This window comes from Carassius gibelio, chromosome B3 (genome assembly GCF_023724105.1).
Source record: "Carassius gibelio isolate Cgi1373 ecotype wild population from Czech Republic chromosome B3, carGib1.2-hapl.c, whole genome shotgun sequence".
In the NCBI taxonomy this organism is placed as follows: domain Eukaryota; kingdom Metazoa; phylum Chordata; class Actinopteri; order Cypriniformes; family Cyprinidae; genus Carassius; species Carassius gibelio.
The window spans coordinates 8,465,713-8,577,945 of record NC_068398.1 but is presented as its reverse complement, the minus strand read 5'-3'; the positions used below and the strand labels follow the sequence as shown (position 1 = coordinate 8,577,945).

At 36.1% G+C, this 112,233-nt stretch overlaps 5 protein-coding genes and 1 long non-coding RNA gene across 9 annotated transcripts; 3 read left to right on the top strand and 3 right to left on the bottom strand.

Moving 5' to 3' along the window:
• Positions 1 to 607: 607 nt before the first annotated feature.
• Positions 608 to 8,889, bottom strand: LOC127952820 (uncharacterized). Its single transcript, XM_052551651.1, has 9 exons — positions 8,634 to 8,889; positions 5,648 to 5,709; positions 5,139 to 5,390; positions 4,148 to 4,783; positions 3,318 to 3,481; positions 2,921 to 3,141; positions 2,231 to 2,366; positions 1,400 to 1,488; positions 608 to 1,252 (listed from the first exon to the last, which is right to left on the bottom strand). Exons 2-9 carry the CDS (start codon positions 5,658 to 5,660, stop codon positions 1,156 to 1,158), a joined length of 1,608 nt encoding a protein of 535 aa, XP_052407611.1. The 5' UTR covers positions 5,661 to 5,709; positions 8,634 to 8,889; the 3' UTR covers positions 608 to 1,155.
• An 11,106-nt stretch (positions 8,890 to 19,995) lies between these two features.
• Positions 19,996 to 36,325, top strand: LOC127952815 (choline transporter-like protein 2). Of its 4 annotated transcripts, none has more exons than XM_052551644.1 (22): positions 19,996 to 20,136; positions 25,025 to 25,073; positions 26,149 to 26,222; positions 26,360 to 26,438; positions 27,153 to 27,237; positions 27,495 to 27,605; positions 27,736 to 27,796; positions 27,900 to 28,020; positions 28,148 to 28,231; positions 28,640 to 28,752; positions 28,838 to 28,969; positions 29,230 to 29,329; positions 29,449 to 29,541; positions 30,149 to 30,233; positions 30,373 to 30,635; positions 30,744 to 30,838; positions 31,151 to 31,254; positions 32,047 to 32,120; positions 32,401 to 32,471; positions 32,602 to 32,690; positions 33,138 to 33,222; positions 33,821 to 36,325. In XM_052551644.1, exons 1-22 carry the CDS (start codon positions 20,109 to 20,111, stop codon positions 34,006 to 34,008), a joined length of 2,184 nt encoding a protein of 727 aa, XP_052407604.1. In that variant the 5' UTR covers positions 19,996 to 20,108; the 3' UTR covers positions 34,009 to 36,325. The 4 variants fall into 4 exon arrangements, with proteins under 4 accessions (XP_052407604.1, XP_052407606.1, XP_052407603.1 ...); XM_052551646.1 differs by having other exon boundaries at positions 19,999 to 20,136; positions 35,614 to 36,325; XM_052551643.1 differs by lacking the exon at positions 19,996 to 20,136 and adding an exon at positions 22,867 to 22,976.
• A 3,032-nt stretch (positions 36,326 to 39,357) lies between these two features.
• Positions 39,358 to 53,413, top strand: LOC127952817 (ral guanine nucleotide dissociation stimulator-like 1). Its single transcript, XM_052551647.1, has 17 exons — positions 39,358 to 39,702; positions 42,703 to 42,977; positions 43,783 to 43,827; positions 44,047 to 44,216; positions 44,308 to 44,450; positions 44,534 to 44,740; positions 44,885 to 44,988; positions 45,193 to 45,280; positions 45,977 to 46,048; positions 46,146 to 46,232; positions 46,808 to 46,840; positions 47,195 to 47,316; positions 47,616 to 47,708; positions 47,800 to 47,923; positions 49,712 to 49,987; positions 50,745 to 50,859; positions 51,017 to 53,413. Exons 1-17 carry the CDS (start codon positions 39,679 to 39,681, stop codon positions 51,160 to 51,162), a joined length of 2,124 nt encoding a protein of 707 aa, XP_052407607.1. The 5' UTR covers positions 39,358 to 39,678; the 3' UTR covers positions 51,163 to 53,413.
• A 1,155-nt stretch (positions 53,414 to 54,568) lies between these two features.
• Positions 54,569 to 91,706, top strand: LOC127952848 (uncharacterized). Its single transcript, XR_008153060.1, has 3 exons — positions 54,569 to 54,698; positions 90,445 to 90,601; positions 90,755 to 91,706. It is a non-coding gene; the product is annotated as an uncharacterized LOC127952848 (long non-coding RNA).
• Positions 91,707 to 92,876: 1,170 nt separating this feature from the next.
• On the bottom strand, positions 92,877 to 102,380 carry LOC127952819 (uncharacterized). The gene is made up of 2 exons (XM_052551650.1): positions 102,156 to 102,380; positions 92,877 to 97,023 (listed from the first exon to the last, which is right to left on the bottom strand). Exon 2 carries the CDS (start codon positions 96,396 to 96,398, stop codon positions 94,752 to 94,754), a length of 1,647 nt encoding a protein of 548 aa, XP_052407610.1. The 5' UTR covers positions 96,399 to 97,023; positions 102,156 to 102,380; the 3' UTR covers positions 92,877 to 94,751.
• Positions 102,381 to 104,900: 2,520 nt separating this feature from the next.
• Positions 104,901 to 108,548, bottom strand: LOC127952832 (nuclear factor interleukin-3-regulated protein). Its single transcript, XM_052551673.1, has 2 exons — positions 108,271 to 108,548; positions 104,901 to 107,220 (listed from the first exon to the last, which is right to left on the bottom strand). The coding sequence occupies exon 2, from the start codon at positions 107,102 to 107,104 to the stop codon at positions 105,986 to 105,988; it is 1,119 nt and encodes a 372-aa protein (XP_052407633.1). The 5' UTR covers positions 107,105 to 107,220; positions 108,271 to 108,548; the 3' UTR covers positions 104,901 to 105,985.
• Positions 108,549 to 112,233: the final 3,685 nt, after the last annotated feature.

The following is a 112,233-nucleotide window of genomic DNA, read 5'->3' as shown; positions in this document are numbered from 1 at the left end:
GGTGAGGGAGGTGTGGGTTGTACTTGTCCCTGGTCTCCATGCTGCCTGGGTCACTGCTGTAGTTTGGTTCTGTCAGTCCTGTCAGTCACGTGCTGCATGACACACATAGACAATAGTGGATAAATCTTGTGATCAAGCCCAAAATTCAACTAATAAGATTATGATCTGTGTCAATGCAGATTTTTTGGCTAAGATAAATAGTTTTCTTAATTTTTTCCACTAATACCCTGCCTGCAAGTTCTTGAATGACATCAGGCTTATATTCTTCCAGTACTTTGTAAAAAGCAGATTTGACAGCATCTAGAAGCTTTCTCGTTTGAGTCTCTTAAAAGTCGCCTTTGTGTTCTTCGAATACACTTCCCAGGAAAGCTTTCAATTTTCATACATCTTATTAGTGATGGGCATCACAGATATTACATATATAGTCATAATTGTTTTGCTTCCTACAATAGGCTGTTTAATAGCAGTTTCCATTGAGACAACTTACCCCAACTTGCCCCCTATCATGTTTTCACCATTTGGGATGTCTTTTTCTTGATTTTTATATTTACTGATATATTTGAAATATTAAGATTTTAAATGTTTAAAAACATTCAAGAGTCAGAAATCAATATAAAGAATTTTATTCAAAATTCCAGAGCAAGATAAAAAAATGGCAAACTAAAAGCAATAAAATAAAGGCTATAAACTGTTTTATGTAGTAAAATGGCATGAGGGATAGTAAATGACAGAATTGTCATTTTTTTGGTTGAATGGTCCCTTTATCACAGTGTACAGTAGGTGATCTTCAGAAGACACTGACGGTTTCTACAAATCATTTCACATTATACAAATAACATTCATTTAACATTTCAGCAACGAATGTACAACAAGCAAGCAAGATCGATATCGATATTGACTTCCGTTAAATACATAAATTGCAACGCTATGCAGGCCTTGAAACAACCTTCAGCAGTTTTTATGCTGAAACCAATATTGTGGAGTTTAAAAATGTTTAGGGACCGTAAATACACCAATATTCAATATTAAGTGTAAAGCAATTGAGGCCGCAAAAGACTGTAAAGTGAAATATGTTAAATATTTGCCTCCTAAAATGTACATGATCAAATCTATGAACACAAAACGAAAGATGTCCACATGCAATTTCCAGCTTCTTCAATATTCCCAGCCCATGTCCAAAGCCAGCTTGTGTAAACTGATGAGGAAATCTGGAAACTCCTCAATCATCTTCTCTTCATAGAACTCTTTTTCCCTGTTAAAACAGATAGATCTTATAATATGTAATATACTATAATAAATACAAACATCATGGAACCTTCAGTGAAACTTGAGTTTTTCTTTGTTTAACTTGTATCCTGCAAAATGCAAGATTTACATATTTCCCCTTTTCTGTACTTACTGATGTCCCAGTGCGTTGCGCACATATCTTAACAGGCCAAGTAAGTCATTGGGAAGATTTTTGCCAATTTTTGTCCATGTCTCAGGAGCCTGCAAATACAAAGTTGGGGTCTTACACCAGGAAATCTTAGTGTAGGAGAGTACAACCATGTTTTTATAATTAATACAATTTAAATTTACTGAAAATAATGATATATAATATGAATCTCACATATAGCACACAAAAACTGCACAAACCAGGTTTAGCTATGTTGCAATTGAACTTAATGTAGCCTGGTTTGTATTTTCCTTTGTGTGCTGGCATTTATATAATTTGCTTCTGACAAGTGATTTATGAATTTGTAAGTTGGACTTGTAAGAAATGGAAAGTGCTTCCTATCTCTTTAAACATTGAAGACGTTGTTGTTTATTGTTCCTGTACTTAATATGCATGATTATACAACCCTACAACCCAGTTTGTTGTCAGTATTACAACTGAACACCTACCAGTTAAGTATCACTAATCTTATTTGCTGTAGTTTTAATAAATGCTGTGTTAAAAAAAAATACTGTAGGAGATTCACTGCGCCTTCAAAAGAATCCTTTACCAAACAAAACAAAGTTTACCAAAGAGTAAAATACTTGCAAAAAGCCTGCACACAAAAATGAACTGAAAAAATAATAATAAAAAACCAAGCCAAACAATTTTCAATGCTAAGCTAACAGAGCTGGAACTGGGAGCCATCTTGATTTTTGTCATTAGTCCAAGCACAGCCTTAACTGAACCAATCAGAAATTTAGCAAAGAGAGAAAAACACATCTCTTACGTTTAGGTGAAGAAGTCATTGCTCACCTCTCTCTTCCAGTCAGAAAAGGTTTTTCCCTCTGTGTATTTCTGTACAGTCTCATAAAGCTTTTCATTGTTTTTACAGTTCTTGTATTCCTGGACTTCCTCTTTATTTCCCAGATTGTGAACAACCTCTCTTATCCTGAAGGAAAAACAAGATTGTGAAGGCATACAGCACGTTCACATCATTTCTGCACAGATCAATTATATAATAATGACTGAATTCTTCTTTCAGAGTTAGACTAGTGCATACATTTGAGGGCTAGTCAGGGAGTTAGTTTTATGACAGAAAAAAGTCCCTGATTTGGCCTACAGTTATTAATAGGGAAATTTTACAATGTACTCTTACTAACAGGCAGCAAAGCAGCACGTTGTTAAGCCGTCTCAAGGAATATCAGAACTGATGCAGACTGACAGCTCAGGATAGATGGCAGAATAATAAAAAGCCCAAAGTCTGGAAACAAGACAGTGCCATTATGAAAGAATCAGGTTAATAAAACAGCGTCTGAAATACTGGGAATATACACATCAAATAAAAAGAAGTAAAAGGATGCAGCGAAAGAGTAAGCAGAAGATAGTAAGGATAATAGTGAAGAAACACCTTATAGTTTCATGTAACTGCCGCTTTCAGTGTTAAAAGCAAGAATAAGGAGCAAATGATTTCTTCCTAAGGATGAAATATTAATTTGAATTTACCTTTTATCATCCCAGAAATAAGGGTGATTTAGGACTTTGTCGATGTTCGGTCTCTTATCTTGTTCTTTGTTTATCATCCATTCTATGAGATCCTTTGCTGCAATATCTTGAATATCTTCAAGAGAATATTTCCCTTCTGAAATGTTCACTACACAGCGGATGCCATCACCAAACGGATGTTTCCCGTCAGAGAGGATGTAATGGGTTAACATCCCTGCTACCTGATCCAAAAACAGAAGTTATCTAACAGTGAAAACTGCACAATACTAACCACTGGACATGACTAGAGTAGGAAAAGTGTAAGTAATCACAAACAGACTGAACTAAACTGATAATAAATACTCTTATTTATCTCATTGTAATCATGGCTGCAGTTCATTCATGATATTGCACAAACCTGGATGTCTGAGCTCATTTTGTATCCACCTATTTCTGTCTGATTTATAATCTCCGTTGCCTCCCAGCCTTGTGTACCAGCTCTGTCAGTATACATTGTGGTTTCCCCCTCCTCCAGTTTGCGACTTAAGCCGAAGTCGGCCAGCCTGGCCCTTTCTTCTTTATCTATAAGGAATAAGTTTAGAAATTTAGCATTAAATAACTTGCTCACCAATGGATCCTCTGTAGTGAATGGGTGCCATCAGAATCAGAGTCCAAACAGTAGATAAAAACATCACAATAGTCCAGATGCTTACATTAAGTCTATTAATGTCTTGTGACATGAAAAGCTCCATGTTGTTTTGACTTAAACCAAACCAAACTATGAGTTTATAATACAAAATAACTCTTCCCCCAGTGGAAAAAGTCCATATCCTGTTGTCCTCTCGCATTAAAACATATTTGTTCAGAATGTTTTTGGACTGTTTTTGCTTGTACACGTAGCTTGATCTCTGCATATTTCTCTCCTGATTCAGAGGAGATGACTTTTTCACTGGAGAAAGCAATATTATGGATAGAGGACTCAATGATAGCAACAGTTTGAAGTTAAAATGTCTTAATGATGGATTTGTTCCTTATAGACATCCAGCTTTCACTTCTCAGGACATTAACTGATGAACTAGAGTGGTGTGGATTATTGTGATGTTTTTATCAGCTGTTTGGACTCTCATATTGATGGAACCCATTCACTGCAGAGCATCCATTGGTGATGCTAAATTTCTCCAAATCAACAGTAAAGATTATTATTCAAAAAAAAAAAAAGCATAATAAAAAATAGATGTATATTTATACCTATCAAAACATTTCTAGGCTTTATATCACGATGTACCACTTCAGCACGGTGAAGAACTTGAAGGCCAAGAAGAATCTCCTTCACTATTCTCCTCAAAGTGGTCTCTTTTCGGTCCTTTTGTTCTGACTGACGAAGATATTCCATGTAGTCCACTAGATCATATTCACAAAGCTGGTTTGCAAGATAGTAAAAGTCTTTATCCTCTGCACTGCTCACATACCTGACGATATATGGGCTTTCAAGCTTTGAATCTTGCAATAGTTTCAGTTCATTTTCAAATTCTTTGATGTTCTTTGGGTTCTTGGTTATTATTTTAATGGCTACTTCAATGCCATCTTCAGTCACGCCAATATAGACTTGTGTGCCACTTCCTCCAGAGCCAATCATGTACTTCTCAGCTTTACAAAACCAGAGGTTCCTAACTTTTTGTTTGTCAGTCTCTCTTTGCAGCTCCTCTATTTTTGTCTTATGTCTTGTACGGGATCTATCTCTGTTCCACCAGGTTATTTGTTGGTCCTCAGTCCTCTGTTGGACAGCTTCCATCTGTTCTGTATTAGTATTTTGAGGATGAGATTCAGTTTCCAGTACTTCTGATGAGGTCTGTGCAGATGCCCCTTCCATTCCCTGTTCAATTTCTACAAAATTATAGAAAGTTTAAGAAAATATGTGAAGGTTAGGCATGTTCCAAATATTTATCCTGTTTTCACCAATGTTTCTTTAAGTTAAATGCTCTATATCTTAGTACTTTTTGACAATGAAATTATAATTATGTAACCACACAAACTCAAAGAATTTAGTACAAGCAGCATAAACATAGTAAGCAGAAAAATAATAAACTACAAACAAGAGTATGAAAATCTGGTCAGATCTATATTGTGTGCCAGTTGGGTTTTGCCCACTGATCTATAATATAGATATATATATTATATTATATTATATATATAGATCAGTGGTTTTGCCTTGTATGTGTTGTATGTGTCTTACTCTCACCTTTTTGTTTAAGATCTTCAAACAGGAAGCGGTCATTGTCTTTGAGCCAATTATAAAAAACTGATTTGGCTTTGTTGGTGTTCAGAGCAACAAGTAACTTTCTCATTTTATCCATATTTGTAGAGGCTACAAAAATATTTGAGTATGTTTCCCCGTGAATTATTTTAACCGCTAACAGTGAATCAGCAATGGCCATCACAGCAGTAACCCTTTGGATGAGTTCGCTTCTGTGACGGTCAACAAACTCAGCATCTGAAATATAAATGACAGTCAAACCAGGTTATTTGTCGTATGCAATGCGAGTAATATACTGCAGAGTGGAAATATCCATTAAAAGAGTTTAAAGGGGCAGTTGTCCAAAAATGTATATTCTATCATCAGTAAAAAAAAAATTAACAGAGTCCTACTCATTAGTGAACTAATACAGAATGGTGTAACTATATGATTTTAACTTTACTTTACTTTACTTTACAGTTTAAAGCTATTTGGTTTAGTCAGGTAAAACTTACGCTGCTTCTCCATTGTTTTTGTTCAGTGTCGTTAAAAACTCCAAGTCTTATACACAGAAAATCTAATCAAAAAGATAAAAGCAATAAAGACATTATTAGAAAATTCAGCAAGTCTATACACAATAAATGTGCATTAAATGTCAATATATTCATATAGGCCACACCTCAAGTGAGGTGATTAGCCTAAATTAATAACAAATGATAATAATTATAAGTAACAATATTTCTAAGTATAAAGTAATAATGCATTAAACATCTGCGGCAGTTATCGGTACTGATGTCTTTTTCAACTCTTAAAATAAATCCTATACTGATAGCTTTCTTTGTTAATAAACAAAATGAACAAAGATATAAGCCTATACAAGCATAACAAGTACTGAAACCATGCATTCAAACTTTCTGCCTAAAATCTGTCAAAATTCAGACATGGTGCATTTGTCCTCTTATTGTGTTACGAGTGTGGGGTAATAAATGGGGTAAAAATACAGGTGCTGGTCATATAATTAGAATATCATCAAAAATTGATTTATTTCACTAATTCCATTCAAAAAGTGAAACTTGTATTTTATATTCATTCATTACACACAGACTGATATATTTCAAATGTTTATTTATTTTAATTTTGATGACTAAAATTGACAACTGAGGCAAATCCCAGTATCAGTATCTTAGAAAATTAGAATATTACTTAAGACTGATACAAAGAAAGGATTTTCTGAAATCTTGGTAAACTGAAAAGTATGAGCATGTACAGCACTCAATACTTAGTTGGATGTCCTTTTTCCTGAATTACTGCAGCAATGCGACGTGTCATGGAGTCGATCAGTCTGTGGCACTGCTCAGGTGTTATGAGAGCCCAGGTTGCTCTGATTGTGGCCTTCAGCTCTTCTGCATTCTTGGGTCTGGCATATCGCATCTTCCTCTTCACAATACCCCATAGATTTCCTATGGGGTTAAGGTCAGGTGAGTTTGCTGGCCAATTAAGAACAGATCCCATGGTCCTTAAACCAGGTACTTGTAGCTTTGGCACTGTGTGCAGGTGCCAAGTCCTGTTGGAAAATGAAATCTGCATCTCCATAAAGTTTGTCAGCAGCAGGAAGTCTTCTAAAACTTCCTGGTATATGGCTGCGTTGACCTTGGACCTCAGAAAACACAGTGGATAACCAGTAGATGACATGGCACCCTAAACCATCACTGACTGTGGAAACTTTACACTGGACCTCAAGCAACATGGATTGTGTGCCTCTTCTCTCTTCCTCTAGACTCTGGGACCCTGATTTCCAAAGGAAATGCAAAATGTACTTTCATTAGAGAACATAACTGTGGACCACTCAGCAGCAGTCCAGTCCTTTTTGTCTTTAGCCCAGGAGAGATGCTTCTGACGCTGTCTGTTGTTCAAGAGTGGCTTGACACAAGGAATGTGACAGCTGAAACCCATGTCTTGCATACGTCTGTGCGTAGTGGTTCTTGAAGCACTGACCCCAGCTGCAGTCCACTCTTTGTGAATCTCCCCCACATTTTTGAATGGGTTTTTTTTTTCACAATCCTCGTCAGGGTATGGTTATCCCTATTTCTTGTACACTTTTTTTTCTACCACATCTTTTCCTTCCCTTCGTCTCTCTATTAATGTGTTTGGACTCAGAGCTCTGTGAGCAGTCAGACTTTTTTGCAATGACTTTTGTGTCTTGCCCTCCTTATGAAAGGTGTCAATGATCCTCTTTTAGACAACTGTCAAGTCAGAAGCCTTCCCCATGATTGTGTAGCCTACAGATCTAGACTGAGAGACCCTTTAAAGGTTTTCTGATTTTCAGATTTTTTCTGATTTTCTTAAAAGAAATAAACATTTGAAATATATCAGTCTGTGTGTAATGAATGAATACAATATACAAGTTTAACTTTTTGAATGGAATTGGTGAAATCAACTTTTTGATGATATTCTAATTCTATGACCAGCATCTGTAAATATTTTAAACAGTAATTTTTAATTTGTAAACAGTAATTTACAAACACCATGACAGTTTGTGTCCATCAGCAAATAAAAAATAACCAACTTTACACCCTTAGGGCGTGTTAAAACATTTTAAATAACTGGAAATAGATTTTTTTGTTTGGGTTGCACCCTCAAATAATGTTATTCCAATGATGAAAAATAGATCAAGATTGTCATAAAAATCTATTTCTTTAACTTAACCTAAACCACTTATTTAACATTAAATCTACGTGGAAATATGATCGAACCAATCTTGATTTTTACTCTTTTCAAATCAGAGAATATGCAGGACTGCAGTTTATATGGTTTTGAATCAAAAGGTCCCTCAAAGTAAAATACATCGCCCAAAATGTTTGAGTCAAGTGCAGCAAAGGAGTGATATTTGCTTTTAGTTTTCTCCAAAACTATACAGTAAAATAACTTGAAAATGAATAGTGATAGTCAGGGTCACTCTGAATACATATGAATTGAACGAATGAGCTAACCTAAAGTGTGTTTGTGTGTGTGTGTGTGTGTGTGTGTGTGTGTGTGTATATATATATATATATATATATATATATATATATATATATATATATATACACACACACACACACACACACACACACAAAATAGAAAAAAAAGCTATGAATTAAAAAAATATATATATTAATAAACATTAATAAACGATTTATAATAATGTATAATACAAGCATTTATGTACAAAAATAATGTATTTAAAAACTAAAAATATAAAATTAAAGTTAAAATAAGCAAAATTATAAAGGAAGCCTATGACAGCTTCTCTACATGTATTCTGACTGCTCTCAGTCTCAATCGTTACACAATTACATGCGCAATTGAAAAAAAAAACGCGGCTGGCTTGTCCTTAGTTCAATACACAGGTGGAATAATGAATTCAGAATTTTAGCAAATATCATGAAAAGATCCGTTAAAACTGACGATTTTTATATATATCACAAATTGAAGTAACGTTAAATGCAAATGGAAACTCACCAACAAAGCGTGGCAGATCACTCGTGTTTGTCCAGAGAGACACACAAGTTTTAAGGAAGATTAATAATGAAATACACGTGAAATGAAATACAGACGATGTGCTTTTTTTCTCTTAATCCGTTATGTTCGTCCCTTCGAAAAGAATAACATCTGTCAACTGTCATCAAACAAAGGGAACTCTCTGTGAAGAAAGTACACAGATTTTATTATTAGTATTATTTCTAGGCGTTATTTTATGCTGTGCTTTTATAGTAATCCGTTATCACTTGCCTCTTGTGACTCGCTGCATGTAGCCCTCGCCTCTGTTTGTTTTTAAATCTATTATGGCGCGCTTAACCAGACAGTGACAGTTACACAAGTTCCACCCACTGATATAGATCAGTGGTTCCACCAATCAGATGCATCACTGTGGGATTGTGAGATTGTTCAGGATTGTGGGTAATGAAGTACTTATCCAAGACATCGCGAATAAAAGGCATTTATCTCAAAAACAAGGTTAATGCCCCATGGACTTTTGGCGTTTATATGAGCATATACTGTCGCTTAGTACAGCCGTAGGTGGTTTTAAGTCTACCATGTGTGGTTACGTTTTTATCAATCAATCAATCACCTTTATTTATATAGTGCTTTAAACAAAATACATTGGGTCAAAGCACTGAACAACATTCATTTGAAAAACAGTGTCTCAATAATGCAAAATGATAGTTAAGGCAGTTCATCACTGAATTCAGTTATGTCATCTCTGTTCAGTTAAATAGTGTCTGTGCATTTATTTGCAATCAAGTCAATGATATCGCTGTAGATGAAGTGACCCCAACTAAGCAACCAGAGGCGACAGCGGCAAGGAACCAAAACTCCATCGGTGACAGAATGGAGAAAAAAACCTTGGGAGAAACCAGGCTCAGTTGGGGGGCCAGTTCTCCTCTGACCAGACGAAACCAGTAGTTCAATTCCAGGCTGCAGCAAAGTCAGATTGTGCAGAAGAATCATCTGTTTCCTGTGGTCTTGTCCTGGTGGTCCCATAGACAATAAAAGAAATGGACACAGCGACCCCATTGGAACTCAATTGAGACAAGTGAAGCCCATTTTTAGCGTTTTTTTAGCACTTCCGTTTCTGACGCGCAGACTCAAACGAAGCTTGACAACGTCAGCAACCTGTCTAACAGATGTAAATCTTCTAAGTGGCTGTGCGTGCAAACTGCCATCCTTAATCTTGCAGAGACGGCGAGCTTGAGCGGGGAGTTCTTTGGCGTGAGTGAGCAGGAGTAAGTATTCTGGTTCAACAAATAAAAAACAAATGCAATATTTGCCTGTTCCCCAAACTAGAAAATACAAAAAACTTCCAAACCAAGTTAAGGTTAAGAATTTAATTGAGGTTCAACAAATAAAAAACAAATGCAATATGGATAAACAAATGATAAAGATTGGCTTATTGAATATCAGATCCATTTCTACGAAAACACTTTTTGTAAATAATATGATAACTGATCATAAGATGTGCTCTGTTTGACAGAAACTTGGCTAAAACCTGATGATTACATTATTTTAAATGAGTCCACCCCCCAAGATAACTGTTATAAACATGCGCCGCGTCTAAAAGGCAAAGGGGGAGGAGTTGCTTCAATTTATAACAACGTTTTCAGGATTTCTCAGAGGGCAGGCTTCAAGTATAACTCGTTTGAAGTAATGGTGCTTCATATAACATTATCCAGAGAAACCAATGTTAATGATAAATCCCCTGTTATGTTTGTACTGGCTACTGTATACAGGCCACCAGGGCACCATACAGACTTTATTAAAGAGTTTGGTGATTTTACATCCGAGTTAGTTCTGGCTGCAGATAAAGTTTTAATAGTTGGTGATTTTAATATCCATGTCGATAATGAAAAAGATGCATTGGGATCAGCATTTATAGACATTCTAAACTCTATTGGTTTTAGACAACATGTTTCAGGACCTACTCATTGTCGAAATCATACTCTAGATTTAATACTGTCACATGGAATTGATGTTGATAGTGTTGAAATTATTCAACCAAGTGATGATATCTCAGATCATTATTTAGTTCTGTGTAAACTTCATATAGCCAAAATTGTAAATTCTACTTCTTGTTACAAGTATCTAAGAACCATCACTTCTACCACAAAATACTTCTTTTTAAGTTATCTTCCTGATGTATCCAAATTCCTTAGCATATCCAAAACCTCAGAACAACTTGATGATGTAACAGAAACTATGGACTCTCTCTTTAAATACAGTTGCTCCTTTACGCTTAAGGAAGGTTAAGGAAAACAGTTTGACACCATGGTATAATGAGCATACTCGCACCCTAAAGAGAGCAGCCCGAAAAATGGAGCACAGCTGGAGGAATTCCGTATTGCTTGGCGGGAAAGTAGCATATCCTATAGAAAAGCATTAAAAACTGCTAGATCTGATTACTTTTCTTCTCTTTTAGAAGAAAACAAACATAACCCCAGGTATTTATTCAATACAGTGGCTAAATTAACGAAAAATAAAGCCACAACAAGTGTTGACATTTCCCAACACCACAACAGTAATGACTTTATGAACTACTTTACTTCTAAAATCGATACTATTAGAGATAAAATTGCAACCATTCAGCCGTCAGCTACAGTATCACATCAGACAGTGCACTATAGACCCCCTGAGGAACAGTTCCACTCATTCTCTATTATAGGAGAGGAAGAATTGTATAAACTTGTTAAATCATCTAAACCAACAACAACACCCTATACCATCTAAGCTCCTAAAAGAGGTGCTTCCAGAAGTCATAGGTCCTCTTCTGACTATTATTAATTCCTCATTGTCATTAGGATATGTCCCCAAAACCTTCAAACTGGCTGTTATTAAGCCTCTCATAAAAAAACCCACAACTTGACCCCAGAGAACTTAGTTATAGACCAATCTCGAATCTCCCTTTTCTGTCCAAGATACTAGAAAAGGTGGTATCCTCGCAATTATATTCCTTCTTAGAGAAAAATGGTATATGTGAGGATTTCCAGTCAGGATTTAGACCATATCATAGTACTGAGACTGCTCTCCTTAGAGTTACCAATGGTCTGCTCTTATCATCTGATCGTGGGTGTATCTCTCTATTAGTTTTATTGGATCTTAGTGCTGCGTTTGACACAATTGACCACAGCATTCTTTTGCATAGACTTGAACACTTTGTTGGCATCAGTGGAAGTGCATTAGCATGGTTTAAATCATACTTATATGACCGCCATCAGTTCGTAGCAATGAATGGAGATGTATCATATCGATCACAAGTGCAGTATGGAGTACCTCAAGGCTCAATACTAGGGCCGCTACTCTTCACGCTTTATATGTTACCCTTGGGAGATATCATCAGGAAACATGGTGTTAGCTTTCACTGTTATGCTGATGATACTCAGCTCTATATTTCCTCGCAGCCCGGTGAAACACACCAATTTGAAAAACGAATGGAATGCATAGTCGATATAAAAAATTGGATGACGAGTAATTTCTTACTGCTAAATTCAGAAAAAACAGAGGTGTTAATCATAGGGCCTAAAAACTCTGCTTGTAATAACCTAGAACACTGTCTAAGACTTGATGGTTGCTCTGTCAATTCTTCGTCATCAGTTAGGAACCTAGGTGTGCTACTTGATCACAATCTTTCCTTGGAAAGCCACGTTTCTAGCATTTGTAAAACTGCATTTTTCCATCTCAAAAATATATCTAAATTACGGCCTATGCTCTCAATGTCAAATGCAGAAATGTTAATCCATGCATTTATGACTTCAAGGTTAGACTATTGTAATGCTTTATTGGGTGGTTGTTCTGCACGCTTGGTAAACAAACACAGCTAGTCCAAAATGCAGCAGCAAGAGTTCTTACTAGAACCAGGAAGTATGACCATATTAGCCCGGTCCTGTCCACACTGCACTGGCTCCCTATTAAACATCGTATAGATTTTAAAATATTGCTTATTGCTTATAAAGCCCTGAATGGTTTAGCACCTCAGTATTTGAATGAGCTCCTTTTACATTATTCACCTCTACGTCCGCTACGTTCTCAAAACTCAGGCAATTTGATAATACCTAGAATATCAAAATCAAATGCAGGCGGCAGATCCTTTTCCTATTTGGCGCCTAAACTCTGGAATAACCTACCTAACATTATTCGGGAGGCAGACACACTCTTGCAGTTTAAATCTAGATTAAAGACCCATCTCTTTAACCTGGCATACACATAACATACTAATATGCTTTTAATATCCAAATCCGTTAAAGGATTTTTAGGCTGCATTAATTAGGTAAACCGGAACCGGAATCACTTCACATAACACCGTACTTTCTACATCATTAGAAGAATGGCATCTACGCTAATATTTGTCTGTTTCTCTCTTGTTCCGAGGTCACCGTGGCCATCAGATCCAGTCTGTATCCAGATCAGAGGGTCACTGCAGTCGCATAAAACAGAGAAACAGGGCAATACTGCAATACACATGGTTGCTCAACAGGCAGGATTACAGCTACTTGCAGGCCCATATGTAAAAACAAACCAGGTAATAATATTATGTAAGTCATGTTGTTGGATATTTCTACCTACCTCTGATTTCCATTTACTAAATGATTTGCCTTATGCCATAACTTAATAAATATTAATGAATCCATCAGCTCATTAATCCTTAGTGAGTTTTATCATTCTTATAAGTAGAATTTGTATCATGATCTTATCAGTATTTGCCCCCCCCCCCCCCCCCCCCCCTCTTTTTACACAAACACTGAATGACAAAAAAAGCACCAACACCAGTCCCATTAAAATTAATAATATGCATTCAAAATGGTTATGAAGTTTATTTCTAATCAGGGTTCTAAATTAACACCCGCCAACCCGCCAAATGCGGGTTAAAATTCATTTTGGCGGGTGTTAATTAAAACTTACTAGCCAGTTCGGCTGGTGATGCATGACATGAGGCTCTGTTCTCGGTCATTTATCCCCCTGGCAGCACTTCCTACATTTCCCATGAACACTGTGCTGTAATGCTACGTGATGACGTTTCATATGCTCATTGTCTGCACGCAGTTTGCAGTGAAACCAGCGCGAAAAAACATGGAAACGAATAGCGTCCATCAGAAAACACAAGGAAAAAGAACGAATGGAGCCAGAGCAGGGAGCATAGACTGAAAGAGGAGGGAGTTAGCTATTAAAGAAAAAAAATTAAGATTAAACTAAATGTGGCGGTGGTTGGGACAGATTTCTGGGGGCAAAAAGAGTAACGAGGCAGGGGATGAGGATATTACGGAGAGCCCCGCACGTCACCTGTAGGAGAAAAAAAATCAATCCGTGACGACGGTTTTGCAATCCGTCCCCTCAGTTTATAAACCGTACTCACAAATTCATAAACTGTTCCCTCGGTTTAACAAATTGTACCCACGGATTAACAAACCGTGCCCACGAATTCCCAATCCGTGCGCTCAGATTTTGTAAACCGTACCCTCGGATTTGTATTTTGTAAACTGACACGCATTTGTAGCTCCGCCCCCACCGGCAGATTCATTTCTGTTTATTAAACATTATTTTTCATAGTATCCAATGAGTCCACGATCAGCATTCACAAATAGTCTTCTTTTTAGCGTTTATTTTAATAGTGATTATTACATTAATCACCAATAGGATAAGACACAGCCGCCTGTATTTTATGAAAAAAAAAAAAAACGCTAAAAAGAAAAAGAAAATAAGGGTAAAAAGCAATACAAAACAAATAATATGCCGGTTATGTTTTCATTCCTTTTCTCTCTAACTGAATGCAATGTTATTTTCGGCCTCATTATTTATTAATAACTTATAGGAGCTTAGTATAATAAAATCAGAAAAATAAGTCTTCATGCATGTTAAGAAAGAATTGTAGATAAGCATTTACAAAACTGTCAAAGTTTATTTAAAAATAAAGCAAATCATGAATTATTTTCTTGTACTCATTTATTTAGCCTACAAATTAAAATGATAAAAATAACATATATTATTATACAGGTTATGCATAAGAATCTTTTATCCAAAACAATTTACAACAGAGGAAAAAATTACTCCAGAGTTAGTCACAATGCCAGGTTTATTGTACAATAATAATCAGTTGCTATTATAAGATTATTCCTTTATTATTATTAAACCTATTCCACATAATAATAGTCAATAAAACTGTATGTTAACAGGAGCTTGCTGCATGAATCCGTGAGTACGGTTTACAGATCCGTGGGAACGGATTGCGAAAGTGTGCTCACGGATTATGAATTTGTGGGTACGGATTCAAAAACCGAGGGTAGGGTTTACAAAAACAGCGCACGGATTGGAAATTCGTGGGCACGATTTGTTAAACCAAGGTAACAGTTTATGAATTCGTGAGTACGGTTTATAAACGGAAGATTTCATGCCAACAATGTTAATAAAATGATCAAATGCATTCAGTGGCACTCATAATTTGTTATTTTTACCGGAAAAAAAATGGCTAGTGGAAATTCTGATTGGCTGGTAACTTTAGAAAGTTACCAGCCACATTGGCTGGTGATCAAAAAAGTTAATTTAGAACCCTGTTTCTAATTACTAAAGTTCTATTATGAAAGTGAAAGTCGTGACATTGCCAAAATTGGTGCTCTACTTTTAACCCATCCAAGTGCACACACACACAGCAGTGAGAAGTGAACACACCGTGAACACACACCTGGAGCAGTGGGCAGCTATAGAACAACTGGGGGTCCAGTGCCTTGCTCAAGGGCACTTCAGTCATGGGTATTGAGGGTGGAAAAGAGCACTGTTCATTCACTCCCTCCCACCTACAACTCCTGCCAGCTGTAGTTGTAGGTGGGAGGGATTGAAATATTAAATAATAGTTAATTATTATAATACTTGACTTACTGATGTTAAGAGTATACTTTCAGATATTTAAAAAACTGTGCCATTTTACAAGCATAGTATATCAGAAGCATAATATACTAGCCAATGGCGATTCAATTGCCAAGGTGTCCATATAGGGTTGATGTAAATCCACTTTTGAGACGTGTATTTAATGGAGCGCCCTTGTTAGTTATGCATTATAAAACGTTTATTTACAGCAAAATCACAAATATGATATATTATGTAGGTCACAGACAGGGTTTAGATTAAGCCACGATTAGGCTAAAGTTCAATTAGCCTTGACTAGCCTTGTCTGTGAAACCGGGGATAGCGTCTTTACACCTTTTGCTTATATGTTGCTTACTTTACACCTTAGTTTTATTATATTATTAACTCCCCAAACAATACCACTGTATGAAAATGACTTATACACTTCAATTCAAACAAATATCTCGGGAAAAAATACAATATTATAACCGTTGTCTCTCAATGCGAGTGACCATCTTCTTCTTCACTAAATTGTATTGGTAGTTTGCATTTGCAATCATTGTGCATTACCACCATCTACTGGGCTGAGGTGTTATCACATTGGGATGTCATCATTCACAAAAAAAAAAAAAAGACCCTACAGGACCAAAGATTCAACTGGCGCTGCGTGTTCAGCTCCTCCAGCTTCCACCCTGAGCTCCTCAACGGTCCGTGTACGTTTTGATAGTTTGTTTTTTCGATTGAAACACAAAACAAAATAACGAGAAACCACCTGTTTTTCGTTTGTCGTTTCAAACCAAAATCAAAGAAACGGTAAAAAAAGAGCCGTTCTCCCGTTTTTGGTTCTGAATCTAAAAACGAAAAATGACAAAACCAAAATCAAATAACGGTCCGATTTTGGTTTTTTGAAATTCCTTTTTCCATTTTTTCGTTTGAAGATCTACATTGAAATACAGACAGGTTGGCCACGTGACCCGGAAGTAATAGTAAATATGGCCTATCAAAATAAAAGCCAAGCTTTTAGAACGGTCATATTATGCAGCGCTAACGTTATACCAGAGTAACGTTAGAAGAAAAATCTATTAATAAATAGCCTTATATAAACCTGGACCGGAATAAATATGTTAGCAACAGTAGTTTATTACAGCTATTTAATATCGTGCCTATCCAGACATCACCAGTCACGTTTAATGAGCGCATTGTTTGGCTCAATACAGTTGGTAATATAGGTTAACCTAAGAACTTATTGTGTGTGCAGAGTTGTTACTGTTAGCGCTATATTATATAATTAAATTTATATTTAATGTGGTTTCCACCGTAATGAATAACTGTTCCCCCTTTCTACCAGCAGGTGGCAGTATTTAAATGACTGACTGTATGGTGTCTTTGGTAACTGTTTTAAATCAAGATTACTGATACAGATGTATTTATTGTTGTTCATTGTATTTTGTTTTTATTTGCCTAGTTATCATCATCATCATCATCATTCACCCAGCCCAGAGTTAAACCTGCTTCTGTTTTAACCTGATTATAACACTGCACTGCTATCAGCTTCTTATAGCAGCTCAGACAACAAACTCACATCAGACATGTCCTAATCCTAATGTAGGCCATCTAGCCAAAATAATGATTTACCAGTGTGCTATATACTTTGTGAATCTTTCTTCTCTATACACATTCCAGTTTGTATAACATACAAAACTCTGATTGTGTCATGCCAGTGAAGAGAATCCATAAAAGTCTTAAAATTTTATATAGCACATACATGCTTTCAAGGGCATTGCATGTACAATCAATGGCTGCAGAACATTTGTTAAGCCCTAAGGTAAGAACATTTTACAAGGTCCTCAAAAGAAAACCCCAAAACATAATTACATTACTAAAAACAGGCTGTCAACGCTGATTACATCAGGAATAACTGCAACAAAACGTTTCCAGTAACTTTTGATATGTCCTGCTTATTGACTTGGACGAATCTTTGCCCATTCCTATGTACAGAACAGCTTCAACTCTTGGATGTTGGTGGGTTTCCTCACATGAGCTGCTTGCTTCCTCATCCTTCCACAACATTTCAATCATTTTAAGGTCATAACTTTTGACTCTGCCTTTCCAAAACATTCACTTAATTCTTCTTTAAGGTAGGTGGGTATATTTTGTCACAATATAATATATATAATAGTATAAAGTATAAATTGAGTTTGTATCTCCCTTCTGGTACATAGCAGACATTATCAGGCTAATATAGAAGCAATTATAAAAATGGTAAACATAAATAAACTATGATCAGTGGAGCAGTGCTGAGGATGAACTATAGTTTAAGAGTCTGATAGCTTGGGGGGAAATGTTGCTCTGCAGTTGGTGCGGCAGCAGAAACTTCTATATCTCTTTCCAGAAGGCAGCAGGATGAACAGGCTGTGGCTGGGTGGGTACTGTCCTGTTGCAATGGCATATTGGATTTTAATATTTGTATCAATATAAGTGTGATGTAGCTTCAGTGAAGATGTAACCAGCAAAAAAAAAATATATATATATATATATGGATGTTACTGTCATACAATATAGAAAAAGAGGCTTAGAACTACAGAGATATATAGGGGATACATGGGAATGTTTAGAAATATCATTACTATGACTACAATTTTTATTAAAATGTAATTATTGTAGTCAATGGGAATATATAACTATTAACACACTGTAACACTAACAAGTGAAATGAGACAGAGGAAAATTGCTTGAGACAACTGTTGAAATATTTGTTGAAAAATATTCTGAATCTTGCAGATGTGATGGAAAACCCAGTTGTGGCACCGTGCTGCCGCAGCCTCGTTGGATGCCGGGTCTGCGTTGAGCAGTGGGCAACTACCTCGCCGCACTGCCCAAAATGCAGGGACGAGATGTTCCAAGAAAAAAAAAATTTAAATTACAGGGATGGGGGAGATTGTGAATGTTTTGAAAGACACTATTAGTTAGGAGATTGTTTTAGTTAGTTTTTATTTTAGGTTTAGGTTTTAAGTTAAGTCAAATGGTTAAGTTTGGTTATGTTCATCTGTTATGTTATTTTATGCAATTAATAAATTGTTCAATTTTATTTTCTATTACTCTCACTTGCAGAACTCCTTTTGTTGTATTCATTTTATGTTATTTTATGCAAATAATAAATTAATATAAATATTTTAATAAAATAAATTATGTTCACTTTCATGACATACTGCTTGTTGTCTATTATAACACAGTAGAACCACACACCCAACTGGACTGAAGGCCTATATGTGAGACATGTTTTTAAATTTGTGAGTGTTACAGTCAACTAAAACTTCACGCAGTATAATAGCACATGTAAATCAGACAATCAAACATGAGGAGAAAGAGCTCATTTTATTGAGTAGGCTAATGCCTTAAGCAGCTGTGCTAGGAAACGTGATTTGTGAAAGCACAGTTGTAATGAAAATAATGGAAAGTGTTTTAATTACAGAACATAAAGCAATATCTCCATGACAGTAGCTCGCACAAAGCAGACACAGTGCGACACCTACTGGTGTCTGTAATCGTTTTGAACTGCCCTTGATTTTAAACTTCGTTGGATTATTAACGTTACATGGAGGACTGAGAACCTTCACATATGTCATTTTTTATTGTATTATAAACAAACTACTATCACTATTAGTTAACTAGCCAGTTCAATACATTTATATTAACACTGTATAACGTGAGCGAGGTAACAGCGTGTCCTTGGGCTTTTTGAAAATAGATATGATGCGTTAGGATAAAATTATATTTGAGGACCAACACAAGTTTTACGAGGGTGTCAATCGAATGGCAAAGACGAGATAGGGACTGATATTTTGATGGCGGAATCCCAATCTCCCTCATTATTAGTTAGGCCTGCGCATGACGTCACGTGGGAATTCACGTTGAATCGCTGTCCATTACGGTGGAAACCACATTAAATATAAATTAAATTATATAATATAGTGCTAACAGTAACAACTCTGCACACACAATAAGTTATTAGGTTAACCTATATTACCAACTTATAAAACGTTTGTAAAAAGCTTGGCTTTTATTTTGATAGGCCATATTTACTATTACTTCCGGGTCACGTGGCCAACCTGTCTGTTTTTCAATGTAGATCTTCAAACGAAAAAATGGAAAAAGGAATTTCAAAAAACCAAAATCGGACCGTTATTTGATTTTGGTTTTGTCATTTTTCGTTTTTAGATTCAGAACCAAAAACGGGAGAACGGCTCTTTTTTTACCGTTTCTTTGATTTTGGTTTGAAACGACAAACGAAAAACAGGTGGTTTCTCGTTATTTTGTTTTGTGTTTCAATCGAAAAAACAAACTATCAAAACGTACACGGACCCTCAACCTACAGGAAAAAAACCTAAATGTTACTTGCTAGTTGGGTTAAAGCGACCATATTGCCAACAACATCTCGTTTTGAGATCTCACGTGGTTCTGTGTGATTCGGACAACTTCACGTTCAAAACTTACTACTTCAAGTAACGCCCTTTTCAAGTTTCGCCCCCTACTTCAAATCACTCCCCTTTCAAGCCACGCCCCTCTCCTGGAGTCCGCGGACAGACGCGCTTGGAATAAACAGCTGAAATGGATATGGAAGAGAAACCAAAATACGGTAAATGTATTCCTGGTTTACATTTGCTGGTGTTTGTTATTAAAAGTTGTTAGTTTGAGGTTTTTCAGAGAGCCCTTTCACATTTACGCTTCCAAACATAAAGTGAAATGGGTTTTAATTACTTCGCCGCCGCTTAATAAACACTCAGATATCAGCTAATGAAGATGTTTTTGGCTGCACACTATGTGTTAAAGTGATAGAGTGGTGTGGTGTTATATTGAGGCGGTTTGTTAATAAGGCAACGCCTAAAAGTCCCGTTATTAGCTTTGTCAATTCATATTTTACAATATTTTTGGAAGTATTCCTTACACCTTAACAAGCGTGACGTCTGAACACTCTTATCTCTAAACATTGTGATTTTAATTTAGCAGCCGATCGTTTACTCTACATTTGGTGGTTGGAAAATAAATGCTGTGCATTTGGCTTTCCATCACATTGTGTTATGGTTGAAATGTTCATGTTATACTATTAGTGTACATGTTTGTTTATAAGCAGTGGCTCAGGGGAAAACTACATACAGACATATGAAACCACGCAGCTGCCCTGTGCATGAATTCCTTGGACACAACATAGACAGCATGGAAAGGTTCAGTTGTGGCTGTTCAAATAGTTTGCATATGCTTTCTGTCCTTGGTTTCGGTTTAAAACCAGTGTTGCTCTAACAAGAACATTAGGCCTACTGCTTGTGCATTAGGTTAAAACCAGTAGGCTATTTGCCACTATTGCTTTGCAAAGGCTATATCTTGTAACCCAAGTCACAGAGCACATGGTTAGGGGAGGCTGCTCTCACGAGTTGGAGTGCATGTAATTAAAGGGTGGAACATAGGATGGCGCTTTTTAAAGATGTAAAATAAGGCCTTAACCTCTTAATTTTAAACTGGTACGTTTTTCTGAGCTGTACTTATGTGCTATTTCTGCTCCTGAGGGCATGAGTTTGACTGCAGCTGTTTCAAATTAGGGAACGGATAACTTTTACATGCAGTGCAACATCTCTGATAGTTTGCAAGCAATGTTTTTTTTCACTGGAATCTTTTTATATCTCCTAATTGCAATAAGAATTGTCTAGTAGTAGACTAATTTCTAGCATAGTGTTAAAGGAAAATACTAGCTAAATTAGTTTTTTAGAGTGTAGGGTTTGAAATGATTCACTGTAATCTTGTGCAATTCTTTATGAATAAAAACAACTGAGTTCTTCCTTTTATGCACTTTTATATAGAGTTTTTTAGTTTTTTTGTCAGGCTCTAAAAAAAATATAAATAAGCACTGAGTTCAGCCTTCATGTCATTATACATTATTCATTATTCATTTAGCTGATTACTAATGATTGATAACACAGAAACTTTTGAAAACTCCTGGGGAATTCCTGAACTTCTCAGAGCACATTCTGCTTCATTTCCCCAGAAGCCAAACAACAGGAAATCGCAGTGGCATTTCCATAACGTCACATTTGTCTCCCTAACAAAACTGATATCATATCTTAAATCTACAGTGACTTTAGAAAGGTGTAAGCTTCATGTACATTACCAGTTATTTGTCACATCACATTCAGGAAATGAACTGCTGACTGCAGCTTTCCTTCCATTAGTCACTGAGAGAAAAATGGAAGTGCTATTGATTTGTTTTCTTCCCTTTGTTTTTTGTACAGTACATAATTAAAGAGCAGTGGCCTATTTACTGAAATTGTATGAGTGATGTCTATGGATGTTGTTTCACTGTATGTTTTAAGCATTATCATGATTATCATTATGCACTTTTATTTACTTAGATGAAGCAATAATAATGAATGTAGATGATATATTCACTGCTTTGTCCAAAATCTTGTTTAATAACACAGCTGACTTTATTTTAATCATCAGACACAGAATAAGAGTCACTGAAGTCAATTGTTTATTCAAAGAAAAAAACACATTTGAATTATTTCTTCATGCTATTAAGAAATTTTAGGTAAAATAAGTAACCCTTTTTTATTTCTTGATAAATAACTTAATGTACTAATGTAAATAAAACTGTAACTGAAACAATTTTTAATATCGACTTAAAAAAAATATTTTAAAACTTTCACACTTTATTTTTCTTTCTATTTACAAACCAGTAACTAGGAGTCCCACCCCTAAAATAACTCTGATTTGATTACATTTGATTTATGTAATCACTTTCCATTTTCTTTGAATCTTAGCATAGTTGAACTAAAACTTATGCTTGTTTATGTGTTTTGCATTGAATGACATAGGTTCAAATTAATTACATCATAACAGCATGAGTGGAGATTCATATAAATAGGTCTAATTAGATATTGTGAAACCGAAAGAAAGTTTTGTTTCCCACGCTTAGATTTTACACTGATAAACCTACGCAGACAGGAGGCTGTGAGAAGATAGAAGAGAAGATCTAATATTTGTCTGAAATATTTTAGTCGTGCTGCTAATGCAGTTTAGGAAGGTTCAAGAGACACTTGCTCGACAAAGTTGCTTTGCAACAAAATCGCAAAATGAATGAAAGTCATTGTCATCACACCCAGCTCAGATGCCTCCTTATGTTAGACACAAAAGAGCTCCATTTAATCCTGCAGAGACGAAACGATGAGAAAAACAGTTCAGAAAGGACACGGAGCCAAGTTTACAAAGATCAAATGAAGGAAATCCAGTATTTTCTTGCTTGAAAAGGGGTGTTTAGTTCAGCTTGAACATGTTCTGGACTGGTTGAACCAGTTTTCAACAGCAGCAGACTGGTTTCCCGCTTGAAACCAGGAAGTAACAGTCAGATAGTGGACATATCATATCATCAGATAGAGCCGTTGAACATAAAGATGCCGGTGGAGGAAGGTGCTTACAAAAACAGAGGTAATGTCACCTGATGTTGATGGTATCTTCTCTGGAGGTGTCTGTGTTTTCGTGGTTTTGGCTTTTGGACAAGCCCTTTGAAACTCTCACTGAGCAATGTACCACAAGAAAAGTGTTCTCTTGTATGAGTAATGAGATGAGCCGGGAGTATTTCTGTGCAGTCAGCCTGGTGTCATGTCCAGACACGGAGTCAGATGGTTTCTCATAATCTGTGGGATATTTCAGTGGTTGCATTGTAGGGCGATTTAGTTCCCTGAAGCTGCTCTAATGGCACTGCTGTTGGCTTTTATTCCATTTGCATTCATTCGGCATATCCGAAGAAGTGTGTTAACACTGCATTAGTATCATACTAGGCCTTTTGTCCATCTTCACAATACCCTGGTCTGCCCAGGAAGTCTGTGCATGCCTGTCTCGGAGGGTGTGGATGTTTACAGTCGCACGCCACAGTAGAAATGTACTTACTTAGGACGCAATAAATCATTGTAATGGTGGGGACAAATTAACTTATTTACCATAAAGATGAATATTAGCAACAACCTTGACGCTTTTAGTAAAGTGACTTTTTTCTAAATTATTGTTTTAAAATCGGCACAAATAGTTAATAATCTATCAAGATTGTTTTTTTCTTTTCTTTTTTTGAATGAATGAATGAATCTTACCTGTATATTACATGTTACATATGTTTATGACTGGCAAATATGCTTTACATAAAGTTTATTAGTTGGTTTGTTAAAGCTGTAATTTAAGTGGATGGGAATGTGGTTAATGCAATTCAAATGCATAAATCTTTAACTCTTTTAGGTCACATTTTTTGTGTGTTGTTGGTTGTGATGTTCCTCATGAAGTCTTTTTTGTGAGTAATCATGTGTAAGTCATTTTATGTTGATTACTTGTTAAGTGTTGTTCAATCAAATGCATTTTGTTAAGTTACTATGTATGCTTTTCGCTAGTGTTTGAGACCCAAACGGAAAAGATTTTCATGAACTCAGTGGAAAATTCTACCAGTTTTCTCCACTAAGAGCACTTTCACATCTGTTCTTTGTTTATTTCAGTTTACATGACTGAAGATCAGTGGCCCCAAAAAGTGGGTGTGCTTAAAAATCTCTGAATGCCAGTATATCAGATCCAAAAATATCCAAGCAAGTGGATTTTGTCACGGCAAGTGGCATACAAACTTTTTTTTGCACTTGCCGTTAGTGGTTTGAAAACCTAACCTAACCCATATATAAAACCTAATAGATGTTTGTGTGTAATCTTTTCATGAAAATGTGCTTGTGGTGTAGGTAGTTTTATATGTCATTTAGATTGACGTATTCTTTTCCAATGTAGTGACAGACATTTTTAAGCATGACATCATTCAGGCATGACGTATTTGCTAAATTAACTTAACAGGGCACCTTGGTCACTTACTGTTTAGCACAACATTTCATATCATGTGACTGACTTATTTTAAAGGCAAACCCTGGCCGTAGATTTTAACTGACAAGCAGCAACAACTGTACTGTAATTAAAAGCATGCATATAACTGAATGGAAAATCTCTTCTTGGCTTACTCGACTTACCCTTTCCAATCCATTATGTGGTGGGAGGTTCGTTCCAGGGCTGTAAAATAAGAAGTATTTCCAAAACAGTGTGCGTTGGATTATGTTATTTCTGGCACAAGACTAGACTTTTGAATTCCCGATGGAAATGTGAGTGGTGTTTTCCGGGTGCATAAGTCACTACCAAAAGACAAGGGTGTTCTGAGTGGTTTTAAGCATGCTTCTACACATTGTTAGGGTGTTTTGGGTGGTTGCTAGGGTGTCTAAGCTGGTCGTTTACTGTGTTTAGGAAGCTCTTGCTCACTCACTATGCTGGAATGACATTTTCTAGGTGTGTGTGCTGGAGAAACTCCTCTGCTGCAGATCAGCAGGGGTTATGCAAACATGTGCTTAGTTGGGTAAATACAGCTTCAAATGCAAGTTCATGGGCTATATGTGAGTGGTTTTCTTTATTGACTCTTTTAGTTCAATTGTATTTAATTTAGTTTTTCTCTGTTGTTCTCACAGGAGAGCCCAAAAAATTTGACCCCGACTTCAAAGGGCCCATCCAAAACAGGTAAGAAACTAGTTGATTTCTTTGATTTTTGTGACATTAAAGTAATTGTTCACTTTAAAATCACCAGTTACTCGCTTTCATTTAGGTTTCACTTTAGGTTGTTTGTTTACATTACATTGTGCTCTTGATTTCTATATAAGAAACTATTACCCATTGTCAAACTCCAAAAAAAAGGAACAAAAAGCACCATTAAAGTTTTGAAACAATGGTCCATGCATTGATTCGAAGTCTGAAGTAATACAGCAGATTTGTTTCATGAACGAACCCAAAAGAGTTTTTATAAAAAATAAATAAAACAAATTCAGCTTTGATATCAAACCTGGCATTTGCAAACAGCGATGTTTGATGCTTCACCTTATGAAATGTTGTGCAATGGTCATTCTGTATTTGTCCTGTAGCTTTTAAAGGGGTCATGTTCTTGATATTTAAAGAGCCAGTAAGATGAAAATTCTAAGCTTCCTATCACTGTTTATAAGTCCTGTACATTAGGTTTAAATCCACCCAAGGTTAAAAAACATTGTCATTTTGTCAAAATATCATTTTAAAATTACCTCAATTCTCAGAGATCACCAAACGGTTTGCGCGAAGCTGTTCAAAAGATTCAGTTTCCTTATACCCCACCTTTCGGTAGCATACTGTGTTCTGATTGGTCAACTAACATAGTTTTGATTGGTTGTTCTGCACGCAACTTCATGGTAAACAATGCGTTACCATCTGTTTGGGGTGAATTATGTCTTATTCCTCTCATCGCGAAGATGAATAGAGAAGATGCGCAAATCACATTAATTTTCAGCGTTTATTGGCCCATCTTCTCAGTTAACAACGGCTCTGTGTAGTAACAGCTGCTCTATGTGAAATCACGCACCTGATGGAATTAACCGCTGATTAGAGAACCGGCTTTACTGACGAGATGCGCATTAACGATCGGCCGATCGTGATCAGAGCACCCCTAATTTTTCTTATTTTTTATATAAACTAGCATTGTAATCTACTGAAACGTTTGAAACTGCCTCTCATGACCCCTTTAAAGCATTTTAAAGCATGTTGAATCAGACTGGTTCTCTCTGCTCCACAGAGGATGCACAGACATTATTTGCTGTATCTTGTTCATGGTGGCCATAGTGGGCTACGTTGCGGTGGGGATACTGGGTGAGTCAGTCTGCATGTAATGTAATGGCTGCATGGAAATGTAATGGCTACATAAAAAGCACTTTAAAATCTGTTAAGAGGTTTGAGAATGCCTGCTCTGTGGGAATGAAATACTCATTTCTGTTTGCGTCTGTCAGCCTGGAGCCACGGTGACCCGAGGAAGGTGATCTACCCCACAGACAGTCTGGGACAGTACTGTGGCCAGGGAAAACTGGAGTAGGTTACACCAAATTTAAGATTATTACTTGTTACTCCGTCTCTTTGTAAAGATTCAGTCACACCATTTGTAAATCTTGACTGTAATGGAGAACTTCAAGCTCTATGCCCCGTGATGCTTCGCATGAATTATGGGAGTAACTACTGTTAAACTGTAAATAATCATTGAAAGGTGCATTAATAAGCATTTTCAAAAAATTAACACTATGAGGTGACATTAATCTTCAAATATGCAAATATAAACAAGTTACTTTCAATAGAGAATTGCAAAATATTAGTGCAAGAATAATATGCACGTGCTAAATATCACTGTAGTAATATGTGTTATGTAACATGCATTGGCTTAATCAAAAAATGCTCACTAACTAGAATAACTAATGAGTGATGATATTTCAGTGTGGTTTCTGTCATTTTAACAGATAAGAAATATTGCATTTACCTTCTTTAGAAACATTCCAGGAAACACTGTTAATCGGGAACAGATGTGAAAATGAAAGTCTGTGAAAACAAACCTGGATAGAGATGTGAGGATTTGGGGAGAAAAAGGAATGATTCTTAGTGCATTCCAGTGAATTATTCACAGGACATGTATCTTAAATATAAAAAACGAATAAAAAAAAATCAGATGTTGGAAGGACTTGGAATGCTTGATGAATTTGTGAATATTGTCATTGAAATGAATCAGTGTAAGCCTCAATGTGATGTGTGTAACAGGAAGAAGCCCTTGTTGTTCTACTTTAACATGATGAAGTGTGCCAGTCCCATGGTCCTCCTCGAGTTCCAGTGTCCCACGCCTCAGGTTTGTGTCCTGTCCACCAGTTTCTGTATTTGGATTGTCGTGCTACTATACTGCTCCTACATTATAGCAGAACTCTGTTTATAGCATCTGAGCTTTCTCTTCTATTATGTGCTTGCATGTGTGCAGTACACAACCAGAGTGCACTGTGAAGAACAGTAGTTCCCACAAATGCAATGCACTCAACTTATCTTTAATTATACTTAATAAATCATATTTTAGTAAAAAAGTGCATGCACGTTTTTTTTTTCTATGTGTAGGTGTGTGTAGAAAAATGTCCAGATCGCACTTCCACTCTGTTAACTGCCATTAAAAACCCACCAGACTGGGAATATTATAAAAGCTATTGCAGAGAAGACCCAGGAAATATGGTAAGTTTGTTTTAAACAAATAATTTTAAGCTGTTGGTTAAATTGTCAGTGTTTTTTATTTAAATTTTTTATTATTTATTTTTTTTTTTGCAAATGTCTAATGACCGCTCAATTCTGTCTCCCTTTAAAGCCAGTGCCGCAAATTTTGCAAAAAAAACTGTGCCCTGCATATCTGATTTCCAGCAAACCATGTAAAACTTTTGCTTTTATTATTACAATATTTACTGTATGGGAAATTATTACTATATTTTTTTCTGTGATTCTGTTTCTTAATCCTATTGTTATCTCCCTCAGTTTTGCAGCGATGTTTTCCATCTCTAGGAAAAAAGGGTGAAGTCATCACTGTGGGCGATAAAGAAACATTTAATGATGGAGACAAAATAAGAGACGCTAAAGATCTGGTGGCTGGAATGAAGTAAACACATATTTACACTACAGTACTCAAACATTTCAAAGATTTCTCATTTATGTGTCACTACTGCAAATGCATTGCAATTCAAGTGCTATTTATTATAAATTCATATTTGTTTTGCCATTCAAAGTAATGCAACAGTAGTGATGGAGGGTCGTCAAGTTGCAATGAAGATCTTTGAGGATTACACAAAGTCTTGGTACTGGATCCTAATGTAAGTTATTCTTCCTTTATATTAGTGAATATACTATATATCCTATTTTTCAATAAAAATATTTTAGGGATTCTCAGTTGTAATTTTACTATTTCAGTTTAAACTAAATATGATATAAACATGATAGTGGTAGAGCATTGTGTTAGCAGCACAAGGTTGTTGGTTCGATTCCCCGGGAACACATGTTAGGTAAAAACTGAATGCACTGTTAAGTCGCTTTGGATAAAAGCATCTGCTAAAAGCATACATTTAATTTAATTTGCATTTTTATATTAGTTATGTTAGTTTTACATTCAGATTATTTGACTACTTTAAGTAGTTACTTTTATAATATATCATATTAGTTATTTTATTTCCATTAATTTCTCTCCCGCTGTGTATTGAGTGTATATCTGTTTCTTCGTGCAGTTGTTTGTTGATCGCTGTGGTGCTGAGTCTGATCTTCATCGTTCTTCTGCGTTATCTGGCTGGAATCATGGTCTGGGTCATGATCTTGTTGGTCGTTGCTGTCGTTGCCTGTGGTATGGCTCAGTTCATACTCTTCAGTATGTTCATCGTGTCTTGTATACTGTTAAACTGTCAATCATTAGTCTGTTTCTTACACAGGTATTGCTTACAGCAGCTTTAAGTATGTCAATCTGAAGGACACGGTTGGATCTAATATCACCCTGAAGGAGCTGGGCTTCCAGCCTGATTTCTCTGTGTACCTGCACATCAGACAGACCTGGCTGGCCTTCAGTGAGTAGCCACACTCTTACTGTGGCTCGTATTTGGAAATTTGAAATCAAATGCACAGCAACACACGGAAAACCACCTACAAAACCCTTTGCAGCAAGTTGCATGGATCATTTAGTTGTCAGTTTCTTTCTGTTTAGCTGTGGCTAGTCTTTCTTTCTCTCGCTTCTCTAAGGAAAGCCAAGTAGTTTTGTTGTGGTCCTGGTGATTCATCAGTTTGTAACCGTTTTAAATGTGAAAGTAACTCCTGTTCCTCTCTGCAGTCATCATCTTGGCTATTTTGGAGGTCATCATCCTCGTTCTCCTCATCTTCCTCAGGAACCGAATCCGGATCGCTGTTGAGCTCATGAAGGAGGCCAGCAGGTTTGTGTTTTTGGGAATCAGTTCTAAAGACATGACGTTTCCACATCAACATGTTCTTGTTGTGGGGATTCTGCCTGTTAAGTTTAAAGACATGGTCCTTTTTTTCCCCCCTCTTTCAGGGCTGTCGGTTGTGTGATGTCTTCGCTGTTCTACCCTATTTTTACCTTCTTCCTCCTGACCATAGTCATTGCGTACTGGGGCATCACTGCAGTGTATCCTTGACTCGAGACTGGAACCGAAACATTAATCAGTGTTGACAACATTAGACAGGAACTTGCTTCTTACAGTCACTCACTTAATCTGAGTTAAAATCACTCTAATGGAAGGTCAGTGGGCAAAAGGTCACCTGCTGAGTCCATTACATGATTTAAGAAACATCCAGAAAAAGAACAGGGCACTGTCAAACATCGACCAAAAATAAATTACATTAAAAAATAATAATAATAAAGATTTATGCATATTAAAAAAGAATGCACAAATACTTTTGAATGACCATCAGTCAATATATCTAATAAACCTTAATTAAATTTAATATATAACTTTAAGTTTCATAATAAAAAAAAAGATAAATAAGATATAAAAATATTAAATCTGCATACACAGACACTTTTTTAGGACTGTCAGTGGAGTTATATATATTTATCTATTTAAGAAGATAATGTTAGGGATATTTTATAGCAATAAAGTTCCCTCCAGCTCAGCCCTAATAGATGTATATGGTAATCTTATATTCAAAACACTTCTTTAAACCCAGTATTGTCTATAAAAAGTCACATGTTTAACATCACACCAGTGCTAGTCCTTAATGGCTCTCATCAGGTTCCTCTCTACATCCAGTGAACCTGTTTATAAGGTTTTCAACGAAACCGTTTGTTCGCATACAAGACAAACCTGTCAACCTGAGGTGCCTAAATACATATTCATGCATGATCATAGTTAAAATATTACACACATTACACTGTATTACACACTTTAAATATGACTTTTTTTTTTACTGTCCTAAAGTGAATGATCCCTGTTTCTCATTTCTCCGACTCTTCTAGAACTTCACTCTTTCTCATTTGAAGAGAGACTGTCCGCGTTCTGAGTGCCTGTTTGCTTTCTATGGTGGTGAAACACCATATCACAAATACCTGATCTTGTTTCAATTCTACAACGTCTTCCTGTTCTTCTGGTGTGCAAACTTTGTCACTGCTCTGGGTCAGATGACTCTGGCAGGAGCCTTTGCATCCTACTACTGGGCTCCTAATAAACCCAATGACATGCCTGCGTACCCGCTGTGTGCCTCTCTGGGCAGATCCCTCAGGTATGGCCTTGGAAAAAGATGTATGCAATATGCATGTTAGCATAGTGTGTCATTTGGGCCCTAAGCATGATTTAGTTGATAGATTTGATGCATTATATCCACACACAGATATCACACAGGCTCCCTGGCGTTTGGTTCTCTCATCCTCGCCATCGTCCAGATTATCAGGGTTCTGCTGGAGTATATTGACCACAAACTCAAGGGTAAAATTTATCTTATTGCTTAATCACTGCACGATGCTGTGGAATCTGTGCATATAATGACTGGTAACGACTACAGAGCTATGATAGTTTCATGTCTATCGGATTCCTCTGCAGCCTCTTTCTTTTCACATAATAAAACAACATCAACTCTAATTCATGCCATTTTAATTTATTTATGAGTAGTCATGTAATTAGCTGGTTAATGTACATTAATATGGTCATTGTTGCAAAATAAACCCTTTTAGGGTGATTGGAGACCCTGCAGCTTCCCTTTTTGAGGTGATCCTCTCTTGCTTTCTCTTGGTCCCACAGGAGCAGAGAATAAATTTGCCAAGTTCTTGTTGTGCTGTTTAAAATGCTGCTTCTGGTGCCTGGAGAAGTTCATCAAGTTTATGAACCGGAACGCCTACATTATGGTGCGTGTTCTTCCACTGCAACCTAAAGGAATAGTTCACCCAAAAAATGAAATTTTGCTAAAAGTTTACTTACCCTCAGGCAATCCTTCATGTAGATGAGTTTGTTTCTTCATCATAACAGATTTAGATAAATGTAGCATTACATCACTTGCTCACCAAAGGATCCTCTGCAGTGAATGGGTGCCGTCAGAATGAGAGTCCAAACAGCTGATAAAAACTTCACAATAATCCACACCTCTCCAGTCAGTCCGTTAACATCTTGTGAAGAGAAAAGTAGTGTTTTTAAGAATTAAACCATCATTAAAGCTTTTTTTTTTAAATTCCAGCTTCTAGTCCATAATACATAATAAAGTTTCCTCCAGAAAAAAAAGTCCATCACCTATTGTTTTCTCACCTCAAAATCCTTCCACATATTTGTTTAGAATGGTTTACACTTGTAAACAGTGTTTGATCCATGAACATTTCTCTCCTGATTCTATGACGTTTCCAACTGAAGTAAAGCATTAATTTAAAATAAAGTATTATTTTAGCCGGAAGCAACAGTTTGAAGTAAAAAATTAGAATGATGAATTTGTTTCTTATAAACACAGCTTTTCACTTCACAAGGTGTTAATTAATGGACAGGAGTTTTTTAGATAACCTGTTGATTATTGTGATATTTTTATCAGCTGTTTGGATATTCACTGAAATGTCAAAGAGGAGGCATTTTTTTCCCCCTGATGCTTACACACATGACCTTTGATTGATCTCTATATGCAATCTTTGCTGAATAAGTGCTTTTTTCTGCCATAGGTTGCCATATACGGTAAAAACTTCTGCCGATCAGCAAGTGATGCCTTCTTCCTCCTCATGAGAAACGTCATCAGGTGGGTGCCGTCTTCAAACTGTAGGCTTGAAGAAATTAAAACTGAGTGCAGGATTTTAACATATTTAAACTGACAGTGCAAAGCTCGTGTTGTGAAACACAAACAATGAAACATGATTCTGGTAACAGCAAAGAAGTGCGTGCATTTGAACATAGACCAATAATTAAACAAATATTTCAAAAGGCAAGGTGCAGGAAGTTAGGCACACACTAGGTTTTGTAAACTGGTGTTGGCTGGCTGAATTTGATGAATGTTTCACGGATGTTTTCACTCATCACAGGGTGGTAGTCCTGGATAAGGTCACTGATTTCATCTTATTCCTTGGGAAACTCCTGATTGTAGGGCTTGTGGGTAAGTTTCCTAGTTTAAACCGGTTATATAACACTGAACTGAACATTAGATTTATATATTACTGACAAAGTTGAACTACATTTTGATGGAATACATCAAGAAACTTTCTCTCTCCCCCGTTTTCCCCCAGGGATCTTCGCTTTCTTCTTCTTCTCAGGACATACGGATGCGTTTAAGACGGCCGCTCCCAGTCTCCATTACTACTGGGTTCCTATTTTGGTGAGTGATCGAGTGTGACTATAAATGATTAAGATGTCTCTTTAGTTCAACAAAACTGAATAAAACCTTGTGAAAACAGTAATATTGTGAAATATTTTTACTATTTAAAATAACCGTTTTCTATTTGAATATATCCTATCATGTAATTTATTCATGTGATGTAAAGCTGAGTTTTCAGCTACGTTACTTGAGTCTTCAGTGTCACATGATCCTTCAGAAATCATCTGCTCAGAATTCTTTACTAAACAAAGTTTGAAAGACATATATTTGGAATAGAAATCAGATATTATTTGTTGAATAAAACTATCACTTTAAAATAAAAACCAAACTTTTGAACAGTACTCCATGCATGCGTGCAACTTATATTCATAAACAAATTAAATGAAAGCTGCAGCTGTCTGTCTGAATATGTATGTCTGTGTTTTTTTTTTTTTTTTTTATCTCCAGACTGTGTTGGTGGGCACCTACCTCATTGCACATGGGTTTTTCAGCGTTTATGCCATGTGTGTGGACACACTCTTCCTCTGCTTCTGTGAGTACTTGCCATTAATAAATGTCATTAATAATTATAAGTATAAATACCAAGCTGACAAAGTCCTCTCTGAAAGGTTGAAAATTAATTCAAAGAAATATACACCCCCTACTTTAAAACTGTAAATTGTGATCCTTTAAAAAAATGGTTTAGTGCTGCATTTATGGAAATATTGAAGCTGTTTTGGATGAAGCCTCATGTCACTAATGATCCGACTGACTGTTCATTGCGCATGGCAGTGCATGTAGCTCGGTTTAAACCTCTCAATCTTAAACTCAGGATTTAATCTGCGTTTCAGTTATGTATTCTGGTATGAGCTGTTTCTAATCCGTGTAAGGTACCTGCTTCACTAAGGTGTGGCATTTCAATGGGACTGATATGCTTTTCTGTCTTTCATCTCATAATAACTTCTTTCTTTTTCTCTTTCCCCTTTTTTATTGCTGTTCCCTCTGTTTCCCCCCATTATTTCTATTCAACACCTTCATATTTTAACATCTGTTCCTCACAAACCCAATTCCACATTTATCATATCTACACATTCTTTGCTCATTCCCTCTGATGTCTTTACGTTAATAAACATCACTAACACCACACAAAGGTGAAGACCTTGAGCGCAATGACGGCTCTGCAGCACGGCCGTATCACATGACTTCAGAGCTGCGTGACATCCTGATGAAGGACACGGATGCGGCTCGGACCCCTACTTCACGTGACGAGACCATGCAGCTGACGGCTCACGAGAAATCAGTGGAAAACTGTGGAAATATAATCTTATTTACTGAGTGAACCACAGGTGTTATTGAACCTTGTGACCATTGAGTTGTCAATCAGTCAATAATTGTGTGTTAAGGGAATAAATAGACAGTCAGGGAAAATTAGCTTCAGAATAACATGAAAATGTATTCACAAGCAACTTTTTTCAATAATGTGACGTTTATCCAAGTGAAACAGGATAATAAATCATAAAAAGGTTACACTTTATGATGAGGTTCCTATTGCTAACTTACTTAACTACTTAACCAACAATGAAAAATGCTTCTGAAGCATTTCTTAATCTTAATAATCTTAATTTAAACAGTAACTAATACTGATTATTCAAACCAAGTTTAAAATGTGAATATTAATATAACATGAACTAGAAATGAACAGTTGCATCTTTGTTTACTAATGTTAGCAAAGATTAAGAAATTCTCTAACAAACGTAACTCATTGTTAGTTTACGTTAGTTAATTTGTTAATTTATGGGACCTTACTGTAAAGTATGGAAGCCTGTTTCCGGCAACAAAAAATAAAACAAGGTAATTGTGACGTTTTATACCACAGTTCTGACTTTATTTTTCTCAATATTGCAAGAGTTAGAATTGCAAGATATAAACGAGCAATAGTGAGAAAAATAGGAAAGTCTGAATTGTGAGATAATCTCGCAATTGTGAGAAAAGAACTCAGAATTGTGACGTTATATTTTGCAATTTTGACTTTATAACTCACAATTGCAACTTTATATCTCACAATTATGACTTTTTATAGCTCGCAATTGCTACTTTATAAACTTACAATTGCGAGTCATATCGCGAGTCATATCTCGTAATTATTGACTTTATAACTTGCAATTTTGACTGTTACTCGCAATTTTGACTTTATAAACTCACAATTTTGACTATATATCTCGTAATTTTACTTTATAAACTCGCAATTGCAAGTTATATCTCGCAATTGACTTGCAATTTTGACTTTATAACGCAATTGCTTTAAAGTCAGAATCGCCAGATATGAACTAACAGTTCTGAGAATTCAGAATTGTGAGATAAAAAGTCGCTATTATCTTTAAATAAAGTGTTACTATTAAAACTACAAATGAACTTGATGAAAATTCTTAATGAAAGTTTGATTCATTGTTTTAGTTGTCTTTGCTGTCAGAAGAACAATGCATTTTGCTCTTTTTGAGTGTATGTGTTTTGCTGCGGTTTCAGTCTATGAAGGACAAATATCTAATGTTGCTCTTTATTTAAGTGTCATGCGGCTTATTTTATTACTGTATCTCCTCCAGATTGCAATCCATAACTTTTAAATGCACTTTAAGGTTGTCTTTTGTTTTTGGTAGCAGTTTGCAACCTACTGTACATACTGTACTTCGGAAAAGCAACTTGTTGCCTTCTTGGAAAGCCTTTATCTTTTTCTGTTGTCTTTTACAATTTCTTTTAGGTGTCTCTTTCTTTTAGTCTTTAATAAATATTATGCAAGAAAGTGCATTTGTTATTTAGGTCTGACTATTGTGTATGAGGTGTTTATTGAACACAGGCATGTCACTTTCCTTTCTTCTAGTGTGCTAGCTAATGGTAAACCATGGGTTGTTTGTTCCTCAACATGTCTTCTCACATTCATTTATCACAGTGGAGGACCTGGAGAGGAACGACGGCAGCCCAGAACGACCCTTTCTGATGTCTGATAACCTCCGCAATGTTTTGAAGAAGAAGAACCAGGCCAACTAGTCCTCACTGATGGTCGGTCAGGGTTATATATGTGCCTCGACAGTGCTTGAGATAGAGGTGCCTCAAGTCATTCTCATTATCATGCCTTAGAGAACCAGACAATCATGTCAATCATGAAGCGCATCAAAGTGATAGACCTCAGTATCTCAGCCATATGTTACGATTTAAAATGTGGAAACTTTTCTTTAGAATGAGGTCAAATTACACCTCTGCCTTTCCCCCCAAAGGTTTTAGGTTTATTATTTATATGTACGAAAATCTTTTGCAAAAACTGCCAAATGTTTTAATTAACATTTTAAAGAATAACTGGAAGCCTCTCGGCTTAGATATTTTATTTGGATGTTTTGCCTGTCTTTATATTTATGGTTTTTATATAAAAACACATTGTGTTTTCTTTGCCTATATGTGTGCAGAATCGATCGTAGAAACAATGTTTAGATGTTGTACTTTGATTATCCGTTCATTTCCAGTTCATAGCCCTGTGTACACTATGATAAGTGCCTGCGTGAGGTAAAACGGTTTAAGACTTCTTGACTTTAACCGTGTTCTTGACTATTCAGTGTTTTAAGTGTTTTGTTACACGTTGGTACACCTCAATAAAGGATTTTCTACTATACTTGTGTAAAAAATATATTTTTTTATACTTTAAATCAGTGTAACTTGTTTTTCGTTAGACACTCTGAGGGCTGAGCAGATCATTGGTGTCTTCACCAAATAGCTATAGCTTAATAGATATCTTCCTTTTTTTAGTTTAATGTATATGTAAATTAAATGTTTTATCTCGACAATAACAGCACGTATATAGTACACACACACACACACACACACATACATATATATATATATATATATATATATATATACATACATATATATATATATACATATACATATGCCTATAGCCAACTACAGACTGGTATTTCGATCGAAACATTATTTTACTTTTTTTTATATTGTTTTCCTAAACGCACTGGTTTTCAGTATTTCATATAATGTTATTTTTATTTATTTATTGTATTCCTAAACGCGGTTTATTTATTTTTTCATTTACCGTTTATCACATTTTTTTTATTCTAGTAGATAAAACTTTCACATTCTCAGTCCCCCACAAGGTGGCACTGTTGACCATTTAAACAGAAGTCGATCTTTTTTTCTTTTTTTTTTAGAAGGAGATCCAAACTAGAGCAGACTTTTAATACTCTTTAAAGAAATTGTGTTACAGATGAGTTTTCACTTGATATAAGCGTTTCTCTTGGAGAATTTTTTTTTTACTTTAGCCTTTATCATAGGGCTAAATAATGTAAAATCATTTCATGATTACTTCACAGTATACCACAGTTTCTCTACGTGTCTTGTTTTCCAATTTCAAGACATTTTGCCAAATAACTGACTACTATACATTGTCTAAAAATGCTACAAATATACAGTAGTTTACATGTGGTGACCTAGCATATCTTTAAAGGAATAGTTCACCTAATGGTTTTGATCAGCTGTTTGGACTCTCATTCTGACGGCACCCATTCACTGCAGAGGATCCATTACTTAGCAAGTGATTTAATGCAAAATTACTCCAAATCTGTTCTGATGAAGAAAAAAAAACTCATCTACATCTTGGCTGGTCTGAGGGTGAGTACATTTTCAGCAATTTTTTCATGTTTGGGTGAACTAATCCTGTAAGTTTAACACACAAGTTAAACTTTTAAACTCTGGCGGTATTGTTTAAACTTTTCACTTTTTTCTCAGTATTGTTTAAACTTGCTTCATATGCTGATTCTAACTGCATCTTTGTTTACTTTGTCAGTTATAATTCATGTCAACAACAATATTAACTTTATTTAGAAATTTCAATATAGGATGAGCTGAGCTAAATTAGCTCAAATTCACAATATTTTATAATCTGTAAGAGCTCTTGAACTATTATGAAATTGTTATCGTTATAGCTTGTCTAACCAGAAAAAGTAAATATTCTCAAATTCTACCATTCTGAAAACAGTAGAATATTAGAAAATTACTAAAGTACAAAATCACAATCCAATAAGGAAGTTTTGTTTCCCATAAATAAATGTTGAAGGATGTCTTGAACTCTTATGGGGGTGTAATGATTACATCTATCTAACCAGGAGATAAGCAGTGTTTTCTGGTATTTTGGAATATTATGAAAGCACTAAAATCTAAAATCTCATTCCCCTGGGAAGTTCTGTTCTCTGTTGTGCTACAAATAAGCATGGTGTTAAAACAAACCGTCTTGGGTGACACTGTTTTCAAAGTGCCTGAACTCCCTCAACAATACAGAAGCACAGCTCCCATAGTGACGTGTGAGACCCACATCTCCAGGGCCTGATGTCTTCCTGTTACAGCCAAACCCTGCTTTATAGAGCTCCTACACTTTCAGAGTTCAACACACAGCTCAGATTTCAAGTTATTGTTTGACAACACTGAATATAGGTGTTATGTGTGCCTGGCAAAAATGACATCATATTAGTATAGGTTTTGCTTGTCCTATTATTTTCACAGTACTAGCCATGTCCTAATTACTGTTTGCTTCATCTCTCTTCACTTTGCTACTGAGATAAAACATAATTTGAGATTGGAAAACTCCACTTGCCCTAATGAAGCTCACACGTCTCTACCAGTATGTAAAATATTATTTGGCAATAGCGGCTAGATCAGATGATTGGCAGTGACGACAGTAACCACGTCACAAAAGTCCCACGGGACACACGTTGAGCTCCAATCAGAAAAGCCCTCCTCTCTGGCGCTTCATCTCCAGCCCTGAACTTTATGAGGATGCAGAAGTTAGACTTAAAATATAAGATTGGCTGTCCGAGCCTTCATATGACTGGTACACAGAGTACAAATCAAAGTGTATTTTGAAATATACATTTTATCTCAATTTCATACACATAGCCTATGAATTAAAATTGTATATAAAATATTTTGATCTAATAGCATATAGAGCAACTACTGATGCATTTCATTAATTTCATTATGGCATTGACAGCAACTGCATTATTAAATATATATTAGATATATAAATAGCCTATATTGTATTGTATATATGTAATGTTAATATAAGGGGAAAACAATGGCACAAGTAGTGGTATAATATTTACTTATTTATTTATAAGTAACCTTTTCATGAATGCACGTTTCGTTCAGATCAAAAATAGTTAGTCTAGAAGAATTTCACATCATAATAACCGCCAATAGGCTATTATTAACATTAGAGGTACATTAAGATCAAAAGAACACCTACAAAATCTATGAAAGTAAGGTTATAACTTCATTTTACGTTTGTAAATGTAAAAAAAAAAAAAAAAAAAAAAAAAAAACCTGAAGATTATAGGCTATCACAGCCTTGTTTTTTATTTATTTTTTTTATTTTTTTTTTCAGATTAAAGTTCCGTTTGACAGAGCCATGGCTTGCGTTAGAGAGGAAGCTCAACAGATTGCGCCTCGCCACCTTCAGTCAGAAACTCGATATAAAGTTATTAAATTATTCGCATATTGCTTATTGAATATAATATCAACGTCGTAGCTTCGTGTCTTCGCTTACAGTGTCTATGGTAAATGGTGAGATGCTTCCTTCTTTAACCCCTCCCACTTTATGATGCCCTTATGAGCGCAGGTGAAACGACACATTTGAGCGATCCGTCCCTGCCTCAAAGCAAGGGTCTTCTACCATGATGCGTGTTTAACAGGCGAGCTGATAGTTAGACAGAATTTATACTGTAAAACAGTTTCATTTTATATCCATGATAATTGCTTATTATTCAAAAAGGTTGTTTTATATGCAGCTGTAAGATGTTCTAAACAGCGTAATGACTTTAAAGTTATATGCAACCCTCAAAATGTTTCTTTTCTAGCGAAATGCTTTTATTCTCTACAAGGCAACTAAGTTTTTTCCGGCTTTTATGGTTATTTATGAGGATGGGAAGGATTATATGATAAAAGCATCCTCGCAGAAATGGGAAAATGGGAGTTGACAATGGTAAGACAATGCATTATTTATTTCTGATGTCTGTTTTTTAATAACACGTATAGGCTAATTTATGGTTGCGCGTAATGGAAGTGTGTTATGTATTGAGTTGTGTCGAATACAGTGAGTTGCTGTGACCTGAATGCTCTTTAAATAGAGTAAGAGATCGTGTTCAGAAAATGTGCTGTCCCAGCACCTGACAGATATACATCAGTACTGACAGACGAGGCCGTTCAATGTGGGTCAGAGAGAGGGGCTTGACGTTACTGTGCTCTACTATAGTGTCATAAATCAGATCTCGTTGGGGCAAGTTGTCACAAAAGCTATAAATTCCACAAATGTTTTTATTTTTATTTTTATAGAAGTGGGTTGGTCAATGAAATTATATTGTATAACGTGAATATGTATTGCAGAAGTGAATAATTTTTGTCAGTATATTTTTGTATAGGCTATGTGAGTGCTTATGTAGTTTTACATAAACATAGAAAAATATATTATACATATTGCAACATAAAATTGTATTAGACTTATATTATGTTGCATAAAATCACATTAAACATATTATATTATAAGTTTAATAATAATAATAATAATAATAGGTTTAATTTATATAGCGCCTTTCCAAAGCTCAAGATCACTTTACAATGACAAAAGCAAAATAAACAATTTAATACATAGGCGAACAATAGACATTTGCCAAGTCCAGAACGTGTTAGCCATTGCATATACCACAGTAATAATGCAGAATCATTATCACAATCACAGAAATTAAAAAAAAATAAAAATAAAGTTAAATTAAAAAATACATATGTTGTAATTTTATGCAATTTATTTATTGCCATTTTTCCCTATTGTCTCTGGCTTGCACTTTACATAGTTAAATTTAATTTATTTATTTATTTGTTTCTTTGTTTCAATAGATCATAGTGCATTTGTAATTATTCTAAATATATATATATATATATATATATATATATATATATATATACATATATAGAGAGAGAGAGAGAGAGAGAGAGAGGATAATATTGGGTGTATCTTATAGAATATACTGTGTATTTTTATGACACATTACGATATAAATTTTTTTTTATAAACATTTGACATAAAACCTGTTTTCATTCTAACTAATCAACAGCAGCCAGCAGTTTGTGCCCAGTGTTGTGTGTCCCGTGCCTCTATTTTGCCTGCTGTGAGATTTGGCCTGGTGAATGTGGGCAACAGACGCTAAGCCAAAGTAAATGACCTAGTCAGCAGCACTTCCAGTTCAGCTTTTGTTGAACAGCTTATTTTGTTGAGGGAAAAAAAAAATTCTTGTGCCAGTTCTGTGCTTTACTGACAACACACATGGCCTGGACCGTTTGTTGAGCATCAGAGAGCTGATGTTATTCCTTTGCTGGTCCTTGAATAAAAGCCAGTTTCTCTAGTGTCTTGCTATCTGATGGCAGACGACCATGACCTCGTGTGATCGAGTGAAAAATGTTATGAATGTGTCTACAGTAACGTGTGGTTTAGAGGAGATATAGAGCTGAAAGAGCACTGAGAATAGGAATGTTTGTGAAAAAAGACAAAATATAAATGGTTTTGAGAGACAAAATCATTGCGCTTGTCATATTATGCAGCTTTAATGGTATGTTTTTTTCATGTATAATGATATGTTTAGCGACGCAGGCTGAAAACACAAGGTCCCAGGTGCATGTCCTTTGAACTGAAGTGCTGTTCCTCTTGAGCTGTGGACAGCTTCTCATTAGCTGAAGTGTTTGTAAAGTGCTATAAATCAAAAGACATTTCATTTGGTTTATTCATCAGGAAAAACTCATGTTATATTCAGATTGTGAGTGACGATAGCTGTAGTCATGCTGTTTTAAATAGCCACTGCCTTAAAAACAAGAGTATTAAACTTTGCTGGCCACCCAAAACAAGCTAGCGACTGCAATTATTCCTTTTTCTTATTTTAAGCACTTTGGATTTGAACAGTAGTCTCTTGTTTTGCTCGCCTGTGTTGTCACATCTTCAGCTCTCATCTTGTTTATCCTTTTAACGCTGTAATAATGGGTGATAATTGATAGTTTTGAGTGTCACAGCAGCTCATAATAGTAGTTTACAGTGAGCACATAACCCACACTCAGCAGCATGTGTGTGTGTGTGTGTGTGTGTGTGGACTTGCCCTAATGTTACAGTCACATCAGCTGCTCGTCAAAATGACTCTTTGTCCTCATGTCTGTGGTTTGCAAATCCATGCTGATTTTAGCTGACAGGCTGGTCCCCAGTGTTGTTATACAAATAGTGCATTATGGGTAGTGTGTTTGCTTGATAGTATTTGATTTAGAATATAGCTCATCTCTTTAGGTGCTATACTATAGTTTGCATTAAGCTCTCTTGCTTCACTCAAATGTATGTAATATGAACATTTTAAAATGTTTACAAATGTAAGAATAAATTAAAATTTAGGGTCGGTATGTATATTCCTGCAAGGATGCATTAAATGGATTAAAAGGTGTTGATATGGATGGTAAAGACATTTCTAATTTTGCAAAATATTTCTAAATAAATGCTGTTATTTTGTGGTTTTTATCAATCTTTTAAAGCAGAAAGAAATGTATAAATGTACAAACATGTTAAGCAGCGCAACGAATGTTTGGTGAACTACTGTACAGTAGCCTATTATTACTACAGTACTAGTAGTAGTAGTAATGTTTTTTATCTCTACAGTATTATTTTTAGTAATGTTTTTTGGGTAACACTTTTTAGTATAGGGTCCAATTCAAATAACTAGTTTCCTATTAGCATGTCTATTATTAACATATTGGCTTTTTATTAGTGCTTATAAATTGCATATAATGCATGACATCCATAATCCTACCCAATACCTTAAACTTAACGACTACCTTATAAACTATTAATAAGCAGCTAATAAGGGGTTAATTGAGGCAAAAGTTATAGTTAATGGTTAGTTAATAGTGAGAATTGGACCCTAATAAAGTGTGACCGTTTTTTGTATCTGTGGTGAAGGAGCCTGTTCAGGAATGGGGTGAGGAGCATGAAGACGGGGCGGTGTTTGGGGTCACCCTGCGCAGAGAGCCGGTCCAGCAGTCGGCCGGTCCCACAGAGGCTTTCGTTCAGTACCGAACATGTAAAGTCCGCAGGTTAAAAGCGGCCACGCTGGACAAACTGGTCTCTCACCTTCTGGACCCCTGCTGTCAGGAGCAAGACTACGGCAGGATCCTGCTGTCCACGTATCGCACCTTCACCAGCTCCAGCAAACTCATCGAGATGCTCCTCCAGAGGTGTGTGTGTGTGTTTAGATGTGTGCACATGCAAATGTGAGTTTGTGATGGCCAGCTGCATTTGCTTATCTTTAGTTTGTGAGTGCTGTTTTTCCCTACATTATTAAGATACTTCATCACTGACCACTTCCTTGAACTCTGTTTCCATTGGTCATCTCTGAAGGTTCATGGCTTTATATACTTATCAAACTTCTTTATGAGGTTGAAGAAGACCTGCATATATTAATTATTTGATTTAACGCTTGGTTTGTAAAAGCCTCTTCATTATATCAGCCAGACAAATGACTGAATATGACAGACTTGTCTGAAAACACAGCTCGTATCACTTTTAAAGTTAAAAAATTTGTAAAAAACAATACCATATAAACCTAATTACAATTATTTATTGTACTATTTTTTTTTAAATTATTGCACTATATATTTTTTTTGTACTTTGTGTATTTATGTATTTATTTGTTGCCCAACTTTTTTTATTTATTGCACTATTTTTATTTATCACACTTTCAGCATGTATTTAATTTATTTCATTTATTTATTTAGCTTCTCTAGTAAATGCGTCTTTTAGATATTTTTACTGGAAAACAATGCCGGTAACTAATAAATAAAGCTTTTAAGGAGCTCTGCATCAATGTCATTCTTCAACATGTAAAATATAAAGGAGTGATAGTTACTGTCTCTTTTTACACTGTGTTATCGAGACGGTTTATAACAAGATGTCTTTAAATAATGAAACAATGTTTATACGGTAATGTTTATAAATAAATAGTATTTGTAAAGAACTGTACTTTTTCATTTTTTCTAATAGGGACAACCTTGCCTCTGCGCTTGACAGCACCAATTACCCCAACAGGTATAAATATACTCTGATAATATGATTTTTGTCACATTTAACCTTTAATGTGCAGTATACTAAACTGTATTATACACATGTCATACAGTATATTTTAAATGCATATATATAATTCTATAAAACACTGTGGGTTTGTAATGCTGTCAATTTGTGCAGTTTCTGTAAAACGGTTTCTGTAATACAGCTTCAATATTTGCTTCTTTCCCGGTTTCCTCGCAGCTCTTTGTGGACTGTGCTCCAGATGTGGTTGGAGGAGTACAGTGATGATTTTAGGGATGCGCCCATGCACTCGTCCCTGCGTCTCATGTGCTTACAGCTGAGAGGACACCCCGCTCTCTTCCCCCTGGCCAAGCACTATGAAGCGCTCCTCAAGAACTTCCAGGCTGAAGGTCATTGTTGGATGATCTATTGTTTGTGTAGATCAACATTTAGCCTTTTGAATCAGTGTAACCATGATTCATCTGTCTTTTGTGCATCCAGATGTTGTGGCAGGTGATCCAGTTGAGCAAACAGAAGAATCAGACTTGAATAAAGGGGTGAGAGACTATGAGTCAGATAACCTGGTGGATTTCATGGGTTTCTCCGTTACGGATGTCGCTGAACAGCTCACGCGAATGGACGCTGTGAGTGCAAGTTTTGATTGTTTTCATTGCTTCTGTGCGACTCCTCATGTTCACCTGTAATGCTGGTGTTCCTGATGTTGTAGGACCTGTTTATGAAGGTGGTCCCTTTCCAGTGTCTGGGCTGTGTGTGGTCTCAACGGGACAAGAAGGAGAACCTCTCGCCCACTATTTGGGCCACCATCGCCCAGTTCAATGCAGTCACCAACTGGGTCATCACTTCTCTGCTCCGTTCCTCGACGTCGGTCACACAAAGAGCCAGGGTCATTGAGAAATGGGTTCGGATAGCACAGGTTCGCTCTGTTTAGAGACCGATTTAAATGATCTTAAGTGTTTCAAAGCCACTCTCGTGCTATCCCTGTCAGATTATTTAGTCTTTTTCTTTAAAGACTCTTTCAAAAAAAATTGTGTTAAAGAATGACTTTTTTTTCACGCAGGTGTGCAGAGAGCTGAAGAACTTCTCTTCTCTTAAAGCCATTTTGTCTGCCCTTCAGTCCAACCCCATCTATAGACTAAGGAAGACATGGGCTGCTGTCAGCAGGTACAGATACACAAATATTACAGGCTTTTATAGTCACTATAGTCTCATATAGTGTTGGGGAGTCGCTATTATATGGAACAGAATGATGTAATTTAATTTAAAAAAAAATATTTTATAAAAATTGGAAAACCTGAGCCACTAGTGGAAAACATTATGGTTAAGCCATATTTTTTTGTAAACTTTTCTTATACTGTGTATCTCCAGAGAGGCCATGTCTGTCTTTAAGATCCTGTGTGAAACGTTCCCAGACGAGGAGAACTGTGTGCTGACCAGCCGAGAAATCTTTGAGGATGTAAGCTACATCAACACATCAGTGTCATTTCAGTATTATTTATATACTATCATCGGTTTTAGTAATATTTTTATTAATATTTGAAACAATTTTGAATTAGCTTTCATTTTTACATTAATTAATTATTATCGTTTTTATTTTAATTAAATTATGAGTAATTTTGTAATGCACATTTGTCAGTCTCAATAGTGTTTATATATATATATATATATATATATATATATATATATATATATATATATATATATATATTTAGTTTAATAGTTTTAGTACTTCAGCTTAAACCTATTACATTGTGCTACCTGATGAAAAGATCATGATAATCAATATGCCTTGAATAGACTTTGCTGTTTTAATCCAGGTTTTTGAAATCAGTTCAAGCGACATGTGAATTTAATTTAGTGTTCTTTTGGAGGACATTTGATCTCACATTTGGAGTTCTTTTCTCTTTTAATCCACTTATGATATTATGGCCTGAGACACAGGTGATGTTTGTCTAAATCTGACTTCTATGTTCGACCAGAGTGTGCTGAGATTGGTCTCAGAGTTCACATGAAAGCATCGTTCTTATAATGAATGACCAAAAAACAAAGGGCTCAGTTTAGACTATTTTACATACACTAGTGTTTTTTATGCTATGTATTTCTGTAATTATTAGAGAGTCATCTCTTAGCTTGACTACATGCTTTTTCTTAGGATGGGAGTCAAACTGAGATGGATAACACTACCACAAAAACATCCAAGAGATGCCCTCTAGCGAAACAGATGGTAAAGATGATGGCAGACGGCAGTCTTTCTCTGTTGAATAATCAGTGTTTTTGAGTGATGCTGTTCAGGTGATTAACAGCTGAGTGATTTCTGACAGAGCTCAGCAGGAGGGACGGTTCCTTATCTGGGGACATACCTTACAGTACTGACCATGCTGGACACGGCCCTGCCGGACACTGTGGAGGTGAGGCTGGACTCAGAAGCATGCATGAGTGATTGCCTTTATTAGTGATCCTCATGCAACATATTACATTTGCATTGCTTAGCAAACACCTAGCAACTTCCTAATAACCATACACTAGCACAGAACGCCCTAAAAACACCCCAAACACTATAACAGCCACATAATTGTGCACTAAAATCAGCACCACAGTAGCTACCTTGCAGTCACTTAAAAACTTCTTAATGTATATATTTTATAAAAAAAATTATGTATATATATATATATATATATATATATATATATATATATATATATATATATATATATATATAATTTATTTTTTTGTACTTTGTATTTATTTATGTGTTGCACAACATTTTTATTCTTTGCACTTTTTATTTATCACACTTTCTGTATTTATTTCATTTATTTATTTAGCTTCTCTAATAAATTATTTTAATAAAAAAAAAAAAAAAAAAAAAAAAAATATATATATATATATATATATATATATATATATTTTTTTTTTTTTTTTTTCATTTGGATGCACATGCAGAATTGTCATTTTGATTTATTTCTGTTAATACTATTAACAGGGTGGCCTCATTAATTTTGAAAAGAGGAGACGGGTGAGTACTTCTCTTGGTTTATCTTCTTGACTGTCTAATTCAATGTACCCAAAGCGAGCCGTCTTTGTCCAGATGTTGTTGTTGTTGCTATAGATCTGGTGTGATCTTAAAGAGCCCTTTCTGAACAAATAAGAAGCGGCGGTTTGACGTCGCCGCTGTAGAGAGATCCTAATGTTTACAGAGCACTCTCTTTTTCTGAAGGCGCACACTGATATTAATCTCATGACTGATTATTTGTGCAGGGTGTGTTACGTAACAGTCAGGGCTTTGTTCCTTGTATTCCTCTTTAATCTTCTGCTCTGTGTTGCTGCTTTGCCTCTTTGTTTCATGGGAATTACTCCCACTGTTTTGCAGGAATATGAGATTTTAAAGCAGATCCATCAGCTGCAGGCCTTGTGTTCCCAGTATGTTTTACCTCATCATCCTCAGATCGCTGCCTGGCTTCAGAGTCAGAGACTGCTGTCGGATCAGGAGAGGTGAGACTACAATAAATGTGATATCATTCGTAATATAAATATAAACAAACACAAAATGAAAAACAACAGAATTAAGTGTAATCATATATAACAGAACAAAACAAATACAATTATAAAACATTTCAAATATAAAAAAGTTAAGAAGGTAAGTAAATAAATAAAAAAGAATGAAAAACTGAAGTTGAAGTATTTTACAGCCAAAAATAGTTGTATAACTCTAAAGAGATCCCCTCCAAGATCTGGCATGACATTACTCCTTTTCCTAGATTTTAATTGTGCTTATGTTTCCCTGTCCTCAGTTATGAATTTTCCAGACAGCTGGAGACGTCTCATGACACTTCTCCATCCAACAGCGGTTGGAGTCACCGAACTCTGGCCAAAAAGCTCTCATCGTGAGTACAACTTCAGATTAAACCACGTTTTCTGCAATGTCCTGTCTGCTGCAAGCTTTTACAAACATAATAGAAGAGAAATGTGTTGCAGGCTCATGTCAGGGAACGAGGCGTCCAGGAAGAACGCAGACCAGATCAGTGTGTCCTCGTCAGGATCCAGTGGCTCTGAACTCGAGGAAATATCTTCTGCTCAATCAGCGTCTTATATATCAGCGGTACGTTCACTTTTTTATTCCTATAAAAACGGACTATATAAATACACCTCTTTTCATATTTAGATATGAATGAACGTTTCTTGAGCAGAAAAATCAGCATATCAGAATGATTTCTGAAGGATCATGCACCACTGAAGAAAGTAATGATGCTGAATATTCAGCTTTGATCACAGGAATAAATTAAATTTTGAATATATTCAAATAGAGTTGTGCTAATGTTCCACAATATTACAGTATTTACTGTGTTTTATTATCAAGCAAATGCCTTGGTGAGCATAAGAGCTATTGTATGTCGTTAAAGGTCATTGAGATATTATCACTGTTCACTTCTAAGGACTCTGACATTATTACTGAAGCTTCTTTCCTTGTTTTCAATATCCCCCCGCTCGTGTTTACGGCGCTGCCATGACTCAAACACAGCATTAAAAAGCGTGCTTTGTGTCAGGAGTCATGCTCTCTGCACCGTATTCAGGGACACATGGACGTCAGCGCTTATTTGTCTCAAATTCTTGACATTTTTTGTCCTAATTGCTTCCATCGTTTGAAGTTTTTAAAAGTTTTAATCAAATGTGTAATGCTCTTTCCCAACATTACATTCATGCTAGCATTCAGCAGCATCCTCTGTTTTCTATGTAGCTAGATCCATATGCTTTCATTCTTCTTGCATAATCAAATAATCGAATCTCAAATCAACGAAATTGGTGTTATTTATCATTCAGTCATTATAATGACAGTTCAACTCTACATTAACCGCTCACAAAGTTAAGTCACCTGGTATTGTTTTTATCTCTATCTAATCATCCGAATCTATTTGTAGCAGTACTGAACTGGTGCTTCACACTTGAAAATGATTGTGATGGTGCCTGCTGATGGTGTTTTGTTAAGAATGTCTCTAAAATATGACTATAGGGACATAAATACCAATCATTTTGTCACTTGATGTGTTGTAGGGTAGTTTCTGAGGTGCGAGATCCAAACAAACATCGTCCTCCAAAGTCAGTTTTATCATATTTATTCATCACAGCTTGTACTGGTCATTTTAACTCAACAGTTCTGCTGCACAATGCACTTATGACAGCATCGAATGCTACCCCCAGACACAGTCAAATAATGGCTGCATCCGAAAACTGAAAAATGCAGGCTTCGGAGGACGCATTCCAAGGTAGGAAGACGTCATCAAGGCACGTCCGAAATCAATGTCTGTTTAATTTCCTGTCTCCTGAGATGCCTTCATCTGGCCAGTTTTTGAAGGCAGCATAGATGTATCCTTCGCTGCCTTTGATATCCCACAATCCTGTGCGTTCCATTCTGTGACCGTTAAGCCAAAAAATAAAGATGGCGTCTGAAAGTTGCGGTCGGTGGTCAGTTTGTGTGTAAATGTATTTTTTTGAACAACGTTTTGCACTTTTTATGTGATTTCTAGCGAGAAATTAATATTGCAGTAATTAAATATCCACTTAGTTATCACCGAAGCTCTCTATATTTTGCTGTAGATCGTTAAACCATTACTCCGCCTCAGAAGCCTGTCCGAAATCCGTTTCATGAGGTGTCTTCGGGCAAAAACGCTGCCTGCAAAGTCATTGCCTGATTAGACAGCAAGGCAGCAAGTCATCTGCCTAAGTTTTCGGATGCAGCCAATGTTGTGCTTCCCTCTAATTACACACCTGCCCTCTCTTACTCTTTGCCTACCTATATACTCATTCAGGCCCACACTCCACCCAGTGGTAAAACACAGAATTACAATAGACCGTAAAGGCTCTAACAGTGACTGTGTCCTCTCCTCTCCAGTCTCTGTCCAGCTGTGGTCCGAACACGGAGGCGTTTCCCTCGTCTTCCTCTCCTGATTCCTCCACCATGTCCAGTTCATCCTCCAGCTCTCAGCAGGACCTCAACCTGAATCCATCTTCCTCTTCAGCTTCAGCTGACCCTCACCTGGTCTCGTCCCACAAGCGCTCCGTCTCCATGACCTCCCTACCCTTCTACAACAGACAGGTGGACGACTCGTGCATCATCAGGGTCAGCCTGGAGTTCTGCAACAATGGAAACATGTACAAGAGCATCCTGGTGAGTAAGAGACAGGGACAGCCTTTCTCATTTAATAAGTGCTAGCTAACTATAGATATTGTACAATTCATGTAATAATACATATTGTACCGCATCTATATATACCGTATATACACACAAATTTTGCAAATAATAATTATGACAAAAATAATGTTCATGTATTCTTGCAACTCTAGCATCATTTTGGTTTTGACATATAATTTTAATAGTACATGTATATACATACACAATTACTGAAACTAATAATGGAATGAATTAATAATAATGATGTTATATTATTAAAAGTAATAATAAATAATTCCTGCATCTCTGATATCTGACTAGTTTTATATATAATTGCATGATTATTATTATTTGTATTAAATGTAAATATAGAATATAAATGATAATAATAATGAATGCAAGAACTGGCTAGTAACATATTGATATGGATCTAAGTATAAAAGAGTTATAATATGTTTCAAACTCTGTGACCTGTTTTTGTGAGTGGTTTAAAATGAGATATTGCTTCTTTATTTGCTTCTACATCATCATCATCATTGTTTGTTAAATATAAATCTAACTATTCATACGATTCAGTGAAGATCATTATTCAAAACCTATTCTTTGAGTAAACATTCATATCCTCCTCTGTTGAATATCAGCTACGAAAGATTGTGGAATATTTCTTCAACTTCTTCATTTCTGTGAATATTTAGCAAAAACTAGATGGTTTCTGTTCTTTTATGATGTTTTTCCCCCATGATCTCTTGCACAGTTGACCAGTCAGGATAAGACGGCCCAGGTGATCCAGAGAGCTCTGCAAAAACACAACCTGGAGGATGCTAGTGAGCAGGACTTCACCCTCGTTCAAGTTCTGGCCCAAGGCAGAGGTACTGAAAACTCATTCAAACCAATAAAATGTGTCAGTTATTAAATTAGAGGAAGTTCAGAAACCCATATTTCAAATTAAATTTATGAATGTAAGGTTAATCTTATGTTGTTTATCAAAAATTATGCTTATAATTATTTTGCATATTTTTGTCATAGAGTTGCATATTCCAAAAAAGGCCAACGTATATTATGCCATGTCTACGTCAGCCAACTACGACTTTGTTCTACGTCGATGCCCTAAAGGCCAGCGGAAACAACTCATGCGCTCTGTTTCACTGTCATCAGGACGAGCCACAAAATAACAGCGGATTCAGCTTTAATTCTGCAGGACTCATATTTAATGCGACAGTTATTAAAAACTGTCAAAACATGTCATTCAGACACAAATGGAGATGTATGAGATTGAAAACAGGTCATTTCAAGAAAAAAAAAAAAAGGGGGGGGGCAAATTCTGGCCCACATTTCACCTTGGAATTTGATGAAGACAAGCTATTTTTCTTTGGTTAAACGATGAATTTCTGGGTGAAACAGAATACATAGTTAATGAGCTTCAAAGGAATATTTCAGCCAAACATGTACATTTACTCACCCTCAGGTCATTAAAGAAGTAAATGTGTTTTCTCTTCATAAGAACAATTGGAAAAACTGAGCATTACATCACTTGCTCGCCAGTGGATACTATGCAGTGAATGGGTGCCGTCAGAATGAGAGTCCAAACAGCTGATAAAAACAGCACATTAATCCACACCACTCCAGTCCATCAGTTAATTTTCTTTTTTAACCTTCATATTTTGAACTGTTGCTTCTGGCTAAAATGCAAGTCCTCTATCCATAATTTTGCACTGGAAAAGTAATCTTGTCTGAATCAGGTGAGAAATATGCACAGTTCAAGCACTGTTTCAAAGCAAAAAGCAGTCCAAAACATTACTAAACAAATTTGCTTGAACTGTGCATATTTCTCTCCTGATTCAGAACATATTATTATATATGTGGATTTTGATGTGAGAGGACTACAGGTGATGGAACATTATTACCTGGAATAATTGTTATTTATTGACTCGTATCTTGGTCAGAAGTGACTGTTTAAAGTTAAAATGTGTTGATGGATGGATTTGTTTTATTACAAACAGAAAGCTTTTTAACTTTTCAAGATGTTAATTGATGGATTGGAGTGGTGTGGATTATTGTGATGTTTTTATCAGCTGTTTGGACTCTCATTCTGACGGCACCCATTCACTGCAGAGGATCCACTGGTGAGCAAGTGGCGTAAAGCTACATTTCTATGAATCTGTTCTGATGAAGAAACAAACTCATCTACATCTTCGATGGCTTGAGGATGAGAAACATTTTAGCAAATTTTTATTTTTGGATTAAGTATGACTATAAGCACGCATTTAAATTGGATTGTGAAAGGTTGAAATATCAGGGCTTGGTGACATTATTACACTTTGATGAACAGTTTGTTTCCTTGGAATAACACACACTAATGAACCATGCATGATAAAACCAGGAACATGAAGTAAGTAAACGGCATCAATGATGTTGACTGTAGGGCTCTTCAGTGGAAAGACAAATATCACGGGTTCAGTTTCATGAACTCATAACCCAGGCGCTTGAAATTGTGAAAAAGTGGCAAGACACAGATAACAAAGACTGCACCTTCTTGAATTCCTCACATTCAGTGCATTGATAATGGGATGAAGCAAAGTTTCTCAGTGACCTCCAGCTCTCATTCTCTGACTGTCATAACCAGATACATTGTACAATAATGTGCTAAATTTGAATAGAAACACAATCATACACCTAGAGGCCTGGGATGAGTCTTTTATATACAGTAGGTCAGTGTCTATAATGACTGCCTGTGGATAACACATTATCAGTTCACAGTGTTCCTGGTTCCAGCATGAGGATGGTGTGTGTGTGTGTGTGTGTGTGAGAAGACCAGCCGCTTCAACAGGTGCCGTGGCATTCCAGAGGCACACTTTCACATCCACTGTCGTGTGATTTCATCTAGATGTCATTTGATGAATTTATTTTTTTAGGTAGTGTGGCAGGATTACGGAACAGTGGATATTTTTATACCATGTTTTATATCGTCCTTCATCAGCATCAAATTCAAGCAACTTGACTCTGATTAGTCTGTGCTTTTACAGACTTATACAAGCTCTTGCAGAGTATAATTAAGAAGATAAATTATATTATCGGTCAAATGCATTTTAATGTAGATATGTTAGTAAAACTATATTTATTTATATTAGTTAATGTTGAAAGTTTTAGATATAATGCTATGTTCAATATGAAATGGTACTTGTTTAATATTTTGCATTTATCATTTATTTATTTTTTATTTTATTTTATTTATTTTATTTTGCACTGAGTGTATTCTGAACCCTGCAACATTTCACTGAAGGATTCGGGTATTTGTGTTTGAAAAACATTGCATCAGTATCTTTTGATTTTCTGTCATCTCTCGATGTAAAACACAGAAATATGAAACAGTCTCCCATCCGCATACTGCAATAAACACAATCTACACGCTGAGTTGAGATGAAAGATGGTTGTGCACAGATTTATGTTGATTTACTGTGATGTAAAAAGAGGCGATCACTGAAAGGAGCTATTAGAAAATGCCTTCCATGACTGATTATGCTAAACAGTCTCTGCCACTATAACAAGATGTGTCCAAAGTCACAATTGCACAATGTGCTAGGCACCTAAACAGTCTAATATTGAACCATGATTAGCTAATCTCAAAGCAGTTTTGTATCCAGTTTTGCATTTTGAAGACCGGACCACAGCATGGAGATATCAGTAAAGAAATCTGAACTAAACGCGATTCATGGAAAGGCTTTTGATCCTGATTCTGTGGAAATGGCACAAGCTTTGGCCTATAAGCAGAAACCAAGATTAACTAATGTACAATACTGAGCCAAAAGTAAAGGATTTATGTGTCTGGGTTCCTAGACAGTCCAACACGCTTTCACTGATTCAGACACGGCTGTTCTTTGCTTGTTATTGAATTATGGCCCGTTTACATAAAATCATAACCCGTATCATCATTTCTCATTCCTAGACTAACTTTTATCCTTAATTTGCATCCCACATTAAGGTGTGAAATTTCTGTCTGGTAGCTAGATCCAAAAAGCATCTTTGTATATCAATGGCCACTTTATATTAGGATATTATAGTAGATGAAAGTGACTTTTCTGTGACAATAAAAAAAAAAAAAAAAGTTTAGAATAATAGGCCCTATTGCTTTTTCAATTTAAAATGGTTCCTCTGAGGGCTTAAAGCCATTTCGACCATCTAAGAAAAAAAAAAATCATGCCTTGTTGGCAATAATCAAATCATGATAAACGAAGGAGACATAAGACAGAAGTCTAAATTCTGTAATTAATGTCAATTAGGATTACGAGATATGTAATTAATATGGGTATGAAATGTCAAATTCATAATTTAAAAAAAAATATTCTGAAAAAAAATAAAACAACATATGCTGGTTAGGTATGTTTTGATGCTACTGGTCCTTTTTTAGATTTAAAAGAAATCTAATTTTCATTTTATTATTGTGACATATATGATAAATCGTAGCTTTTAATGTACAATAAAATGAACGTGAATAAATAACGTTTACACATAAAAGACGCAGTGGCAGGCAATCGTTCAATAGGCGTTTGATGACATGATTGATAAGCTCAGCACGTGATCTTCAGGAGGCTAATTGACAGAGGCCTGACTGATGTAACAGCTACACAAATACTATTTGCTTAAATGCTGTCAGGTCAAGTAAATTCGGTGGAGGAGGATGAAAACAGGGCAGGATTGACAGGTGCAGGAGGTGAGTGAGATGGATTCACATGTCGGATGTTTTCAGCTAATCTAGATCTGCATTTTAAAAACAAAACCAAAGAGAGCCCTCTAGTTCTGCCCAAATATAAATGTCTCGACAAATCCTGAACACATTTCTACCAAAATGTTTTTAAACTGAATGCATTTCAAAATGTATTATGTTTTCTAATATAATAATGATTAGTAGTAGTAAAGGAAATATTCTAAATGGAATCATCAGCAGGATTCTAACTGTTACGAAAAGCTTTGAAATCAAGGAATTTCAGAAGCGTGAGTAGAGATCTCCGTATTCAAAACAAATATGCTATAGGCTACTTTGCTCTGAAGTGTCTCTTTTGACTAGAAATGTCATGCATCTTCATAATTGGTGTGACTCTTTCTGTAGTTGCGTCATTACGTCAGTTGGTGGCGTCAAGTGACTGTCTTTGAGACAAAGTGCTGGCTCTGTCAGTAGCAGTAATAACGGTCAGTTCAGTTCCATGTTTGTATTTATTTGAAATGGGGAAAAGTCGTACAGTTTTATTGGTAAAAAATAACTAAAAATGCTATTGCGTTGTAGGCCTACATATCTTTCTCGAAGCAGTCCCTAGGACCCCCTCAATACATAATTTGTATGTCCCTTCATTGAACACACCCAGTTCAAGTCTTGTAGACTCTACTGATAAGCTGATGAGTTGAATCAGGTGTGTTAAATAAGGGAGACAAACCGAGTGCAGTGCAGTGGTTGGGGATCCCAGGACGGGTTTCCTCCTATGAGTGAAGTTTTGGGCTGAGCAGACTGAAAAAAAAAAAAAATTGGCCACTAGATGGCAAAAAAAGCAAAGCCTTTTGAGAACATGGACATGTGGATATTTACTGCTTGGTATTGAAATAATGTCTTCTCCTCAGTACCGTTGGTTCATGTTGGTGGAGTAATTAACTTTTTATAGCAGAGGTGAAGGTTTTCAAACATAATAATTTCAAACCGTCCAAGATAAAGAGAGAGATCCGCTCTGCATTCCCTCATGTTCAGTGTGTCTGGGTGGAAAAGACTGACTCACTTTCTGGCAGATCTGTGGGGTTTTCAGTCCAGGCCCTGCGCCAGACAAGACAAGAGCAGGTCCTGAGTCAGTGCAACGTGCCTGGCCCAGACGGACCCGAGTGGGCCGCAGCGTGGGAGCGGACGGGGATATGGAGCACCCCGTGATTAACCAGACCCAGCGGCCTGACAGTTTTACGGTCTACACTGAAAGTGAGCGATGTGACAAAACTAGTATGATGAAATCGAGCTTTAGTGTTTCTTTGATTACCATGTTCTGGTTTTATTGTGCAACATTGTTCACTGTCAGTGTAGATGGGAAGTTACAATCTAAACGGATCATTTTGACTGGCTTACATTTCAATAACCGCAATCTAAACTTTGGGTTTAACAAAACATGTAAATAATCAGAGGATGTAACCACATCCCCATACAGTTTAAAAGTTTGCAATTTTTATAATTTTGAAAGAAGCATTTACTTCTCACAAAGGCTGCATTTATTTTTATCGGAAAATATTAATATATTAAGATGTAACTTTATTTCTGTGATGGCAAAACGTCATTAATCTGTTCTTCAGTGTTGTGTGATCCTTCATAAATTATCCCAGTATGCTTATTTACTGTTCATAATAGCTTTTTTTAATGTATTCTTTCTAGATGTAGGTTCATTTCTTTAAATCTTACTGACCGCAGACTTTTAAACAGTATTGCATTGTGGGTTTTTGTAGGGCCAAAGTAATAAATCAAAAAACCGAAAGTACTGGTTGAATTTAATATGAATATTAAGGACATCTGCTCTTGTGTCCATGGTATTTGTGACTATTCAGAATAGCTTAACTGATCTATCCTTTCCACAATTATCATTTGCACACAAACATAATTTCACTCTATTGTAATCCATATTTGATTTTGTTAGCTCTTTACTGGAATTGGCTGGTTACAGCCTTAAGAAAACAGCCATATATATATATATAAAACAAACATTTCAAGGTAAATGAGTTTTATCATGGTGATAAAGGATTTTTTATATTGACTTAAGTGGTTTACATACCGACCGGTTTCATAGGAAGTCAATAATCTCGTAGTGAGTCATGACTGTTCCTGTAATCTATGTTTGTTTGCTTTTCTTACCTGTCGCATACTTTCTATTTTGAGAGACACATTGCCTTCTCGCAAGGAAGCTCGACCCGACACGAGCACATGAATGTGTTAATAAAGGCTGTGTACGTGCAAGCACAGAGTCAGACACGCATCTACTCGAGCTGTTACGTGTAAACGCACCCACATTTATCATCACATTCTTTTGTCCAGCATCATTTAACAGGAACTCACACACAGACAAAACTGATGCAATGAGAGTCAAGCAGAATGTGTTCAAGAGAAAATGCTGAATCACAGGATGAGTCTCAGGAAAATAATTCCCATGCAAAGCACATCCTTGTTCCCCACACACACACACACACACACACACACACATGTGCACTTATGCTGACCGTATCACAATCAGAAGGCCTAAAAAAAGAAAATCTTGTATTCATTCAAACATATGCAAGCCTAATCCATACACAAACTTAATAAAATGCTCAACCAACATACACACACAAAAGATGAAACTCTAACTGGGGTGATACCTTTTCAAAAGGCACTTTTGTGTACACTAGGTACTAATATGTGCTTTTGAAGCACTAATATGTAGCTTTAAGGTACTAATATATACTGTTTGGGTTAAATACAGAACAAAGATGTACGTTTAAGCTTCAGTGACAGCTTTGTACGAGTGTATAATATTCTCTCTCTCCGTCTTCTTGCTTGTGTGTCAGTGTTGTATACGTGCCGTGGCCCGCTTACCAAAGTTTGCTGACCCCTGTGAAGAAATGTATTGGCTGTGATACAAATGTTGCTGCAATCAGATCAGCTTTTCAGCTAATATCAACAACTGTAGTTCTGATGAAAACCAAATACATAATACCAAGAAAAAATCATAGAGTTCAGTATTTCTTATAAGCTGGAACTGACGCACTTGTCAGCCGAGAGGAAGATGGATGGGACAAATTACAGGCAAAACTAAACCCTGCAGCAAGGAAGTTGAAAATGAGAAGACGGCCCATCTTTCAACATGACGACACGCCACCAAATCAACTATTCAGCGGCTGAAAGACAGGATGATAAATGTCCTCTATCACTCCTAAAATCCTGTAAATCTGTGGAGTGATGAAACAAGGGCCAGCTAGTGATCTCTATGCTCGCTTAAAATTTCCCCCATGATGCATGTGCAAAATAAGCGAAGTATGAAAATCTCTGCGATTTACCAGATAAATTGCGAAATTCAGACAAAGGATGCTTTTAAAAATAGTAATGAAAGAATTCAGCAAGAAAAGCTTCTGTCACAGCTACTTGCCCTTAAACATGTTCTCATTGTTGAAAAGTACCATTTGAAAGCCCACTTAACCCAATCTTAAAGATTGTTGATGTACAGAATTCAGTATGAATTAGTGATGACAGAAGGTGAATCATTCCAATTTATTTTTAGCTGCCTTATGATTTCCTAATAATAAGCGATTTCTAAACTGCCTAAATGTGTTTTGCCTTACTTTTCATTTCGCAGACTTTTCTTGTAGCCTTCTCGCAAAACATTTTGGGTAATTTAGAAATCCTGGTCAGGACAGGTCCGGGCTGAAGGGGATGTATGTTCACCCTAACCTAACAACATACGTGGGCATGTGCAAAGAAAACAATTCGTAGACGAAACAGGCGAATGTCATTGAATGAGTCATCGAATCATTCTTTGAAAGTCGCTGAATTATTCTAGAAACCCACCACTAAGTCTTCCTCATTGCCACGTTTACACTGTGTCTTTGTCTGGAATTCATTTCATTGATGGAGCAAAACGTGCAAAAAAGTATCGGGCAATATTGCGTTGAAAGTGTAAGTTCCTCAATATAAAAGCAGTATCACAGGCCGTTGCTGCTGGTTCTGACATGATGATTTTTAAGTGCAAAATGAAATGTAGTTTGAGAAATATTCCTCAATTTGAAATGTCTTCATTAGGATAAATGACAGATTAATGTTGCAAATTGTAAATTCTCACATCACCTACATTACCTTTTCCCAAATGAATCTGACATTTAATTGTAATTTTTAATAGAATTGGACATTTTACTAAATATTTTGACTAACTTGACTATAATTATAGATTTCTGGCACCATTTATCACATTTACCATGTTTACCCATGACTCCCCAAGTTTTTAAGTGACCCCAGTTACGCAGTGGTGGAATGTAACGAAGTATTTGTACTTCGTTACTGTACTTAAGTAAATTTTTACGTATCTATACTTTACTTAAGTAAAAAAAATAATGCATACTTATACTTTTACTCAAGTAGATTTTTCAGCAATTATCTGTACTTTCTACTCCACTACATTATTAAAATGCGTGTCGTTACATCCTTCCGAATCTTGCATAAAATTTTTTTTGGTCGACTGACGTTTTGGCGTTTCTGGCCAATGCACGTTGAAACAGATCGGAGATCTAAATGGCCAAAGAACTCACGCGCTCAGCGCGTGTTTTGAAACAACACAAGGGGAACTGATGTAAATCGAAGATATTATAATATTTGTTTGACGTAAGTTAGTGGTAACTGTTACCCTAACAGGGCAACTTCTTTAGCTGTTTATTAGCACAGCAGGGACGATAGCTTGCTAGTATGTTACATTTTTGGAGATGAGCAAACTACTGCTATATCTGTACATTCGTAGTTGGCTAAAATAGCTGTTTGTTTTGACTCGATGAAAAAATGTTCAAACTATTTATACGGCGTCGGCTCCTAGCTTCTTTACCATACAACATCGGGTATTTATTTGACATTCACAAGTAAGCATGCAGGCAAAACTATATCCTGGTTTGATTCGATTGTGAACAATTTTGAACTATGACAGTGGTTTTTCGTCAATATCATGATATTTTATATATATATATATATATATATATATACAGTACAGGCCAAAAGTTTGGAAACATTACTATTTTTCATGTTTTTGACAGAAGTTTCTTCTTCTTATCAAGCCTGCATTTATTTGATCAAAAATACAGAAATAAATGTAATATTGAGCAGAATAATATTGTGCAGAATAAACTGGTCATACAAATTTGATTAAAGTGTTCAGAATAACACTCACCTGTGTACTTTTGAGGTTTTTTTTACTGCTCTTAATAGTATAGTAAAAATAAAATAAATTGTATGTCATAATAAAATAAATTGTACGTCATAATTGGCTTAGCCTAATTATTATTTAATGAGTAATAAGTAAATAACCAGATTTTTACAGTGTCAGTATTGCACAACAACTCTTTCCAGTACACAATAGATATTGTTTGTGATTGTTACAATTGAACAGCCCAGACATTGAGACAACTGATTGTACTTTTACTTAAAAAAAATACTTTAAAGTAAATTTAAAAGTATGTACTTATGACTTTTACTTAAGTAAGATGTTGTAGTAATTATACTTTTACTTAAGTATATATTTTGCAGGGTAGTTGTACTTTTACTTAAGTACTAAACTTAAGTACTTCCTCCACCACTGCAGTTACGTGATATTTAGTCCTTAAAATGCTAATTTCACCACGAGAACCCTGCCAAAAAACAACAACAAAACACAGTTTTTTTTCTTTCCACTTCTATCTTTACCATTCTCTTATTTGGATGATGGCTTAATGTGTTTTCCATGCTTGTGTGTGTGTGTGTGTGTGTGTGGAGGAGCTCCTTCAGGATGAGTCATTGGTTTACCCTGACCGCTCTCGTTCACACACACTTGCTACCAGCACATGGCCTGAAGACAGCACACACTCTCCCTTCACGTGGTGGCTCTTCGATGTCTCCCTCTCTCTCTTTTTTTTCTTTTCATCAGCACACCTTACTCTTGCTCTGCTTTTCAATTAACTTTATCAGTGTTTTCGCCATCATAACCTAGTTTCTCGGCAGATAACGTGAGTTACCTGCAGGGATTTAGCTGACCTTCTTGTATCAACAATCTGATTTCAAACAAATCCGAACTCTGTTATCCCTGCTTGATTTGCCTTCAACTTGTAGATGCATTTGAATGGGTGCACAATGCATATTCATTCACAATTCATTTTCAAGTGTTGTATTTTTAGCTGAAGGTGTGTAGTTTACGCTGTGTTTGATTATGTAGGTCACGGTCGAAACATCATGCAGCTACTTGTCTTGTCGGCAAAGATTTGTGTAACCTAACCAAACAGTCTCGTTCCTCTGCTAACCACATGATCAGAATAAAATGCTACATTTGGTCCCAGTGATTGTTTCCATACACAGAACAAAAATACATGGAGTCTCCCTTGTGGGATGATGCAGTCTCTGTAATTTGCATCCACCAAATGAGTCACATCTCCTGGCGCTCATGCCTGGTCTGGACAGACATAAAACAATTGGAAAAATATCACCTTTATTTAGCATTTTCCAGATTTCCATCTCCTTTTTCTTTTAATCCTCAGTGGAGATTAATGTGTATAACACTCAGAAAATCAACTTTTGCTGCTTGGGAAATTTCATTCATTAAAATGAGCACAATTCTTGAAAATGTTGTTTAAAGTTTAGTTGCATTGTTTCCAATTAATATAAATAGTAAATCCTTATTTGATAATGTTGCATCCTTATAATAAGGTCATATTTGATAATGTTGCTTTAATGTATTAACTAACAATGAGCAATGCATTTGTTGTAGTATTAATCTTTACTAATCATATGAAATAAAATAATAAGATGAATAAATGTACATTTATACAAATACAACGGCTTATGTTCATGTTAGCTCGCATACATTAAATAATGTGATTAAAATTATTAAAAAATTTAAAGGAAATAGAAAATTAGTTTGCTATAACCGGATGCATGGAAAAACAGCAGGGCTCCAGACTAACTAGGAGCACTGTAGCCCTTGACTTTTAGGAGCACAAGCCGAAAATTTAGGAGCACACTTTAAATGATCCTGCAATGCAATCATTCACATATGTTCCCCATTTTAACTGTATTACTGACAAATGCTCATAGGAATAACAATGTGCAGTATATTCTTTTAATGACATATCCCTCTGAAATGACAAAGAAATACTTAAAAGAATTAAATACAAAATCACACGCACACATATATGTACAGTATGTGATTAAAATTACTATTGTTTTGCATTAATAAGTGCAGTTACTAATAATATTACATGTTTATTTCATGTTTACATTTGACATTAAAGCACTAAGCTTGAGTTAGGAAGCTTACAAAATTGATTTTATTAACAACAGTAACAAGTAATCAAATTTTTATGTGGAAATTATATATATTCTTATTAAATGTACCTTTATTCTTCTATACATGGTCTGGAACTGACCAACAACTTCAGTGATTACGAGTGATTTAATTGCAAATCGAAGAAAAGTTTTTCAGAGCACTTGAGCCAAACTGACCAAATCTGATTTCGTGAAGATTTGATGTTTTATAATAGTGATTTTATAATTGTTATTTTATCATTTCAAAATATAAAGGAAAAAGTATGAGTAATTTATGAGAGAAATACCTCTTCTGCTATTTACAGGTTATAGCCTAATGGTGATTTGTTATACTTTTTAAAATTTTACATAAATGTTTGTTCACCGCAGTATATTTTGGTCATCCCATTAAAATAATATTCATATTGTATTATTTGGAGCTTTAAAGTGCTGGAAACAGCCCTGTCTCTATTATAATGTCTCCGTTATAGAGACATTCAATTTATATATATATATATATATATATATATATATATATATATATATATATAGACGTTTTGTGCATATTTTTTAGTCTACTAGCATTAGTCTATGATGTTAATTTAATTTAGGTCTCTGCATTAAGGTTTTTTTTTTATTTCCTATATGCCAGAAAAAAGCTATCAATGTTTAATAAATCTATGTATGTATGTATGTTGCGTGGTGCATGTATGCAGGTAACCAGAGTTTGAATGCTTGTTTCTCATTTTCATTGTATCTTGTAAGCAAAACTAAATGAAGTCTGCAACAACACTTCAATTCAAAATGGACTAATTTATCTGCATGGAAAGCCCTTTTAACATTATTGTAGCCTTACATTTTTTAATTCCACAGCCATGAATGATGTGGCATATGATAATCATATATCCACAGATAGAAAAGTTTCCCATTGCTCAAGAACAGTTGATACATTCCTGCTTCCCAACCCCCATCCCAACACAATCTGCTCCTCTATTCCCTCTGCCCCTCCCTGCGGTGCCCTTGGCTGTATTTTAAGGCCATCAGGTCTTTACATAACCTCTCTGGCCTCGGACAAGGTGTTACAGTAACACGTTTCTCCCGTGGTGCATGTGAACTCGCTGTCACATGGGGCTGGCCTAAGCCCTGTCCCTCCCTCAGGTGTTTGTATAAGGGCGGAGGAAGTTGTTCGATCTGTAAATGAGGGCTGGCCTGAAACCTAACTCCTCCATCTGATGGGCGAGCCGGACGGAAGCCATTAATTTAACCTCAAGCTCAAAGTCTTTCCCTCTCCCTGTCTGCTCTCTGGAGTGAAACGAGGTTACAGGGTTTCTTACCGTGAGGTTGTTTGACTTTGTGGACCGTTGAACAAACCCTTGTAAAAAAAAAAAAAAGTCCACTTAAAAGTAGTACTTATAATGGAAATTAGATAGTTTAAAAGAATATACTTAAGCACACACTGCAATGTTATTGGACTCTTAATTGCATGTTATTTACAATTAAATTAAATGTATTTTATTTGAAATTCGTATTAAATATGACTTCTAAAGTGCTTTTTTGACCACTTAAGTTGTTGAAAGTTTACTCTTGAATATACTAACAAGTATTTACTGTTTGGTAAACTAAAATATACTTAAAATTTATTTTGAAATGTGTATGTGATGCATTTAAATAAGTTGCTATTAAGTACATTTTAAATGTTAACTTCAGATGTAGATGTAGTATCAAATAAGTATCAAATAAAATAATGAAGTACTTTACATGTGCTTCAGTATGTTAGTAAATGAATTAAAAAAAATGTATTTAAAATTTACTTTTTGTTGTAAAGTGCACTTTTTAAAACTGCACAAGTGTGTTAAGAAAAAGTCACAAAAGTCAGCTCTTAAAATACACTTAAGTTAGTTTTTATTTAATATTACATTATTTGCAAGCAGGGCTTGACATTAACTTTTTGTGGCTAGTCACTCAGCATTTTCACTGGCAGTTTTCTTTTTGGGAAACTATTGTTCCATGTATTCACAGGGTATCTGCAGGATTTTCAATAAAAAAAAAAAGATTGAAAAAAATTAATTGAAAATCAAAGTCAAATTTAAAAAGCAGCACTGCGCTCATAAACGCTACTTTTATCAGGCAGTACAGAGAAGATCTATTAAAAATTTAATCAAAACTTTTCTAAAGACATTATGTTCCCTTCAGAGATACGCTGATATAAAAACACCCATGCTGTGATGCAACATTTTGACTTTCAAATGTGCAATAGTCAATCGTTCAATAAAATCGAAAACTTCTGAAGTTTAATCGTCACATTAAGCAATATCATGATTCTTGTCTGTCTTGTTCCAAAATTCAAGAACTCTTAAAAAATGTAATGAAGACTTTTCTTGAACCATTTGAGGCATTATACAGAAATAAGATTTGCAGTACCCGACAAGTGCATATTTAATACAATCCAGCACACTTCTTTTTCACAAGAGAATACATACGCAAAAGCAGCAGCTTAATATGCTTAAAATATAGGGGAAGTGATTTTTGGTTTTGTAATGGTTCCTCGTCCTTGTTTGGTAGGTTTTTTTTTTTTTCAACTGGGGCATGTTTGTTTACTAGAGTTTGTTACAAGCCATGTTTACACTTCGATTAACATCTAGACATCAGCATTGTTTTGTTCTTTGTTAGCAACAGTTAATGCAACACAATCTTGCCGTGTGTACACGTGAACTCTTTACATCTGTGCTAGATGTGATTCACCTGAGACAGACATACTATGGTAAACGATGAGATAATGTTTAGTGTATTTCCCCTCATTCTTCTGTCTCCAAGTCACGTGTGCCTCGCTAGCACAATGCCACACTTGGCTTATTTCCTCCTGACCTCACCTGAGCGTTTATGGCTTACAGAAACCGTTTAACCTGTGCCTCTCTGCACCCTTTTTCCAGTGTTGCTTTTGTGAAATCTAGTTAGGGCTTTGAGTTGAATCATTAACAAATCAAAGCCTGGGTGCGGCCCTGAGAGGAAAGCAGGTCAGCAGGTACACGTGAGAGGAAAAACTATTCCACCTGCAAGAAAACTGTGTTCCTTGGCCCTCTTCCTTGTAAACAAACACGCAGTGCCAAACGCTTCCCGATTCTTTGAAATTAAATATGTGAAATATAAGAGCGTCACTTAGGACAGCTTGTACGATTCACAATACCTTGCTGTTTTCACGTTTTCTTTGTTGTGGTACTTCATATTTTGCTGTTGTATATTTTCTCAAAGTTTTGAGGAATATTTCCCTGGTTTTCATTACAACATTGCCACATTTAACAAAAATAAACCAATAAAATCTCATCATCTCTTATTTAAAAGTACATATTCAGGTTTGGAGGGAAGTTATGTATTTATTTGTTTTAATATTTAGAAATATTAGTCGTTTTATTATACGCATTTGTCGTTTTTATTAGTTTTTTTTTAAGAATTCTATTTACGTTATTTTATTTCAGTTTTCGTTTCAGTACTTTTTGTTCCTTTAATTTTTGCTCAAGTTAAAGTTTTTGATCTTATATTAAAATTTTATTTTAATTTATCTTTACAAACATGATTTTGACCTATCGTATACAAGTTTAGAGGGAAGTAATTTGTTTAATATTTTGGCATGTGTTTTATTTTAATATATATATATATATATATATATATATATATATATATATATATATATATATATATATATATATATATATATATATATATATATATATATTTTTTTTTTTTAGAACTTTTGGTTTGGTGCCAAGGCAACATTTTTCATTTTTGAATATAGTAAAGGTTTCCCTCTGATATTTATTTATTTCAGTTCATAGTTGCAGCTGTTGATTAAGTTGAATTGTTATTGATTGTGTTGCTTCACATCAACAATGCTAACTTGAATTATACAAGTGGTGTTGGGTGTTGCAGTCTGTTTTGGATCCCAGAGACATCAAGTGAAATTCTAGAGTGTGTTTTTCAAGTGTCTTTGATGTGAAACAGATGAGACATGCAGATATGGAAGGATTTGGGCAGCTCTAATGATGTTCTAAGAATCGGTCTACTCAGGAATGTATGAATTAGAGCGAGCGATGTTCTTAGAAAATGTAATGGAACTCGTTCTTACAGGAAAAACATCTTGGGGCTCACGTGGCTCTTCAGAAATGCTTGTTATTTGCCCTTTCACCTATAGAGGAAGTTCCACTTGTTTAATCTGCTGCCCGAGCCTTTCATCGCTTTCTGTTTAAAAGCAGGTGCTGCCTCAAGTTGGAGTCCTTTTATGCTAAGCTAGCATTCTGCAGTGATTGACCTTTGACTCTTATGAAATTTCATCATGCAGGTCTTAACGCTAGCATTAACCCTCAGTGACAGATGTAGAAGTAATACATGCCAGGAGAGAATATGAGAAGTATATGATCTGTACTGTAAACAGCTGTTCTGTTTGTTTTAATATTTAAATATAGAGAACAGGAATTTCAGCTGGACTTTAGTACGAGGGAGAGTTATTCATCAAGAGCTGCACAAGCCGGACTAAAATGTTGCAAGATCACAGAGCTGTCAGGTTTCACTCAGCCTTAAATCTTTTCTCAATGTGCTCCATTGCCCTCTTCTTTCCCAAATCTCTTCAGGATATGAGTTGGAATCTGCAAAATGCAGGCAGTGATGAAAGAGACATTTCGAGAGCGTGAGAGAGATGCTCTATCGCCAGTCCTGCGGTGAACACAAGCATAGCTCAGAAACCTCAAACCACCCAGAGGTCCACCTTTGGCCAAATTACTTGCAGCATTAGTCAATAGGTTTCCCTGGAAGGGTCGTCAAACCTGAGCAGTATGTTTATGCAATGCATCTGTTTAAAAATATATAATAAAACCCAGATTCATTTCAGCTAGTGAAAAATGTTTTTTGGTTTTCCTGTACATACCTTTCAGTGTTTCATTTCAGTACAGGCCCATATGTGTGTGTTTTTTTTTTTTTTTTTTTTTTTGTGGTCTAAATCGTTTCAACACACATTGATGCTTCCTGCATGTTTAAAATATATCAATAGAGTTCAGAAGAGAGGGGCATGTGCGACCAAGGCACATGACTCACAAAACGAGGACAGTCAGACATGACCAGCTGGGCCTCTCCTAAAATGCCAGCTTTCACATTCCACCCAAAACACCGGAAAACCTCCACCCATCTCTCCTTCTGTGTCATGCATTTCTTTCTGTCTTTCACTCTTTCAAGAAACACAGCAGATATTTTTTCTTTAATGAAAGAGCATTAGTTTTGCAATTCAAGTTAACTAAGCTTCAGTGCGACCCATCCCTGCAAATATTCTGCAAATATTATTACAATTAAAAAAAAAATTCTTAATAAATAAATAATAATAATAAAAAAAAAAATATATATATATATATATATATATATATATATGTATATATATATATATATATTTACATTTATTCATTTAGCTGACGCTTTTATTCAAAGCGACTTACAATTGCTATATATGTCAGAGGTCGCACGCCTCTGGAGCAACTAGGGGTTAAGTGTCTTGCTCAGGGACACATTGGTGCCTCACAGTGGATTCAAACCCGGGTCTCTCACACCAAAGGCATGTGTCTTATCTACTGCGCCAACACCACCCCCAACACCACTATATATATATATATATATATATATATATATATATATATATATATATATATATATATATATATATATATATATATATATATATATATATATATATATACTCAAAGCCCTATATACATATACAGTATGTATGTACATACAGTACAGACCAAAAGTTTGGAAACATTACTATTTCTTCATGTTTTTGAAAGAAGTTTTTTCTGTTCATCAAGCCTGCATTTATTTGATCAAAAATACAGAAAAAAACTGTAATATTGTGAAATATATATATATATACATATATATATATATATATATATATATATATATTTTCACAATATTACAGGGCCAGTTATATATATATATATATATATATATATATATATATATATATATATATATATATATATATTATTTTACTTTTTATTCATCAAAGTATCCTAAAAAAGTATCACGTGTTCTGAAAAAATATTAAGCAGAAGAACTGTTTCCAACTTTGATAATGAATTATCATATTAGAATGATTTCTAAAGGATCATGTGATAATGATCCTAAAAATTCAGCTTTGCATCACGGAAATAAATTATAATTTAAAGTATAATAAATTTAAAAACAATTATTTTAAATTGTAATAATATATCACAATATTATTTTTTTTTCTGTATTTTTGATCAAATAAATGCCGGCTTGATGAGCAGAAGAAACTTCTTTCAAAAAAAAAAGAAAATATATATATATATATATATATATATATATATCAAAAATATGTACCATGGTTTCCAGTAAATATAGTATAACATTTATGTTGAATGAAAACCATTATAATAATAATAATGACTGACTGATCAAATCAGCATTTTAGAATGATTTATGAAGGATCATTTAAACACAAACTTTATTCCAAACTTTTGGCCTCCAGTATGCGTTTATTTGTTTTTGTTTTTTTTTAAAAAAGGACAATGCATATTCATCAGCATTCAAATAAATGCAAATGTACCCAAGTCCCTTTGCCTGATGAATCCAAAATGTTTATTTTGATGTATTATCTTGCATCTTGAAATACATTTTTTAATACATTTTAGCCTTTGAAGATTTAATCATTTTGAGTGTAAAAAAAAAAAAAAAAAAGGAGAAAAAGATTCAAGCTGCAGTGTTCACAGCATCAACATATTTTGGCTTGAAATAAATATTGGCGTACAAGAAGCAATTATCGCAGAGTCAACACTGTGCCGAGCAACCCTGATGACAAGATAACAAGTGCTCGGGCTGCGCCAAACATTAGTTGTGTTTCACAGAAAAGCCTCTAGGATTCTCAGAAAAAAAGATTTCAGTTGACTGGAAACAAGCAGAGCTGGGATGAACGACAGAAAAAGATGACGGGACGCAGAGCGAATCGGGATACCCACGTCTGCTGCTGTTCTGGCCCCGCCCCTTTCTTTTGAGCTGCGCTGTGACTGGCTGCCCCCTCGTTGCCATGACGAGTGAGTTCACTCGAGGTTCTGTGTTAAGCGAGCGGTGGGAGGAGTTGACCTACATTCAGCTGAAGGGCCTGTAGACATCAAAACATCTAACGCCACGCTCACACAAACACTCGTGTATACAAAAGCTGCGACCCAGGCGGATTTTGGAGAGTCTAGTCAGGAATTTTTAAGTGAGGGCATCTTTCTAACAGCAATTTAGAATAGGACTTCACACCGCATATCTCTCTGAAGGGTCCTTCAAAGTGACCGTTACTGGAAGGTTGTGGACACCGAACAGTTTCCGGTCAAAACACCAAACAATCCCATGACGCTTTTCACAGGAAACCATCTAGAGTGTCATTGCTGTTTACACGGCATAAAATAAGGATGCTATAAAGCTGTGAACTTCGCTCTAGTGTACTCATGTAAACAAACAATTTTGTGGTATTGATATAAATGTCCTTTACTGTCTTCTTGTGAAGTCTGTAAACTCAGAAATGAGTTCAGAACAACACCGTTTATGACTTCTGTTTCCTGAACTATATTTGAGAGTCTGCTGTGAAGATGTATCACCTTTGCAGGGTTTATTTTTTTCTTTTTGAAAAAAAAAAAAAAAAAAGAAAGAAAAAAAAAAGTCAAATATCTGCTTAATGATCGAAAAGTCCAAACCACTTCAGGTGCATGTGCTAGAATTTTTTTTTTTTATAATAATAATAAAATAAAATAAAAAAAAACAGGGCTCAGATTGTTTTTTTTTCTTGCCATTTAAATAATAGAATTTTTTTTTAAAACAGTACTTTTAAAATTTTTAAATAAAAGTACAAAAAATGTACTAAAAAGAATTGTGCAATAACTCTTGTTGTAAGGACTTTTTCAATTATAATCTTTTCTCAGAGAGAACACATACTTTTCAGTTCTTCAGATCTTATCAGTAAGGAAAAGTGACATCATTTCCTGTATCTTAGTTGTGGGAAATAATTTCTCCAATTTAGATTTATATTTATTCTTCCAAAGTAGATTTACAGACACATTTTTAATGTGAAAAAAAGTTACTTTTAAACATTTGAATAATTGAAATATTACAAAAAGAAGAGTTACAATATATACTGATTAAATTATTAAAATAAGTTTTGTGCTACAGTGTGTGTATATATATACAGTGGGGATCGAAAGTTTGGGCACCCCTTGCAGAATCTGATATCATTGACTTGATTGCAAATAAAAACAGACACTATTTAAACTGAACAGAGATGACATAACTGAATTCAATGATAAACTGCCTTAACTATCATTTTGCATTATTGAGACACTGTTTTCCAAATGAATGTTGTTCAGTGCTTTGACGCAATGTATTTTGTTTAAAGCACTATATAAATAAAGGTGATTGATTGATTGATTGATTGATTTTCAAAAAATAAGAGAGATCATACTAAATGCATGTCTCAAAATCATACAGTCACTGCTTGAATGGGTTCAAATATGCAAAGATGCTGGAAAACTGAAGAATCTGCCCGGACAGTAGTCCTATCATACACTTTATCTCAAGTCTTGATGATTTATTACCCTGATTTATGGCCTGATTTATGGCCGTACAGTCCGTGTAGATTGACAGGTAGTCAGAAGTGTGCATGGTCAGTTTGGATTGATTTATGACTATAAGGCCTGTCAGTCAAAGCGGTTGCCATGCCACTGGGTCCTGTGACCCTTGATTGACATGGCAGAGGTGTGTAAATCAAAAGATCAAAGAGATCTCAGATTTGACTTGTGTTGTGTTTATTACTGGCTATATGATGGTTGTATCTGTTACCAGACCAGTGGGGTATTTCTTATGATGGTTGTATCTGTAACCAGAGCTGTGGGGGGTTTCTGTGAAGTTCCTTTCTGGCCTGTTGTTCACACCTAAAGACAGTGGGAGGTGTTTAGGTTCTTCCTGGGAAAAAAAAATGGCTGTGCAAAAGTGAGGGTTTTGACGTCTTGACAGGATCAATGTTTGTTTGATCTATATGGTGTTGATACCTAGGCACCGACAGGCCACATGCCCCCCGTCTACAAACACATTTGAAAAGGAGGACGATGTCTGGTGTCTTTCCAGGTGAGAATTTCAAAGAGTGAGAGAGACAATTATCTAAATCATCAACTAACCAAGCCGCTGAAGAGATAAATAATTGAATGTTATCTGGAATTAATAAAATCAAACAGGCATTCCTTAATGTTAAGAAAATACTATCCATAATATGTGATGTGTAAAAGGAGTTGAAATCTCACGCTAATTTTAAAACCGACTTTAAACACACACACACACACACACACACACACACACACACAAATTGGTTTTCCATGTTCTATGGGACATCCTGTAGACGTAATGCTTTTTTAGACTGTACAAATTGTATTTTGCGTCACCATACACCAACCTTACACTTAAACCTACCCCTTACAGAAAATTTCGTTAATTTTAAGATTTTCAAAAACCCTTCATTCTGTATGATTTATAAACTTGTTTCCTCACAGGGACGAAAACAAACCCCAAGGATTTTGGATATTGCCATCATTGTTCCCCATAACATGGGGTATACCTGAACCACACACACACACACACACACACACACACACACACACACACACACGCACACACACACACACACACACACACACACACACACACACACACAGACACACACAGTAAAACTGAGTAAACTAAATTTTATTTATGAGCAAATTCGTATTTGTTGTTTTTACTTTGTGTTATGTAAGAAATGTTTTAATTTAATAATCTAACCTGTAGTATGTGTACTGTAAATGAACAAATATACATTTAGCTTAAACTCAGTAAAATAATTACACCTACCATTTTAAACATGTTTAAAAGATTACACATTGTGTGTCACTAAAGCAAGGCACACTGTCTATTGTCTTAAAAAATGTTTAAATAACCTGATGACCAGCATTGTTTCTTTAGATCATTTATGCACACAAGTGCTTTTTTCGCACGAGTAGGAAACTCTTTGGATGTGTTTGGCAAAAACATCATTTCTACATCTTAAATGCATGACTGAACTTTTCTCATTCGACAGAAATACTATTTTCTAATTATTTACCCGGCCTATAACACGTGGTGTAAATGTTCTTACCTAGAACAGAAAACATACACTTTGACTATTTGATTATTTTGTAGGCATCATGTAATGTTAAATGGTTTACTAAAAAAATTTAGCACCAGCAGCTGTGATTATCAGAATTAAAGAAATGTACAAGCTAAGGATGTTTCAAATATTATCATCATTTCCTTTTGACTCTGATAAACTGGTAATGAATTTTCTATGCAAGTGACACAATATACAGTTTTCATACTATTTGTGTAGATAGCTGTACTAAAACATTTATGACTATTTTTGCATGCCAGCAGATTATGTCAAGGGTGCTTCACATCTAAGAATCACAATGTTTTGTAAATGACATTTTTCTTACACCTCAAGATTTAGCCATATCAAGATTTTGGACGGCCGTTCACAATTTGTTTGTTGGACTGTACGTTTTTAGGTGATCTTTGTGTGGTGTCATCATAATAGGAATAAATGAATATTAAGAAATTGAGTTACAGTTTTTCTCTCCGAGATATTTCTTTTAGTGCAACTTTGTGTCTGTCCAAAAAGTGTGATCACATGAAGTATCGACACAAAAATGAAGTCTAGCTGTTTTACACTTAAAACTATTACAACCAATACAAATCAAACGGTTCCACTGAAAGCTGCACACTCGTTTAAGTTTGAGCATGTTAAAGTTTCCACACTCCTGTGTAGAGATAAATTTTATCCATAACCTTTCCTGTATGCACGTGACCAAATCACTAAGAAAGAGAGTATAGCAAGAAAGCAAATGTTTACAATGCATATAAAATTCAGAATACAATTGTTAAAAAAATGTATGTTTGATTTGTAAAATGGTATTTTTTATTAATCCACTAGATTAAGTCATCTTGTTCAGATAGCAGATGAAACCATTCACATTTTGTTTGTTTGGCCGTTTTTGTTTTAAGACTCCTGTAAGTTCATGCTAACTCTCACGTAGGAAAGAGAGCAGGGTGAGCACATCCTATTCATGTAAGAAAAAGTATTAAACATTAGACCGAACTTTTTTATTATTTTGACAAAACACAACAACATTAAAGAATGTTATCAGTTCTTATGGCCATCTTCTTTGACTCAAATAAAGCAACATCTCTGGTGTACGTAAGCATCTACAATGTGTGTATGTGCTAAACATCTGTTTCTCCACTTCTGCCAGATCTGTTAGATGGGCTTTTGTTGTAATACAGACACATTTGAGAACTACGATGTTCTCACTTTTGTAATGGTTATATAATAGAAAAATTCAAACATAACTTCTGCATACGGATCAAAACTGTCTAAAAAAATCACTGAATTATGAAATGCAAAAGTGTGTATGGCATTTGGTAAAACAGGATTTTAGCTGTAATGAGCACATAAGACAAAAATTGTCAAAGTGTGACTTGTAAATATATATTATTTTATTTTATTTATTTATTTTTACCAGAGATAGTCGACTGTTCTGTTTACATGCTGTTTTGCAGTTTTCCGATGAAGAGTTTTCTCTGACTGTGGTCAAACATACAGTGCCTGTTCATAGGAATTTTTACAGCATAACTACAGCAAAAAAATATTGCCCCTACATCTAGAGCTCTTGTTCATATAGCTGATGATGATGTTCACATTTTTATTTGTCGTACTCGTTAGTTTCAACATTTCTACTGGACATTAAAGAGTAGGCCTATGTGTCCTCGCTTTATGTCAGAAGCATTAGCATCTACTGTGTGCTAAGATTTTTCTGTTTTCTCCACTTTTGACGGATTTGCTAGAGGGACTATGTGACCTTGTTGTAATGTGATTACGTTTAAGATCCATAAGATTGCACTAAACGCCCTTGAATAGGTTATAGACATACTCTTTTATACAGGAAATATGTTTCCACAACAGAAATATGTATCAGAATAACAAATACCTTATAGTGAAATCCTCTCTTCTAAATTATTGTGAAAACTTTTAATGTCGATCCGGCCCACCAGCCGTGTATCTTTTTCATTGTTTTTTTAGATAAAGACTATTCCTCGAGTTTGGTCAAACAGGCAAAAACGTGAACAAAATAGAATACAAGATGATTAAATGATTGTCAAGAGAGTGTTTAAACTGAGATTGTGATGCACTTTAGAGCTTTTTCTGGTCTACCAGTGTCACAAAGACACATAATAGCCACTACCTCAACTTGAAAATGAGTCCTGCCATTTTCTGTTCTGACTGTTACACTTAATACAAACCCATCTATTACACTTACCTAATGTTAGACATTAAAAGTCAAGGATGCCACAGGAACTATTTCCTTTCTCTGTTTCTCTAAACATCACACTAAATAAACCAGAGATCACATGTAGAAAGAATTCATTGAAAGGGGCATGTTTTAGTCCATTTTAGATGGTCTGCACCAACGCATGTTTTAGATGTTTTAGGTATTCATCAGACTAACAGGTTTGATTTGGGAAACACACACGACTGGAACTGCGTGTTGTCATGACTGTCTTTATAATTGATCTACTTTTACTTTTAAAACAACACAGTGTGAAATTATGGTCTTCGACAGCATGGGCCCCTGAAATGTTGTATTATTTCTTTGTTTTCACAAAATATCTAAACATTTATCTATCTTAAAATATTAGTTATTACGTGTTTACAAAGTTGTCGTGTCCGACGTTTACATTTTTAAGAACATCTGATATAGTTTATCATCTTTTAAATTTTATAACATATGTTTCACCAAACCTTGACGCCTGAAAAACGGGTTTAGTCCACATTTCAGTTGTTAGCCAGAAAATGCAAGTGAGCCGATATTTCATTACCAAGATAATCTACATGATGTGAAACTAGCTCACAGTTACATTACAGTTTTGGGTTCTAGTTTATGTTGAATAGTGTTTGTTACTGCTCCAAATGTTTAACACCACATTACTCCATTGTGAAGATATGTACTGTACAAAAAGTTTTTCACTGTAGTAGTCCAACTCTGAAACCAGACCAAACAAAAATGAGTTGAGCCTTAGTTGTGGCAGAATTAAAATGTTTTCTTTTTATCTTTCCATGATTTGTGCGTGTTGTTATGAACCACAGTTTCATTTTTAACATCACAATCGTATTGTATTGTCATGCATGATTGTAAAGAGTTTTGTGCGTGTCAGTCTCTGGATTTTTTTTTTTTTTGCAAACAGAACTGCTGTAATGTTAGCGAGCTCTTTGTGTTGTCTGCTTTACTGTGTTAATATACGTCAGATTTCTTTAAATTTGCTCGATTAAAGTATTTAACACAGTTTTGGGTAATGTGTGTGTGTGAATATAGAGGATCTTTACAAATATTTTTTCTTGAAATATCCATCTAACACTCTGAATCGAGACTGCTTCTTTTAAATATAACATTAACACATTTTTCATGAGCTCAGGCCCATTGTTTTATAAACCACGAAAGATTAAAATGTGATTCAACATTTTATTTCAACAATACATTTTTGAATATACATTCATACACTGAAGTAGTGAAGAAAATGGTAAAATTGGCATTACTAACGAACAGTAATAATGACATTACAGGTGGTCTAGCCAGAAAAGAAAATCTCTACAGGCCAGCATGTTTTGTTCTAGTATGTAGTTGACGTAAGTTTGAACAATCTCACATGTCATGGAACCATAATTTTTTGAAACCAACAATGTACATAAATCTGTTACACATGTATTAATACACATTAATAATAATTATAGTTCTCGGCCGATTTGTACATTATTAAATTATATTAGTGGTCATCACAAACTTAAGGTGTAAACAAAAGTACCTTGCAACAGTGTGCTTTAGATTTACTAGAAAATCATTTGAATGCTTTGGTCGCAAGGAAAACATACATTGTTTAAGAGAAAATAATCTCACTGAATGTGCTAAAGCATCCAATGTTTTATGACTACTGAAGGTGTCACATCCTTGTTTGTTTCACACCTGTGGGCTCTTACCTACATTCCAAGTGTGATATTTAAAAAAGGTTTAGGGGCATATAGTTAACCACAGAAGACTTTCTGCATGCTCCTGTAACAATGACTGCCGCAGCTCCAAACAGTCCTGAAACATCTAGAAGAATGATGTGTGTAACACCGCCAAGAAGTTCTGCTGAAATGAGCGAGGAGCTGACTTTTGTACCAAGGAAAAAATCAAGGGAAGAGCATAAGAAAAGTTCTCAGTGAAGATGAAGATATTGTGAAACAAGATTTCACCGTGTCTTATGATCGTGTGGGGAGATTTGTGTTTGACAAAGAGTTGCAGATTGTGAAGCTCTACGTTTTGGAATCTCATGCAGATAAATAAACGTCGGGAGCACTTTGAAACAAACTTTGATTTTGATGAGTCTGATCGTGACTGGCCTCTTCCTGAGGTCAACCCTTACGAATGCTGCAAAAAGAGACTATATTTTGAGCAATGTGACATACCCATGTTGAACACAATTTTTTCAATGATAAACAAGCTGTTTCAGTCAATTTAAATTTATTTTAAAACCGAATGATCAGTCAGATAATAGTGTATTCGGTATAACAAACCTGAACAATGATGTTGTAATGTTTCTTTTTCAGTGTTTACTCACCCTTCTATGTGTTCCTTGCTCTATGTTTAATAAATGGCTGTTGGATTAAGTTTTCCCAAGCCACAATACATTACTGTTACTTGAAACAAGTGTCTTAACAAAAATCCTAATAAACCTCGTAATCTATAATCAAAATATCTTCCAGTGAAAATGACAGAATTCTCTTTGGTGACATAAGCTAGGCTTCGCCGGTCAAAACACATCCCTAATTAGGCCCCTTCACCCTCCTCCACTTTTAGAGTGCAACACCCCCATCTCAACAACCAACCAAGCAACATTTGAAACGTAGAAACAAGGCCACCCTTTTTTTTTTGTTTAAATGTACAGAAGATCCACCACTACTTCCTCGTGACTATGGCTAGTCTTCTTCCCCTGTGAGCGGCTGACCTCATAAACTCTGCAGTTATCGCAGGTTTTCCTAGATCTGCGAACAAGGGGTTTTACAGCACGGTCAACGGAGCTACTGCAACATCTTGTTGATCAAAACATTATCTACATGGACTGACAGAATCAGCTTCAACAATCAAATTTGTCTGAAACTGATGCACTCTCTAATTTTTCAAATAATAAGGCTTCGACGGATCTGAACCATAAACCAGAAATTGAAACTGAAATTGCACAAGGCCTGGATCGTCGTGGATTAATACAGTCAGTCCAGATTCTGGGAAATGGTGACAACATTCTATATTGATTAGGGTACAAAGTCTATCTCTTGAATTAAATTCTGAAAAGGATGTCTGACGCTGGGCAAAAGCAGATGGATTGCAACTGGAGTTCTGGCGCCGCTACGGATGATCAGCTGAAGTGCGACTGCACCCCGGGGGAAGCGTGTCATGTAACAGACTACATAGACACTATGTTTAAACAGCGTTACCGAGAACAAATGATCAAACTGATGCATGCATCAAATCATGATTGTACCGGGGATACCAAGTGTGTAAAAAATCTCAAGAATGAAATGAATGTTGTAAGAAGCCTGAAAAATAACCCATGGCCTGATTTGACTAGTATGTTTATTACCAGTAAAGAATCAGTCTGTGTAACGACTAGAAAAATTCTGGATGTGATGTCTGAATGTGACGATGAGATGGACATTAACGAGGTTCTCTGTCTGTGTACATGTGTAACAGATTTATGTACATTGTTGGTTTCAAAAAATTATGGTTCCATGACATGTGAGATTGTTCAAACTTACGTCAACTACATACTAGAACAAAACATGCTGGCCTGTAGAGATTTTCTTTTCTGGCTAGACCACCTGTAATGTCATTATTACTGTTCGTTAGTAATGCCAATTTTACCATTTTCTTCACTACTTCAGTGTATGAATGTATATTCAAAAATGTATTGTTGAAATAAAATGTTGAATCACATTTTAATCTTTCGTGGTTTATAAAACAATGGGCCTGAGCTCATGAAAAATGTGTTAATGTTATATTTAAAAGAAGCAGTCTCGATTCAGAGTGTTAGATGGATATTTCAAGAAAAAATATTTGTAAAGATCCTCTATATTCACACACACACATTACCCAAAACTGTGTTAAATACTTTAATCGAGCAAATTTAAAGAAATCTGACGTATATTAACACAGTAAAGCAGACAACACAAAGAGCTCGCTAACATTACAGCAGTTCTGTTTGCAAAAAAAAAAAAAAATCCAGAGACTGACACGCACAAAACTCTTTACAATCATGCATGACAATACAATACGATTGTGATGTTAAAAATGAAACTGTGGTTCAGAACAACACGCACAAATCATGGAAAGATAAAAAGAAAACATTTTAATTCTGCCACAACTAAGGCTCAACTCATTTTTGTTTGGTCTGGTTTCAGAGTTGGACTACTACAGTGAAAAACTTTTTGTACAGTACATATCTTCACAATGGAGTAATGTGGTGTTAAACATTTGGAGCAGTAACAAACACTATTCAACATAAACTAGAACCCAAAACTGTAATGTAACTGTGAGCTAGTTTCACATCATGTAGATTATCTTGGTAATGAAATATCGGCTCACTTGCATTTTCTGGCTAACAACTGAAATGTGGACTAAACCCGTTTTTCAGGCGTCAAGGTTTGGTGAAACATATGTTATAAAATTTAAAAGATGATAAACTATATCAGATGTTCTTAAAAATGTAAACGTCGGACACGACAACTTTGTAAACACGTAATAACTAATATTTTAAGATAGATAAATGTTTAGATATTTTGTGAAAACAAAGAAATAATACAACATTTCAGGGGCCCATGCTGTCGAAGACCATAATTTCACACTGTGTTGTTTTAAAAGTAAAAGTAGATCAATTATAAAGACAGTCATGACAACACGCAGTTCCAGTCGTGTGTGTTTCCCAAATCAAACCTGTTAGTCTGATGAATACCTAAAACATCTAAAACATGCGTTGGTGCAGACCATCTAAAATGGACTAAAACATGCCCCTTTCAATGAATTCTTTCTACATGTGATCTCTGGTTTATTTAGTGTGATGTTTAGAGAAACAGAGAAAGGAAATAGTTCCTGTGGCATCCTTGACTTTTAATGTCTAACATTAGGTAAGTGTAATAGATGGGTTTGTATTAAGTGTAACAGTCAGAACAGAAAATGGCAGGACTCATTTTCAAGTTGAGGTAGTGGCTATTATGTGTCTTTGTGACACTGGTAGACCAGAAAAAGCTCTAAAGTGCATCACAATCTCAGTTTAAACACTCTCTTGACAATCATTTAATCATCTTGTATTCTATTTTGTTCACGTTTTTGCCTGTTTGACCAAACTCGAGGAATAGTCTTTATCTAAAAAAACAATGAAAAAGATACACGGCTGGTGGGCCGGATCGACATTAAAAGTTTTCACAATAATTTAGAAGAGAGGATTTCACTATAAGGTATTTGTTATTCTGATACATATTTCTGTTGTGGAAACATATTTCCTGTATAAAAGAGTATGTCTATAACCTATTCAAGGGCGTTTAGTGCAATCTTATGGATCCAAGATGTTGCAGTAGCTCCGTTGACCGTGCTGTAAAACCCCTTGTTCGCAGATCTAGGAAAACCTGCGATAACTGCAGAGTTTATGAGGTCAGCCGCTCACAGGGGAAGAAGACTAGCCATAGTCACGAGGAAGTAGTGGTGGATCTTCTGTACATTTAAACAAAAAAAAAAGGGTGGCCTTGTTTCTACGTTTCAAATGTTGCTTGGTTGGTTGTTGAGATGGGGGTGTTGCACTCTAAAAGTGGAGGAGGGTGAAGGGGCCTAATTAGGGATGTGTTTTGACCGGCGAAGCCTAGCTTATGTCACCAAAGAGAATTCTGTCATTTTCACTGGAAGATATTTTGATTATAGATTACGAGGTTTATTAGGATTTTTGTTAAGACACTTGTTTCAAGTAACAGTAATGTATTGTGGCTTGGGAAAACTTAATCCAACAGCCATTTATTAAACATAGAGCAAGGAACACATAGAAGGGTGAGTAAACACTGAAAAAGAAACATTACAACATCATTGTTCAGGTTTGTTATACCGAATACACTATTATCTGACTGATCATTCGGTTTTAAAATAAATTTAAATTGACTGAAACAGCTTGTTTATCATTGAAAAAATTGTGTTCAACATGGGTATGTCACATTGCTCAAAATATAGTCTCTTTTTGCAGCATTCGTAAGGGTTGACCTCAGGAAGAGGCCAGTCACGATCAGACTCATCAAAATCAAAGTTTGTTTCAAAGTGCTCCCGACGTTTATTTATCTGCATGAGATTCCAAAACGTAGAGCTTCACAATCTGCAACTCTTTGTCAAACACAAATCTCCCCACACGATCATAAGACACGGTGAAATCTTGTTTCACAATATCTTCATCTTCACTGAGAACTTTTCTTATGCTCTTCCCTTGATTTTTTCCTTGGTACAAAAGTCAGCTCCTCGCTCATTTCAGCAGAACTTCTTGGCGGTGTTACACACATCATTCTTCTAGATGTTTCAGGACTGTTTGGAGCTGCGGCAGTCATTGTTACAGGAGCATGCAGAAAGTCTTCTGTGGTTAACTATATGCCCCTAAACCTTTTTTAAATATCACACTTGGAATGTAGGTAAGAGCCCACAGGTGTGAAACAAACAAGGATGTGACACCTTCAGTAGTCATAAAACATTGGATGCTTTAGCACATTCAGTGAGATTATTTTCTCTTAAACAATGTATGTTTTCCTTGCGACCAAAGCATTCAAATGATTTTCTAGTAAATCTAAAGCACACTGTTGCAAGGTACTTTTGTTTACACCTTAAGTTTGTGATGACCACTAATATAATTTAATAATGTACAAATCGGCCGAGAACTATAATTATTATTAATGTGTATTAATACATGTGTAACAGATTTATGTACATTGTTGGTTTCAAAAAATTATGGTTCCATGACATGTGAGATTGTTCAAACTTACGTCAACTACATACTAGAACAAAACATGCTGGCCTGTAGAGATTTTCTTTTCTGGCTAGACCACCTGTAATGTCATTATTACTGTTCGTTAGTAATGCCAATTTTACCATTTTCTTCACTACTTCAGTGTATGAATGTATATTCAAAAATGTATTGTTGAAATAAAATGTTGAATCACATTTTAATCTTTCGTGGTTTATAAAACAATGGGCCTGAGCTCATGAAAAATGTGTTAATGTTATATTTAAAAGAAGCAGTCTCGATTCAGAGTGTTAGATGGATATTTCAAGAAAAAATATTTGTAAAGATCCTCTATATTCACACACACACATTACCCAAAACTGTGTTAAATACTTTAATCGAGCAAATTTAAAGAAATCTGACGTATATTAACACAGTAAAGCAGACAACACAAAGAGCTCGCTAACATTACAGCAGTTCTGTTTGCAAAAAAAAAAAAAATCCAGAGACTGACACGCACAAAACTCTTTACAATCATGCATGACAATACAATACGATTGTGATGTTAAAAATGAAACTGTGGTTCATAACAACACGCACAAATCATGGAAAGATAAAAAGAAAACATTTTAATTCTGCCACAACTAAGGCTCAACTCATTTTTGTTTGGTCTGGTTTCAGAGTTGGACTACTACAGTGAAAAACTTTTTGTACAGTACATATCTTCACAATGGAGTAATGTGGTGTTAAACATTTGGAGCAGTAACAAACACTATTCAACATAAACTAGAACCCAAAACTGTAATGTAACTGTGAGCTAGTTTCACATCATGTAGATTATCTTGGTAATGAAATATCGGCTCACTTGCATTTTCTGGCTAACAACTGAAATGTGGACTAAACCCGTTTTTCAGGCGTCAAGGTTTGGTGAAACATATGTTATAAAATTTAAAAGATGATAAACTATATCAGATGTTCTTAAAAATGTAAACGTCGGACACGACAACTTTGTAAACACGTAATAACTAATATTTTAAGATAGATAAATGTTTAGATATTTTGTGAAAACAAAGAAATAATACAACATTTCAGGGGCCCATGCTGTCGAAGACCATAATTTCACACTGTGTTGTTTTAAAAGTAAAAGTAGATCAATTATAAAGACAGTCATGACAACACGCAGTTCCAGTCGTGTGTGTTTCCCAAATCAAACCTGTTAGTCTGATGAATACCTAAAACATCTAAAACATGCGTTGGTGCAGACCATCTAAAATGGACTAAAACATGCCCCTTTCAATGAATTCTTTCTACATGTGATCTCTGGTTTATTTAGTGTGATGTTTAGAGAAACAGAGAAAGGAAATAGTTCCTGTGGCATCCTTGACTTTTAATGTCTAACATTAGGTAAGTGTAATAGATGGGTTTGTATTAAGTGTAACAGTCAGAACAGAAAATGGCAGGACTCATTTTCAAGTTGAGGTAGTGGCTATTATGTGTCTTTGTGACACTGGTAGACCAGAAAAAGCTCTAAAGTGCATCACAATCTCAGTTTAAACACTCTCTTGACAATCATTTAATCATCTTGTATTCTATTTTGTTCACGTTTTTGCCTGTTTGACCAAACTCGAGGAATAGTCTTTATCTAAAAAAACAATGAAAAAGATACACGGCTGGTGGGCCGGATCGACATTAAAAGTTTTCACAATAATTTAGAAGAGAGGATTTCACTATAAGGTATTTGTTATTCTGATACATATTTCTGTTGTGGAAACATATTTCCTGTATAAAAGAGTATGTCTATAACCTATTCAAGGGCGTTTAGTGCAATCTTATGGATCTTAAACGTAATCACATTACAACAAGGTCACATAGTCCCTCTAGCAAATCCGTCAAAAGTGGAGAAAACAGAAAAATCTTAGCACACAGTAGATGCTAATGCTTCTGACATAAAGCGAGGACACATAGGCCTACTCTTTAATGTCCAGTAGAAATGTTGAAACTAACGAGTACGACAAATAAAAATGTGAACATCATCATCAGCTATATGAACAAGAGCTCTAGATGTAGGGGCAATATTTTTTTGCTGTAGTTATGCTGTAAAAATTCCTATGAACAGGCACTGTATGTTTGACCACAGTCAGAGAAAACTCTTCATCGGAAAACTGCAAAACAGCATGTAAACAGAACAGTCGACTATCTCTGGTAAAAATAAATAAATAAAATAAAATAATATATATTTACAAGTCACACTTTGACAATTTTTGTCTTATGTGCTCATTACAGCTAAAATCCTGTTTTACCAAATGCCATACACACTTTTGCATTTCATAATTCAGTGATTTTTTTAGACAGTTTTGATCCGTATGCAGAAGTTATGTTTGAATTTTTCTATTATATAACCATTACAAAAGTGAGAACATCGTAGTTCTCAAATGTGTCTGTATTACAACAAAAGCCCATCTAACAGATCTGGCAGAAGTGGAGAAACAGATGTTTAGCACATACACACATTGTAGATGCTTACGTACACCAGAGATGTTGCTTTATTTGAGTCAAAGAAGATGGCCATAAGAACTGATAACATTCTTTAATGTTGTTGTGTTTTGTCAAAATAATAAAAAAGTTCGGTCTAATGTTTAATACTTTTTCTTACATGAATAGGATGTGCTCACCCTGCTCTCTTTCCTACGTGAGAGTTAGCATGAACTTACAGGAGTCTTAAAACAAAAACGGCCAAACAAACAAAATGTGAATGGTTTCATCTGCTATCTGAACAAGATGACTTAATCTAGTGGATTAATAAAAAATACCATTTTACAAATCAAACATACATTTTTTTAACAATTGTATTCTGAATTTTATATGCATTGTAAACATTTGCTTTCTTGCTATACTCTCTTTCTTAGTGATTTGGTCACGTGCATACAGGAAAGGTTATGGATAAAATTTATCTCTACACAGGAGTGTGGAAACTTTAACATGCTCAAACTTAAACGAGTGTGCAGCTTTCAGTGGAACCGTTTGATTTGTATTGGTTGTAATAGTTTTAAGTGTAAAACAGCTAGACTTCATTTTTGTGTCGATACTTCATGTGATCACACTTTTTGGACAGACACAAAGTTGCACTAAAAGAAATATCTCGGAGAGAAAAACTGTAACTCAATTTCTTAATATTCATTTATTCCTATTATGATGACACCACACAAAGATCACCTAAAAACGTACAGTCCAACAAACAAATTGTGAACGGCCGTCCAAAATCTTGATATGGCTAAATCTTGAGGTGTAAGAAAAATGTCATTTACAAAACATTGTGATTCTTAGATGTGAAGCACCCTTGACATAATCTGCTGGCATGCAAAAATAGTCATAAATGTTTTAGTACAGCTATCTACACAAATAGTATGAAAACTGTATATTGTGTCACTTGCATAGAAAATTCATTACCAGTTTATCAGAGTCAAAAGGAAATGATGATAATATTTGAAACATCCTTAGCTTGTACATTTCTTTAATTCTGATAATCACAGCTGCTGGTGCTAAATTTTTTTAGTAAACCATTTAACATTACATGATGCCTACAAAATAATCAAATAGTCAAAGTGTATGTTTTCTGTTCTAGGTAAGAACATTTACACCACGTGTTATAGGCCGGGTAAATAATTAGAAAATAGTATTTCTGTCGAATGAGAAAAGTTCAGTCATGCATTTAAGATGTAGAAATGATGTTTTTGCCAAACACATCCAAAGAGTTTCCTACTCGTGCGAAAAAAGCACTTGTGTGCATAAATGATCTAAAGAAACAATGCTGGTCATCAGGTTATTTAAACATTTTTTAAGACAATAGACAGTGTGCCTTGCTTTAGTGACACACAATGTGTAATCTTTTAAACATGTTTAAAATGGTAGGTGTAATTATTTTACTGAGTTTAAGCTAAATGTATATTTGTTCATTTACAGTACACATACTACAGGTTAGATTATTAAATTAAAACATTTCTTACATAACACAAAGTAAAAACAACAAATACGAATTTGCTCATAAATAAAATTTAGTTTACTCAGTTTTACTGTGTGTGTCTGTGTGTGTGTGTGTGTGTGTGTGTGTGTGTGTGTGTGTGTGCGTGTGTGTGTGTGTGTGTGTGTGTGTGTGTGTGTGTGTGTGTGTGGTTCAGGTATACCCCATGTTATGGGGAACAATGATGGCAATATCCAAAATCCTTGGGGTTTGTTTTCGTCCCTGTGAGGAAACAAGTTTATAAATCATACAGAATGAAGGGTTTTTGAAAATCTTAAAATTAACGAAATTTTCTGTAAGGGGTAGGTTTAAGTGTAAGGTTGGTGTATGGTGACGCAAAATACAATTTGTACAGTCTAAAAAAGCATTACGTCTACAGGATGTCCCATAGAACATGGAAAACCAATTTGTGTGTGTGTGTGTGTGTGTGTGTGTGTGTGTGTGTTTAAAGTCGGTTTTAAAATTAGCGTGAGATTTCAACTCCTTTTACACATCACATATTATGGATAGTATTTTCTTAACATTAAGGAATGCCTGTTTGATTTTATTAATTCCAGATAACATTCAATTATTTATCTCTTCAGCGGCTTGGTTAGTTGATGATTTAGATAATTGTCTCTCTCACTCTTTGAAATTCTCACCTGGAAAGACACCAGACATCGTCCTCCTTTTCAAATGTGTTTGTAGACGGGGGGCATGTGGCCTGTCGGTGCCTAGGTATCAACACCATATAGATCAAACAAACATTGATCCTGTCAAGACGTCAAAACCCTCACTTTTGCACAGCCATTTTTTTTTCCCAGGAAGAACCTAAACACCTCCCACTGTCTTTAGGTGTGAACAACAGGCCAGAAAGGAACTTCACAGAAACCCCCCACAGCTCTGGTTACAGATACAACCATCATAAGAAATACCCCACTGGTCTGGTAACAGATACAACCATCATATAGCCAGTAATAAACACAACACAAGTCAAATCTGAGATCTCTTTGATCTTTTGATTTACACACCTCTGCCATGTCAATCAAGGGTCACAGGACCCAGTGGCATGGCAACCGCTTTGACTGACAGGCCTTATAGTCATAAATCAATCCAAACTGACCATGCACACTTCTGACTACCTGTCAATCTACACGGACTGTACGGCCATAAATCAGGCCATAAATCAGGGTAATAAATCATCAAGACTTGAGATAAAGTGTATGATAGGACTACTCCGGACCTTAAAGATTTTTCTGAAGAACGCTGCTCAGTTTAACTGTTCAGAACAAACAAGGGACTCATGCACAACCATCACAAAACAGAAAGACAGTCAAGGATCATCAGGTAACAGAACACAGTACTAAGAACCAAGGGTTCCCAAACTTTTGAGTGGGGTTATTTTAATAATTTCAGCATTTATTTTGTCTTGTGGACTAAATGTTCATATCTTTTATGTACAATATCTTACTCAGGACAGTACTAAATAAAAAATAACATGCATTTAGTATGATCTCTCTTATTTTTTGAAAATTACTCGCATTTTCACAGATTCTGCAAGGGGTGCCCAAACTTTCGATCCCCACTGTGTATATATATATATATATATATATAATATTATGGCTTAGAATGTAGTCTGTCTGTCTCTGTCCTGCTTGAGCAGTCGTTCTGTGCTGTGTGGCACCTGTTGATATTTCAGAAAGTCATGATAAGACAGGAATGTTTCTTTACCAGCCGTTGTTCTGTGTGCAACGTGTGTAACGTGTACGTTTCCTCATTCACACAGAACGCTGCCGTTTATTGGTCAGTCTGCATGTGCCACTCAAAAAATCTGTAATACTACAATTTTAGTCAGACTTGTACAACAGAGTATCAAGTTATAAAGGAGCTGATAAACACAAGTCATTAAGATCTCTGGCCGGCATCCACGCTTCCCCTGCCTCACATGGGCCATCTGACCTAAATTCAGGAGACACGTAGGAAAATGACAACAATAACAACAGCTGGAGTGATATTTCTACAATGAACGCAGACTCACGTGGGCACAGAGCCAATTAGACAATTGAAAAACTGATTTCTGCTCCCTTATGAGACAGCATGCATGCAGTATACTGTATAAACACAGACAATCACACACTGATTGCTGAAAACTCTGTGTGTGTTGTGCAGTCTGACTGAGCTGCTCACAGTTAATGTGTGTTGACTTACTACAGTAAATAAACTGAGCTAGAACCATAAAAGTGTTGAATGGGAACAACAGCAAGGGTTTGATTCATTAGCTAAGCCATATTTAATGTAACTTTCAAGTACACCCTGAACATGCTTTACATTTACATTATGCAATTTTAAAGATTGACATGAAAGAGGAAACCCATTAAAGTTGAAGCACAATAAGAAAGTGCCACAACTTCAAATTACTTAAAGTTTTTAACTTAATAAAAGCAATGCAAATGTTCTTTAAATTGCTTTTTTAATTGTTAAATAAACACTTGTTAAAATGAATGACCTTGCACTCAAAAACTAACTTCTAAATGAATATATCCATAGTCCTAGATTAATGTCAGAGTGGCGTTCATGTCCACACATCACCGAGGATTATGGGTCAGCAGGGACACATGAAGGTGAAAAACAGAAGGTGGGGAATGTTTTTGGCTTCAGGAAGGAAATCGAGCAGGAGGAGATATAGTCCATGCTTTTGTTTTGAATTACATCCAAACACATAAAGCTCTTTCTTTTCACATATTAACCTGTCCTCTCTCAATCTCATTCTCTCAGCAACATTGCCGTCTTTCTTTTTTCTTTTCTTTTTCAATCAGTGTATTTATACTTGCATAATGGAAGAAACTGTTCTTAGTATTAATAGCTCAGTTTCCAGGGAGAGGCAGATTATTTTGATGTGCATTGTGTTTAGACACTGACAGTCAAATGTCTGTATTTAATATGACAAATCTAGAACAGGATCAGTTTAACCAGCTTAACCAGTTTCTTTTTCATCTCACTAAAGCTATAATTAATATTACATAAATCCATATCAAAATACTGGTTCTTACATGTTATAAGACCAAATAACATGCAAAAGTTTGATATCAGAGAAAAATATGTACGTTTCATGCTTTTTAGAGATATGAAAAAGTACCAGAAAAAGAAAATATATTTTATATTAATGATAAATATATAAAATTATTTAATGTATATATTGAATATATATATATATATATATATATATATATATATATATATATATATATATATATATATATAATGTATGTATATATGTGGGTGTGTGTGTGTGTATGTATGTATGCATGTATGTGAATTATATATTGTTTATATTACGATATATCAAATAATACTGAAAAATGTGACAATATATCTACTTATATGATTTGTTGATTTTATATGCAGTACTACACTTCATAATATATAGATGTACATGTAATAAAATATGGTAATGTGTATATAACTATATTTGAACGTGTAATATATGTACACAATTATGAGGAAAATCTATATTGTGATATATTATACATATAATTGTGTACAAACCGAGTTCCAAAAGAGTTGGGACACTGTACAAATTGTGAATAAAAACAGAATGCAATGATGTGGAAGTTTCAAATTGCAATATTTTATTCAGAATACAACATAGATGACTTCAAATGCAAATGCAAATGCTTAAACTGAGAAAAATGTATCATTTTAAGGGAAAAATAAGTTGATTTTAAATTTCATGACATCAACATATCTCACAAGACCATGTTTACCACTGTGTGGCATCCCCTCTTCTTCTTTGGTAGGTCTTCTTTGTCGCATCTTCCTCTTTATTTTGCTCCAAATGTTTTCAATGGGTGAAAGATCTGGACTGTAGGCTGGCCATTTCAGTACCCGGATCCTTCTTCTACACAGCCATGATGTTGTAATTGATGCAGTATGTGGTCTGGCATTGTCATGTTGGAAAATGCAAGGTTTTCCCTGAAAGAGACGATATCTGGATGGGAGCATATGTTGTTCTAGAACTTGGATATAACTTTCAGCATTGATGGTGCCTTTCCAGATGTGTAAGCTGCTCATGCCACACACACTCATGCAACCCCATACCATCAGGGATGCAGGCTTCTGAACTGAGCGCTGATAACAACTTGGGTTGTACTTGTCCTGTTTAGTCCGGATGACATGGCATCCCAGTTTTCCAAAAAACAACTTCAAATTTTGATTTGTCCGACCACAGAACAGTTTTCCACTTTGACACAGTCCATTTTAAATGAGCCTTGGCCCAGAGAAAACACCTGTGCTTCTGGATAATGTTTAGATATGACTTCTTTTTTTACCTGTACAGTATTAAACAGATGCATTGATACGCCTGTTAAACATCTTGTATGTGCATCATTGTAAGTATAGATATTAACATCAATATGGTAATTATTTCCAGTTAATCTGTGTACCACGGTATGTATGTCAAAATACTTTACAGTAGTACACTTATTACATTTATTTGTGGAGTGGAGAAAGTTGTTAACATGCATTGTGTGAAAACCTTTGCATTTTCACACATGAATAAGTGTTAACCAAATGCAAACCATTTGCAAACATTTAAGCCTAACATTTGAATACATATACATTTACATGTATGCATTTTGCAGATGCTTTTATCCAGAGTGACTTGCATTGGATACAAGGTGCATGTTTTATCTGTTCTTGCTATCCGTCAAACCAGTGATTTTTGTGTTCCTAGCACAATACTCTACTGTATGAGTGACAAAATGCTTAAATATGCATTATTATTATTATTAGATGACTAAATAAATGAATTAGTCTTATTTGAAAATATCAATTATGTGCGCTACTGTTCTCTGTAAAATAAATTGGCTGAGGATTTACTATGAAACAATATTCAGTCAGAAATTATTACAAAGAAATGGCAAGTACACTGTAAAAAATGTTTTTGAAGTCATAAATAAAGATTACTTAATTTACATTACAAGACAATACTATTTCATTTATAGTCATTCTACTTCAAACATTTTATTCATTGTTTCCATTTCTTGCCATTTATTGTAGTGCTGTCAAATGATTAATTGCAATTAATCACATCCAAAGTCAGTTTTTGTTCACTGCTGTGTGTGTGCACTTGGACGGGTTAAATGCAGAGCACCAATTCTGAGTATGGGTTACCATACTTGGCAAATGTCACGACTTTAATATAATCTTTCTGTGTGAATAAGTATGCAGCTTGCATTAATAATTTAAAAATCATTTTATTTAAATGTTGGCTTTTGGTGATTTCAGAGGGCACATGGTGTTTCTGCAGACTGTCCATGTGAAGGAAAGCCTGCAGTGGGCCAAAATCCAAATGCACAATATTTCCGTTGTGCAATGGCACAAACACATGCAGCAGTGGCCTGATCTGTCGACCCAGTGCTCTCGGCTGTTCGGAATAAACCAGGTAACCTGAGAAGCCTGTTTTCCCTGAGCTTTCCTCTACAGGACAGGCCTCTCGCTCTCTCTTTTCTGTTTTTCTCCCAATACTTTCACTTTTATGTCTATCACCATCGCTCTTTCTCATTCCTCCCTCCCTTCACTCTGACCTACTTTTCAGCTGACCTGTTTACGCAAGCCTCCATGAGCTCAAAAAGGGGACAAAGGGGAAGCCGAATCCATAGGACTGTGTTACTGTTGGGACTGCTGTTGTTTGGGGATCATTAGCTCTACCATTGCCCCACCTTTCCACCGACACTGGAGCCATTGCACTGGCATTTCAAAGCTCACAAAACAGGTTATGACACTGGCTTCAAAAATAGAGGTTATTATTAATAGTGTTCATGTGAGGCTGCTGGCATTGGTTGCATTGGCCTATTTCACTCAGCACACTTTAGAGGCACGCATTTCTTTCATTCCCAGTATTAACCAGTTGGGTTAAACTTAAATTGGGTTGATATTTATTAGCAATATCTCTTCATATTTATCAACATGATACACTGCAATGTAAGCTTTTATAAAGCAACAAATAATGTGCTTGTGTTTTGACAACTAGCTACAATTCAGGGATTGGTTTTCATCTAAATCACTAAATCTTTTTAACCCATATTACAATATATACTTGCATATATGCTAGTTCTGTGACCGATATATTTTGTTTAACCTTTATATACAGACACCAGTACAATGTTCTATAGTCTTGCCGCATTAAATCTCTGTTATAGACCGAGTGCTCTAGTTCTGCTGTGTTTGTAGTGTTGACCAGGTCAGGGTGTTTCTGATCAGACAGTCTGGTGTCTCAGGAGAGATCTAAATCCCCTCAGTCCAATCCCTCATTCTGTCCCGGTGTTTTCTCGCTCTCCCTCTGTGCCAGACTCATTATTGAATAGACTCTTATGTCAGCTCTGTGTTTGGGACCTGTCTGTCTGCTTCTGTGTCCTCACAAACAAATTGTGTAACATCCTCTTTGTTGAAATGTAATCTGAATGTAATCAGAACAAGGGCTTCGGTGTTATTAAAGTACAATGTATTCAAAGAACACAAGTCGATGAGACCTGTTCTATACGATGCTGCGGGCATTGTACGTTTGTTTCATTCAGCTAAACTAAACCAGAACTCAACACTAGGATTTTTTCATTGTCCTATAGATATAGATACATAAAGAGATTGATATTTAAATAGATTGATAGATAGATTTAGATGCAAATTGATGTATTTCACACACACACACACACCTACGCACAGAATTTTCAGTAACATTGTTTGACGCGTCACATAAAACCAAACGTTTAAGTTTTCAAGCCATTGTAAGTGCTTAACAAACATAATGTATGTATAGTGCAATACAGCACTGGTGTTAAAGGGCAAGTGCAGCTGACCCCAAATTATCTCGCATGTACCTCGGGCTATTGGAGTATTCAGCATACTCTTAATAGATCTGCATAAAAATGCGGATATTTTGTTCTTGGGATGTCTTGACTTCAAACTCACCATGGATTTGGTTTTGGCCTACTTGTGTGGCATTAAAACGAAAAACACCTGAAAGATCTGCTGACCTGTGCATGTACTCATCAGCAGGACAGGACGTTCCATACATGCGTATTTCCACAATGAGAACATGAAGGGACTATAGAAATAAGGGTTTAATACGTATCCTCTACTGGTAGATACCATCACAAAGAGAAAAAAACCGATTGTATCCTGTTTGACAACATAGTTTGTGTGTTTATGTTTACTCTATTCTCAAATACGCACATTGTGTACCACATATCATGTTACATTACGAGCGACTTTCAATGTGAAACGTGTACATATCAGTTCACTGAAAACGAATGCATAACATGTTACTTGCTTAAGCAGCACACAGAGTAACTAGGTCAGTGTTTCATAAGTAAAGTAAGCCTGTGGTAAAGCTAGACTGATGAGTGTCAGTGTGTCAGTATCTCATGATAGGCCAGAGCAAGCTATTCAACACTTCTGCCCTTTCGCAATGTTACACCAGATTAAAACAGATGATATAGGCTGTTTACTGTTACCTTTGTTCACTAATCTTTTTCAGCTTGAGTGAAATTCTTTATACACAGAAGTCAAAACTTCTTTAAACATACTGAAAGATTCACAATTATGTAATCTGATGTCAATAAATTTGATTGAATGAGGCTGTAATTGCATGATGCAAAACCTAATTACATAACTGCAGTTTCTAATTACGTAGGTGGATGAAAAAAGGACGAACACATGAATAATGCAACAACTTTTTATTTTTTGTTGAATTTTTGAAATGCACCCAACCCTAGCACTGAATAATAATGTTATTTACAATATGCATCAATTTCAAAACAGAGCAACAGAACAGCAGTGCCACGGTCTACTCAGTAACACCGAAACAAGCCTCGCTCGCTTTTTTTTTCATTTTCGTTTTGATAAAACCATAAGAAAATAAAACATCACTCAATTTGAAACACACTGAAAGGTCGAAGGGGAATAGGTGACATTATGGTGAGCAATTGCGAAATCACAGCAAACTGGAAGTAAAGGGATAAACAGGACAACACTTGGCCCCCAAAACAGTTTAGTTAAAAAGCAAAATACAGTGTTGTGAGTGGAAAAAGATTTTACATTTATACACAAGTGCCATAAGTTAACATGACATTATTTTGGAAAAAATAAGCTGCAAAATTGAGCTACACCTGGAAAATGTACAAGCATTCTTTTTTAAAGTAAAAAAAAAAATCTCAACAACTTTAATCAAACCTCATTTTTGGCAGGGGCAGGGAAACATATGCAGGTTAGCGGTTAACTAGCGCGGAGTCAGCCAACCGGTTAAAGACCGAAAAAAATTGCAGTGTAAGCTAGCTGAATCACTTAACCAGGGGCCTCAAGGGCAAACGGTCAAGGACACTATGCTAGCAATTATCCATTTATACTGATGTAAGCAGGGTGGAGCTTTCCTGTAAACCCCATGCTAACAAGAGCAGAAGATTCCTTTCCTTTCAGGGTTATGAAGCAAAAAAGTTTTTACTTCAGTTGGTGTAGAAGAAAAACTATAAAAATGGAGGAGGCTACATAAAAGGGAAGCTGGATATGTACTTTTAGGATATGTTAAAGGAAAAAAAATATATTTTTTTTAACGTTAAACACCATGTAATGTTTCAAGATCAGACAATGAGTTATAACTGCAATGGAAACACAATTTAGTATCTATGACATGAAGCTTACATCAACCCACTAATGCATCTGTAAAGGATTTGGGGCATTTTCTAATTTTTTCTATAAAAGGAAAGTTTCAAAAAAATATATTTAATTGCAAATTGTTAAAGTAAAAAAAGGAGTTTATATTAAGTGGCATATCAAACAGAAAACACACTGATATTGTACAGTATTTTTGACAAGGACAAATTCATAAGTCACTGAACTCGCTATTTTTTCATGTAATCTTTTTGTTTTCTTAAAATATATTCATATATAATATTTATATCACATATTATACATTCAAACCAAGTGCCTGATCAAGAAGGAGTGGTAGCTAGGCTGTTTAACGTTGGGAAAGTGATGGGGAGCACTAGTTAGGAAAGCAGAGGTAGGGAGCAGAGACAGGTGTAAACTCAAAGCCATGTTTCTTTGGTCAAGGGACAAGTTCCCTGAATCTTCTGGTGTTTGGTATGTTTAAAAATGGTGCACAGCCAAATGTTCTGTTGTTAAGGTGTGGCCATAAATAAGGATGGGCACTTGAAATTGTCTATTTACAAATATGAATCCATTAAAATGCCTCAGATGTGGTAGATATTGCTTTTGAATTGAATGACATACTTTGACATCTTGCAGCAGCATGGGAACTACAGGTAAGTGCGATCAATAGCATGCCGTCCTATTTCATTCTGTAATAAAAGTGCTGCTCTAACCTTAAGAGGAGGTCAAACAAACATAAAAAACAAACCACAAAAGGTAAATATATACATTATTGTACAATGCAGCAGTCCTGATGATGTCCACTTCTCTTATCTCTAGGCATTCGAACTGGGAATGGGGTGACGGGTACAAGATCAAGGTAGGACCTCAAGATGGGTTTATAAAAAGTCTCTTGGGGCTTTGTATCAAGACCCAAGTGAGTCCCAAGTTCAGTCATGTCTCTTGTTATGGCCGTTACGCATACTTGATTCCTTCTTCCCACATTCGATGCTTCCAGCCGAGGTGTCCTGCTTGTAAAACCCTGGACTTGACTGGCCGCCAGGTTGAGACAAGTCCAGGTAAGGATGCTGAGGTAATGGCTGGGAGTTAGCAGGTGGTGTCGTCGGTGAATCTTGAGACGATGCTCTCCCATCGCTCTGAGCTCTGTGTTTGAGTCTCAATTTGTGGGGTAGGGCAGTGCCTTTGATTTCCGCTTGGCCGTCTTTGCATTGGCTTGGTGAGAAGGAGATCTGGGTCATGAATATGTGAGGATGGTTGCTCCCTGTATCAGAGCAAGAAGAAGAGGGAGACTCATCATCGGTGGAGCCCTCTTTATCAGAGCTGCGGGGATCCCCGTCACTTGAGGAAGAGTCCTTTCCAGAGTGACTCTCGTAGTACTCTTCTTGTCTCAAGCCTCCTTCGTAGGCCAGCACTGGTGGCTCATCATTCTCTAAGGTTCCATTAGAACACTGGTATATCTGTGCTTCATCTCCTTTCTCTGGTCTCATTAGAAGATCTGGGGCAGAAGCATCAACCCTGGGGGTCTGTCGTTGAGCAATGTAAGCTTGCCTGTCGGCTGCTTCCCCATCTGGGTGCTCATAAGGAGGAGAGTCCAAAGTCTTTCTCTCTAGCTGTTTAGACACCTCTGCCAAGCTTCCAGTTGGTCTCTCAATAGGCTGTGTGAGGTTCCGCTGTTCTTTAGGATTAATTTCCTGAGTTTCCACAGGATATGAAGCACTGCTTGAACGGTATAGGATAACACTTCTTTGAGCGGGTTGTGGAGCGACTGAACTTGCAATGGTCTCTTGGCATCGTTGCTTCTGTTGGTTGGCAGAATAACCTGGCTCAAAAGTGTGCTGGTGAAGTACTGCAGGCAACCTAGAATGAATGTTTAGCATGATCTGTGTGGCAGTGCTGTTGACAATGTCCATGTCTAGACCCATCCCCTCCTGCTTGATGTCATACAAAAGTGGCTCTGGGCTGTCCCGAGAGGAGCCATCGGACATATCAGAGAGAGAACCTCGCGGGGAGTACTTTGCCATTTTCACATGCCTGTCCCCTCGAACAGACTGGTCTGTTTCAGAAGAATCAGAGTTCATCATCATCTGAGAAACGCTTGAGTAACCATTAGGGTAGAAACTACTTGTGGTAGAGGAGGACGTGGAGTTTCCCCCAGGACTTCCATTGCCGGCTCCACCAATCTGCTGACTCTTTTCCACATAGGAGGCTGTACTTATCATACCAAACCTGAGCTTAAGTTGTAAAAGCTCAGTTTTCAGACGTACATTTTCATCGTTCAGCACCATAACTCTGTTTTCGAGGATCATGTCATTAAAGCGCCGTTTCTCCCGGGAACGCTTGGCAGCCTCATTGTTCTTGCGTCGCTTTTCCCAGTAAGATGCATCCTTATTGTCATCAGAGATGAACTCACGCTTGCGTCGACAGCTCATGTTGGGCTTTGGTTTGAGAAGGCGGCTCTGGCGAATGTTGCTTTGAGGAGAATGGAGAAGATCACTGTAGTCTAGAAAGCTCTCTGTGTTCTTTAAGGTTTTGCCAGCACTGGAATTTGTTGAAATTTCTAAGCTCTCACTTTCCATTGTTCCTCAATGGGAGCCAGTTTGAGACCTCTGCTTCACCACTGGTAAAATGGAAATAAATGAAGAAACGGGGATGGGGTAAAGGGGGAAAGGTGGTGATGGGAATTCCTGTAGGTTATCCTGACGAATAGTGGACTGGAGAATCTTCAACTAAGTAGCTGGATAATCAAAGACTTTATGAGGTATTTTAGTCCCTGGAAAACTGAACCTCATTGATTTTGTTGATGTGAAGCTCAAGCAAATATCCCTTGATGATCAAGTTTCCTGCTTGGCTAAGAAGAGTAAGAACAGGTGCTCCTCTTAATAAATCTCCTGCATTTAACAAACCTAAAACAACTCTTCTGGCTTGCACACAATGTCTTTCAAAGCCAAACAGGGGAGTGAAAGAGGGCCAATAAAGTCCCAAAGTACAGGAAATGTGACCAAATTTGCTTGAAGGATTCTGACCCCCTTTTCTTTGTTTTCACTTTTATTCCTTTATGAAACGGCTCTATCAAGCCGACAGAGATCCCAGTGCCTTGGGCGTGTTGGAGGATATAGGTCACTCGGTCTGCCCCAGCTTGTCAGCCTCTTGGGGAGGGGTGCTGCTGCTCCCAAAGCCTCCAGCTGGCTGTTCGATGAAAGGCTGCAAACATAAAAGAGAAAAGAAAGACAGATTTGTTAATCCTCGAAAGCTAAAGCAATTCACAGTTTGCCTTTAGCTACTTCAAAGAAATCTTTTAATTTGTTGTGCTTTTTCATGTTTAATGAAACTCTTCATGCTTCTCTGCGTGGCTGGGTAATCGGAAGATTTAGAAGTGGAATGTTCAGTTGTGTCTTTGTCATATCCTCTTGCTTCATTTACTCAACCCTGACAACCACAGAATGTTTTCTGTTGCCCTGCAACTGCCGTCTGACCTGCTTACCATGCTATTGATTTGTCTGTCTGCGACCCTTGACCTTTATTCTCTGGCTATTCACTGGACTCTCATGATGCAAAGAGAAAGAGAGGTTAGGAACACTATCAGTGATTATCCAAGCTGCAATTGTTTTTTGCTGTTGTTTTTTTTTTTGTCACTGAGGATCAACAGCTAAACAGATATTACCTAAAATTAGTTTCCTCATCCTGACACAAGTTAAATATTAGCCTTTGTACAGAGTTTAGTCAAGACTGTTCTGTAAACAGGACTACACATATGGTAAACATTAGCAACGAACACATGATTTGTTTTAACATTTTGAAACCTTATCCTGTATTACATCATCTGCTCTGAGGGAACCAGTGCAAGAGGTTTCTGCTTTTGAAACATTAACTTCAAATATTACAACACATCTCCTCTTGGCTCCACAGTCCAAATGCTCTGGTGCCCCAATATGCAATGGGGTCAAGGAACTGAATTCAAAAACATTAACACTTAATTTTTTAATAACTACTCACTAAAAGGTTTTCAAGGAGAACTTTCGAAACAAGCACGCTTTAGATGAAAAATAAGGAGAAGCCAAGAAAACCTCATAACAATAATTACTATAATGGCAGATAAACCGAGGTCAGGCAAAAGGCAAGCCAGGTTTTATGATCTGCGGATCGAGAGCTTAGCAATATAGGTCAGGCATATCTGGAAAAAGGGGAGAAGGGGAACATTCCATCAACATGAGTTCAGATCCAGGGGTGGTAACTGTTTCAGCCATCTAAAGTGAGTACTAATGGAAAAGCGGAGTCGCCAGTGATGATTAACTCGGCAGCCAGTGGGCAATTCCACATTGCTGAGATCCGATCATGACCTAAACTGAGCACCAACTCCCTATTTCAATGTTACGATGTTGTTCATCTAAAGGTGCCTGATTTCCTTTTTTTTCTACAATAAAACTCAACAAAACTCTCTAATATATTCCTAGCATTTGTTCTATACCAATAAAAGGATACATATAAAGTGACCTATCACAAACTTTAGTTTACACTTAGAGTAAAAGCATTGCTATATTTAGCAGGAGAAGCAACAGTATAAGAGACTCTTAGTTAAGACTATACTTACGTATCTAAAACAGCACCATGACTCTGTAGCATTAAGTATGCCATCTGCATCATAAATTAGGCAGATGAACACAGTGTAATCCCATGATCTGGCTGCCCTTTTTATGGGTTATGTTCTTCTCATCCCAGACATCTGAGGCAACATTACGTAACTACAGACAGCTTAAGCCTCTCCTGATGGCTTCAATCAACACTTTCTGGTTTATTCTGGTAATGCAGTCATTTTCCTCCCTTAATAAGTTGATGTTATGAATGGAAAGCAATTTTTATTAAATGTAAATAATGTTAAACAGTTGAACAGGGGGTCTCATGAACAAATAGACATTAAGTGAGGCACAAAACTATAAAGTCTCCCTGAATGACCCACTGACCTAGAAACAGGGTAGCTAGCAAGAAGAAAACTTTTTTCCGTTGTACTCAAATATAGGTCAGGAGTGAAACAGGAATCACAAGACAGAAAGGGCAAGGGAATTAAAGTGTTTGCTAAAAATAGAGAGGTGACGGATAGATTGAGGATAAACGGAAAGAAGAAGGGTAAAAAAAAAGAAAATTAAGGGAAAAGATTTTGCAGACATTTTGCTGAATGCCAGCTACACAGACACTGCTCTTTCCAAAACACCCTAAAATACCCACATCAAAGATCAGCACCAATTTCCCAATTATTTGAGAAAACTGAATCAAATTTAAACATAATTATAAAAACTGGCATAGTACTTGGTGTTATTCTAGGGTATACTGTCAAATTTGTGAGAAAAATACTTGATTTAGTTCTTACATCAAACCATCTGATTCATTGACTGAATCATTTCAGATTAACAAATGCCAAACATTATCACCTTCAAATGAGCAGAGCACCTTTACTGTGTTATATGTACTTTTGAAGTGTTTTTCAAAACTAAAATGACTAGAATAAAATTTTAAGTATTATAGATGTAAATCCTGTGTCTCTTTCATTCAATCTCTTTCTTTTATAATGTAGGGAAGGGAAGAGACTATTAATAAAAACAGTTAGTGGATGAGTTATTTAGCCTGTCAACCACACCCATGAATCATTAAAGATGCATTCATCTCCACGCATTAGCAACAATGCAACTACTGATGAAATTTTAAGAATGGAGGCACCAACAGCCAAACCATTCTAAAGAATCTGACATGACAAGTCTATATCTGTTATTCAAAACTGCTTTTGATTATCATGTGGCACATGGATTAAAGACATAATTCCTAACAACTGATCTCGCTGGATGAGCTGCAATTAGCTTAAAATGGTTATAAGACTATAAACCGCAATTTAATTTGGCCTATATATGAGCTAGTATATATGGGTTATATTTGTGCATGTGAGCTTTCATCGGGGAAGAAATAGCATGTCTGTCCCACTGTAGTCTTTACTTGGGCGAGGCCTGGAAACTATAATTCAGCTTAAATGTTTTATGTGTCGCTTTACAGCCGTTTTAGTAATGGAAATAATGGGAGAAGGGGGGGGGTGCCGGATTTCATTGTGGCCATGTAACTGACCCTGGGGCAGAATGTAATATTCGGCACGTGGGTTAGGAACCCCCACCCCCCCGGTTCCACTCCTGGGTTTATCTCCTCCAGTCGGAGGAGGGCAGGCCTTGGACAGACAGGGGGAGTTCCAGGCCAACTCTTTCTATAAACACACTCATATCATCCTCTGTTGAAAAAAAGAAATGCTTTGACCAAGTCCATGTGTTCCACCAGTCACATGTGCTCTCTTGCCCCACAAAAAACGAAACGGTAATTTGCCTCTCCCTGTTAGCCACATCGAGACATTAACAACACGTCTCCTCCCTATCTTTCTTTCTCTTTCACTATGAGCAATGTTAAGAAATCCACCAAACTGAATGAATCTTTACTGCTTAAAGAGTACAACAAACTTAGTCACAATCAACACTGTAAACCAACAATGACATTGCACTTAAAAAAATTGCTATTAACAATCTGAAAGATTAATCTCCACAATTTAACAGCTGGCACTAAGGTTTTTATTTTTTTGCATTGTTGCTGAAGCAGGTCCCAATTTGCGAGATTTTGTTGTAAACTAGCAGAATCTTTGTTCTTTGTTATGGCAGAAGGGACAGGCAGGGTGTGTTTTCTTCAGGTTTATGACCTACATTCTGCGCTGGCACACAAAGCAGTTCATCTGATGCCCCCTGATGCCTTAAAGACCCCGCATATTTTGTCATTTATTTGCAACTTCTCATTTCTTACCATTATGTAACTCTCAACACAGCAATGTCAAAAGAAAATGGCAAGTCGTCAAGCAATTCTCACATTCACAAATTTAAGGCTGATATCATGCATGCATGCTATGACTTATTTCGACTTATTTCTGTGGAACTCATATTTGTATACTACATAATACACTTTTTTGAACCTAATATTTGTGATCCAAAACCTTGTGATTAACTATTCTTAACACATTACACTGTGTCACAAGGACCAAAAACAAAAACAAAAAAACCTAACTTAAAAACACAATGATTACACTTGTAAATTACACTGTGTAAACACTAATCAAAGATGAGGAGCTCAATAAATCAGTTTACAACCATCTGCTGGGAAGCTCAGAAGAATAACAATGCAAGGTTCATTGACGCCTATAGCCTAATCATTATATACGCAAATCGCATGCGCATCTCGGCATCTGATCACCAAAATTGGTTTCAGTAACTGTAAATGAAAAAAATGTAAGACTGCATTAAATAGTCGCCATAAGGTAGCAACAGTTTCGTTCATTATCTTATAAATACCGAAACTATTTAATCACTACATTCATAATTATTTGCGTTTAGGGGAACAAACTTAAAAACAGCCAGATTTCTATCAGAAAAAAAAAATGTTACTGGATAGCTAATTCCCACAACGTGTGCCAAGATAAAATATTGATGGATATGCAAGCATTATGCAAGCATTGTATGAAGTTAGACATTTGCATTTTACATGCAACAAAGTAATATTTGATTTCCAGTCTGTATACCAGGAAAGAGTTAACGGCTCTGAGCAGTCTAACGTAAGCACCCGCGGTAACCTTTACCGAGCACGGTTACACGTGACAGCGAGAAGTGTGTCCAGGATTTTTCCTCCCAGAGCGCAGCATTAACCTCGTAACCCAAATGAATTTAGCTGTTCGTGAAGACTTTAATTAAAACGTCATTAAAAAACATTAAACAGCAACCACAAATCATAACATTTCCAGCGATATAATATAGCTTACACGTTAGGGTTTTAATCAAAAAAAAAAAAAACTTTTGTAACTCCGATTCATATACGAATGCACAAATGTTAAAATTACGCAATACTATTTCATTAATAAATGTAAACAAACAATCAGATATGCATACAGAAAACATGATTGTGCATAGCGAATGAATGTGTATGGCAAACATTTTACGGGCATCAAGTGCTAAATGTCCTGTCAACAGTCGCGAGGGGTCCCGGCCTCGCCTTAACATTGCGAACATGCAGATTGAGCAACATCCGAGCCTGGAATGGGGCATGCGTAAAACGCCAAAATAAATGAAACCGTTATCTGTGAGTAAACAGAAGCCGTTGCATTTTAAATATCATAGCTACTTGGATTCATTTCAGTTACCTCGCTTTAATAACCGCGTAATATGTCCGCAAGATCACGCCAGGAGCACGAGCATCACCAGTGCAGTTGTGAGCATGCAGTGTTTGTGTTAGAGTGCACCCAAAAGTAGAAATAAATTGAACATACGTACCGTTTGTGGCTTTTGTGCCTGTATCCAAAATATTTCTGTGGCCTGGTGACTCCTATTAGTCTGTTTGTATCAGCTTCGGTGGCTTGAATAAAAGGCGAAGTGACGCACGCACACGTCCAGTATACGCATGGGTTCTTGTGTTGTGTTGGCGAGGCGCTCCAGTATCCTGCCGCTAGCTGCTTCTGTTTAGAAATGTATGTTAGTAGGTCAGCGGTTGCATAACAGGACGCTCCGGGTGCCTCGTCACGTTTTGTTTCTCTCTTTTGCCCCCACCTACCTCCAGCCCCCCCTCCCATCAGCAAGCCATAATAACTGGGAGGGATCGGGCAGACGGCCAGACCTTCTCAGATATAGGACGGTCATATTCATAACACGGCTGACATTGTGAAAACATGTAGGTATTGAGGTTATGTGACTTACCTTTTAGGATGCAGCTATGAAAATAAACTCTCCTTCACAGTTTTTTTTATTTATTATTATTGTGGTTTCTCATCCAGTTTTTGGTTACGAAATAAATAAAAGCAGAAACAATTGCATTGTGAAGGCTGTGACCCAGTTTATACCAGTTTTCGCCAGTTCATTTTTATTTAGCTTATATGTCTGAGTGAATCCCAGTGACAAGATTTAAGGATAAATTATGTGTGCAGGACTGCCGGAGTCATATCTCAACAAAATTTTCAAACAAAGGTAAATAAATGAATAAATAAATAAAATCCATTAAAAAGAGCATTGGAATACTTTGTGTCCTTATTTTCAGACAATAAAGCACTTTTACCTCTGGTTATTACCTATTACTGTAATGCATCTTGAGATTTTACTTTTGCATTTATGATATTTCTATTGATATTCTGTATTTTACTATATTTAGTAAAAACGTATAGAGGAATTCATGTTCTATTAATTTTCTTTAATTAAAATTACTGTAATAACATAGCAATAAAGCGATATGTTTTTATTTTTAAATTCAACACAAAAAAAAAAAATCCTGCAATACTGAAAAAAGTACTTTACAGATATTTTGTAACATTATGCTAATAATAATAATAATTTGATATTATACAGAATATAATATTAAGCTTTTCCTTGATGGTCATAAAACCTTTATTTATTAAATAAAACAAATGAACAAGTGTTTTTTAATATGACCTGGGGGCTTTCTTGACAGCTTCTGTGAGAATCCCTCTGCTGATCTTAATAGAAGAAAGGGGCTGCCAAGTGTTAGCAATATGTTTTGGAATTTTTCCACCAATCTGAAGCCACCTCATGTGTTTTTTATTATTATTGATAAATAAGAAAGAAAACATGCCTCCCTTTCCTTACTGAATGAAATCACAGACACAATAGTATTGTGAAGATGACCTTGAACTGTGATGTGGCCCGCTGTCCCCTCCCCCCATCAACTTCCCGCCTTCAACCCCCCCAATCCCACCTCACCCAGCATCATCTGGAAGAGGTTTCCATGTCAACCGTCTCATTACGTCAGGCCCAGCCTCCGACTGAATGCATGAGTGATGAAGATCATCCAGTCAGGGGTCAGTGGACCAGTGGAGCAGGGATGCCAGGGAGAGGAATCATGAATGTGTGGACCTGACAGAGCTTTTACGTAAACACTGAAGCTCAGGAAAAGCTTTGTGCCTTGTTTTAGAGATTAGCTCCTTAAATAGACTCTTGCATCTATGTATATGCTCTTATGCCACCATAAAGGTCTCAGCGGAGCTCAGTTCTCAGGGGACTGAGGTGACCTTCATTTGGTGTCAGATGTTTATTCTTAATCTAAAGGAAGTACAGGGAAATGTCAAGGTGAAACTTGATCTTGAATCAGGGGATTTTGTTGTGCTCATCTTTTGCGTGTCATTTAATTCGGGTTGTATTAGTAAGGCTGTGTGTGTGTGTGTGTGTGTGTACACTCTGAATGGATATACTTAAGGACTTGCTGACCTCTTGTGGATTGTGCTAGTTTTGCAAATACAAATTTGGATTATTTAAGCAGTTACGGGCTTATAAAAAAGTAAAAAACGATGTATTATACTTTTATGGGAGCCATTGAATCTTTATTACACAACTTCGAATTATTTTGAGTGCATTTTAAAGTATTATTTAAAGCATTTTAAAAGAAAATGCAATTTCACCTTTTTCTGTTTCAAAATATGATGTTTAATTCAGTGCTACTTGCAATTTCTCTGTTACCGTGAAATTTACTAGCATTTGTTTATTTATTTTTTATGAAACCGTTTCTACATCGTTTCTGTAATTGTTGTCCATACTTAATTATTTTTAAAGCTTTTTTTTTTTTTTTACATTCAACTATATTTCAAGATATATCTTAAAACAGTCCAGAACACAAATAATTGGACTGAATTAGTAACTTTGCATGTGGTTTTTAATTGCAAACCTGCTTCCTCATGAACCTGAGATGGTATATTGACGCATCAACAATGTCATTGCCCCCAGGGCTTTGAATATTTCTGTTATAACTTGATACCAAGCAGAGGTGATAGTCCATGAGAACTGCACTTGTGTACATGTCAAAACACGGTCCTAAGTGATTCTGGGAATTCAGAGATGGTTCTCGCATTTTATTGCAAGAGAATTTGTTTTAAAAAACATGTTGTGAAACCACTGTTGGCTGTCCCTCGAGACAATTAAACATACTTTAAATATTATTAGCTATATACAATTTATATTTGTTGATAGATAGAAATGAAGGTCCACAAATCAAATTTTAGTTGAATAATAAAAGGCAAACAAAGTTAAAATATTTATTCACACAAACATAATGTATATGTACTGTACAAATACACAAGAACTTACAAGACAACAGAACATTTCACCATCACAATGCAAGTAACAGTGTATTCAATTATTAAATCAAATATTCAATTCAATTAAGACATCCTTGTCTGGACAACGGCAGTGATCTGTATGAAAAAATAAAATAAAATAAAAATATTATGCAGTCTTTCAGTGCGGAGTTGCTACTGGTTCATGATAATCAAAATTACCCTTCCTGGTGCTTCCTGTTCGGCTTTAATCGGGATATATGTTGCAAAATGCAATTTCTTATACTTAATTCATAAATCTGTCATACCACAGGAGGAATATTACAGTGTGAAGACTTTCAGGCTCACCGTGCATCTCCTCTCACTTACTGACAAGTGTTTAAGTAGTGTTAGCACGTACTAGAGGAATGACTTTACAACGGAGGATGTTACGCTTTGTTTTACACTTACAGTGACAGACAGGTCTGTGTGTGCAGACATTGTCTAACAGGAGCCTTGGGCGTTTTTTGAGCAAGATCACAGTGTTTGAGGCAAAAGGAGCAACTGAAGGAATTGAGGAGAGGCGTTGTATCTGACGTGTCCCGATGCCGCTGGAATGCTCTTTCATGTTCCTGAATGTAAGATAAAGGAAGGGGGTAAAAAAAATCATTATCCACCTTATTTGTAACGTAAGAGTGGGGTACACAGCTATTTGTTACTTAAACATGCAAGGCTTCCTGTGTCATTTGCTTCCAGTTATTTTAGCAAAGCTGCATGATATTGCAACGTAATTGGTCATTCTTATATTTAGTTAATATTGTGAATTTAAATCGTTTTAATGCTTACTGCACTTTACTCTTATTTTTTCTAATGAACTGGAAATCTTGCACGTTCACGGACAATAGCTTACTTCCACATTGCAAAGTAAGGTGGATATGCAAGTTCTGTTTGGTTATGACTGAGTGTGAAGAGGTAGTGATGCATATTCTGCGTTCTTTCCATTCATAATCTAAGGATGTTCATGAGTTCAACTGAATATTTGCAGTGTTCCAGTGCACTCTTTACAAAGTCTTAATTTGTTTTGGTGAGCAGCTGCTCGGAGAAGAGCTTTTTGAGCTGAGCCACTTCCTCGCTGAGAGAGCTGAGCTGAGACTTGAGCACGCTGTTCTCGGCTTGGTATTGAGATTCGTTTGGCTTCACATTGTGGCTGTAATTCCTGTACTGCTGCTGCTGTGGTGGCATGACTTTTCGGGCATCTTCTCCATCTTGCGGTGTCCAGTAACCCGCTCCTTCAGTTGTCCCTGAAAGACTGTGAACTCTTGGGCCAACAGCGGGCAGCACCGGACTTTGTCGGTCTCCAGAATTGTCACATTCGCCGGCACTTGGAGACTTGAACCTCAGCTTGTGCGGAAGACTCTTCATACTGTCCACCGGCTCCATCCGGTTTGATGTCATGGGGACGTGTCCCATTGCTAAAACATCAGTTGGGGAGTGATGGGACTCGTAAACCAGCTCATCTGATTGATGCGGAGACAACTTTCCATGCTCGCTTAGTCTGTCTTCAAAGAAGACTGGACTTCCAACACTGGAGCCTCCAGGGGTGGAGAAACCGGAGTCTTCTGACATACTGCTGGCTTCTCTGATACTTCGCCCAGATTGTGGTCCACTTTGGGACTGATTTATCAACATTGGACCAGCTTGGGGAGCGCCATCCCCATGTGGAAGGTAGTAATGTGGCGCCGAAGGTTGTGGGATGCAGGTTCCTGTTGTGAGCGGAAGTATAGAAGCATTCGAGGGATCTTTAATGAGGCCGAAGCGAAATTTCAGTGCAAGCAGTTCGGCTCGTAACCTAGCGTTCTCCTCGAGCAGCGCCAGCACGCGGTTTTCCAGAACCATGTCATTTACGCGCCGTTTTTCGCGAGAGCGCTTCGCGGCTTCGTTGTTTTTCTTGCGCTTGTCCCAGTAGCCGTCATCCTTCTTCTCGTGAGGAATAAACTCCCGCTTACGCCTCACAGAGCTGTTGGATGAACTGGTGTCTTTGCGTTTAAGCGCAGATGTTCGACCCAGTAGCGAGCGCGCAAGCAAACTGCTCGAAGTCAGGATGGACACAGCCTCATCGGTGAAAGACACTGTGCTGCTGGGAGCAGTCGCATTCAACACCCTCATCTCCTCAGACGACTCTTCATACATCTTGAGGTTGATGTATTTTTCTTAGGTGTGATGTTAGGAGTTGTGGTTGGTCAGTGTTGTGTTTGAATGTGGTTTCAGGTCAATATCAGATGTTACTGATGCAGCTGTGGCTCCACCTGGTGGCAGAAAGAACAAAGATATCCCGTCAGTTACGTAAGCTCAGTTACAACACGATGTTATGTAACTTTATTACCTCTCAGTGGCAAAGCACAGTACGTTCTTGCTACACCGCATAATATTAGGTTAAGGAGTGTACAGTTATATAGCCTACCCACCTTACGCAAAGTCAACAACAATGAGCATCAACAAATGAACGTTCTCACTGAGTTAGATAAAACCTACATCACTTGAATATCATCACATAGACTAGTTTTTAACAACAGTAAACCTCTACTTCATTTAAACTAGAAATGCCTTCTCTAAGAATTCCCGTGCTGACCTATTTGCGGAACAGCTTGTGCGCGAGCGAGTCTTATCTTCCTGTCCCAGTGAGTCACTTTCATCATGGAATGCCGCCTTACTCAACACACTGTGTTCTGTTGCATCAGTGCAGATTTAAACAATGCTTTATCCAAGACACAGAAAGCTAGAAAGAACCTTTCCTCAAACAAAAATAGAGAATCCACTAACAAAAACTAAATTATTGCATTACACATAATAATCCGACAAAATAAATAGGTAGTTGGGAAATATATATATATATATATATATATATATATATATATATATATATATATATATATATATATATATGTTATAAATGATAATAAATTAGTATATAAATTATATATTTAACTAATATATAAATTATTTAAACAATCCCATGGAAAGCATCTGGACTGCATTGCAAAATTCCCATCCCATTATCGGAGAAAAAAAATCCCTTTGAAGTTGTTTTTTTGGAACATAGTAGGCTGGTTGATTTTAGTTGGTCTAATTGGTCAGATGTGGACCAGTGATGCATCTTTTAATACATGTCCCAAAACTAAGGGATTTTCTAACGGGGATAATGTTCCAACATCTAGGCTACATTTTGTCCAAATGAAAGTCTTAATCTACATATGCCTATTAAAAATAGTTCAACACAAGTCATACAACTTGCACCTGTCGAATACAGACACATGCATGTAAGGTAAACTTTAACAGAGAAATAAAAAGCATATTACCATTATAAATCGTCTGTTCAGAAAGTCTTCAGTTCAAATCGTTTTCAGTGACTTTCGTTCCGAGGTCAATCTTGTTCTTAACCAGAAGAAATCAAACGGTGTTCGGTTTCGCTTTTCGCCGGTTAAAGTCAAACGGACTGTTAGCTCCGTTCAGTCGTTCTGTGTCTGTTTCGTCTCCAACGCGCTCGGCTCCTATTTGTGTGTTTGCTCCATGAGGTTCAGTCGAGGACGCTCCATCACCCCGTCTGAACCACATGTGTGTCAGTGCATGAAAGGGACCGCCCCCTCCGTACGCACGCACGCAGGACCCTCCTCTCCTCTCTAATCTCTCCCTCGTTACAGTTTTCGTCAGAATAATCTTTTCGAAAGCATTAAGTAATATTGCTCAATCTCCCCCCGCCCTCTCCTCTTTCCTCGTGTGTCCTGAAAACCGACTGTTGTCCTCAATAAATGTTCAGGAACTATATTTAGACTAGTGACGCGGGACCAGCATGGCCTTTTTTTTTCGAGATACCACTGAAGTAAATGCTACAACAAGCTCTAAAACACTCAGATTATAATGTTGCATTGATTTAAAAAACAAAAAGGACAAGAACTGCGTGAACTGCTTTAACATAACGTTATGTTATGGAAGACACTGATGAGGTAATCATTCAGTGACATAAGCCTATCAGGTGCCACCTAATGATTGTTCTATTTCTGGTTTGTAAAGCACACCGAAATTTAGCCATGGCAGAAATAGCATGATTATATGTAACTATAACACATTTCATAATCAAAGGTATTTCTAAAGGTATGTGATTAGAGAAAAAAACGTATTTTTTTCATATTTCAGTAGGCCTAATACATTAATTCATCAATCCATAAAATTGTATTAATGGATAATTACAGAGGCGCATCATCAACTAAAGACAGTTATATGTTAAATTATTAAATAATAGGCAACAACATATTGTTGATAAGAGTCTGTTTCATAATATACATTCTTTTATTGATGATTACACAATTATTATTTATTTAATTATGATTATTCATTATGGGAAGATTCTAATCTGATTAATTTTTTTACTGTTTACCTATGTAGAATTAGTCAAATTGAGTTCCTAAAGTCCTATTTGTTTTAAAAGCCTATAAATTATATATATTTTTAGACAACTAATGCCTAAAACATAGAGACAGACTACAATTCTACATTTTAGAGATATGTACCCAAAAATCAAAACATTTTAATTCTTCTGTTGAATGCAAAAGAAGATCTTTTGAAGAATGTTGATGACCAAATAGCTGACAGTGGTCAGTGACAAAGAGGTCTGGAACAAGTGGAGAGAATTACATTTTTGGGTGAACTGTGCCTTTTAAAGAATAAATGTAGGTCAAATTATCACTTAGCTACTATAGATAGATATATTTAGTGCAAATCTCATTGACCCTGCATAAAATATGCACTGACAGACAGTGTGTGCTCACACAACAGCTCTCCTAGCACAGAGAAACTGGAGAGAAAACAAAACTGACAGCATGCATGTTTGTGTTGCATGCCATGAGGAACAGCAGAATGTTCATCTTGCTGAAACAAACAAACAAACAAACAATCCCACTGATTATAACATGGCCTTGTCTTCTAAGCAGTGTGTAACCTCCTGCTCTTGATCTTCAAAAGCCACACAAGTGTTTTTACACTGCATTAGAGTGATCAGATCAGCTCTGGGCCATCTGCTGCAGCAACTGTGACACTATATGAGGCAGATGAGAGATTTTTACATGAGAATTTTAAGTAAATTTGTGCTTGAGATGGCTTAAGATGGGAAATGCAATATCTGTTTTTTTTTTTTTTTACCAAACTGTTTATTATTACAGTAACCTGATTATCACTTAACTCATGGCATCACTAAAACACAACGACCCCATATGAGCTTTTGGGTATCAGAGAGTAACATGGGATTTTACAATACAATCTCACATTTTAGTGACAAACATGAATCTATTATAAATCCTTAAAAAAAAAGAAGAATTTAAATCCAAAAAATGTAATTCTGCCATTTTTTCATCCTCGTATCAATCCAAACCTCTATACTTTTATTTTTAACACAAAAGAAGATGTTTAGCAGAATGTCCAAGCAACTGAAAGTGAATAGTTTTTGGGTGTGTCAAGCTACAAAAATGGCAAAAACATAAACCGTAAAACTGCTCCATAGGACTGAAAACACCGCAGCACTGGCCAAGAAATCACAACAGCGTCTCTACTTCCTCCGCAAACTGAGGAGAGCCAGAGCCCCACCCCCCATCATGTACACCTTCTACAGAGGCACCATCGAGAGCATCCTGTCGAGCTGCATCACTGTGTGGTACGGCGCCTGCCGAAAGACTCTGCAACGCATAGTGAGAGCAGCTGAGAAGATCATTGGTGTCTCTCTCCCCTCCCTCCAGGACATTTATGAAACACGTCTCACCCCCAAAGCCCTCTGTATCACAGGTGATCCCACTCACCCATCACACAGCTTCTTCAGCCTGCTACCATCAGGGAGGAGACTGCGGAGTCTCCAGGCCAAGACCAGCAGACTGAAGGATAGCTTCATCCACCAGGCTGTCAGGAAGCTGAACTCACTCCCGAACTTGCCCCCCCCCCCCTCTTCTGCCCCAGGCACCACTGAACTATGAACACCCCCCCCCACACACACACACACACACTAATTATCTGATGGCATGCACTAGTCACTTTGTGCAGCATTGGTCTGCTCACTACTTCATTCAGCATGGAACTGACATCATTCCACTTCCTCATCAGTCAGTTAAATAAAATAACTGCTCTTGAGCCCTTTGTCACTTGTCACTTTAATAAGAATTAATAAGATATTTTTAATAAGAGATTTTTTTTTTTTGCACAAATCTTTTATCTGCACTGTTGTTCACTTCATTGATTTGCACTATATCTTTCATTTGCCTTGCACTGCTTTATTTGACTTTATTTTTCATTTTATTATATGCCTTTTTTTTTTACATTCCCTTATTGTATAGTTGTATCTACATTTTATATTTGATCTAGATTTTTTTTAGGCTTTAATGTTAATGTTATCTGTATGCACCGGGGTCTGAGAGTAACACAATTTCGATTCTCTGTATGTATGTACTGTACATGTGGAAATTGACAATAAAGCAGACTTGAACCGGAACTATTCCGAAGTCCTCTGAAACTATAATATGGAGTTAGGGTAGTAAATAGATATCATCCAGTGACATTTTACAAGTTGGATATAAACTATAATACTATTGGATACATATACCATATATTATATAGTACATTATATAGTACATCCTACTTAACCTGCCTGTATGCAATACACTCATGTACAGCAATTATATAAAATCTCGGCTGCTTGATTGTTTATATATCATACCGAAATGTTAATTATCCCACGCTCTATAAAGTAGGATATTCTGTATAATGTCCAGATTTGCAACCATATTTATACATCACAAAATGTATCTATATAATCCTCTTTATATAAAGTTGGATTTACAAATATACGGCAAACTTTATATGTTGACAGATAGGGCGATTATATAGCATATCTCAACGAAGATGTAAAGAAAAATACTGTAAACTAGTAAAAGTAACCTATAGCTCTTGCTCTAATCTGCTAAATCCGACTTTAAGATTTAACATCATTAATCTCTTTAGAGCTGCTTTGAAACAATGTGTATTGTAAATTGCTAAAGTGACTGTTTCACTTTATATTGATTCATTGTGTAAATTTTATTAATTGGATTAGGCATGATATTAACATAGATTTATTTTATTTATTTATTTAGTGAACTCCTAAAAACCTTCAGTATTAATGCTCATCGCTTAAACGTACATTTTGTACTCTTGATGGTTCAGATGTTATGATAAACTTTGTTTTGCTGTGGCAATGGCTGATTGTCATTGGTCCGACTAACAACAGCCCAGTTCAAGCGGAAAAA

Bases quoted from the DNA above. Each gene is read 5' to 3' on its own strand.
- LOC127952819 (XM_052551650.1), bottom strand. From the start codon at position 96,398: ATGGAAAGTGAGAGCTTAGAAATTTCAACAAATTCCAGTGCTGGCAAA.
- LOC127952817 (XM_052551647.1), top strand. From the start codon at position 39,679: ATGGGAAAATGGGAGTTGACAATG. The intron at 44,989-45,192 runs GTACAGATACAC...GTGTATCTCCAG, and splicing joins ACATGGGCTGCTGTCAGCAG to AGAGGCCATGTCTGTCTTTA. The intron at 47,709-47,799 runs GTGAGTACAACT...AATGTGTTGCAG, and splicing joins CTGGCCAAAAAGCTCTCATC to GCTCATGTCAGGGAACGAGG.
- LOC127952832 (XM_052551673.1), bottom strand. From the start codon at position 107,104: ATGTATGAAGAGTCGTCTGAGGAGATGAGGGTGTTGAATGCGACTGCT.
- LOC127952815 (XM_052551643.1), top strand. From the start codon at position 22,943: ATGCCGGTGGAGGAAGGTGCTTACAAAAACAGAG. The intron at 27,238-27,494 runs GTTTGTGTCCTG...TTCTATGTGTAG, and splicing joins TCCAGTGTCCCACGCCTCAG to GTGTGTGTAGAAAAATGTCC. The intron at 32,691-33,137 runs GTGAGTGATCGA...TTTTATCTCCAG, and splicing joins ACTACTGGGTTCCTATTTTG to ACTGTGTTGGTGGGCACCTA.
- LOC127952820 (XM_052551651.1), bottom strand. The intron at 3,482-4,147 runs GTATAAATATAC...TATTCCTTATAG, and splicing joins GCCTAGAAATGTTTTGATAG to ATAAAGAAGAAAGGGCCAGG. The intron at 2,367-2,920 runs GTAAATTCAAAT...TTTTTCCTTCAG, and splicing joins TATTTCTGGGATGATAAAAG to GATAAGAGAGGTTGTTCACA.